This window comes from Pogona vitticeps, chromosome 2, assembly GCF_051106095.1.
Source record: "Pogona vitticeps strain Pit_001003342236 chromosome 2, PviZW2.1, whole genome shotgun sequence".
NCBI lineage: Eukaryota > Metazoa > Chordata > Lepidosauria > Squamata > Agamidae > Pogona > Pogona vitticeps.
In genome coordinates, this window is record NC_135784.1 from 146,511,158 (window position 1) to 146,655,336 (window position 144,179).

The 144,179-nt window shown below is 41.1% G+C and overlaps 1 long non-coding RNA gene and 1 pseudogene across 2 annotated transcripts; both read left to right on the forward strand.

Moving 5' to 3' along the window:
* Positions 1 to 18,116: 18,116 nt before the first annotated feature.
* LOC144586312 (uncharacterized) lies at positions 18,117 to 80,620 on the forward strand. The gene is made up of 2 exons (XR_013541078.1): positions 18,117 to 40,952; positions 78,182 to 80,620. It is a non-coding gene; the product is annotated as an uncharacterized LOC144586312 (long non-coding RNA).
* Positions 80,621 to 80,684: 64 nt separating this feature from the next.
* On the forward strand, positions 80,685 to 84,829 carry LOC140703706 (serine/threonine-protein kinase 36 pseudogene; annotated as a pseudogene). The gene is made up of 2 exons (XR_013540956.1): positions 80,685 to 80,691; positions 81,558 to 84,829. The product of XR_013540956.1 is annotated as a serine/threonine-protein kinase 36 pseudogene (transcript).
* The last annotated feature ends 59,350 nt before the right edge of the window (positions 84,830 to 144,179 follow it).

Genomic DNA, 144,179 nt, shown 5'->3' on the forward strand with positions numbered 1-144,179 from the left:
TTGGCTTAAGCAATTTCTTTACATATATTAAGAATAAAGCAGATGTCACTAAACAGCCCTCTGATCGGTTCTGGTTGACTAAATGTCTATAACCTATCCCTGAACCTGTATTTTTTTTTTTGTCCTCTCCCCCTTTCCCCCACGTTGTTCAGTTTGTGGGAATTATTACAGTGGAAGGCAGGAAAAAACATGTCCAATTTGACAGAGATAAAAGAGCTCACGGCAAAACGTACTTCAGGAAAACTTGCATGCTCGGTCAGGTTCCGTCTCAGAGTTGCTTAGACCCCAGTGCTACAAACGGTATGACTTGCCTTCTGTACAGAATGATTCCACTTAAAGGAAGCCACCGCCTTCAACATCCATAGCCTTCAGGAACACAGCATGTAGAAGTGTATGCTTTATAATAAATGTAGAAGGGAATAACACAAAACATAATGAGGAGCATAACTCATGGGAGAGTTCCTTCCATTTAGTTTATTCTTTCGCAGCTGAAATCTCAAAAGATTGCACGTTTTTCAAAAAGAGCCATCTGATTTCAAAACTCAAAAAAGGGACCCAAAGAGACCCCAATGGAGGATAAATAAAGTGCACACTAAACTATGTATACCTTTCAAAATGGAAATGGCTCCAATAGGTACAATTTTTAAAATGTGCTTTAGTTAATAGGGATGTAGGTAAATTGTATAAATAAAGTTATTCATGTGTAAATAAATGTCCACATAAAGAAAAATGAGGTGGGGGATTGTAGGAATTTCTGGAAATTTAAAACAACATATCGTAACCTAATACAAAATGATGACTAGAGGAATTCCAGACGAGAGCCAGTGAAATGCAATGAAATTGAGACTTTTTCTTTCCACATCCTTACTAGGAATGTGCAGCAACTACTCTATAAAATTAAGTTTGGATTGAATTCTAATTCCAGTCCACTTTGGAAAAAGATCCAGTGCGGCTTGGACCAGTTAAGAAGCCATCTGATCTGAGCTGGGTCATTGACCTCCTTTAAGTTTCAGAAGTGTGAAGGTTTATGTCCCCAACTAAAATCCCAAATCCAAAACATGTTATTACCACATTATTATCATCACGTACCACTCTTTTGCAAACATGAATCATTTATGTTTAAGGGGCTATGTCTGGCAACCACAATCAACAAAAGGACACAAATTACATAAAGGATAGCCTCTTTGTGTTTCGTGTCTTTTGTTTCAACACAAAACACATGAAGAGTCTCAATGGGTCAGACCAAAAACTTATCAAATCCAACAATGTGCTTACACATTGGCCTTGCAGATGCCTATAAGAGGTCAATAAGAGAAGATGGATAAAATAGCACTTCCCATTTCACAGTAATTAGCATTCAGAAGTATCTATGATACTGATAGTAAAGCCATCACAACAGCCCTCCACTGTGATTTTTTAAAATCTCCTTTGAAATAATTCAAGGACAGTGGCCATTACTACTTCTTATGGCAGCTAATTCCATAGCTGAAATATGAGTTTCCTTTTAACTCTCTTGGACTTCCATCGTTTGAGGCCAAACTATAGATCAGAGTAAGCATCTCATTAGAAACAGAACTTTATTAGTATTCTGCCCATGGCCCATTCCCGCAAGCTGGGTAATCAATTTACCAATCTCATAAAGATGGAAAGATGGAAAGAAGGCTGAGTCAACCTCAAGCTATCTAAGCCTCTCAAAATCAAACTCAAGTTGTGAGCAGAGTCTGCAATTCAATCCTGCAATTTAACTAATGCAATATGAGACTCCTTCAGTATGAAATGAATTCATCCCCCCATCACATTCTGTTAACTCAGCTTCGGTGGACAAGCACTAGTATCTGGTATTATGAGAACCTTAGAAACCTAGTCCAAAATGTTCCACTGGCTTGCCCCATTAGTCAGTATGTCCTTACCTGGAGAGTCCTCCCACCTGCCTTCCTTTTTGAGATTTCCTGGGATTTCAATTACTACAAAGCACCCCAGTCCACCACCTGTCTTTTCCTGGAAAGACAATGTAGAGACAAAGCAGCTTGGGAGCTACCTCCCTTCCTGAGCCTTCAAGATTTTTTCTCTTCCTCTTGTCCAGGTGGACCATTTGCCTTTGGGTTTATGTGGTAGTCTCAGATCCTTTCTTCCAATTTCTCTTTGGGGGGGGGATTTTTTTAAACTAGTAACAGTGGTTATGAACGTTAGACATCTATTTTTTGTTTACACTACTCTTGTTTCTTAGGCCTAAAAGCCATCAAACTATAATGTCACAATTGGATCACAGGCAATGGGAATAGTTCCATTTTTAAAGGAACAAATACAGAGTTGTGTTTGTTTGTTTTTCGATTATTTTCGAAGAGCTGGCAAGAGAGTATGTGCTTAATCATCATCATCATCATCATCATCATCATCATCATCATCATCATCATCATCATCATCATCATCATCATCATCATCATCATCATCATCATCTTTAGAACTGCAGACCCAAAAGGGACCCTATGGCTCATTGAGTCCAGCCACTGTCAAAGAGGCACAGTAGAGAATCAAACTCTCAGCCTCCGGCCCCAACCAGATACCTACACAAATGAGCTATCCAAAGGTCTGCTGGAGATCTAATTTCTGCACTTTATAAAGGGATTCACAGTTGAAGCCTTCTGGGCCTCCTTGCCTGCCTGCCTTCTTGCCGAGCAGACCACAGTTACCAGACCCTGTAGTACTATCAAAATGAGGCATGCAATCTTAATACGGACCTCCTTGGGATCACATAAAAGACTGTTCAGGCTTGCTGGCCTAGAGACTCAGGTTATATCATACTCTCTCTTTTTTTTCACTTCTAGGTTTTAGAAACGTTTCTGTATATTGAGATACAGCCTACTGTGTTTTTTTTTTTTTTAAGGAACTGTTTGAATAGTGAACAAAGATCTTGAACGAATAGGAACATCTGGAGAGAAAACATAGCCCCCTCCCTTTCAAAAGACAAACAACTCTGCCAAGGTCCTGTCAGATTTGGAAAGGGGAAATGGAAATCATACAGGTTTTTAGGAGAATAGAAGAGAAAATATGGCTGTGGGGGGGGTGGAGGTTGTCCTGCTTTGTCTGGGAGGGGGCAAGGTTTTAGTTCCACCAAATATCAAACACCAACTCACACATGTGTGAAATCTGACATGAATGCTGAGTCTTATTTGATAATTTACCGCCGCATTTGTCCATGCTTTCCAAAATGGCAGTTTTGCTAAATACTGAGAAATTATGCTTGAACAAGCTCAAGGATTTGGATGAAAAACAGCAGATCATTTTCATAGCCATACAGAACAACAGGAGAGGGGGGGGGGACAAAAAAGTCCTAAGCATGTTTTCTGCCGACCTTTTGTTCTTAACCACTTTCTTTCTCAAAAGCTATCACTAGTTACAAATAATTGCAGGTTTGCAATAAATTTATGTTCTCTTAATTTAATTTCCCCCAGGCTATTTAACATCTTTGTTATCCATATTAAGTATGGGTTGCTTTAAAAGCACAGCTAATGAAGACCCTAAATATGCCTTGAGAAAAGCATGACGGTTTTTGGAAAGCATCAGTGTTCCCTTTGAATGCAATGAAAGTCTACCGTTTCTTCCCGTAAATTACATTAGCATCCAATACAGAATAAATAACATAAGAATATGCAAGGATAGGTGGACCTAACCCAAGATTTGCCACAGCTAATAACAGCCTTTCTGCTACTTTTACTAATTTTTGGACTGCTAACTGTAAAAAGATTACTGGCCCCATTGTCTAGACAAGCTCAATTGGGGCTGATATATCTTTGGTGCTCCCCCAAATCTTCTTGCACTCACAGCCAGAATAAAGAAGAAGAAACTTGGGCCACAGCTTTACTAGTGTTGAGCCATTTTACCACTTGCTAGTCCAGCTGATCTAAGACAAGAAGCTTAGCTTCTTTTTGAGATTTACGAGGGGAGGCTGCCCCAAGGGACTGATCCCAAGGCTGGGTCTGGGACCCAGTTTCTTTTTCATGCCTGCAAACCCCACAGCCTGCACTGAATTTACTTGTTGCTTCTGGGTGTCTCTAGAGGCTGGCCAACGTCAATGTTTCTTGAAGCTTTTCTCCATAAATGTTCTATCATTACGACCAAGGGTCCTAGTATGTGTAGTGTCACGCTAGCCTAGCTCAGTGGTTCTTAACCTTTGTTACTCGGATGCTTTTGAACTGCAACTCCCAGAAACCCCAGCCAGCACAGTTGGTGGTGAAGGCTTCTGGGAGTTGCAGTCCAAAACTCCTGAGTAACCCAAGGTTAAGAACCAGTGACCTAGCTGATCATTTTCCCATTTTGAGTAGTACAAACCAGTGAGGAATGGATCAGTCAGTCAGTCAGTCAATCAGTCAATCAATCAGTCAGTCAGTCAGTCAGTCAGTCAATCAATCAATCAATCAATCAATCAATCAATCAATCAATCAATCAATCAATCAATCAATCAAAATAAAATTGCAATTAAAACATTTTTAAAAATCTGTCTCTTTACACCCATTTAGTCAGTGGAAAAGGATTTAGATTTGATCCTTACAGAATCAGCTCTTTGATAGTGTGGGCCCAGGACAGCCAGGTAGAAAACAAAAAATTCAAACATACTGACAAGAGATGGGCTTCAAATCCTGCTTCATCCCTGCCCTTTTTAGACTCTGGTGTGGCAGGCAACTGAAGGCTTGCAGTCTTGTGCCCTGCCTGTTCTTTAACACTCGGAGGCTTGTGTGGAAGAAGATACAGCTCATCTGCACATCCAGCAGAAGGCGGGGGTCTATTTTTCCATATTTGGGTGACATAATTTTGATAAGATGCCACTGATCGATCATGACATCAATCAAGGATATTCACTGATGCATTTTCTACCAGTGGTTTTGGGATGAACATGACCCACCTGTGAAGGGAAGGCTGCAGGACTCCACAAGCTGGCTGCCCCAGTGGCCATTATGGAAGCCATCCATCATCTTTGCATTTCTCCTGAGCTCTGACAAGCGAATGTAAGAAGTGGCCTTCCCACATGCCTATTTATGGGCATAGACTACCAGAGACTGAGAAACATCTGGGAGCTGCACAGAAATCAAAACTGTGGAAAAAAATGTAACTGGAAGTAGTTGCAGGTCACTTGAAGTATTGCAAATGAGGATGTCCAGTTTTTAAACTCCGTAGGGACTCCTCTGGCCTATTAAAAAGGGAGATTACTGCTTTAGGAGACTTCTCACAGCAGCAAGTTACCTTGTTTTTACTGAAAAATAAAACTTTTTCTCCTGGGTGAGGAGGAATCCGGTGGACCCAGGGCGGCAAAAACAGTCTTAGAGGCAATATATGTAGCCCAGAGGCACGATTTGCCCACTTCTGCTTGAAAACTTCCATGTTCGATGGAATACTTTCACAGCTTTCCCCATCCAAGATTCTTAAATTCCACAAAATCTATGGCAAAAAAAGTTCTACAACATTAAAATTCGAACTCACATTTAAATGGCTAAGAAAAAAATTTATTGAATTTTTGAATTGACAATTAAGAGCCATTAGCTTTACAAAACAGGTGCTACTCATTTTGAACTCACCTTAAGCACATGTATATATATCCTTCATGATAAGCATGTGTATTTCTATGCCACCTACACCTATGGGAAGTTGGTGTTTGATATTTGGTGGAATTACAGCGAACAATCATGCCTACTTTCCATGTTTTCAACTCTCCTTACAAATCCTCCACTTCCTCAGTTGCTTTTCTTTAAGAATTAATTAGATATGTTACATGTATATCTTTTCCAGAATGTCTTAAATCCCTAAATCACTTCATAGTGATTGTACTAAAGAAAAATATATCCATGCCCTGATTATCATAGACTGTGAAGGAAGTATAACTGAATTAGCACCAGTATTTCTTTGTATACTTCGTGTTCACTGTTTCTAACACACACGTGTGTGTGTCTGTGTGTGTCTGTATGTGAGAGAAAGAGCACACGAGCGACCAGCAGAATGCCCACAGCACCCATTTCTCCATTTTTCCCCTCGTTTTTGCCTAGATTCAGAAGCCATAAGTCACTCTCCTGCTTGCCAATCTGGAAACCTTTTCATTAGCAAGGATGGAGGTGGGGGCTGAAGTGTTGAGAAAATTTGTAACAGGTTTTTGCTAAGCATGGGTGGAGTGGAAAAAGTGACCCAGGCTTAATTACCCACACTTAGTCATAAGCAGCAGGAACGGAAGCACTCTAAAAAAAGTAATAAATTGGAACTGTTTTTCATGTGTATATATGCATTAAGATGTTAATTTCCATCACGTCATACTATGTAAGACATGCAATATCTATAACAGACTGTCTGATAGGTAAGATAAATATTTTACAGGAATGAATGCTTTTGAAAAGATCTCTTTCCACCTGGGATTATAACAGAAATGGGATCAAGGATTCCAATGTTTGATTTACAATAATTATGTTAGAATTGGAGACTGAGGACAGACTCTAGCTGACCATGGATAGAACATAATGCTTGGCTGGCATCCCTTTTCCCAAGCTCGATCATGCAGGCCTATGCAATATATTTTTTTTCATGATGTGCCTCCTGTTTTCTGGTGATGTATAAGTAGTCAACCTAGGCAGGGAGCTTGTTCACTCATGCAGGTTCAGTTCAAGTGATGCAATGATTGTGTGAATGAAGAAGTAACCATAAGGGTAAGGCCACTTCCCAACACATATAAGAGAATCTGTTTCAACAGCAAGTTTGACCATTCAGCTGTTCATATAGTTAAAGGTAAAGGTTCCCCTTGACATTTAGTCTAGTCATGTCCAACTCTAGGGCACGGTGCTCAACCCTGTCTCCAAGCAGCATTCGTTCATAGACAGTTTCTGTGGTCACGTGGCCAGTGCGACTAGACACGGAACACCGTTACTTTCCCACTGTGATGGTACCTATCTGTCTACTCACATTTACATCCTTTCAAACTGCTAGGTTGGCAGGAGTGGGTGTGCATATTCAGAAATGCTTCTAGATTTGAGCCCCCCACCCCATCCATCCAATTCCTCTCTACTGTCCTCTGTTGCCCCCTTTTCTCCATGCACAGCCGTATTCCTCTTTCTCCAAACTACGGCACTGTGGTCACTATCACTCCCATGCAATCTGAGAGACCAGAAATACGTAACCATGATCAGCCTTATTTTCAGGCAGACATTAATGGATCCTGACATGCCCACCAACCGTTCCCATTACCTCTGCCTTTGAACCCATTACACTCTCTACAAAACCACGTTCCATTTCTTTGTCTCACTTTGAGTTCACAGGAATGGCTCACAGAAATGCCTAAAGAATTAAGCTTTCCTGTAGAACACCAGCGCCATACTTTAATTCACCCATGAACAGTTCCATCTCATGAAAAATGCAGGGTAAATCAAGTGGAGATCTAAATCCACATCTCATCCTTATGCACAATGATGAAAAACAGTCAGGTTCTTCTCCTTGCCTGTGAAACAGCAAGGCATTTGCTGGTGCTCATGAGATGTTTCACACTGGCACCAATAATTTTGACCCAATCGTTTAAATGGTTCAGATAGTGCACAGTGGGGAATGGGTGCTACCTTGCAGCATGGACCTTTAAAAAATGGTAGCATTGAATTAGGTGTTCCTGGTGACTCTTTTTATTCAGCCCACATCTTGTGCTCACTGTTTGTGTTTGAGTGATTTTAGAAACAAGAAGGCAGCAGTTTTGCACAGATTGTTTCCACACAAATTATGGAAACCTTGATTTTAACCAAGGCTCCTTCTCTTGCTCTCATGCTGAAGGTGAGTATATTCTTATAGAGGCTGGCAACTTTTTGGCAGGCTGTATCAGCATATGTGAAACAATTCTTGGGGTTGCTATTATTACTGTTTATTACTGAAAGTTATTTTTATTTTTAATAATCCCCTTTTTCCTTCAAGGAATTCAGTATATGGTTGTTGTGGGTTTTTCAGGCTCTTTGGCCGTGTTCTGAAGGTTGTTCTTCCTAACATTTTGCCAGTCTCCGTGGCTGGCATCTTCAGAGGAGATTCAATATATATATATATATGATATGCCTTTATTTTTATCCTTACAGCTGTATAAATTATGCCAAAAGACAGGGACTGAACAGTGACCACTAAGGCCTGGGCTTTGAACCAGTCCTCTGCCCCAGTCCAGTCATCTATCCATGCAGCCTTATTCAACTTGGTATAGCCATATATGTGGCATGACTAAAGATCATGAATGATGGGAGTTGTAGCCAAAAGCAGCAAGAGAGTGCCAGGTTAAGGGTTTATTCACCATACCTTTGTGTCCTCTGGAACCCCGCGTGTAGATGGCAGTTTGATTCCTGACTGATTCTCATGGAAATGCAGCAACTGAGGTTGAAAGAGCTAATTAAAAGGGGAGTTTGTTTTTAGTTAGTGTAAATCCACAACTCCAATTATGCCATGACTGTTTATTTTTCTCCTTGACTGGCTCTGGACACGTTTAGCAAAGGCTGCCTTGCTCAGTTTGGGTGTTGGCTCAGATCTTTTCTATGCCCTTCCATGTCAAGCCTGAAAAAAATACACAAATTGAGGGATTTGTTGTTGTAAGGGGTGTGGGGACAAGTAATAGGTGTGGGCGTCATCGGAGGCAATTGCCTTTCAGGGTGGCATTGAGAGGCCAGGTAGGAATCTTGCTTCAAGTTAAGTAAAGAAGGGGAAGAAGCGAGAGGCAATCACAACCCAAACACAAAACAGAATGCCTGATGATTCTGGATTTTGGGGAGGAGGGAAATAAGACTTCCATCTTCCCACCTGAAGCACACTTTAACTGTATACTTGAAAGCTTTCATGGCTGGGATCCAATGACTGTTGTGGGTTTTCCGGTTTGTTTGGCCATGTTCTTAAGGTTTTTCTTCTTCCTAACGTTTCGCCAGTCTCTGTGGCCAGCATCTTCAGAGGACACTCTGAAGATGCTGGCCACAGAGACTGGCAAAAAATGTTAGGAAGAAGAAAAACCTTAAGAACATGGCTAAACAACCCGGAAAACCCACAACAACCACACTTTAACTCTTTGGCATCTAAATGCACTGCAAAAAGATGGAAAAATGCAAACTATCTATGGCTCTTTTATTTTTTTGTACATATAATTTGGTCTTCAAATGAACAACGTCATGTGGCAGGCTTCTGCATAAACCATTCCATGAGTTCATGTCTTGTTTCACTACTCCCCCCTCCTCCCCTCGCGACATTTAAAAGTAAGCCATTGACCTTCTTGGGTACACTGTTATTTTCAAACTAGATAGACTGCACCAGCCTTAAAAATATATCACTGATAGATGTTCAAAGATAAAAGTAGGTGGGTTGGACAGGAAGGTAAAAAAAGAGTTCCTTAAAAATATAGAATTGTTCTTCCCAGGATCACCTGCATTGTTATTTCCTTGCATTTCCGTACATCTTCTTCCATGTGGGCAGTGTTAATTCAAACAAAGCCCCTAAAAAAACTGGATGCCTTTCCCACCTGAAAACTTCACCAGACTGATGGTGAGACACTGACTTGTTCTAGTACATTTCATGGGCACCTGCACCCATTGCCAGTGGGCGATGGAGACGGCATATGCTAATAAGTGTACTTTTCCAATAAACATGTTTGTTTTGTGTAGGAGGAGGTAAACAATCCAATGGAACGATCAACTACCTTGTGAGCAGTCATGGGTTCGTTCCAAACAAACATTTGCTCAAGACTTTGGTACCTTGACTGCTGATACAGAGAACACAGCACAGGGATATTTTGTGTGTCTTTCATGCACATTACACAGAGAGCAAGAGTGAGGAAAATGTTTCCAGTGGCTTTCAGCCTAAATTATTGCCTTGATATTAGCATACAATAATAGGTGCAGAGTATTTAGCATACAATAATAATGGTGGTCCATCAAGTCAAGTGATGACCCTTTGCAAGGTGTTCTAGGTACAGAGTATTTAGAAGTGGTTTAACATTGCTTTCATTTTGGCTGCCTTTAGATCATGCAGCTTGCTTCAGGGCTCATGGGCTAACAGGAATGGGGAACTGACCTTCCAACCTCTGGCTGTAATCCACTGAGCCGTTTCAAGACAACAGAGTTCATGGTGGGAGAGAAGCCATATGATGTTTCTTAGGTCTGAATGAAAACTATGCATGCCTTAGGACTGTACCATCAATGAATGAGGTCATCTTTTTTTTTAACTTTCTACCAGGGATGTTGGCCAAGTTTTTGGGTCCAAGTTCTGAGCCCAGTACAAAGTCCCAAGTCCGAAGCCCCAAGTCTGAGTCACTACTAAAAACAAGCTTCCCCCCCCCCATGAAAAAAGGGAGGGATGGATGGGTTCTGAGTCACAGAAACTAAGTTGAGTCCAAGTCCAATTGCCAGTATGACTTAAGTCCAACTTGACAGCAAATCCTGCAACTCAAGTCTCCATCCCTGCTTTCTAACAACTCTTGTTCCCATCTCCATCTTTTCTCTGCTAGGAAAGGGATACTGTAGATTGTTTTTCCCAGGATCACCTGCATTGTTATTTCCTTCTTCCACCGCACTAAAGCTCTCCCCCCTCCGAACACTCTATTGCTGTGTAAAATTAGGTGGAGGGCCATCGACTGCCCACCCCTGTTCTATTGAAAAAGAGAAGAAGAAATGTTTGCCTACAAGTCTGGAGCAAGGAGCTGGGGAAGAAGTTGACCGGCTGCAGGGAACACCTAGTGAAGCATCTTCTTTCTAGGAGGCCTTTATCAAAAAATAAAAAGTCACAGATAAAGTGCAGACAAGGCTATTCCCCCTTGTCTCAAACATGCTCTTTCCAAGATAAACAAATAAATAAAAGCCTCTCCTTTTTAGGTGTCCTGTGTGGTCTAGAAGCATTTCCAAAGGTTTGAATCATCTCTGCCCACTCAGAGGAGATGCAGTTGGAATCACTTGGGCTTTTGGAAGCAAATAGATTATGTGGCAAATGACTCGGTTTGGGAAGTAGAGGAATTAATACTTAAAAAAAAAAAAAGCAACCAATGTCGGCTTAGTCATCTCCCTCCTGGCTGTGAGTACAAATCTTTTTCTACAGCTCATCAAGTTGTTCTTCCAGAAGAGGAGAATTGCTGGAAACTCATAGACTGCCTGAGAATGCCAGATGAGAAGTCTTCTCTACACCCATTCCTATTTCTCATCTGTTTGACAAGGAGCTTATCTCAACATCTCCTCCAAGAAAGTTCATGCAGAGACCTGCACTCCGTTTTCTTATCTAGACATGCTCAGAAACATACCGCTTTAAAAGTGATTTTATGACACGGCCCTGAGAGAATATTTCATTCTGAAAGCATACACATTTCTAAAATAAATAAATCTACCTGAAAGGGCTTTTGAAGACCTTGCCCCTAATCCTAGATACATGAGGGATTTTTGAAAATTTAATGCTGCACTTTATACATTCAGCAGTAGTAAGCTCCCTGTGCTGTCTGTCAGCCTGTCTAACTCAGCCCAGATAAAATAATTATCCCAGCTATTGCAGGCTTCCAGATAAATAAATAATTTAAGTAAGCCATTTAAGAAGGAAAGGAGCAGAAGTGGCAGGATGGTGCAACTAGTTATTGCAGCTCTGATGAATATGCCAAGTTGAATTTTTAAGTGTGTGTGTGTGTGTGGGGGGGAAGCAGTGTCCCTTCCTTCCCCAATGCTGACACAGTGAGAAGTAGACCGGCTTTCAGCCTTTTTTTTTTTTTTTTTTGCTCTCTAATCAGCTACGTTGGTTGAGGTTTGAGGTTTTTTCACTACCTAGTCACTAGATGGTTCTGGCTGTTAAGACATGGGCATTCAAAGCTCTTCACCTCAGAGGGTCAGTCTGTCAAACCTGCTAAGGTTGAGTCCAAATTCAGATAAATCTCTGGAGCAGTAGGCCATAGCACAGAGTGCTATCCTCTGAAGATGCCGGCCACAGAGACTGGCGAAATGTTAGGAAGAACAACCTTCAGAACGCGGCCAGAGAGCCCGAAAAACCCACAACAATCAGTAGGCCACAGTCTGAAAAGAAGGGAAACAAGCATAAAAAGACATTGCTTAGGACTCAAACTTACTTTGTTAATGCTGTTTTAGCCATTTGTTTACTATTTTGCTTCCTTGAATAATTTGTGCCTCAACAAAAGAGTTTGGTATGTTTTCAGGAAGGGAGGGAGGGAGGAAACATTGGTTGCCCCTTAAAAATGCCCAGATAATGCTTTCTTGTGGCACAACGGAGGTGCATATCATGGGAATATACAGGATCAGGATCCCTGTATCTTGGAGGATATGTCTTTTCAGGACTCAGACACATTACTAAGGATTAGCTGTGAGCAGGAGCAAACAGTCAAGCCAGAGGTCAGAGTCTGGAAGTCTGTACTGAGAAACATTGAGCCAGAGGATATAAAGAATCACAAGTAGACCAATTCTAGCTGAGGAGTCAATCTGAATGTGAAAACTGACACGGCATAGATGATCCCTTCAATTAATGCTGCCTCGTGTAGATGTGTGTATAAATATATATGGATCTCACAAAAAAAAAAAAGCCACGGCTCTGCTCACCTTCTGAAGTTTCATCTGACTCCACCACTCCTTGTTCATCTATCGCACAAGCGTGCTGGCTGGCTTTTCTGGCATGACACGTGGGCCAATGTTTTCTGTTGCCCAGATGAAGTCCAGGTGCTTGCTGCTTCCTCTCCCCACTCCATCTATCCCTCTCTGAGGACTTCAGACAATCTGTCTGGGGCTGAAGCCGGGCCAGCCCCAACTTTGTTTTCTACCATTCATCCTTCTTCCAGATCGACTGCGCCACTGTGGAATTTTTACTGGCTGTAAATACTTTATTGGATAGATTAATATGATTTAAAGCACTGCACAGCTAGTAAATATCATGTGCTATTTGCTTTAGCAATACCTGTGGAAAGGGCAACTAGGGGATCAGGCGCTGCTGGAGCCAATGGTCCTATGGACCAGAGGGGGGTCCCGATGAATAATGATCAGGAGTTGTTCTTGGAGGGAGGTCCATCCAGCAAGGTGACTCCACTGGAGCATGCTACTGCTTTGTGTAGTTATGTTCTACTTCACTGACTATCAAAGCTTTCGACAACCTTTCCTGCTGAGTTTTGACCAAAGGATCTTTTCAAAATTCACTCAGAGGAGGGGCGGGATGGTGAAGAGAAAGGGAGAGAAACGATTAAAGGCAGAAAGATGCAGTCATTTTTCTGGTGGTCTCAATTTTATTGCCAGTGAGTTTCCTTTCTTTCTTTCTTTCTTTCTTTCTTTCTTTCTTTCTTTCTTTCTTTCTTTCTTTCTTTCTTTCTTTCTTTCTTTCTTTCTTTCTTTCTTTCTTTCTTTCTTTCTTTCTTTCTTTCTTTCTTTCTTTTTTTCTTTCTTTCTTTCTTTCTTTCTTTCTTTCTTTCTTTCTTTCTTTCTTTCTTTCTTTCTTGTATCCCTTCTTCTTGATTAGCTCATCCCTTTATCTGACATGTATGTACTATTATTGCATACATAAGGCATTCATCAAACTGCCTTACATTATTACCAGCAATAGAAAAGGAAGTGGTTTCACCAATTTAAACATTAAAAAGTATTTTGCCTCAAGCAAAGATAGAGAGTGGGGAGAAGACACCTTTGGAGATGTAAAGACTTTTTGACTGCTGCTGGACTACTGCATAAATCTACCTGGGACTGAATTCAGTGATGTCTACTTCTGAGTGGATGTGTATAGGATAACACTGTCAAATATGGGGTGCTGGGAGCTAAACTTACAGAAAGTTTTGATTTCTCTCAAAAGGCAATCTTTTCCCCTCCCAATTTGCTTTGAATGTTGCTTTATATGAATTTCAGTTAATTGCAACTTTTTTTCAGCTGCACAACATACAAGTCACGAGGAGGGAAGGTATGGACATATGGTGATGTGGAGAACCAACTCTTCTGTAGCTGTTAGGAAGACGTTTCATCCGCAGTGACCGGAGACAGCTCAGTGTGCAAAATCACTCTGAGATTTTTAAGAGTCTGATAAAAACTGTGTGTGAGTAGGACATCACGTGTTAAACTCGGCATTTAGTCTTTGGAAAGTTCAGAGGCAACAAAATTGCATGCAAGTTCTAAAAAGAGACAAATGTTTTTACCTTGGTGTAAAAGCAGCCTGGCTGTTTTGCCATCATGTCCACCAAATAATAACCATGGAGGATCAAGAATTCTACAGTTGCATCAAAGTGCTTATGCCCAGGTCTTGTGATATCTGCTAGAGCCAATCGGGTGATGTGTTAGCAGAAGAAGCTGCAAAGGCATGCACCAGATTATACCAGTAAGACTTGCTTTCATGGGAATGATCTCCCTTAAAGTAAACTGTCCATCTGCTGGGGAAGGGTTCCAGCCTGATTCTCCAAAGTAGAAGCCTTATAGCTGGCCCAAAAAAGTCCAGCTTGGACAGGGACCTGGGTTGGTCTGGAGTGGTTTTCTCCATACATTCTGTAATCACTGGGGGGAAAAACTCACTGCACTGCTTGAAAAGCAGTCCAAATTGGGATCTATTTCCCCATGTGATTACATCCTAGATTTCACAGTCTGAAAGGTCTGGGTTTCTGTATGTGACGTGGCCTCTCAATTATACATCCCAAAAGTTTTCATACATAGGGAGAAACAGCAGGTAGGAGGGGCAACATTGCTGATTTGCAGACCATTCATTATTTACATATTACAATTTGTTCTTTCTTTAACTAGGACCAACCAAAACGTTGCATAATAGAAGGCTCAACACAATGACATATATAGCCTGCTTGTAGGCATAGAAAATATATGCACAAACAAATGGAATGAAAAAATGCATTGGGTACTTCTCATCTCAGTTTCCTCTTTGTAAGCCCAGTGCCAAATACATATCAATGGAAGGTTGTAAGCCTTCCCAACTTTCTTGCTGAGTTTTCAGCCACTTCCTTTTAAAACCAATCCCATACCAGATAATCAACTTTTGATATTTTGGAGCTCTGTCATCAAGTTGTCTTCTTGGGGTGTCAGAGGATTTAAGCTTCCCGAAAGGCTTATCCCTTGCTACCAAAGAGTTTTACAATATTTGCAACAGTGCAGAAAAATAAACAGTCAGAGATCAACAGGAACCATCTCCCTTTTCTTTCTGTATCAAGGACTGCTAATGACCTCTCTCAATAGGCCTGATTCCTCAGGAAATCTCATACCATTGCCTGACATTTATTTTTGGATCAGGTTCAAACTCTTCTTCAGAGTTTTTCCACTCTTTCTGTCACACCACATAAGAGAAGATGCCACTGTTTCCTTCAGCGACGCCTTCTGCATGAGATGTGCATCATCAGGTGTGTATCTTTCACCAATAAATTCAAGCTGGACAGCAATAAGAGAGTCAGGGAGCCCGTATCCATATGCTAGTATTTAAAGATTCAAACCTGCCAGTCATATATTATCTGCTCTTTCCTGTGTGAAGCAGCATTATATACTTCAGTAAATAAAATTATTACAAAGAATGTGTGATACCCAATGCAGAGTCTTGATCAACTGAGCATTTTGGAGCCTACCTTATCTCAAAGGGTTGCTCTGGGGATGCAATGACCTATTCCTTATCCACTGTCTGAGACATGTTGTGGACAGAGAAAATATTTGCAAGAGAATTCAGACAGAACTAGATGTGCAAGGTAGTCATTTTATGACAATGTTATTTCAAAAGTTCTAAACAATGTCCTCAGATTAAACCCAATTCTCATATATATGTAGGCTAGAGAGAGAGAACAGATGAAAAATGGTGGGATAAAAAACATATCTGAGGCAAATTTTAGGCATGAGAATAATAATTGTACATGATTGTACAAACTGGGCAGAAAGTATTGAAATTTTTAATCTAACACTATGAATAACAATGCTTTATCATCAGCAGCAAAAAATAGCTTTGGAAAGATTAAATGCAAACTTATTAGAGGCATCAAACTAAGATAGTATGTTGCCTTAAAACCTCACCCCATGAAATTTAGAGGGCTTTATAAAGAAAAAAAAAATTCTAGTGCTTATTTTTCCATGAGCGTAGCCTAACAGGGCTCATAATATTCAACATGCTGTTTCCCTAAGGGACTGTTAGAGCAGTCACCAGTGTGACATATGCTGCAATATATGGTCTGGCAAGCTTGAAGTGGGTTACATCAAAGAGCCACAAGAAAACGTTCTGTAATACCTCCATCACAATGAAGAGGTGCCACTTTCCCAATCAGCCATGGCAGAAAACTGTTCCATTTTGTGTAAGGACAATAAAATATTGCCATCTGTTGGCATCCTATGAGCATATACTGTAGTGTGTGTATTTACTTTGTGTCTGTGATGTGAAGGAGAAGAAGATGCAATTATTAGTGTTGCCAAAAGTTTTTATTTCAAAACATGAAAGGAAAGAAGGACGGCATGACTTAGTTTGTATCTCCACACTTGTCTGAAGACAACGCGCACGCCTATATAACACACAGAGAGAGGTCCTGGTACAAAATGATAACATGCATTTTATACTGCAAACACAGTAATGCAGCAGATCAATGAGAAGGGAGCAAATGCTATGTATTTTAACATCCACCTTGAAGAAAGTAATGTAAATGGTATATGGAAAAAGTTGATAACATCTTCAAGTTCAAGTTTATTCATTAACTCTATTCTATTCTGTCATTTTCAAACAATAAAATAAAACAACAACAACAACAACAGCAACAATAATAATAATAATAAATTTCAGAGCACATTACCATAGTCTATTGAGACTGAAGGATGCTTAATCTATTATTATTATTATTATTATTATTATTATTATTATTATTATTATTATTATTATTATTATTATTATTATTATTATTATTATTATTATTATTATTACTACTACTACTACTACTACTACTACTACTGCTACTGCTACTGCTATTGCTGCTGCTGCTGCTGCTACTACTACTAGTAGTAGTAGTAGTAGTTGTAGTTGTAGTTGTTGTTGTTGTTGTTGTTGTTGTTTGTGGAACTGAACCAAGGAATGTTTGACTGCAAGTTCTGTGGTCTACCAGTCAGCTGCTCCAACCTTTCCCATTGAACATCTAGCTGACTCATAGGAAGCTCCAGAAGCTCCATCTCCAGAAGCTCCATCTCCAGTTCCTGGTTGCTTGAAGCATAGATACATAATTGTCGTCAGTCACAAGAACCTCTAGTGGAAAAGTAGGCCATATTGCTATATTTGGGATCTGTTAATGGCCAAAAGGGCTGAGGGGGAAAAAAAAGAAAAGAACCCCCATCCTACCCTGATATGCTCAGACTGCTACTTACAGATTTTACTTTGGAATTTTTGGCTTCCAAAATAAGATATATAAATAGGTTCCAGGGGACAGCAAAAAAGATGAAATATCAACCAGGAATTCTGAGCTCACTATGCATATAAGGGGGGAGATGATCTGTCACTGTGATTGATGGGTGTTGTTATCACAACAATACACACATAAGAAAAAACAACAACACCCTGATCACCATAATCATCTAATCTCCTGAAAAGGACAAAAAGCTGACCACACACAGCTACAAATACTCAACTATCCCACACACTACACCAGAACACAGTTCTAACTCCTGTCCTCTGAAGATATGTTACAACAACCAAAAATAGGAATTGTTAAAGTCTTGAATATAGATTAGATTCTGGAGCTAGAACTCTGTGTCCTGGTGGGCAGGAGTTAGAACACAGAGAGAGTTCTAGCTCCTGTCCTCTGAAGGCCAAACAGCCTGGAAAACCTACAACAACCATCGGATCTTGGCTGTGAAAGCCTTCGAGAACACACTGCCCTGGGTTATTTTTAAAGAAAAAAGATGGTATAAAAACAAACAAACTGATTGTAATGGGTAATTGACTCTCCAAGTATTGACTCTTGATGCTACTTCACACCTTAAAGGAAGTGTGTGACTATCAACTGAAACCAACATCTTCCTATTAATCATTTGTGACAATACTGCAATTGTCAATTTGCCAATCCATCTGGTGCACCTACTCTGTTTGTAACCTGTGGTTTTGTTTCACTCTGATACTTTGAAAGCTCAGCTCATATATATGTACAACAATATGTTTGTCTTTAAGGTGCTACAACAGTTTGTTTGTTTGTTTGTTTGTTTTTTGGTTGGTTGGTTGGTTGGTTGGTTGGTTGGTTGGTTGGTTGGTTGGTTGGTTGGTTGGTTGGTTGGTTGGTTGGTTGGTTGGTTGGTTGGTTGGTTGGTTGGTTGGTTGGTTGGTTGGTTGGTTGGTTGGTTGGTTGGTTGGTTGGGTATGATTGCAGAGCCTAACATGGCTGCTTCTTTGCAAATGGTGACTTCCAAAGGACTCTCCGCACCATCATCCTAAACCCTTTGGAACTGAAAAGGACACAGGGGCCACATGTGGCCTGCAGGCCATACTTTGCCTACTACGGCTGTTTGGCAACATTATATTCTAAGTGTCAGCCGTTGTTTGTGGCCAATCAGGTCATGACTGGAAGGAAGATCCTGGACCGGATAGACTCATGAACTGATCTTCCAGAGCTTTTCTTCTTAAACAAGTCAGTAATAGGGCTATAAGGAAATTATTTTGATAACTTGATTTTATTTAGAATGTGTGCAAGAGGGAAAACCTCTTTGTCATACATTCCACATGACATCATTGCCTAGACTGCCAAGAAAATGAGTTTTGTGTGGGAATTTCCAGTGTTCTGCTGGGACTTCTCACACAACACCTTGTTGGAGCCTGCAGCAGGTATAGATAGCCAGACACCAAAAGAAAGAGAGAAGCACTCACACAATATCCTAAGGCTTTCCCACCCACATACAGCATTCCCAAAATGCCAACAGTAGCAGCTTGTTAAAACAGCGACACACCACAAACACTGGTTTCCGATACAAACCATTCCTTAATCCATTGATATACTCACTTGAGTCTTGACAGGATGAAACTCAGGGAGAAGGGAGTTTCAATGTGGAAAATTATCACAGTTACAAACATACTTCTCCCTCCTACACATCCCTTGGGAGAATGAAACCTGCTTTTTCTCTAGACTGTACATTCTCCAAATTTGACATTTAAACCATCAACCAACAGAAAAGCCTGTGTTGTGCTCATATCCTAGCAGATACACACACCTTTTGGCATGGATGCATCAACCATGGATGCATCACTAGAGGCGAGGAAAAGCTCCCTCACCTGAGGGTATCTATGAATAAATGAGGGACTTTGGGACAGCTGCAAAATGCCACAGGCAAGAAAGAAGCATGGAAAAGAACTGGAAATACACTAGTGCAGGGTGGGGGGAGCTGGTGGCCTTTCAGCTGTTGATGGACCAGAGTTTAGCTGGTGATGAAGGGCAACAGAAGTCCCAGTTTATTAACATCTGGAAGGCCACATATTCATCACCCATAGCTTAAATAATATGGTGTGATGCCTGGACAGGGATGGTCTGGAGGCTTGAAATACCATTAGCTGTAGGCATTCACTAACGCCTTCAGAGCTAGCTTTTCTTTCTTTTTTCACTCTGCCCAGATTTTGTTGTTGTTGTTTAGTTGTGAAGTCGTGTCCGACTCTTTGTGACCCCCAAGCTGTCTTCCAGATTTTTTTATGGCACCACAAAGGCTGCTAACAGCAAGTTGTTGTACAGTATTTTGTACATTCTGGGCACAGACTGAAAATGTAGCTTTGACTCTTTCTTTGTGCATCCAAAATCAGCATGGAGTGGCACAACTCTGATGCTTGCACACCAGTTTGGTTTAAAATATGAGTTGCCCAAGCTGTCGGAGACATTCATTTAAAAATGCACAGCTGCTAGCAGCCCTGTGCTGTCATTAAATCCTTCTGAAATAAAATAAAATATTTCAGAATATATCTTGTACATGGAATAGTGCACAGACTTTTAGAGCACTGCATTTCTTGTTAGTGTCTGTGCCTTCCAAGCAGTCTGTAGAGAGGCACCAGAAGTTTCAGGTACTTAGAGCAGCAGCTGTGGGTCCTTAGTTGGGGGAGAAGGGTGGGATAAAATTAATTAAATAACTAGTAAGCTATAGTGAAGCACATTCTTAAAATGTAGAAATCTGATTGCCCGTGTATAGATGAAGAACAAGACAATGTGATATATTTGGAAATACAGAAATGATCACTTTCTGTAGCTGAAAAAAAAATATAGGGAAGCTACAAAGATGCCTTTTCCAAAAGGGGTAGCCGTGTGATGTTAACTTGTTGCTGAGAAGCAACTTACTCAATTTATTATAGCACAACCTTATTATAGCATAGCCCACTTCATCAGCTGGTTGGAGTATTATCCAGAGATTCAGGTATGAATTCAGTACAGATAGTTGGGAGTGAGTGTGGGATTGTAACAGTGACGTCAGAGGGAAAATACATGCAGAAAGTATTGGCGGTGACAGTTACATCATGAACACCATCCTTACATAGAACTGTTGCTGCTAACACAATGATCACAGCCCTCAATTAACAAAGTATAAGAAATCACTATTCCACTAAAAGGGAAATATTTAAGTATTTGGATTCCACATACAGTATATAGAACTGTTGATTACTTTGCAAGATTCCCGTTGTTCACATCCATGAGCCCAGAACTTTGCTGTAAACAAAATGGTCAACCAGTTGGGCTGCAGAAACTGCTCTTTAGCCAGCTTCTGAGGATTACTTTCCTGGGGGACCTTCTTTGGGGGCTATAACTCAGATGTCCCAAATACATTCTTTACCAAATTTGGAGATAGTGTGGAAAAGAGTCAGCTGAGGAATCTCTGTGAGTTTGGCATCTCTAACTCATGTGGGGGCCATTCTGCTCCCAGAATTCCCAAATTGCTGAATGACCATCAGAAAATATGTTCTGTTTTCTCCACTTTTATACTTGTGAACAGTATTTGTTCGACAGTAGGCCCAACCAGGATGTCAGATTAACTGAACCACTAGTTTGAATAAAACTGCACTTTTCAGTTCTTATTTCCTGCAAATGGAGCACATGATATTCTGACCTGGCTCTGAACTCTGACCTTGCTTTTACAGCTGCCCCATGCCTCTGTTTCAGATTGTTTTCCTATTCTCAGACCATTCATCTCCTCCACCTTCAGTTTTTTCTGCTCTTAAGGACAGGTACTTGATAGTGAAGGAATGGAGTAGCCCTCACAGTCAATAATAGAGTGGGAAAAGCTGTAATGGGAAATAATCTCAAAAATGATAGAATGATTTCAATACGAATCCAAGGCAGACCTTTCAACATCACAATAATCCAAGTGCATGCACCAGCTACCAATGCTGAGGAGACTGAAATTGACCAATTTTATGAAGACTTACAACACCTTCTAGAAATGACATCAAAGAAAAATGTTCTTCTCATTATAGGGGACTGGAATGCTAAAGTAGGGAGTCAAGAGATAAAAGGAACAACAGGTAAGTTTGGCCTTGGAGTTCAAAACGAAGCAGGGCAAAGGCTAACAGAGTTTTGTCAAGAGAACAAGCTGGTCATCACAAACACTCTTTTCCAACAACACAAGAGGCGACTCTATACATGGAAATCACCAGATGGGCAATACAGAAATCAGATTGATTATATTCTCTTCAGCCAAAGATGGAAAAGCTCTATACAGTCAGCAAAAACAAGACCTGGAGCTGATTGTGGCTCTGATCATCAGCTTCTCATAGCAAAATTCAAGCTTAAACTGAAGAAAGTAGGAAAAAACTGGGCTAGTCAGGTACAATCTAAACCACATCCCTTATGAATACACAGTGGAAGTGAAGAACAGATTTAAGGAACTCGATTTGGTGAACAGAGTGCCTGAAGAACTTTGGATAGAGGCTCATAACATTGTACAGGAGGCAGCAACAAAAACCATCCCAAAGAAAAGGAAATGCAAGAAAGCAAAGTGGCTCTCCAAGGAGGCCTTACAAATAGGAGAGAAGAGAAGGGAAATAAAATGCAAGGGAGATAGGGAACGTTACAGAAAATTGAATGCAGACTTCCACAGAATAGCAAGGAGAAAGACGGCCTTTTTAAACAAACAATGCAAAGAAATAGAGAAAAATAATTAAAAAAGGAAAAACCAGAGATCTGTTTAGGAAAATCGGAGATATTAGAGGAACATTTTGTGCAAAGATGAACATGAAAAAGGACAAAAATAGGAAGAATCTAACAGAAGTAGAAGACATCAAGAAGAGGTGGCAAGAATGCACAGAGGAATTATACCAGAAAGATTTGGATATCCCGGACAACCCAGATAGTGTGGTTGCAGATCTTGAGTCAGACATCCCGGAGAGTGAAGTCAAGTGGGCCTTAGAAAGCTTGGCTAACAACAAGGCCAGTGGACATGATGGCTTTCCAGTGGAACTATTTAAAATCTTAAAAGGTGACACTGTTAACGTGCTACATTCAATATGCCAGCAAGTTTGGAAAACTCAACAGTGGCCAGAGGACTGGAAAAGATCAGTCTACATCCCAGTCCCAAAGAAGGGCAGTGCCAAAGAATGTTCCAACTATTGTACAATTGCACACATTTCACGCCCTAGCAAGGTTATGCTCAAAATCCTGCAAGGTAGACTTCAGCAGTATGTGGACCGAGAACTCCCAGAAGTACAAGCTGGATTCCGAAGGGGCAGAGGAACTAGAAACCAAATTGCTAACATGCACTGGATTATAGAGAAAGCCAGAGAGTTCCAGAAAAACATCTACTTCTGCTTCATTGACTACACAAAAGCCTTTGACTGTGTGGACCACAGCAAACTAGGGCAAGTCATCGAAGCTACCAGCATGAATTTGACCCAATTCCGGGAGGCAGTGGAAGACAGGAGGGCCTGGCGTGCTCAAGTCCATGGGGTCCCGAAGAGTTGGACATGACTAAATGACTAAACAACAACAAAACTTGATACTGACAGGGAGAACAAACTGGCTTAGCTACAAACTGCTAGCTGTTATCTCAAACTAATTTACAAATACTATCCATGCCCACAGAGAATTCCCAGTTAAGCTATTCTTAGTGCTGCCTTCTCTCCAATCTACCTAAAGACATCGGAAATCTTGGACTGCACTCAATTTACTTTGGGCACACAATTCTGTTCAGATCCCTCCATAGGCAAGTAGCTTTAACAGGATGGGAAACAGTGAATTCAGATTAGAGATGGGCATGAACCAGGAAAATGGTGGTTCGTGATGGTTCATGTTTTGTCACTAACTATGAACCACAAACTTTCCAATAAAATGAACTATTCCATGAATTGTGCAATTCAGGAATTCCAGGAACAGTAGAACAGCCCCCACATGAGTTAGAGATTCCAAACCCGCAGAGATTCTTCATCTGACTCTTTTCCACACCATGTCCAAATTTGGCAAAGATTGTATTTGGGAAATCTGAGTTATAGCCCCTCTTTGGCCGTGTTCTGAAGGTTGTTCTTCCTGACGTTTTGCCAGTCTCTGTGGCTGGCATCTTCAGAAGACTGGAGTAGGAGATTGCAGTATGTTCTATACTGAGAATTTACTTTTATTTTTCCACTCAAAAAGTCATCTGACAGATTCTGAAAAGGATCAATATGATGAATGTGAACACTGGTTACCATGACTGAAATGTTGTGAGAGTAGTATGTGACTGTCAGTTAACACATGACAGTTGAGTTAATATCAGGAAGATCCCAGAGAGAGATCAGAAAGTTAGAGCAGAGAGCTGAAGATAGTCAGAAGTCTGTTTTATGGTCTTTTAGGAAAAGTAGTCTGTGATAAAGTTTCCTAATAAAGGCTGTCTATAGAACTTAGAGTGTGTGTTTAAGAAAGATGGGCAGTCTATAAAGAAGTTGTTTTGGTCTTTAAATATGAAAGAATTGTATTTATGTTTAATGTTGTTTTCTCCTTTATCATTCATTTATCAGAATCCACTTCCCCATTTGTTCCTATTACCTCGGATCCCTCAATAAAAATCCTGTTTGTTTTGACAAAACTGCCAATGTAATTTATTTTATGTGTACTGAAGAGTCTACTAAGGACAGAAATACACTCATGTCATATGAAGCTACACTTTACTGATAGGAGTGCAGAATTAACCTGAAACTAAGGAACCCTTCAAATGAACACGTCAGTTATGCAAGACGTCAGCTTGGGGCAAAGGAGCTTCTGGCTGGGACAGTAAAGGAGGAACAACCACAAAGTACTTAGATATGGAATTCAACACCAAGTGGATTAATATAACAGGGATGAAAAATAAAAGGAACATAGTCATTGGGATCTACTACCAACCTAGAGGGAATTGCATATGAGACCTTTGAAAAACAAAATGCAAGAATTTCAAAGAAACACAGTGCAATTGTAATGAGAGATTTCAATTCAGAGTGCTGTCCTCTGAAGATGCTATCCTCGGAAGATGCCGGCCACAGAGACTGGCGAAACGTTAGGAAGAACAACCTTCAGAACACGGCCAAAGAGCCTGAAAAACCCACAACAACCATTAGATTTCAATTATCTTGATATCTGTTGGGAGACAAATTCTGCTAAATATGGACCTTCCAAGAAATTCCTGACTTGTGTGGCTGATAATTTTCTCCTACGAAAAAAAATGGAGGACGAACCTTGACTTGATTCTACCCAACAGAGATTACTTGGAAGAAGCATCAGTAAGGGGTACTCTGGAAGAAAGTGACTGTTTTATTTGAGTTCTTGATTTCAAAGGAAACAAAAGCAGAGTGTAGCCACATGTGTATGCTTTTAAGAAACTCGGGGCAATTATAAGTAAGATCCCAGGGCAGGAAATCCTAACAAGAAAAGAAGTCCAAGATGGGTGAGAGTTTCTTGAAAAGGAAATCTAAAGGCATAATTACAAACAATTCCAACAAGAAAAGCAAGTGGACGACAGCAAAAAGTAAAAATAAAAAAGGAGCAATGTGGCTTCACAAAAAGCTTTGAGAGGACCTGAAAAAAAAAAGGGGGGGCACATATAGGAAATTGAAGAATGGACAGATCACAAAAGAAGAGTACAGACAAGTAGCAGGGATGGGATTAGCAAGGCAAAATCTCAGAGTATGCTTAGGTTAGCAAGAGACACTAAAGGCAACAAAAAGTATTCTTCAGGGATGTGCACAGCAAAAGTTAGAAAAAAAGTGTGGTTCAGATACTCAGTAGCAATGGAAAAATTATAACAGATGACGAAGAAAAGACAGAAGTGCTCAGTTCCTATTTTAGCTCAGTTTTTTCCCCATAGGACCAACTATGAATCTCCAGATAAACGTGAAGTACAAAGGCAGGGTATAGGATTGTATCTTGGGATTGATTAACAAACTGTCATTTGTTACTCTGAACAAGTTGAGATTCCCAGGGCCCAATGAATTGCACTCAAGAGTATGGAAGGAACTGACAAACTGGAGCCAGTTCAGAGGAAGGTAACAAGGATGATCAGCGCGGTCTGGAAACCAAGTCCTATGGGGAAAGACTGAAAGAACTGGGCATGTTTAGCCTTGAGAAAAGAAGACGGAAGGGAGATAGAAGAGCATTTTTCAAATACTTGAAAGGAAACCATACTGAGGAGGGACAGGATCTGTTCTCCATCATCTCAGAATGCAGGATACGCAATAATGGGCTCAAGTTAAAGGAAGTCAGATTTTGGTTGAATATCACCAATATTTTTCTAAGTGTTACCTTGAGAGGTGGTGAGTGCTCCAACACTGGAGGCTTTCAAAAGAAAATTAGAGAAGCATCTGTCAGGTATGCTTTGATTTATATAGGCCTCTCCCAAATCCATCATTCTATGATCCTATAATTCTAAAAAGACTATTTAATTATTCTGGGCAATTTTCAGGGTAAGAGTCCAAACCACATTTCAAACTGCTATAATTTTCACCAGGATCACAGATTGCCTACCACCCTATGCCATCAATGCTACATCTTTAAAAGAATGGCAGGTGACATAATATAGCTATTTGTGAAACTGCAGTGCTTATTTGACACAGCACTATACTAGAAAAGCTTAATTTAAATATTTTTTTCAGACAAAAGACACATTTCTAGGTATATTGCAGCTATACTGGGTTAGCTTTTAGTGGGGTGCTGTACAGTATTTCCTTAATACGTGTACTCCCTCTTCAGTATTATGTATTGAAACTTACATAACTAAATATACTGTCTTCTGGGAGATTTGCCACTTTTTAATATGGGGTGAATTTGCTGGGTAATTTAACATAGTCATCTTCAGTCTAGCATTTCTTTCCATACACCACACCACAGGAAATCCAGTGGATTAGTTTAAGAAAGTCTCTATATCTTAACAACCTTGTTCAATAAAAGATTGTATCTTGAAAGTTAGGAGGATGCTACTGGTGCATAAATAATTTAATCAAATTAAAAGGAGTTCAGTGACAAAGAATCCAACAACCTTAATCTGAAGAATACAATGGCTTATTATGAAGCCACCAAACATTCCTGAGAAATTCCATGGCATGTGGCTCTGTTGATTATGTTTTTAAAAAGGATTAGAACCAACAACCTCAAACCACCTTTTACTGCCCTGTGATGAACATCACTAGAAGAGTGAACTACAATCCCAAAAATATGATTCTATGATTCTCTTGAAGAAGAAGAAAAGATCAGTTTGCATCAGACGAGGGATGATTGGCCACAAAAAGAGACAGGGGCCGTTAACACAGCAAGTTAAACTATGCTTATTTATATCTACCTTACCAACAAAACAAACATTTGAAAACCAGCTGTTTAAACAAGGCTTAGTCAAAGGAGGCTACAAGGCTGAGGTGGAGATGGGCTGGACTCCCAATTCTCCCCCAGAGGTGGTTCAGAGGAGATGTACTTTTTAAACACTCACCAAACCTCCTCTTTGTCCCACCCACCCCTGCCACCCATTGGGTTCTGAAGCTAAACATTTGCTGGGGAAGGTTCCAGAAGCTGATTCAATGTGCTTGGCTTCCCATGTACACCAAAGACTTCTTATGCCAGTGTCCTATGGTGACATCATTATGTCAGGTTAGCGTAGGAAGTCTGTGTGCATTCACAGTAAAACCTGGCTACCACATAGGGGAAAAGTCTTTGGTACTGGGACAGAATCATTCCAGACTTTAGTACGTCCTTGGTTCATTACACTGTGGTTCCCTCTGTACCGGAACCATGAATCCTTTGCCAAATATCATTTGCAACATGCAAGTAGACATCTCTCTAGTTGGGCAGGAGCACAAACAATCTGATCTCAACTACAAAGTGTACCCTTCTCGATACAGAATGCCATGGATAAAAGAATCCCGTTTTAGCACACAGTTCGTGATTGGTTTCAGGCTCAGAGCAAAAGAAGCTTAAAAAGAAAGTAAGAGACAGGTTTCAAAATAGTAACAATATTCCATATAAACGCAATATGGTAAAATTGTTCCTCCTCAGTCCTTACTATGCAGAAGGTAAGTAGGGAATTTCCAAGGCAATGTACAGTATGCTGGTTTCTTTTTTTGCTAAAAGGTTTTATAGCAGATGACCAAAAACGAATGGAGAAAAATGAAGCAACATCACCTGTAATTTCAGAAAGACTGAGTCTATAGATAGTTTCTCCTCCAAACATTCCAGTGATAAAGAGATGTCCCCGTTCAACAGGAGAAGATTGTTGTATTGGAATCTGGGCATCCAGTAGTGTTGTTATTTATATCTTCTGCTGAAAAAAAAAAAGTTCCCTGGGTGACTTATAAAAATTAGTAGTGAAACAGTTGCAGCTTACAGTCTGAAAGTCACAACATGAAAAAATAAGCGTTTGTAGGTTAAAAAGGAAGCCATGTTATAAGACGGCTAGAAAGACCAATTTGAGGAAGAGAAGCTTGAGAAGAGGAAGAACAAACAGCTAGTGTCCTTGTTGCTGAATTCCTTGTATGTTCTTGGTCCCCTTCTCTATCTCTGTTGCAAAGGTGTGCTGATTCCAGAAGTCTTAGGGCCATGCACAGACTCCCCTGGACTTGGAGAATTGACCAGCATCTCTTCCACTCAACAATTCTTTTCTTTAACAAAGCCTTTTTTTTTTTTGCTGGGAGCAGGGGAAGCACCTTCAGACTTCTCTAGTGGATAATTAAAATAACTAAATAGCTAAATTTTAAAAAAATCAAGGAAGAGATGCTGGGGGGAAAAACTGTGAAACATTGCCTCCCACAACCTCTAAGGCAGTGGTTCCCAACCCTTGGGTCCCCAAATATGCTCAGACTAAAACTCCCACAAACTTTCACTTCTACCTGTGCTGACCAGGATTTTTGGAACGTGTGGTCCAAGAACATCTGGGGAACCAAGGTTAGGAACCACTGCCCTAGAGGGTACAGTGGGCCAGGAGTGCTTGGGGCCAAATGTGCGAGGTCACTGGAACTCATAGGTTCCACCTGTACTTTACTGAGACTAGCTGCTGGTCAGTGGAGGAAGAAGCCTGATGGAGCTGATGTTTCAGGAAAAAATTATTGAATTAAAATGGAGGAACTGCTGCTAGGGATTCTCTGAGATAGCCAAGAGAGTGTCTCAGAACATTTTAGCCTATTTATTTATTTATTTACTTTATATGCCGCCCACGTCCCCTCCTATAGAAAGAAAGAAGAGGAAGGAAAGAGAAATTGCTGGACAGCTTGGAAATGTTGAAGGGTAAGATTTTAAACATGGTAGAGCTAAGGTGGCATCGCTGGAGAAAAGGTGTGTGTGTGGGGGGCAGCTTTGTAGTAATATTGTATCTGAGCTCCGGTTTCATATCACCTCCTTTCTTTAAAAGAAAGGGTATTTGGGAACTACAAGGAAAGCACTCACAAGCTAGAAACCCCTGTTTTGGCCAAACAAAAGAATTGATAGGTTTGCCTCAGAAACATTATTTTCTTTCTCTGCAAGGGAGATCAGCTCTAACCTTATGTGACTCTGAGATTATATCAATTTCTAGCTTAGTACTTCAATTTTCTCCTTCCAGTCAGATTTCATTAAGTCACTTGGAACAGTGTCATTTATGCCTTTGAGGATAAGAAAAATGTTGAGATAATTAGAGGTTTGACTCTACCTGGGTATCATTTATCTAGGGCAGCTATTTTACTTCAATATTAGGCTGTTTAGCGTGGAATGGACAGGGAGCAGCGTCACAACTGCAAATAACTACAGGTTTCTGATAAACATATAGACAATCATTTGATGAAAATGGAGGTGAGGTGACTGAGAGAGAAACTGGCCAATGACTGTATATACCCAAGATCCCATTACATCTGTGAATGTGAAGGAATTCTGTCTGAGACCGAAAAAATCCATTGCCAGTCAGAGTAAAAAAATTCTGTAGTTTGTTTGCTTAGTTAGATAGTCAGTCAGTCAGTCAGTCAGTTACCATCCATCTGGCCAAAGGCCACTCTGGATGTTTTACAACACAACAGAAAACAATAATCAAAGATCATAAAACATACTGTAACTTCAAAATAGACATAAAATAAAAAAGTTTATTTTTATTTTATTTTATTTAAATAGTTTTAAAATATATAATAAAATATATAGATAATACTGTATAAATAATACTGCAGAAAAAAACACAATCTGATTGGTAAAGAGCATAATAGACATTTGTTGTTCAATCCATCTTACCTTAAGGGTAGAAGAGGTCAGGAAAAATCACCCACTCTGCCTTGATTTACTGTATATTCTGCTGTGGGCAGGGACAGTGCAGGGCAAGAAAGCCCCAGAGAACTTGGTAAGCCTGCAGAATGAAGGGCTGGCAAAGTTCCTCAAATCAGTCTCTTAGATATAGGCCCAATAAAAGGAGGAAAGTGTGGAAATTCCCAACTCATCCCAAATAGAGTTGAGCATGATACAAGCACTGCGGTGAGGCAGGAGCAAGTGATTAATTGGAATAGGGCAGCAGGAAAAGAGGAAGACTAAATATGAGATGGATTGGCTCCCTAAAGGAAGCCACGGGTTTGAGTTTACAAGAACTGAGCAGTGCTGTTGGGAACAGGATGTTTTGCAGATCACTCATTCATAGGGTCTCCATAAATCGAAGGCGACTTATTGATTGATTGATTGATTGATTGATTGATTGATTGATTGATTGATTGATTTATGCCCCGCCCATCTGGTCTAAAAGACCACTCTAGGCAGCTTCCAATATAGTAAAAACAGTGAAATAATACAAAAAACACAAACAATTACATAAATCATATTGTAATAAACGGAATACAACAATAGAATAGAAAATACATAAGGAGAGAATAAACAGAAAAGTCAGATATTAACTGGAGGGAAAGCCTGAATGTATAGCCATGTTTTTAATTGACTTTTAAAAGTATCCAAAGTGGGCGCCGCGCGGATCTCAGGAGGGAGATTGTTCCAGAGGCGAGGAGCTACCGCTGAGAAGGCCCGGTTTCGTGTCCTTTCTTTCTGGGCCTCCCTTGTCATTAGGCTCCTCAGCCTCACTTCCTGGCTCATGCGGGTGATCCGAGTAGATCTAGGTGGAAGCAGGCGTTCTGTCAAGTATCGAGGTCCTAAACCGTTTAGGGCCTTATATGTAAGCATTAACACTTTGAAGTCAATGCGGAAACGGATGGGCAGCCAATGCAATGCGGCCAGAGTGGGTGAAATGTGTTGGTATTTTCTCACTCCAGTGAGGAGTCTGGCCACCACATTCTGCACCACCTGAAGTTTCCGCATCAGCTTCAAAGGGAGCTTGACATCACTAATAACAAGAAGGGCATATAATCAAGTATTTGTTTGCAGCAAATCCTTTTAGATAAAAACAAAGCTGTAGCCTTTGTCTCCACCAAAGCTTGTGTTTCAGTTCTTTGCTGGCTTTTGCGTTCATCATTCTGAAGCAACACTCATCTTAAGAGATGTTCTCCTGCATGCACGCTACCCTGAATTTCCCAACCTCACATTCACCAGGCTGACACACTATACTTTGGGAAGATGCCGGATTCAACTAATTAATATTTTTGTTTCTTTCTTTATTGGAGGTCTCTCTAACATCCACAGGAGTCCACTACATAGTCTAATTAACAGTGAGAATCTGCAGTGGAATAATTATTGCGTGATTTATTATTACAATGGTTGGCTCAAGTAGCGATACCAAATCTTTATATTTACATCTTCATGCAGGGAGTGCGGTTATCTGATCATTATAGCATTACTGAAAAGTATTCCCTTTCAATAGTTTTCCAGAAAAAATAAAATATTATCAGTGAAGACAACAGCAGAATTTACACTAATTGCTTTTGCTTATTTAACTACCGAGTAACCATATCATATCCAAAGATTCTTTCTGTTGTCACAGCATTGCATTGTGAAGCTTCTTCATACAGATGATTCTTCAGGTAACTACTGTGTTACCCCGGAAAATAAGACAGGGTCTTATATTAATTTTTGCTCCAAAAAATGCATTAGGGCTTATTTTCAGGGGGTGTTTTATTATTTTTTTCATGTACAACAATCTACATTTTTTTTTCCAATACAGTCATGTCACCTTCTTCTGGTTGCTGCACAAGGTTGGAGAGTGGGGCTTCAGTTAACTGGGGCTTATTTTTGGGGTAAGGCTTATATTATGAGCATCCTGAAAAATCCTATTAGGGCATATTTTCAGGTTAGGTCTTATTTTGGGGAAAACAGGGTACAAACAGGCTGAAATCAATGCAAGAGAAGGGAAGCAAATTTTCAGTGACTATAACCCAATCACCTTTAGAAGTGTAACTGAATTCCCCCCATTTTGGGCTTCGTGATATTGCAGCATTGCAGGTGACAGAAGGCCAAAGATTCAGCGAGGGAGGGCTATCCATCAGGTGAATGCCAAACCAAGAAGGATGAGACTTGCACATGGGGATGGAGGGACATGGGTATTGACACCATTACATTCCCAATGGTGTGTGGAATTCAAATTTGGAAATGGAGTTAGAAAAGAATAATCTATCATTTTTAGTTAGGGCAAGGTAAATATCTCCATTCTCAGAATCTAGTTCTGGACTGAACAACAAAGAAGTTTGCCTACCACTGCATTTTATGCGGGGAAATGTTTAAATCTATAACACAACAACTTCATTCTCAAGAGGTGCCAGCACAGGATATCTCTGTTAGCTGCTGTTCCCCTATTCCCCCCCCCCTCACATACATGGAAAGCTTTCTAGCTGGCACAAAGTGCAAAGTATTAGCTTCTTGACCATCTTAAGTTCCTACCACCTAAGGCAGTCTGAGGGGGGGGAAGTGTTTGCATCTCAAAGGGCCACAGAGGTATATTCCTATGCAAAGGCATTTTTTGTTTCTCTTTTAAGGATACATATATCAGGAAAGTCTCCTAAAAGATAGCTGGCGGATTGGTGAAGAAAGCCAATCTGCATGCAAGCAGGATTTTCTGCTATTTGTTGGGTTTTGGGGTCAGCAGAGTCTGAAAGAATAAATACCACCATGTCTTTCATCCGACCACTCACCTTAATGGGCATCTGATGATTATTTTCACAATATTTAGAGGGATTCTCCCAAAGTTTCGACTATTACTCATAATGGCCTGGTTGAGAAGTATCTACCTCAGTTTAAACCTAGCAAATTATGTGTGAGCCTAACTTCTTGGTGTGCTGACATTAACCCAGGAACTCTTGAATTAATCATAATTGCCTCATGTACATGAGTTGGTAAGCTATAGTTGGATCAGAATACATTATGTTCAAAGATCCTATTTTGTTCTGATTGTGGTACCCTGTGTGACTATAATAGGAGATAAAGCCATCAGTAAATCAAGACATCCTGAGTAGGGAGGGGTCCACTGAGAAGGGGCAAGGAAAGAGGCAATGCAAAGACAGTGTGTGTGTGCACAGACAGCTTACTTTCATTTCAACCAGAGCTTGGTAAAGTTAAAATTTTGGACCTACAAAACCCTGTTGGAGAGGGGATGCTGAGAGTTGTATTCCAGAAATGTAGCATTGCTAAGCTGTGATTTTTACTTATGATGCCAAGATGTGTGCTTCTGAAGTGGAGCAGTGCTTTAATGAATGGGACTCTAATTTCCCAGTGTTAGATTAAAAAACGAGTGCAGTTTCGGCAGAGTTACTGAATGCTGTAAACCATCATTGACACAGAAATGCAAGGGGATCAAGAATTGGCTAGGAAAAGCTGACCAGCCAGGAAACCTTGATTCAAAGTTTTTTTCCATTTCTGCCCTTGAACATGAACTGGATGAGTCAGTAATCCTCCATTAAAAAAAAAGACACCCAGTCTATATCCACAGCAAACAGTGAAACACAAACCTAGTCGCCATGTTGCTCTCAGCCGACATCTCCCTTCTCCTTTGTACCGTCCGGGAAACCATCGCTTCTCTCTGAAGTTCAGCAATAAATTTGTAGAACCATTTTAAGCATCCCCTCTGGGGCTATTGAACGACCAAAAATGATGATTTGCACATTAAGTGGCGAACATTTGGAACAGAAACAAGAGCTGTCCAGAGCCAATGGACTCAAAACTCTGCAAGCATAAAACAGAAAGGTTATGTTTGTTAAAAATCCTCTGACTGCAGATTAGCTTTTCTCCAGCTATTATTTGATACTTCTTTCCTCCTTCTGAAATAAGAAGCTCGCTACGTGAAACTGAAAGTGAGAAGGGAGGGCTTTGAGAAAGGCCTATTTTCAAAATCTGTTTATAATCTGTTTTTAAATGCCTTGTGTCACTTAAGTTCAGCTTTTAAAATAAATTTCTTTTTCAGGAGAGGGAGGGGGCAAGATTGTGTTATATCTTTTTCTCTCTCCCAAAATGGAGTTCGAAATGTGGATTGAGAATTTGAGCAATGAAAATGTTGATGCCTTCATTTTGAAAGGGAAAAAATAAAACTCTAATAGCATTTTTACCTTTAAGCTTTTAATTTGAAATTAGACATGCCAATAAGTATTATGATGCTGTTATCTTTTTTTTTTTTCATTTTTAAGTATTTATTTAAGAACAGGGATGGAGAATACAAAAAGTAAGGGGGAATAGGGAAAAGGGAAAAAGGGTTTGGAGGCTAGGAGAACATAAAATATACCATCATCCAATTAATTCATATTACAAATACAAATCAACTTTTTGCTTTTTCACTGTTTGATTACCCTCCTGCTTTTATCTTATCATTTAATTTTAGTTTTATTCTATGTTACTCCAACACTGTCTGGCAACTGCTGCCATTTATACCATACATCCCATCGTTCAGTTTCCTTTTGAATTAAACAGTCTTTCAGCCCATCTGACAGAAATTAGACATGCCAATAAGTATTATGATGCTGTTATCAAAGGCTTCATATATTAATCATTTGTTATATTTCAAAACATGCTACAATAAGCCATGTAGGTATTATAGCTGACTATTATACATTGTTTTCCATATGGACTGGATATGTGCTTTTGTGTTTCTGTGTTTTTTGGGCAACAGCTCCTGTAAATTCCCAGGCAGAATGACCACTGAGGATTCTTGGCCTATAAGGTTTGGGATACATACTGAACCTCCATGCCATCCCTGAAACTACAGTGGTATGAAAGCACCCTTTAGGTGTATCTGAAGACAGATTTTTTTTCAGTACCCAAACTACATTGACTTCCTGAAAAATATGCCAATGGCAATGAGACAGAATGGTCCGAGGCAGACGTCTCCAGGGTGATAATTTATGAAGAATCGCAGATGCAGAATATATTTTTTCCTCTTTCTCCTACTCCTCCTCTTCTTCTTTTTTTCAGATAGCTTGGCCACCACTTCAGATATTCCTCTGACATTTCTAAGGCTCATTTTTTTGCATTTACATTTTCAACAAGATAGCTGTACCACAGCTTCTTCACATAAATCCCATACATTTAGGACGTGAGATATGTGAAAGGATGGGTATAATCTGGAACTCTTCACACAAATATTGCTCCAGATAGTGAGGGCTACACTTTTGAGGCCTAGGCTTTCTCACACTGGAATTGTGGCATAAGAAAAGAAGATAAGATACAGAACAATATAATTATATATCTACCACACACACATACTCAAAAAACCTGTTCATGGACACCACTGAAAACCTACTATTCAGTTCCATGTCTTAGTGGTCATGTATTCAAGCTCTAGTCCTGGAGGTTCCATAGAACAGGAAGTCACTTCACTCCTTACATTAGCAAACTTCATGGATTTTTTCCAAGACTGGATGAGAGATGTAATGAATCAGAGCATTCAAATGATTGGTCACCGTACCATGCCATTCCCAACCCCCAGATCCCCAACAATCATCCTGAGAAGGTATATTGATCAAATACACACTATACAGGATTTTTTATACTGTATTTGGATTTTTGTTGTCTCTCTTCCAAATGTTTTGATATTTTTTAAAAAAATCATCTAAACAGATGCCTGCAGTCACCCATGGGTCCTCCAACAATGGGAACATGTTCAGCTCATCCTTGCTAGAGTATATTCTTTTAAAACAAAACAGACCATCACATCCATGACTTTTATCCTGGACAGGGACACGATGGGCAAAACGGTTTGCAAATATGCCTGCAATCATAACAGTAGTTATTCCTGTTTTCCTTGGATGTGAAAGAGATCCTTTATTTTCCTTCTCTGATGCAGGCAAACCTATGACATATGGTCCAGGTTTTCCCTTCAGAAAAAGCATAAAGCCATGGCTGAGCCTTGGATTGCACAGTTGTTAAACAGCGGGGATTATCGGGCAGGACAATATTAAGTGGTCTTTAACAGCAAGACCAAAGTTCCTTGTCAAATGCTTGAGTTAGTGCTCCTTGATTGTTAGCATCCCAACCACGAGACCTTTTGCACTGAACCATTTTTCATTTTGACAACAAACCACCGCAGCTATCCAGGTTTGCCTTGCTGGAACTGACAGCAAAGCGTTTTCAGTGGCAGAAATATTACTGTGTTACTTGGGGTTCAGGGCTAGAGAGTAGATATTTTTATCCCACTCCTTTCAGAATGCAATGGCATTCCAAACCGTAGGTGTCCAGAGTCATGGGCTGGCTAATGTATTCAGCCTGATCTTCTGTCTAGTCATAACAATAGTTGGGGGGGGGAGCTGCGGAGGGGGGAGGGACATTCGTCCCAGGAGGTGATTGTTTAAATTAAATATAACTTTCTACATAATACATCTTAATGGAAATGTGTAGTGGGAGGTGAGGGTAGTTGAATTACCCCGTAATTTCTGTAGTGGGCATAGCAGGAAGAAACAAAGCCTCTGAAGAGATCCTTTCCTCCTGCTGACACTTTCAGGCTGTTATTTAAAAAGAAAAGGGAGATAGTGTAATGATGGATGTTAAAAAAAAAACAGCTTTAATGATAGTTAGGTTGCCATTCTGTATCCTGTATGAATTTAGTGGGGTTTGCTACAGAATAGAAAAGAACAGGATAATCTTGTAAGTTTTCTTTTCTGTGAAATGGAATAACCTCTTCAGAAGTATAAACTATGCTGCCTCCCTAAATTCCACTGAGAGAAGTCAACAAAGAACAATATTTGCATATCATTTGAATGTGCTAATTTATACATACAAGTGATACAAATTTTGAAATGATCACTGTAATTAAACAAGAAATGCAGTACATCTCGTAGAGATTTAAATACTCATGTATTCTTGCATGTGAGAAAAAAAATGCCAACGTTTTCCTGCAATATGGTGAAATTTGTTAGGCTTCACACGAGTTTTCACTTTTCTGAAAATGATTTTTGAGCAAATTGTACAATTGCAGAAAACTTTGACAGCCGTTACCTTTTGCCATTGGCTTTTGAGAATTATACACTCTGGATGGGTTAGTCGTGTCTTTTTGATCAATCAGCCTGTTCTTCTGTGTTTAGTGTGCATGTGTGCTTAGCTTCACAAAGCGAAAAGATACCGGTTTTATGCAGTTTGCATAAAATTCAGAAAACTCAAAAGAAAAAAATGCTGCTCTTATTGCTTTCACATGGGAGGGGAGAGCTGCTAGGTGGATTTCTTGACTCGCTGAGTCAACGCAGTGACAGAGAAGGTACCACCTAGAATGAGAAGATCTTTATATATTTGTTTACCATTGCGAAGAAGACTGTGAAATGGTAAATGGTGTGTGCATCAGGGCTCAATCACACATGCCAAAAGTACCTCAGATTTATTTATTCTGCTGTTTTTAAAATCCTTTTATAAATTTCCGTTCACATGATGCGCAAGTAAAATTGATTCATTTGGCCAGTCAATCATTTCCCCCCCCCCCTCACCAGGAGGGTTGTTTTAAAATATACTAATCATGTATCACTTCATTTCTTATGTGAATGTTGCTGCTGATTTATTTACTTTGCAAAGGGGTCGGGTTTTTCGGTGCTCTGGCCTCTTCGTGGCCACTGTACTTGTACCTTTTTAAAAAGAAAAAAATTAAAAGGTATTAATAAAGCTTTTGTAGAAGCTACCACCACTGCCATAAAAACAACATGAATATATTGGTGAGAAGGAGACAGCCTTCTCCCCTCCTTGGAAGTGCAAGGAAGGAAATGGAAAAGAGGACTTGAGCAGAGAAAGGGACATTTCTTCATTAGAAAGGAGTGTTGCATTAACATCTCTCTCTCTTTCTTTTTAACACTGCTCTTCACTGTACTTTGCAAGTCTTTTAAAACCCACTTCCTCCTTCTGACGCTGTTCAAAAGGAAAAAGAAAAAATGAAAGCCAAGAGAGAGACATGCAGGGAAATAAGGAAAAGGGGACGAGTGAGCAATGTATCCTCTATTTTTCAGCCCCACTGGGCAGGTGTCAATATAAGGTCTTGTTTGTCACATGTGTTTGAGCTCTCAGTCTCCTTAGTCTTCTGTCCAAATGATGATGCTGCCTCTTTTGATGGTTCCTTATCTTAAAATGTGACTCATGAGTCTTACTCATAAATAGGTGTAGGGAACAATATGGACATTAGGTAGAGATGTGCAAACCCCATGGGGTTTAGAAGATTAAATTCAGATTTAAAGATGTATTCTAACAATGCAGAATAAATTTTGTGCAGGATGTGGTGAGAGCCAAGGGGATTAAGCAAATTTTAAGAGATGGCATTGGTCCATGGCTCCAAGTCTGTAAGATGAGAAACATCCATGCCTGTGAATTCCAATTCCTGGAGAAGAAACACAGAAGGAGACCTCTTGATCTCATATCCTTCTGTTTTGGGTCTCTCTGTAGGCATCTAGTTTGCCATGGTAAGAGGCAGAATGCTGCTGAAGATGAACCTTTGGACTGATCCATCAGGACATTTCTTATGTTGTTAAACAAAGTCATACTTGGTGGCCAGAAGATTTTTCTAATAAATGAAAAAATACCTTTCTCCCTCTGTATTTGTGCGAAGTTGTGCATTTGTGCTGCCATCCTTCAAGTGTCATGGGAGGAAGCCCTAACTACCTCAACTTTTAGATCATATACACTCCCTCTCCCCAGACATACCTCAGGTTTGGAGCTATAAGCTTGAGAGAATTCCAAAGCTGATTGTACCTGTGACAAACATCACCTAACACCCATACAAATAATTTATCTTGGGCTTTCAACCTTTTTACTTGATTTAGTAGAATAATAATAATAATTAAAAACAAACAGTTTCTGTAGGCAATGTTTCACTTGTCTTCTTATTTCAGTTCAGCAAACCAGAGGACATTCCGACTGAGAGACTCGCATTTGTCTGTTAGGCAGAAAATAAAGTCTCTCTCTCTCTCTCTCTCTCTCTCTCTCTCTCTCTCTCTCTCTCTCTCTCTCTCTCTGTGTGTGTGCGTGTGTGTGTGCGTGCGTGTGTGTGTGTGTGTGTGTGTGTGTGTGTGTGTGTGTGTGTGTGTAGCTCTGTCTGGGCACTGTCTTTGCATGTATACATGAGATGGGCAGTGTGGAAAAGGTACTCACAGATTTTTTACATGGTGAGTGAAGAGATCTGGAAGGGAAATGTTTTCTTTCTGGAGAGACTCTCCTTAGAATTTCAGCATCCCACTTTCACATGATGGGTCATCAGAGCTACTGCTTTTGCGACCATTCCTCTACTTGTGTGTAGGATTCATAGCATAAGGGTTCACATGTTTTCAAGATGTAGCAATGTGTAGTCTGCTTGTGTTTTCACAAACAGAGGAAGATTATTTTACCATGTGAACACTTCCCTAAGCTTACTTCACCTCATGAACACAGGGAAGGAAAGTACTTTATGGGAAACTTATATTTAATTTTTTTTAAAAAATCACACCGTTACTTTAACCAACTGTTGGTGAATGCTATCATCATCAAGGTCAGCCTGCCTGTCTCATTAGTTGTGAGCTGAAAGTGAAGTTATGTGAAGCTAGGTTGCTTGGGGGTAAATAAAAGAAACTAATTGGTTTTACATTTCCTTATGAAAACAATCGACAGTATTTCATAACTTCTGAGAGTGTCATTGAGATGAAGTACATTTTGCTTCATTTGTACAATTTCAAGTCCGGTAATGCATTTGAATGAAGAAAAAGTCTGCACAAAATCACAATAAATATATTTATTTTGGAATATATGCACAAATACACTTACACACAGATGTACAAAACATATACCAATATGATCTGTCTGCCCTACTCACATATCCCAGACTGTGCAAGTAAGGAATCTGACCCTGAAAGAGGCCTGGAAAGAGAAGACCAGAAATTGGGCCTTCTTGGCAATTGCTCCATACCTTTGGAATCAACTCCCACCTGACATTTGCCTGCCCCTTTCACTGGCTGCCTTTAAGAGACTGCTGAAAACCTGGTTGTTTAGACAGGACTTCCATAATATTACATCTACAGAATGCCAAGTACTTATCAACTCTTAGGTTAGTGGTTCTGCCACCTTGGCTGCTTTTATTAAATGTTTCCGTGTTGTCTTTTTTAAGTTATAAAGTTTAATATATGTCTATTCTTGATGTTTATTTTGTTATAATTCAATATTGTTGATTATTATTCTTATTTTGTTGTTAACCACTCAGAGTGGCCTTTGATTTCAGATGGGCAGTATATACATCAAATAAAGAAACCAACCAACCAAACAACCAAAATCTGCATAAAAGTGCAGCAAGAAAAAGATATCCAGCCCAGGATGGAACTGGGACAGAAAGTTGTTGTGATTCTGAGAAATACACTGGAAGATTTTCTCCCTGCCTGGGCATGATCAGAACTAAAGTCACCCTTCCTTCCTTCCTTCCTTCCTTCCTTCCTTCCTTCCTTCCTTCCTTCCTTCCTTCCTTCCTTCCTTGGAGTAATACTTTATTGAAATGTCTTTATTCCATGAGAAAGTAACTAGTGTGGTGAATGGCTGGCCCACTTGCATGTCCTCGGCTTTGTGCTTTGTCTCTCCCCAGATACTTGGTATTTCTCTGCTGCCATGGAAATATGCGATTTCCCTTTCAGAGTCCCAATCCTGTCAAGCCCATGGCATCCTTATCTTTCGTAGGGTTGTCGGCTTTGATCTCTAGGCTATTTTATCCTTCTTTCAGAGGGAGAGGGCCCTTCATTAACTTCACGAACCACAGCATTCCCCATCGAATCATCTCTCAACACCAGCCCCTGAGCCATCAAGGCAAAGGGCTCTAATTTAGCAGATCTGCTAACAGAACCTGTTAACAACCAAATGTAGGTGTGTGGGATGTTAAAGATGTTCAGCATTCTTGCCTTTGATACTCCATGGGGCCTTGGACCAAAAAAAAAATTACTCCTTCTTCCTTATTTAGGGGTTATATTTGAGTGGTTAAAAAAAAGGTTTGCTGAACAAAACTAGGATAAGAGGGCCTACAGTCAATTTAATTTCTATCTGCACTGAACTGAAAAGAATTGCCTAACCTTTTGTTTCTCCAAAGAAAGAAAGAAAGGAAGGAAGGAAGGAAGGAAGGAAGAAGAAGAAGAAGAAGAAGAAGAAGAAGAAGAAGAAGAAGAAGAAGAAGAAGAAGAAGAAGAAGAAGAAGAAGAAGAAGAAGAAGAAGAAGAAGAAGCCAAAACAAAAATAACATTTAGAGATTCATTCTTAATGAAAAGAAAAGAAGCAGTTTGGGAAACAGAAAGAGACCCTGGTAAGAGAAATTAAGACTGCAGCCTTGGAATTAAGCATTAATAAACATAATATAAATTTTCTCTCTCTCTCTCTCTCTCCCTCCCTCCCTCCCTCCCTCCCTCCTACCTCCCTCCCTCCCTCCTACCTCCCTCCCTCCCTCCCTACCTACCTACCTACCTACCTACCTACATAACTAACTACTTAAGATTGCTCTGTAAAAGACCATTATTTTTGGTTATACAACACAAAGTAATTAACCATGTTGTCCATTTTTGAGCATTACATGAAAGCAGTAGGCGTGCCAGTACTAGTAAATGGAGCATGGATTTTGCAGGCATATGGACTCAGGTGTTACGCCTGCATCTCAAGAAGGAAAATCAATGCAGGACACCTTAAGAAAACACCTATTCATCAGAGTAGAAAAGAATGGGGATGGGAAGCAGATGTTAGTTTGAGTGGTGCTCTCCTGGATTGCCGATTGGCAATAATTATAATTGGATAATATCTATGTAGCCAGTGGATAACAGTCAAAGGATTTGAAATGTAGATTCAGGGGAGCTGGGGACACATATTCCTATCATTGAGGTAGATGGCGTGACATTTGCATATGTTCATTTGATATATCCAAGAAAATAGAGCAGTCCTCCACTACCAGGAATCTTCCAGATGCATGCTAGTGGGGATGATGGGGTGTATAGCCCACACATTTGGAGGATGCCAAGTTGGGTAAAGCTGCTATAAACATAGTAGGCAAAATAAAATAAAATAAAAGCTTAAATGCTAAACAACTGCGTAAAAATCAATCACTCTCTATTCAGGTAAATGTCATAAGGCAAGCTTTTGTATTCAGACTATTAAGCCTCTCTTCAGCTTGTGCACATCTGGGGGCTAGAAGTGAATCTAAAACATGGAACCAAGCAGCCTAGCCCCGTCCCATATGCCTTCCCGGTCATTCCATTCCTGATCACCCAGCATTGAGCAGGGAAGTCCAAAGGAACAATCTACTGATGTTCACTTGAATTGCAAGTCAAACACTCAGTACAGATGGAGCTCCCAGTCACACACAGCATTCTGACTTTTAGCACTCAACAGGAGAAGACTCTGGGAAAGAAGACATAGGGAACAAGGACCCTCTCGCTCTATTATATACGTGAGGCCTCCCTTGAAAATTATGCAGAAACTTCAGGAGGTCCAGAATGCAGTGACCATACATACATACATACATAAACCTTTATTGGCATTTGATTACAGTAAGAAAAATAGACAATGTAACCAGGGAAGTAAAGAGGGGGAAGGTTAGAACTGAAGTTGGGAGGGATGGGGATTACGGTTTCTCATAAGAATAGTTGACAGAAATTCCGCCACGAGATGGGTAGTGGTTGGAAAGTAATCACTTAGGAGAATTGGGAGGGGGTCAGAGAGGGAGGGAGGGAGGGTTAGGAGAAAAGGGTGTAGCAAGGAAGATCTAAGGGCGGAGTGAGAGGGGCAACGAAGTAAAATATGGGCTACTGTATCTGATTCGCGGAAATAGAGTGGACAGAATCTGTTTGATCGGGGGGTATTGGAGTATCTGCCAAAGTGATAAGCAGATGGGAAGATGTTTAAACGAGCAAGAAGAAAGGCCCTCCTTTTCCTTGGGTCTGTCAGGTGAAAGAGATAACTGGCTGGGTGGCCCAGTAAGGGGGGGAGCCCAAAGTAAGATGGTGAGCAAGTGGGATTTAGATTAAGTAGGAGGGTCCGAGTTTCTTGTTCCAGTAGTTTAGACTTAATGATAAGGTGGGCTTTAGGAAGGTCAAGGTCGGCCAAGGTTTCAGGGGATAGGTCAAGGGTGGAAAGTTTAGCATCTACTAGTTTGAACCAGTTGGATATGTGAGAATCACGAATAAGATCATATAAGATGGAGGTTGGGTGGGAGTTGAGATGAAGTTTCAGCCAAAATTTGAAGGTAGAAATCCAAGCAGAGGTGGAGGGAAGGTGGATACCTAGTTCTAATGCAATCGTGGACAGTCTGATTGAGTTGGGGATCCCCAGGATCTTACGAAGAAATTTAGAGATTGAGCAATCCAGTTCGGAGTTGGCGACTTCAATCCAAACGGGTGCTCTGTACAGTAATTGAGGGACGGATTTGAGTTGGAATGCCTGAAGAGCAGCAGGAATGAATTGGTTGCCTTTGTTGAAAAAGAATCTGACTATGGCGTTCTGGGATAGAAGAGCTGAGGATATGGCAGATTTACGGTGGAGTAACCAAGAGTGGCGGTAGTGAAATGTAACTCCGAGATACTTGAAGGATGATACCTGCTGAAAGCTGAGGTTTTGTATTTTCCATTGGGATGGAGTCCATGATTTGGAGAAGACTAAAATTTTAGTCTCCGCGGAGTTAATGGATAGATGATTTGCAAGACAGTACTCCTGGAAGGTTAAAAGCAGCTTACGGAGGCCGCGCTTGGAGAGAGATAGAAGGACAGCGTCGTCGGCATATAGGAGTAGAGGAATAGGTGAGTTGTTCAGGGAGGGGATGGGAAGGTCAAGAGGGAGTAAGACAGGAGGAAGATCAGCTATATAGAGGTTAAATAAGAGGGGTGCCAGAATGCATCCCTGTCTGACGCCTTTGTGGATAGGAATATCTTCAGTCACGGCGCCAGTGCGGTCTAAACATACGCGACATGAGTTGGAAGAATGTAGTTGTTGGATGAGCGAGAGAAGACGGGGGTCAATATTCCAGTTCATTAGTTTCTTCCATAAGGTGTTCCTGTCTACGGAGTCAAAGGCTCCTTTGAGATCGATGAATGCGGAGTAAAGTTTTGCCTTGTGGGACTGGGAGTATTTATTAACTAGGAAAGAGAGGGTGAAAATATGGTCCAGGGTCGAAGCTCCTGGGCGGAAGGCAATTTGTTCCCTAGTTGGGAGACCAATGTCTTCCGCCCAGGCAGTGAGTTTCTTGAGTAGAGTTTCCCAATAAAGGATAGAAGGCTTATTGGTCTATAGTTGCTGGGGAGAGAGGGGTCGCCTTTTTTATATATTGGGACAATAATTGAATTAAGCCAAGATTCGGGAATGATACCTGATTTATTGACGATGGTGAATAGGTTAGCAAGAGGAATGGACCACCATGTGTGGTTGTTGGTGAGGAACTCTGAGGGAATTCCATCCGGACCGGGGGATTTCCGGGATTTGAGAGTGTGGATAAGCTCAATGATTTCATCGGGTGTAACGGGGGGCCAGTCTAGTAATTCAGGGGAAGGGTGAGGATATTTTATGGAAGGAGTCTGGGTGGAGAAGACGTGGGTGTAGTAGGTTGACCAAGAGGAGGAAGAGATCGGGGTGGGGAGAATTGGGTCTGAGTGGGATAGTGATCTAGAAACAAGGGACCAAAAAAGGCTATGGTTGTTGGAGAGAATTGAATGGTGGAGAAGGCTCCAGTTTTGTTGGGCATATAGATTTTTTTTTTTGCTCAAACAAAGTACGACAGAAATTTTTAAGATAGGAGTAAGTTAGGACAAGGTCGGAAGAGGGGTCTGCAAGGGCTGCGCGGAAAGTTTGCCTGGTCAGTTTCTTGGCTGTCAAACAGTCTGAGTCAAACCAGGATGGACAGTGGGGATGGGTAGGAGGGGGTCGGGAAGGGCTAAGGGATTGGGTGAGGGATTTAATTAGGGACTCATAAACGAGGACAGCCAGGTGAGGGGAGTTGGTCTTGGATAGGGTCTGCTTGAGATCGATCACATCGTTTTTGCGAGTCCAGGCTCTGAAGGACTCTTCAGAGTTATGGGTCCATCTTAGTCTAGGGGGGGTGGGAGGGAGGGGGGTAGGGAGGGAGTCTTCTGACTCAGCAGGAGGGGTAAGGGATAAAAGGGTGATTGTAGGTAAATGGTCACTTTCTGTCCGTATATTGACATGGAAGTCGAGGATTTGGGGGAGGGCTTCAGGGGAAGATAAGGTGTAATCGAGTAAACTGAGAATAGTGAGTGAATTTGCCGGGTAAGTCTTGGTCTAAAGAGCCGTTTAGAACTACTAGATTGAACTCTATAAGGAGATCTACCAGCTTGGAGGTATGTGGGTTAAAGGAACTGTCTTGGGATTGTCTTCGTCTTTGTAATATAGGGGGAATTGAGTCTTCAGGATCCCAGTTCATGTATTGGGCTAGGGCAGAATTGTCCGGGCCTAGTCTGGCGTTGAAATCACCAAGAAGGAGGAGAAAAACAGAAGGGTTGAGTTTGAGAAAGTCAGAGGTAAAATGTTGGATTCCATCCCAGAGCGGAAGGGCGGTAAAAGGGGGGGGGGGGGGAGGAATGTATATGTTAAGTATTAGGGTTTGAGAGGATGTGGTGGAGAGAAGAAAAGCCTGGAAGTAAGACGATTGGGTAGGTTGAAGAGTTAAGAGATGGCTGAGGGAGTGCCGTATTAAACAGCAGGGTCCTACACGGGGGCGACCTTTAGAATGAATTTTAAAGGCTGGAAGGGGGTAAGAGGTGAATCCAGGTATGTAGGGGGGGTTGGACAGCCAGGTTTCTTGAAGAAAAATCAGATCGAATGAAGAGAGGTAATTTAAAAAATCTGAGTCCATATTCTTGTTAGCCCAGCCAGCTATGTTCCATGATATTAGCTTAAGGTGTGTTCGTTGATGGACAGCTGGCAGGGTAGAAAGAATTAGTCAGTCTGGGTAGTCAAGATTTGGAGAATGGTTGGAGGGAGGGATAGAAGTCTGTAAACTATTTGTCCTGAAAGGAGTGTGGTTACTGGAGGGTTCAGGGGGGGTGGAGGGAACAGTTGAGGTAAAAAGGGGAGGATTAGGGAGGGAAGTTTGGGGGGGGGGGAATGGTTTAATTTGGGAGGGATTTGTAAAAGGAGGGGGGAAGGAGTTAGGGTTAGTAAGTTGGGAAGTGGTAGGAGGGGGAACGGGAGCTGTTGCATCCACAAGCAAGAAAGAGCCTGTGTTAGTTGGTTTAACAATATGGCAGATTGGGTAAAGTGAGGGAACAGTACTGGGGGCCTGAACGGGGGTTGGAATGAGATGGTCGTTATTGCCTGGAGGTATAGTAACCAAAGAGGAGGGGGAGTCAAGGAAGGTTGTATTGGGGTTTGATTGGGATATTGAGTGGATGTGGGAGGCAGGTGGGGGTGGGAAGGGGTTGGGATTCACAGAATTAGTCTCAGGAGAGTCAGCTGGAGTGGGGGTATCAATTTTTCCCTCAGGGTTTGAGGAACTCTTCAGAGGGCGGGGGGAGGGGTCGGGGGTGAACAGGGGTTCGGGGTCCTGGTTGGGAAGGTAGCTGATGGGCAGGTCGCTTCCCTTGACTCCTGGATTCGGGCTCTGGGTTTAAGAAGGTTCAAAATTTGAGCATTCTTAAAATGTCTTTGGGTGAGGATCCCGTCGCGACTCAGGATAGAAGAGCGCTGGAACAACATCCTTGGGATCCGACTGGAGTGAAAGGACAACAGAAATCTGTCCGTAGGGTAGGGCGAAGTCAGTCTCACGATCTTTTCAAGGTCAACTTGGAGCAGTTTTATTCTTAGTAGAGATGCCAGGTGGATCTTAGCTAGAGTCAGTCTGTTCCAGTCACGGCGGTGTTGGGCCCGGTTGGTTGCAGTAATAGCAATAGAGTTTGAATCATAAATCAAGGATACCGGTGTTACATAACAGCACTGATGTTACCTGTCTGTCATGGGTTTGGAGGGAAAGTTCCATCCTATGGGGAGTGGAAGGCGGGACATCAGGAGGAGGGGCTGTACTGTATAAATATGTGATGCCTGTGTGGTGAAGAGGAGATGCTGAGACAGACTGTGAGACACTGGGTTGGGACGAAGCAGCAGCTGGGGAAGAAGAAGCTGTTGTGGGAGTCTGGGTGTCTGACAGGGTACTACTGTGTGTCAGAGTACCAACCTGATAAGTTCAGGTGTCTGTGGGTTAGCCAGAACTGATGGGTTCAGGGTCTGTGCTTTAAGTTAAAGGTTCTAGGTGAACCAAACTGTATGCTTGTGTGTGTGAGAATAAGCCACGTTACTTTATTTTATTCACCTGATTGTTTTATTTACCCTGTTTGTATTTAAAATAAACCTTATTCTTTTACTGTTTAAAAATCCATCCCTGGTCTGTGTGACTTTTTATAGGGAATGGTTGGTGGCAGCTTAGTGTAACTGTGTGGTAGATCCCAGTAGGTCTGGGTTTGTCACATTGATTGGTGTCCAGCGTGTGGGATACGACTGGTCCAGTTGTCCAGTGGTCCAGCAAAGCCTTGGCAGGTGTGCCCAGAGCAAGGGGGGTCCAGTCAGGGACAGTCTGAGGCGCGTAGGTAATCTTCTAGGTGTACCTCACGGGGAGGTGCACTAGTAGAAGAACGTGCCAACTGGGGAGACTTAGATTAAGGTGCTCTGAGGCAGCCTGATTTTGGCGGGAAAACGCTGAGGCAAAACTGCGTAGCAACAGCGAGCTAGCTTGCCAGCTGAGAGGCCCAGCAGAGGGGGGTAGGCTCTGACTCGATACTGTTGCAAGTAGTGCTGAAGAACAGCAGCAATCTCTAGGGAGAGCTGGTTCTGAGGCAAGAAGGAAAAAAGTGGTCGTTTTATTTTGAGGCTTGACTTTTTAAAGCAGCCTGTTCTGAGGGGGGATTATGCCCTTGACTCGAAGCAAGATAGCAGACATGAGTGAAGTGAAAGACCCCCAGATTGACCAAGGTTCTGAGGATGAATTTGGCTCAGTGCAAGGTGACAGCACAGGAGAGCAAGACCCAGAACTCAGAAAAATACTCATAGCCCAACAGCATGAACTGAGGGTGAGGGAAATGGAGGAAAGGGAAAGAGAGAAACAGCGGCAATTTGAATTAGAGAGAGAGAGAATGGCGTTTGAATTAAAGAGATTGGAACTGATGAACCAGAACAATAATAATAATAGGGATTCTGAGGGGGGCCAACTGTCTAAGGCTGACCTGAAGAAATTCCCTGTGTACCACAAGGGAGATTGTCCCGAGGTGTTCTTTTCCTTAGTGGAAAGAGCGTTTGTGGACTTCTCAGTGAGGGAAACTGAGAAGATGACCATCATGCGGTCTTTAATCAGTGGTAGCCTGGCTGAGGTTTATGCCGAGATGCCTGAGGAACGGATGAAAGATTTCGCAGAGTTTAAAAAACTGGTGTTTGCAAGACATGGGATAAATGCAGAGCAGCTGAGACAAAGGTTCAGGTCCCTCACCAAGAAGCCAGAACAGACTTTTACCCAAGTGGGGGCCCAATTGGTGAGGCTGCTTGAGAAATGGCTGTCGCAGGAGGGAACAGAGACCTATGAACAGCTTAAAGACTTGATAGCCCTGGAACAGTTCTATTCAGTTCTGCATGGGGAATTGAAATTCCAGGTGAGGGAAAGGAAACCGAAATCTGTGGCAGCAGCCGCAGAAATCGCGGATTTTATCTCCCAAATAAGAAAGCCCTTGGGTGAGGGGAAATCTGTAGGTAAACCCAAAGAAACCTACAGCAAGTACTCTCAGGGACCAGGGAAAAGCCAGCAAGGGGGAGGGGCCCATGGTGAAGGGAAGCCCTCAGGCATGAAACCAAGCCCTCAGAATTTGGAGGGAAAACCCAAACAAGAGGAGAGAGAATCAAAATACACCAGAAAATGCTATTTCTGTCAGGGAAAGGGTCATCTGATCTCAGAGTGTGAGAAATTGAAGCAGCTAAAAGGAATGGTGCCTCAGAATTCTAGTGGGACCAAGCCAAAAGCTGTGTTCTGTGTCCAGAAAGAGCAAAGCTCAGTGTCACTGAGGGAGCCTGTTGCCATGACTACTCAGTCTGGAACAGCTACCTCTGCTGATCAGGCTGAGGAAAATGGTCCTCTTATAGAGGTGAAGCGCTGCTTGCTGGTAAAAACAGATTCTCAGTTGTTTGAGACAGCCGGGGTGGACGTAGGAATACTTGACCGTCAGTATAGGGGGCTGCGGGACACTTGTTCCCAGGTAACCCTGTGCCATCCAGATATCATCCCTAGGGAGTTTATAATCCCAAATGAGAGCATAAAGGTGGCAGGGATTGAGGGGCAGGTAATCTCTCTGCCAGTAGCAGAGGTACCTGTCAACTTTCAAGGCTGGAGGGGAGTTTGGCGGCTAGCGATTTCATCGACTCTGCCAGCAGCCGTGCTCGTGGGAAATGACCTGGCTGAACATGTGAAACGGGTGCTAGTGATTACACGCTCACAAGCCACCACAGGGACAGTTCAGGGGGGTAATGATGAGCCCGAGACGGAAGCAGAGGGGAGTTCAGAAGCTGTGGTGGAAACCTTAACCACAGACAGCAGATTTGGACAGGAGCAAAAGGCAGACGCCACTCTCCAAAAGTGTTTTGAACAGGTGACTGACGCCCAGCTAACACCTGAAACCCCAGTGAGATTTCTGGAGAAAAAGGGGATTTTATATAGAGAAACCCTGAGGAATATCTCAAAAGGGGGAGATGGGATCAGAAGTCAGCTGGTGGTACCTGAAAAGTATCGCCCCATGATCTTACAAAGGGGTCACTCTGACATGTTTGCTGCACACTTAGGGGTGAAAGGGCCCCTTGATTTGATCAAACAAATTTGGGAGCAGGTCACCCAGGATGACCCACAAGACGTTGTGACATACATAGACACCTTGATGAATGACCTAAGGAGAAATCTAGAGCTGGCAGCAGAAAACCTGCAAGCTCAGAAGGTCAGACAGAAAACATGGTATGACCACAAAGCTAGAGAGAGGCACTTTGACCCAGGGGAGGAAGTGCTTTGGCTTAGGCCCTGCAGAGAGAACAAACTGCAGCTCAAATGGGCAGGACCATATAGGGTCATGTCCAAGATGTCAGACCTGAACTACCTTATAGAGCAGGAGGAGAACCAAGCAAGGAGGGTGGTTCATGTGAATGCCCTAAAACCCTACTACAGAGGGGAACAGAGGGTTTTATTCGCGATAAAAGTAGCTGAGAGTGAGGAAGCTGAATTACCCTTCTGGGAGGGTAGAGGTTAAGTGCAGCAGGGCTAACAGTAAAGGCCAGCAAGTGTCAGCTGGGTAGCCCAGAAATAAAATACTTAGGTCACATGGTAGGGGGAGGAATGATAAAACCCCTGGAGGCCAAAATAGAAGCTGTTCGAGATTGGCCTAGACCCACCACCAAGAGAAAAGTCAAATCATTTCTTGGGTTGGTGGGCTACTACAGAAAGTTCATCCCGAGGTTTAGCGAGATTGCGGCTCCGCTGACCGATCTGACGAGGAAGAAGACTGATGACCGCATCCCGTGGACCAGCGACTGTGAGGCGGCGTTCCAGAGGTTGAAGGAGGCGTTAATCAACTATCCTGTGCTGCGCGCTCCAGACTTCGACCGGGAGTTCATCATCTACACAGATGCGTCTAACAGCGGGGTAGGAGCAGTTCTGTGCCAGGAGGATGAGAATGGTGACCAGCATCCAGTGTCCTACCTGAGTAGGAAACTTCAGAAAGGTGAGAGACATTTGGCAACCGTGGAGAAGGAGTGTTTGGCCATAGTCTACGCGATCCAGAAGGCCAAGCCTTACATCTGGGGAAGACATTTTATTCTGTGTACTGACCATTCACCATTGCAATGGTTAAAGACGATGAAAACCCACAATAGCAAACTTATGAGGTGGGCTTTAAACCTACAGGACTATGACTTTGAAGTGAAGGTGGTCAGAGGGTCAGTGAACTGTGTTGCTGACGCCTTATCAAGAAGACCTGAAGACTGAAGACGGCGAAAGAACATGGACTATATGTATATAATGAAGACAAAAAGTTAAAATGTACCTGGTTTTAAATTGGTTTGTATTAATAAAGGTAAAATTGATGTAATGCATATGGTAAATGTTTGAAATGCCTATTTGCTATGTTTAACTTGGAGTGTAAGTATATGTAAGTATTATAGGGTATGTATAACTGTTGTTGTATGTTTTATACAGGTTGTTTTTTTGGTGAAAAGCACCTTAGCTTTCCCCCTACAAAACAACTTATAAAGAGGGGAGGTGTTACATAACAGCACTGATGTTACCTGTCTGTCATGGGTTTGGAGGGAAAGTTCCATCCTATGGGGAGTGGAAGGCGGGACATCAGGAGGAGGGGCTGTACTGTATAAATATGTGATGCCTGTGTGGTGAAGAGGAGATGCTGAGACAGACTGTGAGACACTGGGTTGGGACGAAGCAGCAGCTGGGGAAGAAGAAGCTGTTGTGGGAGTCTGGGTGTCTGACAGGGTACTACTGTGTGTCAGAGTACCAACCTGATAAGTTCAGGTGTCTGTGGGTTAGCCAGAACTGATGGGTTCAGGGTCTGTGCTTTAAGTTAAAGGTTCTAGGTGAACCAAACTGTATGCTTGTGTGTGTGAGAATAAGCCACGTTACTTTATTTTATTCACCTGATTGTTTTATTTACCCTGTTTGTATTTAAAATAAACCTTATTCTTTTACTGTTTAAAAATCCATCCCTGGTCTGTGTGACTTTTTATAGGGAATGGTTGGTGGCAGCTTAGTGTAACTGTGTGGTAGATCCCAGTAGGTCTGGGTTTGTCACAACCGGGTTCTTGGGAAGCCTCGTAGAAGAAAGGGGGTTAAAATGGACAGGTAAGGGTGGTTTTGGTAGAGTCTTAGAGTCCCGGGAGTGGGGTGCACCCTTTGTGGAAAGTGAGGAGGAAGCAGTTCTCGTCTCCTTTAAAAGATCTTTTAAAAGGCTCACCACATCTTCCAAGTAGGAGAAGGCCGAGTTAATCGTGGAGGTGACCTTGAGGAAATGCTGGAACAGTAGGTTATCCAGATCTGGAGGCTGTTGAGAAGCAGGATTTATAGCAGGAAACTGCTGCTGGGAGGATCGAAGGTGACTGGTAAGAGAGATAGTAGTAGGCTGTGATGCAGCAGTCTGAAAGGAGGGAGGGGGAAGGGGAGCGTCCGTCGGAGCAGATTCATCAGTGGAGAGGTGGAGAGACGGGAAAAGAAAACTTTCCAGTCTTGTTTGTTTGAATCTCGGGATGAGGAAGTTTGGATGAGGAAGTTTGATCATATCACCTCAAGTCTGGTTTGCCTGCACTGGTTAGCAGTCACCTTCTGTACCAGGTTGAAGGTTCTGGTTTTAACATACAAAGCCCTCAGCAGTTTGCGACTTGACTACTTTTCTGAGGTTTTCTAACTAGATTGGCTACCTGTCTGACTTGGTCCTCACAGGCCTCATACCTGTGGGTATTGACACCTTGAGAAGCCCAGAAAATATCAACTAGGAACCGAGCTTTCTCAGAAGTGATGCCCTACTTATGGAATGCTCTCCGTGTCTTTAAAAAGCTCTTTAAAACAGAGTTGTCTAGGGAAGCTTTTGGAGAGTCTCTCTCCAATTATTTGGGAAAGTTGAGGAAAGAGAAGAGGAATTTTGCACTGTGCATTCTGAAATTTTTATTTGTCACAATCTTGGTTTGTGCGTTTATTTTTGGGATAGCTTAGTGTTTTAGTGCAATTTTATCATTTATGTTTCTCTTTTTTTTTTGGTTGTACACCACCCTGAGTAGCAGTTTGCTAGATGTGTGGTATACAAATTGAATAATAAATATGAATAATAATATATATTTTATGAATTCAGGCAAATACTTGAACAGGGCTTCTCTTCTTCTCTTGAAGCTTGGATTTTCCATACAGAGACGTTATCACTAGTCTTTTTCAAAATTTGCTTGCTCTGCTTGCCACATCACTGTGATAGTCGTCCAGGCCCAGGACATTGATTATTTAGCTCATAAAAGTAGAGATGAGATTTTTAGCATTCTAGGGCTTTCACTCCCAGAAGTTGCATACAGGCTCCCAGTTTGACTTCTGATTTTGGGAGAGGAGAAAGAAAAAAGGCACAAGAGATGTCTTTCTACCACCATTGCCCACTTCATTCCATGTGCATTAGCTGAGGGGAAGGGAATCCCCCCTTGGCTCCATTGCTTGCTAAGAATTGCCCTAGTGCACCATGGGAAGGTAGTTGTATCAGACCTCTAGATTTCCCTAGGAATTCTATAGGGATTTATAGACCTCCTAGGCAAAAAACAGAAGCCTATGTTTCATCATAGCTGACAATATCCTAGAATGAAAGCAGACAATCATTTGGCAAGCATTTTAAAACTCATCTGGGTATCTCAGTATAAGTATTTTCATTGATGCAATCATTCCAAGCAATTCCTATGTTTATTGATTCCACGTCTTTTATTTTTACATAGCTTTTATGCTCTATATTTCAAAATAATATAGTCCAAAATATATTGAAGACAGTCATACAATTGTGAGAAAACTGTAGTCCAAATGCTGCAAACACTTTCTTAAACACAGAAGAAATTTCAAAGTTCTCATAATAGGAAATTATAAAATAAAAAGCATTTCGGAGCCTCTAAGAGGTCTTTCCCTCACATTTTTATTTATTACATCTTGCTCCCTTTAATGTTTATAAGACAACCAGGCATATTTGACAGTCCAGTGAGAGGCTCCCCCTATTGAGTTTAATGGGTAGTGAGACTATCCTCCTGATGTTTCAGAGATCATTCATTCATATGGTCTCCATAGGTTGAAGGTGCCTTGATGGCACATTACTACTACTATCATAGGAAGTTGCACTATCACAGAATCATTGTAGGGTTGGAAGGGACCTTGGAGGTCTTTTAGGTCAACCCCCTGCCCAAGGCAGGAGATCTCATACCATCCCAGACATATGGCTGTCCAATCTTTTCTTGAAAACCTCCAGTGATGGGGCACCCACAACATCGGGAAGCAAGCTGTTCCACTGCTTAATGGTTCTCACCGTCAGGAAATTCCTCCTTATTTCCATGTTGGATCTCCCTCTGACAAGTTTCCACCCACTGGTTCTTGTCCTACCTTCAGGCCCAATGGAGAATAAATTAATGCCTTCTTCCCTGTTGCAACCCTTCAGATATTGGAAGACTGCAATTATGTCTCCCCTCAGTCTTCTCTTTGTTAAGCTAAACATACCTAGTTCTTTTAGTCGTTCTTCATAGGACTTAGCCTTCAGTCCCCTTATCATCTTTGTTGCTCTTCTCTGGACCCCTTCCAGGGCCTCGGCATCTTTTTTGTATTGTGGTGACCAGAACTGGACACAGCACTCTAAGTGCTGCCTCACCAGCATGGTATAGAGTGGTACTATCACTTCCTGTGAACTTGATGCTATCCCCCTGTTGATGCAGCCTAGGACTCTGTTGGCTTTCTTGGCAGCTGCAGCACAACGCTGACTTATCCTTAGGCGGTGGTCCACCAGGACACCTAAATGTCTCTCACAGGTACTACTATTGTACTGTTACTGCTACTGCTACAACGACGACGACGACGACGACGACGACGACGACGACGACGATGATGATAATAATAATAATAATAATAATAATAATAATAATAATAATAATAATAATAATAATAATAATAATAATAATAATAATAATAATAATAATAATAATAATAATACAGAATTTGATAATTGCAAATAGATGCACTGATTTCACTTTAGGTTGAATAAGATACCTGGAATTGACCAATTTCTTCATGTCTGGGATGGAAAGTCCTTGAGGTTAAAAAAAAAAATCCAATGTAAGGAAAAGTGAAACTGACACATCTCCCCGTTCCTGTTTCTATATGTTCTGTTAACACCGTGTGGAGTGATTTTATGGTTCTGGAGGGCAATATGAAGACCTGAAGTTTGCTATATTTTGTTTACATAAACTAGTGTGGTGGCATATCCAGTCTTGTTACTTTTCCCCACCATCCCCAGCATCCTTGGTTACATTTTTGATCCATTCTTTTCTCCTGAATTCAGGGCAAAGTGGATAGGATCAATCTTGCAGAGTAGAGTTTGGAGTGAGTACAGATGTTTTATCAAGCCCAGGAAATTCTGTTTGGCAAGCATGATAATTTCTCTCTGCTGCTAGACATATATGATATATGGCTCTATTTTGTTATGAAGTATTACTAGACTCGGAGAATAACAACTGGGACAACAACCCATGGACATTTCTATAACTTGTGTACATTTATTTTAGGGTGTCTTCTTAACTGCAGCAGAAGACGTATGTTCCTTGGCTGTATAATACATAATCAGTTTTTAAAACAAAAGAACAGATACAAGGGTTAATTAGTCTTATAATGGCTCCTTTTTGAAAACCTCCTTTCTACCTTAAAAAAAAAGCTGATGATGCAAAGTATACCTTGGCGTCTTACACTATAACCAACCAGCGCTCTGTGGAAAGGGCTTCTTTTTTTATGGCTACATATTAAAAGTAAACCAGCTTGTGCCAGGTTTGGATAAAAGGCTATTTATTTTGACCAATTTGATAGCTGCAGTTTTCGGTAATTGAATTTTCTGTGGTTAGAGAAGCAGTAATCTTAGAAACCAAATAAATATTTTTTAATAAAATGGAACACTGAGAAACCCTATAATAATGTAAAAAATGTAGCCACTTATGGATGGATAAATATTTTAAGAAATTTACATTTCACCCAATCCTTTTGGGCTATCACTTCCTTGGAAATTTAAAGCAGTGCAAATTTGGGGTGTACGCTGGGTGTGCAATGGAGAACTTCAAGCTAAAACAGTTGACAAATAGGGTACTGGCTTGCAGCTATCTCCATCAAAGGACAATAGTTCCCCTCTTACACTGTATTTACTTGTCATGATGCAAGAAGGATTATTTGTTGTTTTTGCCTTAGTTGGATTTACAAAAGGACTAATTCATTGATGATACAACACTTGTCATTTCCGTTCGTGCTGTTATATGACCTGGTGCAGCCAGAGGCATCCATGTGAAACAGAAAGTGTTTTTGCATTTATTTTTAGCTAGATGAGGAACCTAAAACATGTAAGATGAACATAAGGGCTCTGTGTGTTCACAATAAAGGTCTCTGTAGTGCATCGTCCCGCTTCCAACATTGGCCAGCCACAATTCCCTGCAGATCCCATACAGTGGGGGTTGGCACTTGTCTCCCCACCTTAGGTGGCAGGAGAGTTAGCTCTGTTCCTAGTGAAGACTGGAGGGATAAGGTTGGCTTGAAGTCTCCAAGCAATGTACTTGACTGTTGGAGAGGACTCCTCTGGATAAGTCCTCTGTCTACGCCACCAGTCATCTTTCTCCCTCTTTCTATCCCTCTGTTCTTATTTCCTACTTTTAGATGTCCTCTTTCTTTCCTTGCCATATTTCTCAAGAACCCCAGCTCTTACATGCCCTTTCCCCTGACCAGGTAGATTGTGAAGGAAAAGAGGATATGTAGAAGAATCTGATGAAATCTCAAAAACAAGAAGAACAGAAATGTGGTGCTGGATCATCAGACCAAGCCTTCTGGAACTAGGAACATTATTTTTCAGGTTGGAAAATTGAAAAGTAACTTTTTGCATCTCTCACTATGACAGAGCCCAGGAGCATTACTGATGCTTCCCCAGTCATGTAAGGGATCACGTGGGTTATTATCAAGCCATTATTGTTATGGTTATACACACATGCACGGTACAGAAAAATACTCTCTACTTCCTCTCAGTGGCCAATTGCAATATTTACCTTCAACACATAAAGGTGCAAAAGCAAATATCTGAAGCAAAAAATAAAAAATAAAAAAGCAGAGACAGGGTTCCCCTTCCTCTATGGATACGACTGCAACTTCACACACAGATATCCATTCTCTCTTTTCTAAAAGATTTCTGCATTCTGCCATATGCATTTCTCTCATTAGGTCCTAGGCAAAAGAACAACTACAACAAAACACCACAAGCAAACAAAGAAACAAACAAAAACAAAGTGAGCTTGGAATGCCTATTCTCTGGGCTGCTCGAGATGTTTGGTTGCCTGAGGTGACGTAGAAAGTGGCACCATCTCCACCCACCTACGGTAAGTTGGAGAGCACTGAAGCCAGCCAAGTTATTTTGGCATGGGGAGTTGAATCCTTGGAGTACCTCTCTCCAGCTCTAAAAGAAATTTATGATAACAGATAAAATAAGGAATAATTTGCTTGCCTTTTATGAAGATGGAACACCTTCCTTGCTAGCAACTACTCACAAGTGGATATAAAAATAAAATTCCATCCATGATTATAACTCACAGTTTTGTTTTGTTTTTTATGGGGTGGTGGCAGGGGCTATGTATGAAGGCAATTCATGGGAAAAAAAATCTCCCAATTATATATATTTAATTGAAAGAATTCTGTTTTATGCCCAGAGTAATCCTCCTAGACTAGCTGGAGTCAATTAGGTGAAATTGACTCAGTCGGACTATTGATGAAGAAGCAACAATATTATGATCAGTAACAGCTCAGCGGTTTAGGTATCTGGCGACAGAGTCACAAGTTGGGAGTTCAATTCCCCACTGTGCCTCCAGGGAATAGTGCCAGCCTGTGTGGCCTTGGGCAAGCTGCAGAGTTACAAATATCTCCAGTGAATGGAATAGTAAACTACTTCTGAGTACTCTCTACCTGGGAAACCCTGAAAAGGGTTATAAATTAGATTTGACTTGGCTGGTTCATTTAGTCGTTTAGTCGTGTCCAACTCTTCGTGACCCCATGGACCAGAGCATGCCAGGCCCTCCTATCTTCTACTGCCTCCCGGAGTTGTGTCAAATTCATGTTGGTTGCTTCAATGACACTGTCCAACTATCTCATCCTCTGCCATCCCCTTCTCCTCTTGCCTTCACACTTTCCCAACATCAAGGATCTGTCCTTCCAGTGAGCACTCAGGGTTGATTTCCTTTAGAATTTATAAGTTTGTTCTCCTTGCAGCCCAGTAAGCTTTCTTTATGGTCCACCTCTCACTTCCATACATCACTACAGGAATAACCATAGCTTTGAGTATTTGGACTTTTGTTGGCAAGGTGATGTCTCTGCTTTTTAAGATGCTGTCAAGGTTTGTCATCACTTTCCTCCCAAGAAGCAGGTGTCTTTTAATTTCATGGTTGCTGTCTCCATCTGCAGTGATCATGGAGCCCAAGAAAATAAAATCTGTCACTGCCTCCATATCTTCCCCTTCTATTTCCCAGGAGGTGATGAGACCAGTGGCCATGATCTTAGTTTTTTTGATGTTGAGTTTCAGGCCGTTTTTTGCACTCTCCTCTTTCACCCTCATTACAAGGTTCTTTAGTTCCTCCTCACTTTCTGCCATCAGAGTGGAATCATCTGCATATCGGAGGTTGTTGATATTTTTTCCGGCAATCTTAATTCCAGCTTGGGATTCCTCCACTCCAGCCTTCCGCATGTTGTATTCTCCTATAAGTTAAATAAGCCAGGGGGCAATATACTGCTTTGTTGTATTCCTTTCTCAAATTTGAACCAATCAGTTGTTCCATATCCAGTTCTAACTGTTGCTTCCTGTCCCACATATATGTTTCTCAGGAGATAGATACCTTATCTATCTCCTGAGAAACCTATATTGACTTGGCAGCACATGATTATTATTAATACTGTTTTCTTAAGGCCATTTTAGAATGGCTAACTGTAATAAGGATAGCCTCCAATAATTGCCTTGCTTACATGACACATGAATGCTTCAGTCACCAATTACACTGCAATTAAAAAGGAAATTCCATTGTCCCCCTCACTAATCACCAAAATAGCGAGCAACAAAAACAATAACTACATTTAATGTATCAACACGAAGCTCTGATTCACACAACAGTCACCTACTTGCCTGTATGAAACCTACAAGCAGGAAGGGATGTGCTCTCATATTCCACATCAACTAATGTACAAAGGCACATGGCTTCTGACTTGAATGGAACTTAAGGCCAGGGATATATGCCCATGGTTGCCATCTTTGAAAGCGTGTTCCCCTCTCCCTTCATATGGTATTGACAGAATATCCTCTCTGGGCCTCCATAGCCCTTCTGAGGATCTTAGAGCAGATGTTCCCTGTCTTGGGTAGCCCAGATGTTCTTGGACTATAAATCCCAGAAACCCTGGCCACCACAGCCAGTGGTGAAGGCTTCTGTGAACTGCAGTTCAAGAAAGCCAAGGTTACTTATGGTTGAGAACCACCATTGTACAAAATATTCTAGAAGAGTGGAATGTGATGAGCTGCCCTAGATTTTCCAATCATTGCCTCAGTGTTCCATTTACAGATGTTAGACTGCTGTCTTTCCCTTTACAAAAAGGGAGTTCACTGAGATGGCTTGTGGGTCTTTTTATTTTCACTTTCCATGTGCTCTCGTCTCAGCATGATTGATCCATTATTCAATTAAGGCAGTCCTGGCTCAATAGTAACCACCGTGCTTCAGTCTGTGCCTTTTTTACGTTGATGAAAACCAAAACCCAGGTGGTTTTCAGCATTATGCTTGGTGGAAATCAGGTATGAAATTACCTGTTTATTAATGATGTGTCAAGAAAATGGCATGCTAACAGCCAGCTCCTGCTCAAGCGGTGCTAATATAAAAATGGCAGGCATGCCTTATACATAATATGTATTCCACAGAACTATAACTCCTTGCCTCTGGGACACAATTGAGATCCAGATGTTTTGTCTCATGGTTTCTATTCCAGAGCAGAAATAATTTGAAATAAAATGAATTTAGGTTCAAGTCAATATTGTTGTACCTTTCTTTAATGTGGTATAAGAAAACAATTAGCAAGCATTGAGTAAAGCAGCAGTCCCCAACTTTTTTCAGTCCGCAGACCTGCTGGAGAAGGTGGGGCACCTCTCGAGCTCATGCACATGCGTGAACAAGCACGTGCACTCTCTTGCACAGGCAGGCGTGTGCCCATGTGAACATCACACCGCTGTTTGCACATGCACACAAGCGCAGGGGCATTCATGCACATGCACAAACAGTGGTGCGGCACTCGCAGGGGCATACAAGAGCATGCACGTAGCCACAAATGGGCTGTGTGGGGCTGAGTGCATGCAGGGGGGGGCGGGAAGTCTGTCTCGGCAGCCCAGTCCGGCTCAGGCCATGGACCGGTACCAGGCCACAGACCAGGGATTGGGGACCTCTGGTGTAAAGGATTCCTGCTACATAAGCTATTAATTTAAATTATATTTAGTAGTAGAAGATCTTCCTGTTATTCATAGCAGTAGATAAAACTTCTTCCTAAATCTTCTACTACTGCTCCTAGTTGTGGGGCCCACATTCCTCCAGAAGAGGAATGTGCTAGAGTTCCAAGAGCCAAGTTAGAGAAAAGGTCCAGTGTCCCATTCAGTCACCCTTCTGAGGTCTGTCTGCTCTATAGGTCAAGAAAGGAAGGCAAGGGCTTGAGTGAAGCTGAAGATTAGCTGCCGCTCTCTGAAGAGCCAAACCAGTTGAACCCTGCTCATGAGTTAGGACTCAGGCCTATGTCATTCTTTGGGACTCATGAAGAGTCAAGAGAAGCTAGACCAAAAGTTAGTTGGGTTCCCTCTTGCTCCCTCCCTCTCTGTCTCTCTCTGTCTTGTCTTACAAATTTATTTATTTATTTATTAGATTTCTACCACGTCCATTCTAGACCAAAGGTCTTTTTTAGATTAGGCATCCTTCAGTCTTGAGAGACTATGGTAAGTGTCCTCTCCAGAGCATGAAGCCTGGGTAAAATAATATGGAGGATAGGCTGTTATCCAAGCAGCAAATTCCCCCTCTCCATGTCGGCACCAATAGTCCAATGGAAAGGCAAGAGCCAATACAACTGGTTCCCACAATATCTCAGGAATTGCCAGAACAACACGAACTGCCTCCAGGACTCTGGCTCTGGATTTTGCCTCGAGGTTAACTCCTGAAGCCTTTTCCATCAGTGGATATAGCCACAAGGCAGTGGAGGTTTGATATCAGAGTTTTCCTTTTCCTAGATGGGCTGCCTTCCAAGGCTGACGAGTCCCACGTACCTGGCACCAATGGTCTACTACAAAGAATATTACTGTGAATATTCTGTACCCATGCACAAATATGTATCTTGCAAAATTCATTTCCATGATAAAATGGATGAATATAATCAACCCAGAACAATTTACTCGTCCTTCCTTTCCCCTCTCTCTCCCTGCCCACCCATACCTATATAGTACCTGTAAATATGCACATATACTGTGTGAATTTAAAAATAAGGGCAGAAATGATTTTTTTTTAATTGAAAAGCTAAAAGAAAGAAAAACATTACTTCTTTTCCAGTGCAAATCCTTACTTTTTAGTTCTGTTGATACTTAGAAATGTCCTTGATGGATGTGATGGAAAGAATAGTCCAGGGCTTTCACCTGTGCCATGTGGCAAGATAGCTGTCCCATTTCAGCTCCAACTGTACATAGCTGGTGGAGAATGTCTGAAGGGCTGCATAGATGGACCCTTGTATATGGATGACAAGGCAAAGGAATTCTCTAGTAAAAGTTCAAGGAACAGTAATTGAAGAGTTTTTGCTTTTGTCTTTTTAATTGAGTGATCCTTTCCCTCGCAACTGAGTTGTACTTTCTTACCCCAGTGATAAACAATCCATAAAAAGGAGGCTTTCTTCAAAGTCTATTTAAGTTCGCACCTCTGGACCAGTTCCAGAACTGGAAAAGATCAAATGATAAAATAACTTTTGGCTTGAAATTTGGCCTGTCACTTTAAAAGCATGCAAACATAAAAATGCTCATTTATGTCCTACTTTATAAGCACCGCTGGGGGTTAGATATGTAATTGTTGGACCCTTTCAGACACTACTATTTGTGATTTAAACCTGGTTTGAAAATAGAGACTATTGTACACACTACATTTAAATGCATTATATCTCTTTATTAAATAAAGATAGCCAACTCAACTTATTCAGTTGAGTTGGGCTGTTTTTATTTTTTGATGTGCACGTTATGTAAATTTATGTACCTGATTATGCAAATTGCTCCCTTCTGTTCAGGTTTTTGGCAAGCCAATCTGTCTCCTTCCCTCGGCATGGAACATTTTCCATGTGCGTGTGTCTTTGAATTCTGGTTTCAGTTGAAGAGACTCTCTCTAGGATGTGAAATAGGACCCATCACCCAAGGGCCAACATACAGGGCATACTTGCCATGTGGAATAATGTTCCTGAATGAAAAACCTGCTTTTTACATTTCCACTCTGTTTTTTTATTTACTTTTTCGTATGTTTTTCCTAAGATTGCTCAGTGTTTTCCACAAATCTCATTTAGTTATTATGAGGATTTTATATTTTGAGTCAAGTAAGCATTGTATATAGGTGCCCTATTGTTTACTTCTACCAACATCCAGGAATTGGGATGAGGTGGGGTTGAGGGGAAGCACATTGGCTCATATGAAGGCCGGCTACAATGGAATAACACTGAGAGCAAAGTGTGTATACCTCACAGCCACATCTTTAAGACACTATAAAAATATAGTAAGAATCCACTGATATGAGCCTTAGTGAGTTGAGCAATTGTCGGTCAAGCCAAAGGTCCTCCCAGTGCTCTGCTAGTCAACTGAGGATGCTATACCCCTGTTATCATATCAAACAGAGGAAGCTGATGGGGAGGGAAAGACTTGCAAGACATGCAGTCTGCATTCTGCTTTAATATTGTAAGCTGCCTTGTAGACTCTTGAATAAAAAGACTGAGTATAAATACTTTAAATGAATGAATGAATGAGTGAAGATAGCTACTGCAGTGTAGTGGATTGAGTGATCGACTAGAATTCTGAAATATATGGGGTGCCTCTGTGAGAAAATATCCAGGGAGTCTTCTCTTCCCATGAGATGGCCAAAGTATTGGAGCCTCAGCTTCAGGATCTGTCCTTCCAGTGAGCACTCAGGGTTGATTTCCTTTAGAATTGATAGGTTTGTTCTCCTTGCAGTCCAGGGGACTCTCAAGATCCTCCTCCAGCACCACAATTCAAAAGCATCAATTCTTCAGCATTTTGCCTTCTTTATGGTCCAGCTCTCACTTCCATACATCGCTACTGGAAAAACCATAGGTTTGACTATGTGGACCTTTGTTGGCAAGGTGATTGTCATGCACCCCCCCAGTGTCCCCTGTATGTTTTACCACTCACACAGGTTCACCTTTGGACACAACTTGTTCTTTTCACCCTTTTTTGCTGCCACCAGAAGGTATTACCCCCACTGTACCACTTATGAATCTCAGACTATTGCTGCCAAATATAACAAGGTTTATTTAAGGATTAGTAAGTAAATCACAGAAGGAAAATCATGGATGTCCTATTATTATGCATTCAATAAATGTGGATATAATTACATGTACGCTTGTTTGAAATTATTCACTTTAATGAAGGTCTCAATATATTCCAACAGTCTATTTCCTATTCCTTTTAAATCGTTTGTATTTTATAACACACCAACATTCCAATATCTTGTCCAAACACTTCTCTCTAACTGCCTCTCTGGCTCTCCCAGTTCTCTTGACTCTGCATCTCCTGTCCTGTTATAGGCTGCTGCATTAGAGCTCTACAATGACTGACAGGAGTGACGTGTGGGCTGTTCGCCGCAGTGATGTCTCTGCTTTTTAAGACGCTGTCTAGGCTTGGCATCGCTTTCCTCCCAAAAAGCAGGTGTCTTTTAATTTCGTGGCTGCTGTCACCAACTGCAGTGACCATGGAGCCCAGGAAGTTAAAATCTGTCACTGCTTCCATATCTTCCCTTTCTATTTGCCAGAAGGTGATGGGACCAGCGGCCATGATCTTAGTTTTTTGGATGTTGAGCTTCAGACCATTTTTGGCACTTTCCTCGTTCACCCGCATTAAGAGGTTCTTAAATTCCTCCTCCCTTACTGCCATCAGAGTGGTATCATCTGCATATCGGAAGTTGTTGATATTTCTTCCGGCAATCTTAATTCCGGATTGTGATTCCTCCAGTCCAGCCTTTCGCATGATGTATTCTGCATATAAGTTAAATATGCAGGGAGACAATATGCAGCCTTGTTGTATTCCTTTCCCAATTTTGAACCAATCAGTTGTTCCATATCCAGTTCTAACTGTTGTTTCCTGTCCCACATATAGATTTCTCAGGAGATAGATAAGGTGATCAGGCACTCCCATTTCTTCGTTTGCAGTGGTCCACACAGTCAAAGGCTTTTGCGTAGTTGATGAAACAGAAGTAAATGGTTTTCTGGAACTCTCTGGCTTTCTCTATAATCCAGCACATGTCAGCAATTTGGTCTCGAGTTCCTCTGCCCCTTCAAAATCCAGCTTGTACATCTGGGAGTTCTCAGTCCACATACTGCTGAAGCCTATCTTGGAGGATTTTGATCATAACCTTGCTAGCGTGTGAAATGAGTGCAATTGTACAGTAGTTGGAGCATTCTTTAGCACTGCCCTTCTTTGGGATTGGGATGTAGACTGATCTTTTCCAATCCTCTGGCCACTGTTGAGTTTTCCAAACTTGCTGGCATATTGAATGTAGCACCTTAACGTCATAATCTTTTAAGATTTTAAATAGTTTGACTGGAATGCCATCACCTCCACTGGCCTTGTTGTTAGCCATGCTTTCTAAGACTCACTTGACCAGGTCAGCATCCACACTATCTGGGTTGTCCGGAAGATCCAGATCGTCCTGGTATAATTCCTCTGTGCATTCTTGCCACCTCTTCTTGATGTCTTCTGCTTCTGTTAGGTGTCTACCATTTTTGTCCTTTGTCATGTCTATCTTGATTGATTCAGAGACATTATGGGAAATATCTATCCCAGCATGTGAAGACTGCCATCAATGACAACTGGAAGAGTTCATTACAGATCCAATGAAAAGTTATGCGTATATGTGTTAGAGTTTGTGTTAGACCACAGATGAGGCATTTAGGAACCCCTGATCAACCACTGTGCCCTGCCTCATCTTCAGTTGTGTTGGCCTAGACTTGCTACTGGATTATGGTGGGCACTGAGAAGAAACTTGCTGCACAAGTTTTCCTTACTTTAAGCAAACTCACAACACAAGTCATCTCCATCACCTCACCTCACCATCACCTACTACTACCCATTGTTTGAAAAGCCCTGGGTGAGTGGTGAAGTGGCAGGTGCAGATACACTGGAAGCCGTAGTTGTAGACCAGCACACAGGCAGCTCAGGGTCACTCTGCCAGCCCCCACAACTGGAATACACCAATGTCCTCCAAGACATTACAAGGAATAACAGAGTAGACACACCATGTCTGACCCATGATATGTGGCTTTCTAAGGCAGAGCACCAAACCATGCCCCCATGTCCCCCTTCACAGCACCACCAGTACCAGAACAGTCATTCTTACAGAAAACCCACACACATCCTTCTCCATGTGCCTGGAACAATTCAGGTAACTCATCATCTGTTATTCCTTTACACAATCCATAGCCCTGAACACACACTCCTGAATCAACAAATCAGTGATTTTTGATTAATTTCCTGGTTCATTTTTGTATACATGCCTATCTCTAGCGAATCAATTTTACAATGATCTTTGCCTCACACTTGATAGTGCCCCAAGATCAGACAGGCTGATCAGTCTTGCCTATTTTAACCACAGAATCATGGAATAATAGAGCGGGAAAGGGTCTATAGAGTTATCAAGTCCAACTCTCTGCTCAAAGCAGGAATCCAAATCAAAGCAGAGCTGACAAATGGTTGTCTAATTTTCTCTTGAATGCCTCCACATTGGAGCACTCACCCCCGTCTGAGGTAATTGGTTCCATTGCCATACTGCTCTAGCATTAGGAAGTTTTCCCTCATATTCAATTGAAATCTGACATTATGTAAATTGAGCCTGGGATGACTGAAAACAGATCTTGCCCCTTGTCTGTAGGACATGTTTTCATGTATTTGACAACTGCTATCATATCTCCTGTCAGTCTTCTATTTTCAAGGCTAAACATGCTCAGTTATTTTGGTCTTCCCTCATAAGGCTTGGCTTCAATTCCCCTTATCATCCTTGTTTCTCTACTCATTCCCTGCATCCTTCATGCAAATCATTAATAAAAATGTGGAAGAGTTCCAGGTCCAGGACTGAGATTTGTTGTATCCTGCTTGTTACCTCCTCCCGGTCTGAGCCACTGATATGTACTCTTTGAGTGCAGTCCTGCATAACCAACAGTGTATAAACCTGAAAGTTGTCCTATCCAGTTCACATCTACTTAGCTGCTAATCAGAATATCATGGGGCACTTTATCAACAGCTTTGGTGAATTCAAGATATACAGTATTATGCCTACAACATTCCCATCATCTAAGAGGGAAGTTACCCAATTTTAAAAAAGAATGGGATATGATCAGTCTGGCATGATTTGTTCTTGTCAAATCCATGTTTTCCAATTCCTGTTGAGTACCTAACTGAGCCATGATTTCTTTTCTCTGTCTTTTGCCATGCACATACCTGAAGATTTTTTTTTGTTACTCTTAGTTTCACTTAGTAACCTTGGCTTATTACCAGCTTTTATTTTTATGTCAGAGTTGGTTAAGACCATCAACTGTGGAATGGAGTCATTAGAAAGCATGCCATTGGAAACTGTGATAGTAATGGTCTGCTTCTCTTGAGGATTTGCAGCAAATGCAATTTGCCAATCACAAATATATTATTTTGACTTAGAAACCCAACACCCAAAAAAGAAGAAGCATCAAAGAAGCTAAACGTCTCTAGCTCAGTCACAAGGAATCCAGCAGAACTAAATTACAGCAGGAAACAAAACCACTGGTGATCAATGGAAAACTCTCTATGATACTACATCTGACCCAGTCATAAAAGTTCTTGGACTTAAGGCCTGACCCATTTAAAAGCCACAGAGGCAGACACAATTCCGGCAGAGATTTATTAAATGAAGAAGTGGCAATAATTTCCTCCAACAACTGACACACCGATTTCAAGTAATGCGGACACAAGGCAAAAACCTTCAGGACTTCAAAGATACAATAATTGTCCATCTTTATAAACAGAAAGACAACTGTCAACTCTGTGACAGACACAGAGAGATTTCTCTTCTAAATATGCTGGGATAATTCAGGCAAGAATCCTTCTGAATCCCACTCAATGAACATTTGGAAAAAGGCTTTGCACCAGAAATTCAGTGTCCTTTCCAGAAGGAACAAAGGACTGTTGACATGATCTTTGCCATGCAACAGCTACAAGAAAAGAATCAAGAGCAGCATGTCAATCTCTAAATGACATTCATAGATTTGGCTAAAGCTTTTGATACAGTATCCAGAGAAGGTCTATGGAAAGTCACAAAGAAATTTGTGTGTCCTGAGAAATTCACACATATCACTATATATATTCTATGGATCTCTCTAATCTCTGGAAGAAACAGAAGACACCATTAAGCCATTTATCTAGTGGGAAGCCCTGGGGGCAGATGCAATTCCAGAAGAGATATAGTGAAAAAGGTGTTTGTAAAACTCATTCAACAAATGACACACCTATTTAATGAAATGTGGACACTTGGCAAAATCTTTCATGACTTCAAAGATGCAGGAATTTCACATCTTTATAAAAGTAAAGGCAACCATCAACTCTGTGGCAGCCACTGAGACATCTCACATCTAAATGCTGCCGGGAAAATTCTGATAAGAAACCTTCTGAATTGCCTTGTAGGACAGTTGGAGAGAGGCTTGGCACCAGAAATTCAATGTGGCCTCCAGAAAGAACAAAGGATCGTTGACATGATCTTTGCTGTTCAACAGCTACAATCAAAATGTCAAGAGCAGCATGTCAACCTCCACATGACATTCATAGATTTGACTAATACTTTTGCTCCAGTATGCAGAGAAGGTCTATGGGAAATAATCAAGAAATTTGTATACCCCAAGAAAATTAACACATATCATTTGAGAAGTCCACGACAGTATGCAAGCTTCTGTCCTTAACAATGGCATCCTCTATGAATCCTTTCCCATTAAAATGGTGTAAAACAAGACTTTATTCTTACTCCAATTCTTTTCAGACATAAGACTGCAGTGCTTTTCAGTCATAAGACTCCAGTGCTTTGGAATGCTTGCAGGGAAGGGAACGCTGTTGCTGGCTTTCAATATTGCACTGATGGGAAACTGTTTAGTCTGCAGTGTCTGCAGGTTGTATTTAAAATCTCATTTTGCACAGTAAATGAACTTTTATTTACTGATGATTGCACTCTTACTGCAACCATGCTTATGGGTATGAAGAGATATTGATCTGTTCTCCTCCACTTGCCACAATTTGGGCCTGATAAGACAGTGGTGATGTACCACCTTATTAAGATGTACCTTATGAGTACCGTATAGCTCTGAAGCTATAATGTATGAACACCTTCTTACTGCCATCAATAGGTTTACATAGCATAGAATCATAGAAAAGGGAAGTTGGAAGGGGTCTACAAGGCCATCAAGTCCAACCCCCTGCTCAGTGCAGGAATGCAATCAAAGCATATCTGCCAGGTGAGTATCTAAGTTTTTCTTGAATGCCTGCAGTGTTGGAGCGCTCGCCAACTCCCAAGGTAACTGGTTCCACTGCTGTACTGCTCTATCTTGGCAGCACTGCCTCCTGCTGCATTCTCATTGACAATTAAGTGACCTCACAAATCTCTAAAGGCTTTGGAAGACTTGAATCATCTGTGCGGAATCAGTCTTTCTGCTAAGCTGAACATGTACCAGGCTCTTGTTCTGTCCTCCTTTATGGAGCAAAGACATGGACTATCTATCAACACTACGCAAGAAAACTCTATCATTTTAATCTTAACTATCTCCCGCCAACCTAGCGGTTCGAAAGCATGCAAATGCAAGTAGATAAATAGGGACCACTTCGGTGGGAAGGTAACAGCGTTCCGTGTCTAAGTCACACTGGCCATGTGACCACGGAAGATTGTCTTCGGACAAACGCTGGCTCTATGGCTTGGAAACGGGGATGAGCACCGCCCCTAGAGTCGAACACGACTGGACAAAAATTGTCAAGGGGAACCTTTACCTTTATCTTTGAAGAATTCTCAACATCAAATGGCAAAAGTTCCTGACCCTGAAGTCTTGGAGCAAAAACACAGATGGCAAACATTTTGATAATCTTCAGACAACAACAACTGCACTGGACTAGCTATGTTATCATGATGTTGGACAACCATCTCCCAAATTGGATCTTCTATAGGGAGCTTGTTGCAGCTGCTCAGTTGTGTCATGGACAAAATAAATGACTTAAAGATACTCTGAAAACAACACTGGAAAATTTAAGTATTGACAACGTCACTTGGGAAGTTCTCACTCAGAATTGAAGTACCTGAAAAACAACATCAAAAAGAGGGATAAAGAATTCAAAATCAAAAGAACCAAGGATAGCATAAAGGGAGAGGAAAGTGAGAAGGAAAGTTTGCAACTTCTCAACTGTCCAACAAGCCCAGGATCAGCTAACTTGTCCCACTGTTTCTGCATCTCCTAGCCTTGTATCGGGCTAGTTAGTTACCGTACCTGTGTGTCCATCAGTATGCTGATTCTCAATTTTAACCACTCAGTTATCTTTTTCCCTAAAGGTTGAATCTGATGGAGATGGTTCTTTGTATTTTCAAATGCGAAGGACAAACTACTGTATACACAAAACTCCTAGAGACCTGCATTTAAATCCCTGCTTAACTGTGAAAATTCACTGGGAGTAGGGTGGCATTGGTAAAATCACCCCCTAAATACTGCACTTTCCTTGAAAGCCCTGTTAGGGTCACTTTAAGTCAGTTCCAAGTTGATAGCACATTGTACACAGACACATTTAAAGGGAAGAAAACCCTGGGTACCAAGTAAATCCTTGCTTGTTCTATCTTTAGACTTGTGGACAAGTTACGGGAACATTTTGCTCCTCACTAGTAAGGAAGATGAGATATTCTCTAACTCTAGAGTTTTTGTGTTGGCAAGAATTCTGTTTGGTGCCAATTTGCCCGTTTTTGTGCAAAACTTTGCAATTTGTACAATTGCATGAATTGTCCCAAGCTAAGATGGCTGCTGTTTTGTTTAAGAATCTGAAGCACTGAATGTGTACTTCTTAATAATCAGCCCATCCTTTTGTGTTTACTACAAATGATCTCTAGGAAAAAGATTAAATAATGATGGAGAATGGTTGTTGTGGGTTTTTCAGGCTCTCTGGCCGTGTTCTGAAGGTTGTTCTTCCTAATGTTTCACCAGTCTCTGTGGGCGGCATCTTCAGAGGACAGGAGTAGCACCAGAGCACAGAGTGCTGTCCTCTGAAGATGCCGGCCACAGAGACTGGCAAAATGTTAGGAAGAACAACCTTCAGACACAGCCAAAGAGCGCAAAAAACCCACAACAGCCATTAGATCCCAGCCGTGAAAGCCTTCGCAAATACAATGATGGAGAAATTGCAGCAGAGGAGTTGCTTTGCCATATTTTTTAATAGATTAAAAATACTACCAAATGGATAATTAAACAATTACAGATACAATGCATACCATATTACAGGCCTTGTCACCATAGGAATTTAAGAGTTAGAAAAGGCAAGAAGGAACACATACAGTGACAAAAAAGAATTTCAGTGGGATTTTGCGATTTTTACCAAAATCCTCTATTAATTTCTGTGGCTCATTGTGAGGCGGCTATAGCGCTTTGCTATAGAAATGCCAACACCTTTGAGGCTTGTGGTATGTTTCAGAGAAATAAAACTTTAAAATGAATACAGGTAAAGTAAATAGTTTTAAACAACCAACTGAAGATTATGCACAAACATTCTATGGTGAATGGGAGCAGCATGTACTACATGTTTATTTTAGGCAAAATGCATATGGAAAATGCATATGGATTCTCAACTGTAAAAACCAAAAACAAGTACTGTATTGCAATGTGATATGAACAAAATTTTGAGAAAGGGAACAAGCCTCTAGATGCCAGCTGAGATTAGTGGAAACGGAATAGAAACAGAACCAGGTTTATCACATTGCTTTGCACAGGAGATGGAAGCTGTTTTAAGCGTCCCCAACCTAGCTCTCCGTTTGAGGTTCCTGGGATAATCATAGAGTCATGAAGTTGGAAGAGGCCTATAAGGTCAACAAGTCCACCCCCCCTGCAGGGATTTAAATCAAAGGATATCTGCCAGGTGGTGGTCTCAATTTCTCTTGAATGTCTCCAGTACTGGAGCACTGCCAGACTTGATCCAATTGATCAAGTTCCTCTCCAAGCCACTGAGCAGCTGGTTTCCTAGGCGCCAGACCATCAAATGTGTTTCTGAAGCATTATATCCTGTGAAATTCAGACAAGCCACTAGGTGTAGATCAAAAGATATCTCTGAAAACACAGAATTTTCAGCCATGCCAGAAAACATGATCCTGTGATGAGACACAGCAGGATGGCAATAGCACACACAAAAAAAGTTGAGCCAAGGCCTCCCTCAGCCCCAAGGCGGGTTTGTCTCTTTTCTTTCTGTTTTCTGATCCTAGATTTGGCTCAACCCGAACTTGGAATATTTTATTCCAATGCTAAGTTTGTTTTGTTCTGGGCTTTGATTTTCCTCCCTGAGGTTTGCCAGAAGTGCATTATGCTCATTTCTTTTCGTGTGAGCATTTCTCTATGCAACTTGGTCAAGCACAACTTTTAGCAGTAGGTTTCCCAGTACAAAGCATCAATAAACCTTTGTAAAAGCCTATATATATATTATGTGCCTTTTCTCAGAAATATACACATATGCACACGTTTTTAAAATGGAAAATGTAATTGCTGAGTTGTTGTGAATCTTACCCAATAGCTGAATGTTGGACAATAACAATACTTGTGTTTCAATTCCTGTATTGTTTTGAAAGTGTGAAGTTAGGTAAATATGAACTTCTCCCTCATAACCCACCCCCTATCAAGGGAGAATTTAAGATCTCCTCTGGGATTTTAAGAGGCATTCTATATAATGTCCTATATACCCAGAGGATTTGAAAGTTTCCAATTATGAAAATACAGGTCTGCTGACATGCCAGATCCATATTTTAACATCTCTTGTGGTATAATAAGCCTGTGGGATCAGGCTGCATGTGACAGCCACCAAGTGGAAATTTATCATTACATATTCCCATATGTTGTACATTTGTCTAAGGCTTAAGCTCCCTGATGAATCATCCTTGAATAAGCTTCACCATGGAGTTGTCATCCCGCCTCCACATGTCCTACAGCACACTCTACAGTCTTTTATGATATATTTCCTCCTTAAAGTATTAATTCCCTTGCAGTATATCTAGAGAGAAAAAGAATAGCCACAGATAGGACACCATTAAGACTAAAATGATGTGCTGATGGTAAGCTATCATCATAATCATCGTCATCATCATTTGGGCTTTGGGAACAGTACCACAGAATTTGGGAACAATACCCAATAAACACCATCAGAACTACAAAAACCAGCAGTATTAGGAACAATATATATACAGTACTACACTGATATTTGACAGATACTTAGGTTTTTGGTTAAAACTTGTATTTGTTACATAATACCAGTAAATGTTTTTATAATTTTGATTGACTGTGTGTGGTACATCATCATCATCATCATCATCATCATCATCATCATCATCATCATCATCAATATTATTATTATTATTATTATTATTATTATTATTATTATTATTATTATTATTATTATTATTATTATTATTATTATTAAACACCAGGTACATTGAGTGAGACATTGTTTTTCATATAAAATTGACAGGCAGTGGACCTTTTCTGCACCTCTCCAGAAGACTTTTTTCATTACTTCTTTGCCATCTCCTTAATATTATTTTCCAAAACAAAGTTGAAATCACATGAGATATTTTCACTTTGCCTACATGCATGAGCATGCACATGCACATGCACACACACTTTTTCTCTCATTCATTTTTTCATATCTAGATAGGGGATACTCATATTTGTTTCTTGGGCAAGACAAATACAAATAGTACCACCACAGGTGGCCTGGCTCTTCGGAGTCATCCCCCAGAATTGGCCAGTATACTTACCTGTCACAGCGCAGTACATGAGACTCTCATTGTTCATGGTACTTTCCTGCAGAGGGTCATCAAACTCTTAACCTCTGGGTCTCCAGCTAAGTATCCAACTCACTGAGCTACCCAGCAGCTTTATTAAAATTTACTGAAATATTATTACACCATTAGGGTGGAGTGGTATGTCATTGTGGAAGAATAATTGTCATATGGGCTTTGAGCAGATAGGCCACACAATTAAGGTGCTTTGTAGCCCTTTGGGGTTATATCCCTTCAAGTCATTATGAGTTTTTTTATATGAAGACCTATAAACAGATAAATAATGTGATAGACTTGAGACAGAGAGGGTTGGGAACACACAGTCCTAATCTGTATGCCCAACATTTAGGTACAGAGGAGAACTTAGGTACAGAGACCTTCCACACACGTTTGAAGTTTAATCCACCTTTTGAAACAAAAGAAAACTTGTTTGATTATGGACAATTGATCCTTGACAATTCAAGCTAACCATATTGCATTTTAAGCCTACTGCTGTTGTTGTTTAGAGTGACCTGTTAAACCGTGGATGCTTGGTTTTTGAATATTATACTCTTCTTGTTTCTTTTAAACTTATTTTTGTCCCCATCAAACCTAGCTAGGTGTTTGAAAGAAACCTAATGTTTTAATATTTATTCTATCTAGTTGCAACATACTTTTCGAGGTAAAGAACTGCCTTACCTCAAGGAACTGAGGTAAGGAATTGTCAGATGAAATAGGGACAGATAGGATGTGATCTGCCAACTGTGGCACATTAAAGAATTGAACTACATTTCCTCAGTTACAGCTTTGTGACCTATGCCACTTGTCTCATATAGTCTAATTGTTTCAATGAACACAAACACACATGTGTGCGCGCACAAACACATGCTATTTTTCTTTCATTGTTATCCTCCTCATCCAATTAATAGCCAGTATTTTACAAGAGTGTGTTTTGATTATGGCAGTTACGTTGCCAAATGTATAAAGGCAGACATCTAGAAACAAAAAATGTCAAATGCCTTTTTTCCCCCCATATCAGCATGAAGTTAGTTTTTCAGGAACAAAAATTCCTTGCATTGTAAAATGGGAGGGGAGGAAAATATGAGGAGGTGGAGTTGAAGAGAGAATGTGTTTGTGTCAGGCTGGCACCAGGAATATAATTTAGTGTGCAGGTATTTGATTTGATAGAAAACCTGCCTTGATTTTTTAGAAAAATCCTGGTTTCTGACAAGGTTGTAATTCATGGCGAGGGGCTGAGGCCACAGCTTGAATTTGACATGCCACTCCAACCTAAACCCTGGATGGTTTTAGGTGATCCCCTAAGAGGGTAGCATGTTGCAGCTGGCAAAAAAATAAACAAACCTAAGACCTATGCTAACAGAAATGTTTTAGATTTATGCCACGAGCCAAGGAAAAACACTGACATGTTTGTGAGCCCAGGTTTGATCTGGCCCTTTCCTCACACACAGCAACGGTTTCTCGCAGGCGAAAGACAGACAGCAGACAAGAGGGTAGTGAGAACAAATCGGACAAATAGGAGCCGATGGTTTAATTTTGCTTGCGCCTTTCTTCCCCCTGTCACACATATCCCTTACCCCTCCCTCCCTCTTTCTTTTACCATTTGAATTTACACCTTCTGACTTATTAATATCTGTGGATTCTGCTTCTCTTTTTTCTCTTAAGAATCCCACAATATGTATGTATGTATGTATGTATGTATGTATGTATGTATGTATGTATGTATGTATGTATGTATGTATGTATGTATGTATGTATGTTTGTTTGTTTGTTTGTTTGTTTGTTTGTTTGTTTGTTTGTTCATGGTTTTCCAAAACATCTTTTGATCAATTGCAGTAATAAGACATAGACATATGACAATTTAATTTTAAAAAAAAAAACAAAATAATTGTACATTTGGCTTCTTTTCCTTTTTTTTTTCAGCAGTCACTGGCAAATTTAATTTGACTGGATTGGAACTGGGTTCTAAAAACTGAGTTATTTAAAAACAAAATCAGAATCTACCTTATTCCTCTCCCCAGATGAATCCCAAATTAATGTTCCAAGATAATCTGGTTACTGCTGGTGTGAGGCTCTGGAGATCTCTACCCCACACCTACATGAGCCTATTAATTGCCCCACAGGCATCCCAGGTGTTGTTCTGGGGCTAGGAAATGGTGGACATTTCCCACCTACCCATCATAAGATGCCTCACTGTTGTTGGCGGGGCTCCATTGTTTTCCTTCTCTCAATTACTTTGACATGGGAGGGAGGGTGGGGAGAGAAGGAAGAAAATGTCACTGCTCTCTAAAACATACTGTTTTCTTCACATGGACAAGGAGAAGAGGGAGGGATTCATCACCATTCGCCACAGCACATCAGATCGCTCTAGAATTTATTCAATATAAAAGTGACTTTCCTCTCCAGTACAAAGTACTGTACCCTTTTGTATTTTTTTCCTGAGAATAGCAATGGAGAGCATATTATGAGTGGCCAGTTTTTAATATCGATTCCAGGCACTTATGAAATTATTCCCCGCACTTGGGATGCTATGAAGAAAGTCCTCACTTTTTCCCTCTGTTGACTTCGCGGAGAGGAAGAAGTTATTCTTCATTGCCCACTCAGTCCAGCATTATAGTTCATCAGTTGCCAAAGACAGTGGCACCTTTCATTATTTCACCTTAAATCAGCTCTAATTAGCATATGTATAGACATTATTGGTTGCAGCAGAATGTTAAGGATGCATGCCTGAATATGTGTCCTTCTGAACATGCATGCAGTATAATGCCACAAACAAGAACAATGTCCACACTCAAATTAGACATGCTAGTCTAAAGGGGGCTGTGGTCCCTTGGCACTGTTCCTTTTAATGAAAGACACATGCCAAACTTTCCATTCCATAGTTAAAATATGTGTGGCAGCAGAACTGATCTGCAGTACAATGGTTCTTTGACTGTGTATTTAGTATTGCTTTTGGATATCATTTCTTAGAGTGGTATTTGTTTGATCCCTTTCAGTATTTGCATACTTATTGTTTTTAGCTTTAAATATTACGTTTAGACCACGTAAGATGCCTTGAGTCCTTTCTAAAAAGTAAGGTGGAGTAAAAATATTTAAATAAATAAAGATATATAAACATCACACCGTTATCCATATTACATTTAACTGTGCTGATTACCATCCGCACATTCAGACCACCTCACATTTTCTAGCTGTGGGTCTGACTGAAAGGAGCTTGGCCCTAGAAAAACCAGGAACTTGATGAGACTAAGCCAGACACATTCACACATCTCTACTTTTCACAAGTGTTTGCTACTTTGAAAAACAATGGAAATAAATGGAATATTATACCTTTCAGTCACAATACAATAAGCTACCCCATTATTTAAAGCACATGACCTTCAGACCTCATTATTGGAGAGGGAATTCTGTACCACCGTAGCTTGTAGTTTTGTATTTTTGTGTTTTTTGTGTTTGTCTGTTTTTTACTTTGGGTAGGGATTGGGGCCAAATGTTGACATTCTGCAATTGCCTCTTTGAAAAGGGGAAAAGCCTAAAATATGTCATGACAATGTATTGAAATATTTTTTTTCTGTTGGTTTCCATGACAGCATATAAACAGTTGTGTCTGTTGCACAGTAGAGAGAAACTTTGTCAACATTACTGATTTTTTTTTGTGCTGAAAAAAAAGGAGAAATTAGTCAATATTCTTCCGAACTTTAAATAGATTGACTTTTAAAACGTTTTGTTACCATACCAACAAGATGCTGTTTTGCTTCCTCCTAAAATAGCACCTAAACAGGGAAACTCAAATTCTTTTTCCAGCCTTTGTCTTTCTGGAGTTATTCATCCATAGGAACAGCAATAGCAAACAGCTGGGTGTGATTTTGGATGTGCTCACTTACAGATCAGTTCCACTGGAACCACTGGCCTAAATCCAGCTGGTAGTCCCACCTGCGACACATCCATTGAATTAATTGCTGAAAGGAGAATCAATACTTGTGTAAGCCCCATTGATTCAATGAGTATCCTCTAGTGGGGGCCTACCAGTTGCATCAGGCCAGTGAATCATACTTACAAGTCAGTGTTTTAGATCACTGGTTCTTAACCTTGGGTTACTCAGGAGTTTTGGACTGCAACTCCCAGAAGCCTTCACCACCAACTGTGCTGGCTGGCGTTTCTGGGAGTTGCAGTTCAAAAGCATCCGAGTAACAAAGGTTAAGAACCACTGTTTTAGATTTAGCCTAAAATCCTAAGCACAATTAGAAAAGAATAATGAGATGAATGTGTGAGATAGAATTCTATTCCATGAGCACTTTCATATTTTAATAGGTTGTGCAAGGAGCGATTCCATTAGCTCTTTGTGAATGCAGAAGCCTTATTATTATTTGGGGCTTTGGGGAACCAATGTTTCCAACTGTCTTTTGATATAAATCTTTCGTGGATCAGGGTTGGAAATCCCATTCCAAGACATGCTGTTGGCTTTATCTGCCAGACAATTACAGATGGAGATTCAAACTTGGAAGATTATGTGCTTATATACCAGGAATAGTCCATTTCACTGGAAGTTGAGTCATGGCCACTGGACATCTTTCTTATTAGGTTGAAACATTTCACTACTAATCCAAATAGCTTCTTCAGTCTTAGTAGAGTTAGTAGGAGACCCCTGATATATCCTCCAGTTTGGATTCATTTTCCCCTGGTCTGGATAGTTTCATTAGATGGACAAAGGACAGGTTGTGAATGAAAATCTCACCTCTGCAGTCCTTCTCCACCTATTGTCATAGGTTGTTAATAGTCGTTAACAGTGGTCTTTCTGGGGTGTGTGGTCCTGATCTTCCTGGGAGTGGATGAAAGGGCATCAAGATAAACAGGAGACAGATTGCATCTAAAGCCTCAATGCTGTTGACACATTTCCTAACAATTCACATCTAAAAGTTGCACCATTTGTGTAACTGCAACAGAATTCCTGTCATTGCCTTAACACAAAAGAGATAGAGTATTCATTTCATGCAACAAATGGACTATTTATTTTACTCTTATCTTGGGACATAGTCCCTATGCTGTGGTGGGTAGCGTGGACAGAACAGGTTTGGGTGAGTCCCCTCGCAATTACAGGTAATGTATAGCTCATCTGACCTCCCAGCACTGTGGATCATGTGATTGCAGTACTTGGGGGGGGGAAGATGCGCTGGGGCCACACCCAGACCAACAGTCAACTAGGAGAAGGTGGCTCAAGGTCCGGAGATAGTCAAATTTAGGTTGGCTGGGTTCTTGCTGTCTTAATGACTGCGAGAATTTGGGGCTTGGGACTAGCCCTTTTGTTTGGTAAGGGGTCTGTTGAGACCTCTGTGCAAATCCTGATTCCACACGATGGCAGGACCTCCCCCCCTTTTTATGGTGGGCAATATTGATTATTCAATAAAGTGTGCCCCATGTTTATCCCATAATACTTGTCTCGTGTCATTATTTCAGGGTAAGGGAGCAATGTGAAAATTCTAATCAAGACCACAAGAAATATTATCATCTCACAGTTGAGGAAATTTTGCCATTTCTACCTTTTGCATATGAGAATGAAGCCAGCAAGGAATTGCACCTCTGAGAATGACATTAATCCATTGAGAAGAATTTGACTCCAGTCCTTTTGAGAGCAACAGAAGAGGAGGACCTGGCTTCACAGCTTGAATGATTTAGAAGTTGACTTCAGATTAGTCCATTCCACACTGACTGACTTCTGATCATATTCAAACTCCTCAGGTTGAATTGCTGAATTCCACTCACAGATGATGATTTGAGGACCTGGATGTCTAGGAGTGTAGGCAGTGATTCTAATCACATGGGCCATTGAATTGTGTCCCTACTGAGTTGAGAAAAAGAGATGCAACTCCATTTTCTGGTCATTGCACAGAGCCCACTTCATGGGATCAATGCATGAACAAGACTACAGTCTACATGTGATGGTGGAGAAAATTCAGAAAAATATTGTTCTGCAAAAGATATTACAAACTGGAATAAATATAAACGTACTTAGGTTTGCCTCTCCAAATACCCATTATTTAATACATGTGAACTGAAGAGGGGAAAATAACGAACAAATATTTTTACGTCCAGTAATATGCAGCACTTTAGATCCAAAAATATAAAGGTATTGTTTCTCTATATATTATTTTTAACTTGATGGTGCCCTTTTAAACTATGCATTTTTTAATCCCTTTGCATGTATTAAAGTGCAACTTTAAAGCTTTTTGGACTAAAAATAACCAGCCTGCAGGAACAAAGAGAATACTTCAAAGTGTCCCCATCAGTAGGAAGTGCTTTCAAGCACAAAAAGGAAAGGAGGAGGGGAAGAATCTATAGAGTTGTGAATGGCACTATTGTCATACCGTTCATTCTCTGCAGAGATTTTAAAAAAACAATTGCAGAAGAGAAAGGCTAGATTATTTGCAGGAAAAGGAAGATGCATATTCTTGCAAAACACTCACTGGGTCCTGGACCTTTATCTGACAAATTGACACTGAGCTTGCTTGTTCAGCATATCAGGAGTAATAACAGCTGTGAGACACATCTTTGCTTCAGTAAGGCTAGTTTCTAAATAGCATTTGGTGCATCAGTGTATCTTATTGACTTTATCAGGCAATAATTGCATAGTTGATTGGACATGTCTTCTACCAGAAGACTGAGGATCTCTTTAGAAAATCAGTTATTTTATTTACTCATTTATGCTTCAGAGCAAAGAAAAAGAATATCCTCCAATTAATATCATTTCCTCAGCAGCAGCAATCAACCAGTGTCCTATAAACCATCAAACTCGGGTCGTAATCACACAGGCCATAAGAACCGCAATTATATCGATTATGCCATTATTTAAATTATTTTATAAATTTCTGTTCACACAGCATACAGGTAAAATGAATTCATTTGGCCAACTGGTCACTTTTCCTCTCAACCTTGCCAGTATGGACTTTTTAAAATGATCCAATCCCTGAATCACTTCTATCTGTGAACATTGCTGTCAATTTACTTTACAACCACTTGTGTTTTCGGTGCCATGGACACTGCATGTTCCCTTTTATTATTATTATTTTCCAGTGCTAAGCAATGTATTGGTATTCTCTCCCCCAAGAGTTTACTGATGCATCACTTATACTAGCATTCATCCCCATTCATCTCTTCCCTTGTCAACACGGAGAAACACCCCACCTAGTGTCTGTTGAGAAACAAAGCACCCTAAAACTGAACAACTGCCAAGAAATTACAATATAAAATCACAAATAACCAAATCAACATAAATATCATTAATTTAACAGGCATGATATCAGAGCAAAAATAAACACTCAAACTCTCACTGTCACTATCATGATATAATCTCTGCAAACACTATCATGGATTTCAGACATCCAAGTTATACACCCACAAAGTGGGTTCCCCTCAGGAAAGTGCCCTTTAGCAGCTGGCTTGAGGAAACCCAATCTTCATCAAACGTGGAGGGATTGTAGAGCACAGTCATGGGAAGCTTTTCTGTGATTCTGGTTTCTCTAGGTGCCTGAGAAGAAATGTCCTAGTGGGGGATCTTTGTGGTTATATAACATGGACATCCTAAACCCAATCTTTACCAAACTTGGAGCAATGGTAGAGAAATATCAGAAGAAGCTTTCCTGTGATTTTGGTATATCTAGGTGCCTGGGGGCTGTTTTATAGCCAAATGAACTGATGAATCAAAAATCACAAAAAAAGACATTGATTCGTATTTATTGGGGGCATTGATTCGCACAAATACAAACTGATGAATTAGCAGTTTTTGAATGAATTTGGGGATTAATTTTTTAATTTGTGCCCATCTCTACATGTGACTATACATAAATATATATTGGTATAAATGAAGTAGGGAATTGAAACCATTCAAATGGCCCATGTGATTAGGTCCTAAGAATCCATTTCATTGCCATTTTGTGGCAGACCATAAACCTATTTCAGCCAAATGCTGGGTAAGGGCTGTGGGGCTACGCATTAAGTCCCAAGGCTCAGCTGTGCTGTACAGCAGGCCTCTGCCTCTTCCAGTTCAGCCTTCACACATTCAGTTTAGGGAGACTATAAAACCCAAAGCCAAAATCTTGGTAACAAAAATTGTGCATGCAAGTGCAAGGTTTTTTTCCCTCCTGTGGCAGGCTGTACCTTGCACAATCAGTCACATAGTTGGCCATGCACCCAGTTTTGCAATGAGTAAGCAATGGATCCCACCAAGATGGATGTGGGAGGGGAAACACTTTCCTTCCATGATCACACAACTTAAGAGGATTCTGGCCCAAGAGTTCAGTGCATTTAGAACTGCGGTGGACAGCATAGGGCTGATCTCTGCATGTATTTCTGCTGTCTTTTGTGAATCCCACTCATCCCTTCAGCCCCATCTGTGCCACCAAAAGTTCCTATTTTTTCAAGAAGGGAAATGGACTAACCATGCTGCAGTCTTGAGAGAGGGAGCACAGGGGAGTCAGTGTGCTATCATTTTCTGGCATACAGAGAGCCATCGTAGATGCCATTATTGTGTGTGTGTGTGTGAGTGTGTGTATGAGTGAGATAGATAGATAGACAGACAGATAGATAGATAGATAGATAGATAGATAGAGAGAGAGAGAGAGAGAGAGAGAGAGAGAGAGAGAGAGAGAGAGAGAGAGATCTTCTCAAATGTGAGGAGAATCAAGAGCAGCAGAAAATCTAGTCTCATCCCCACAGTTGAGGAAAGGAACAGTACACTTCCTCATCTTTGCCTGTGAGGATGAGACAACTGGGGATTCATATTCCTAAGTTGCTTTTTTGGTGACTTTTAAAATAACATTGAGGTTCTTCCTTTGAGGCTCCTCAAATCTTTTCACGGAGGGTGACTCCTTCCAGAACCCCTCTTCACCCCTCTTCCCACATTCCTATTATCATATGTTGGAGATAATTAGAGAAGGTCCTTTTGAAAGGGTGTACAAGGGACAGTATAAATATAGTGTGCAGGGTGTGGCCTTGAAATTTATCTCCAACATGGGTCATGAAAAGAACAGAAGAATTTGCAGCTAGAGATTGAGATCATGAGGGGGCTTCATCACCCTAATATTGTCCAGATGCTTGGCAGTTTTGATAATACGTAATAAAGAGGTGGTGGTAGTGAGAGACTGTGCTGAAGGGGAACTCTTTCAGATTCTTGAAGAAGATGGAAACTTGCCTCAGGAGCAGGTTCAAGTTATTGCCTCTCAGATGGTGTGAGTGCTTTATTACTTGCATTCACACCAGATCCTCCACAGTGACATGAAACCCCCAGAATATCTTGATGGGCAAAGCTCTGTGATGGTCAAAGCTCTATGGTCAAGCTCTGAGATGTTGGGTTTGCCTGTGCAATGAGCATTCACACTACGGTGCTGACATCCATCAAAGGAACTCCACTGTATATGTTCCCAGTGCTGGTAGAAGAGAAGCCCTGTGACCACACAGCTGACCGATGGTCAGTAGGATGTATTTTGTATGAGTTGTATGTGTGGATGCCACCTTTCATTACTAACAGCATCTTCCAGTTGGTGAGCCTGATCATAAAAGACCCAATCAAGTGGCCAAAAGACACGAGGCCTGACTTCAAGCTATCTCTTTGTGTCATCCTTCCCATTCCAGCTGAGGTATGCATATTGATGTACACATATCTCCAGGCAAGCTTTCCCTCAGTGACTGTCTGCCCAAATGAGGTTTTTAAGGGATTGTTGTGCTTTACTGCTTTGAATGTGTTTTGGTGTTGATTCTGTTTTTCAGTATGGTATTTGTTTGATCCTTTTTCTATTTGTGTACTCACCACTGTTAGCTTTAAATACTGTCTTTTAATGATGTAAGCTGACTTCGGTCCTTTCTAAGGAGATAATAAATAAATAAATAAATAAATAAATAAATAAATAAATAAATAAATAAATAAATAAATAAATAAATAAATAAATAAATAAATAAATAAATTCTTGTTTTATATTGGCCATGGTCTCCTACTGAGGTGCAGCAAATCACTTCCTCAAGACAGTCTGTTTTTAATTTCCTTTTCCCTTTTGATCTTCTGGCCTCTCTGTCCTTTCCCTGACCCCAACCAGCAGCCTTTGCATGGGTCTCCTTACCTTGTGTCATCTATCCCCACCTCCAGCTTTGTGGATTTGGACCTAATAGTTGCTGCTTTCACCTTATACAGTGGGCACGATGCCAGTAATTAGTGCGACAGTGCTCACACAACCTAAAAAGCCAGGTGCTTCAGCATGGACAGAGTGACTAACCTCTATTTAATTTGAATCCACGTAGCCATAGAGATGGGGGGAAAATGCATTTCATCTGCATATTCAGTAGCTTGCGTGCTAGGTCAAGAAGAGGGAAGGTCAGAGGTGTAACATTTTTCTCTCTAACCAAGTCACATTCTAACCCAGAATATCATGTTACTTGTAGCCCACCAGCTGGTATGGTGGTGCAACACTCCTCAGGTGAGAGACACAGGGCATTGCGGTACCAAAAAAGCAAATGGGATTTGGGATAGGGGCTGCAAATTCCTCACCCAGCCCAGGAAGTAAATGTACTGCTGAGGAGCTGTATCATAAAACTATAGCTAGCACAGTTATCTCACAGACAAAGGGGAGTAGATCTCCCATAGCCACCCCTTCTCTTTTAAATAAGAACTTGTTCTGTGACTGAAGAGTCTTGAACATAATAAAGGAACGAATTGTGATAACTGCAGAGTCACAAAAATTAATGGTTAATCTGCCTGTAATTCTTGAAGTCTTTGTGTAATATTTATTTGGTGGTGACCTTATACAATCTTCACTCGGGTTCCCTCTGACAGCTATTATCCCTGACAAGTTTCCCTCCAAAAACAAGTTTCTTTTGACCCCACCACACCTGGCAGGCTGGCCTACACATTCCATCTTTGACCCTTCCCCAACATGGCTGACACTTTAGCAATTACCAGCAATTTATGGGCTTTATTTTTGTTAGCATGGAATTATGCAAATAGCAGAGGCACCGTGTCACTGTCTTTCGCAGGCTTGTTGAGGTGATGGCATGGCGAACAGAACTGGGGTAGATCCCACACAGGCTGCTCCTGGCGGCCTTTGTGCATTCAAGAGTACGTTTTGTAAAGTGACCTCATTTGGAAATGTTTAGTGGAAACAGCAGTCACAGATTCATAGATTTCAATGGCTTAAAGAGGCAAATCTGTTTAATCTCCAGTAACCTCCTGTATATAATACGAACCATAAAGTTTTATCCAAACATTTGTGCATGCATTTAAAATATATGCTGGAGCTTGTACAATGTTTAGACAATAATCAGTAGCACAGGAATTAAGAACAGAATGGCAGTCATTGTGAGGTAAGAAACAGCTAAAATGGGGGGGGGATAAATAGTCTTTAGTGCTGTACCCACCTTAGTTGAACAGATAGTAAAGATAGGGAGCTACCTTATGCTTGCAGTATTGACTGTATTTGAAGTAGCTTTCTAGGATTCAAAACAAGAGTCTTTCACAGTCCTTCTTATAGAGAAGCTGGAGTCTGAACAAATTGCCCGCCCAAGCCCGGAATAAAGAGACAACAGTATTGGAATTAAAATATGGGCCACACTTTATTTCAAGATTTTCAAGTTAATCATCAATTGGCTCAATAAAAGGGGCCTGCAGTAGTGCGGAAATGGTAACAGGTAGGGGCAACCAATACCCCTTGCTTATCCATTGGGCGAGTCCCTGGCCCCGGATTCCCACTGTCTCACAGACAGCAGGAACCCGGCGTGCCGCTAATAAACACCTCCAGACCTCAAGCCATCTTTATTTGATGACTCTTGGTCCGGAAGTGGCCCAGCGCATCCTTCCCGAACCGGCCCTGTAATCGCACGATCCGCAGAGCCGGGAGGTCGGATGCGCTGTTGGCTTACCTGAATTACAAATGGGACACACCGAAACACCTGTTTTTCCGCACTACCCGCCAGTGTGACCGGAAGATACCCAAGTTGCCAACAACCCCTCTCTAGTGTGGGATAGGCGAAAAATCCCCCCATCCAACAGCCAATCAGGATGAAGGTCAAAAATTCCTATCCAGCCCCATAATGGCAACCAACGAATCACAATAGAAATAGGGCGGGCGGGCGGGGTGCCTGAAAAGGCAAGCAGGCAAAATGCGGGGGAGCTCGTTCTTAAATACCTGTGCTCCCCCGCCCACTCAACTGACGAGTTTGAAAGCTTGTCTCGCGCCCATCTGGTCTGGCGGGCAAAAGCCAGCGGCACCAAATCCAGGTCGTTGTTCAACGGCCGTCAGGCAGCTGGAACCGTGTGTGCAAAGCTCCACTGTATCTTTACTAGAGAAAAGGCAGCAAGGGATTATTTTGTTTTCTTTTGCTCTACTTTATTTTTACCCACCAGTCCATCCATGTACACTATCTACAAAAATCCCTGCCTCCAAAATTTGTGTGGGTTGCCTCTAACCCCCTGGTGGCTAGAGATGGGCAAATTTGTCTGTATCTCTCACTTCCACATTTTTATATTTTTTAAATTTCAGGTTCTTTACATCAAATATGAAGCAAGTGTAAATATGAGGGTTTAAAAACAAAGCAATACAAAACAGAACTGAGATTTTTTCCCCAGTTATCTTCACCAGCAACATTCAATAGGCACAACTATATTCAGTGAAGCTAGGAGTAGGACTGTGTTATAAATGGATGCTGTACAGTGTGTGTGGGGGGGGGGGGTTGAATACAGAAGGATTCACATGCAGACTGCAAAGAGCTGAGCTGTCTGGAGAAATCTATCATCTCCAGTTTCTTCTACATTCCATGGTTTGAAATCTGAAAATGTTTCCTCCCTGAATTTGTAGAACTTTGCAGATTTGTGTAATTTCTTCTGAAAGCAAACAAAAACAACATCCTCATCCAAAGCAAGTAGCTAGGAGTTCAAGTCACTGGGGCTTTGGAATACCCTCTACAAGGAATTCGCCTTGATTTAATCTATGGATAAAATCTAGTAGTAAGACCTAGTAGAGCAGGCCTCTTGAATCAGTTAAGTCAACTCGTCTATGTACATTCCACTGATTCAATGATTCTACTCTAGTTGTTACTTACTACTGGATTTCAGCTATTGCTATCATTCTAGACCATAGCCCAGCTCTTTCCCATCTATCAGAGCTTTTAAGAAATCTCCCTGATTTTTACTTCACCAATGAATTACCCAAGTTTTTTCCCCTCTGTTACTCTGTTAGGTTTTTGTTTTTATTATTTTACCTTTATCTGCATGTTTAACAAGCTATGTTAAAAATCTTTTTGCAGCCGGTAGAATTTTGTAATAAATAAAATCAAAGAATAAACACATTCCATACCTTCCTCAATGAGTCTTACTTGAAAATCGGTTTGATGGTGAGAGCTAAAAAGCCAGCCCCCAAAAGCTGCTCTGAGGTTCCCAGCTTTGCAAGATCAGCTGGTGGATTGTGACACTACAATTGTGTGTGTTGGGCTGGCGGTTGGATCAGGGCATGCACACTGACATGATTTTTTGTTCCATAACTGTCTATGATCCCAATGTCTAGAAATGCACTCTATTTTAATCACGGTGCATAAATCCAGATTAATCGAATGAGTTGAAAATAGCTCCGGCCAAAAATGAGTCATTCTGGCAAAGTGAGTTCACTTATCTCTGGTTTTTTTTTTTTCCCTTCTTCCAAGCATCATGCAAACAAAGTGGGGTGGGGGAATGGAAATGGGTAAGTTCGTACATTTATGTTGACTCTGCATATAAAATTATCTGTTGTTGAGACATTGGATTCTGAAGGTGGAATATCATTCCTTAAGGGCTCATATACAAATGTAAGCCAGCTGGCTTTTGGATATCACTGTGCCTTTGTGTCTCCCTGTAACATTTGATTCCTGTGTCTGAAGGATGTGATGGGAAAGCCTTCTGGCAAACCAGACTGGGCTTGTGACAGCCATTTTTGAGATCAGGGTAGATGCAAGATAAATACATAAATATTACAAGGAATGCCACTGCATTTGTGAGAATGGGTCCCCAAAACAACCAATAAAGGTGGCCATAGCAGTAGATATAGACATTCAGCAATCTTCTTTCAAAAATAAACTGAAAGTGAACCACTCAAAGAACTGTAACTTTGACTACGTTGGTTACATCCACGATTACCGACCACATGCAACTGAACAGTATTACAGTTGGCAAACTTTCAGTCATCATCAATGGAGAATATCCAGTCTTTTAGGACATGCAGGGTGTGTTATACTAGTGACATTTTGCGCATCATGTGTTTTCTCTGTTTAATTTACTCCGAGAGCAACTAGGTTTACAGAATGGGAGGAGCAATTTGTGGAACTCTGTGCTGAGTCTTGGGAATCTTATAAAAGCAGGGTGTGAATGATCCCACGAGCAATGATACAATTAACTGATGGCTTTGCCAAAACTAAAGAGTGGGTTGAAGATGGCCTTTCACTGGATTAAAAAAGAGACAAAATATCTCTTAAATTATTTGTTTATTTACAAGCAGGCTGGCTGTGGGAAGGCAAACCCCATCTCCATTACTGCAGCCAGCCTGCACAAAGGCATGAATAAAAATGGGTAAATATTTGTCCCTTCTTATTCGTTGGGATCACCAGACCTGACAAATGTGAACAGATAAATATCCCATTAATCATTGATATTTCATGAATATGACAATTCATTTTAAAATTCGTCCCCATGCCGAGTGGCAAAACAATTTCAGATACATACTACAGTACTACACTATTCCTCCTGTCCTTCCTCCAGTGTCCCAGTTACTTGGGGAAGGCCTCCCCAAAAGCTTCCATGAATAGTTCTGTTTTTATGAGTTTTCTGAATATATGACTTACAATGTCAATGATCCAGATATTTTTCATTCTAATACTATGTCTGGTGTGTTATGTTCAAGGTGTATCAGTTTGAATATGGAAATCCCATAAGATCTTGACTTCCTCATTTTCTGAAACCTTCTCTACCTGATGTTCCCATGGGTTTTTGGAGGTAGGCAAGTTATATATTTTTTCATAATGACTAGTGCACTAACTTTGCCACTCTATCATGTCTAACTTTGAAATATGTTTGTGCAATCTTTGGACATTCACAGATGAGGTGTGACATAGTTTCATCTTTTTCTTGGCAGAGTCGACATTTGCTATTAGCACTAATTCCTTGGATCCTAGCTTTCATCACATTGGTTTGGAGTGCTTCTCCTTGTGCAGCAAAAATCAAGCCTTCACTTTCTTTCTTAAGGGTCCCCAGTTTTAGCCATGACCATGTTGAATTATGATCTTGCTTTCCATCAATATTTCTCAGGTGTTGTCCATGTAGTGGTTTATTTTTCCAGCTGTTTTAATTTATTTTAAAATGTTTGTTTCTTCTATTGAGCCTTTGTTTCTGTTGTTTTCAAAATATTCTCCACTTTCACTGCTTTCAGTAATTTTTCTCTGCTTCTACTGATTTATTATTATTATTATTATTATTATTATTATTATTATTATTATTATTATTATTATTATTATTATTATTATTATTATTATTATTATTATTATTATTGCTTACAACTCTCACAACTCAAAATTACTAGGTATGTAGGGTAATGCCTCCCAGATTTCTGGACCAAAAACATCTTGAAGGAAACAGTTGCTGAACCCCTGCTATAAACCATGTTCTATTTTCCCAGATGCTTTGGTCAATAATGTTAGTTGAAGATATCTGCATAAGGATATATCAAATTGTTGCAATTTTTCAGGCCTTCAACACCAATGCATGCTGCTGCAAAATTGCAGCAAGATCATTCATTCTTATAAGGGCTTGTTTCTCCATCAGCAGGAGTATTGAAATATATGTATATTGCATAAGAGCCCTTGTAATTTGGGCAAAAAAGAAAACAAAACCCAACAACTTCATTTTGCATATTAAATCTTCCCTCCCACATAAGGTTCTGAAGGGGAAAAAACATTTTGGATCATCTCTCACAAAAAAAGTGCTAAAATGCTAAAAATAAATAAAAAATTGTCATCATTTCACCAAGACAAGAGAAAATCTTTCATTCCATTCATTCTCACCTATGGAAATGCAATAAGAGACGATTTACATCCCTATAGCAATGTAAGGAGAAATCCTCAGGCACAAGGACTTCAATGCTGATATGTAAATACCAATAAAGACTTATATTTCCTCCAATTCAATGTAGAGCTCCAGCTGGGATGCCAGATTAAAAAAGCAGATTGCCCTCCCTGCCCCATGTAGAAATAAATTCAATATAAACAAATGCTAAGAAAGGATAGCTCCTACTGAGATTTGCCTGGAGGTAGAAATGGCTGCCCTCCTTGCCAAATGTAAGGTTTGCTTTTTGCTAGGCTTGGCATTTCTCCACCCATGAATCCATAAATTTGAATGTGTAATGGTTATTGCATGACAAGCTCATGGGCATTTGGCTCACACAGCTCTGCCTTTCCCAATCTGTAGCTGTATGGAAATGCAAGACGTGAGATCTGAGACGCTCTGGAAAGTGGGAATGGCTTGAATGGCTTTGGAAGAGCTCGAGAGCCCCTCCCCAGCCAACACCATATTTTAAGGAAATCAACTACAAAATGTTTTCCTTGCTCTATTTCCATGTTTACTGGGATACACAACATTGTTACACTTGATTGCATCAGAAAACATGGAAACGGTCCTACAAATTGATCTGACCACACAATCTCACAGGAGTTTTGCTCTTTTGTCTCCAAGGAGTTTACCAACATAAACAATCTGAAGGAAATATAAGACTGCACTTAATACGCTTACACTTCCATGGACACATTTTCATTATAGCCTCCACCAGTTTTACTTTGAATCAGTTGGTGGTTCAGGGGTACAAAAAAAAAAGAGCTGTGTGATCCTTTCATAGAAACAGAATGATCCATCTATTTACAGAATGGATCATTCTGTAAATGATCCATTTACAGGAGTGAGGTCCAGATCTAGCTCCTGAACCTCACTTCTGTAAATGGATTATATTGACTATTTTTCTTTTTAATCTGCTGGTGGAAACTCCATATATGATGCCATCTTCTCTGGCCGTTAGGTATGACTACGAATTGGGCTGCTATTGACCTTTTAACTTAGTGCAATGTGTAAATTAATTTTCCTGTTTTGTTGATACGAGCTCCTCATATTTCTGTCCAAGCCACTTCAGGGGTCTGTGGAGTTACCTGAGGGAATTGTCAGCTCTGCGTGGGGAGTTAGCAGGAAGCCAGACCTTCAGCATCTTTAGTGAAGCAGAAAGAATGCTAATAGATAGTTTTGTCATCTCCATCTCATTGTAGAATCTATACCTTCATTTTGTTTCTTCGCTGTCTGACCACGTGAACCATGTCTGACCACATGAGCCATGGACATCACATCTAGCTGAAGATTTTGACCTCCTGTTTTAACCTCAAGGTATGCATCTCCATGACCTGATGAAAAGTCCCAGATAACTCAAAAGCTTCCCTTAACTGTATCCTTTTAATTATCCAATACAGGTACAAATTTAATTGGAGCACTAAAAACATAATGTTTTCATTTTATTGCTGTCCTGACAAATAATCTGTGTTCTTCAACCCGATAGTTTGATAATAGATACGACAGTCACACACACACACACACACACACACACACACACACACACACACACACACAAAGAGAGAGAGAGAGAGAGAGAGAGAGAGAGCTTTGCATTAATACAGCATTTGGGTTATTATCTTTTGCAAGCATAAATTCATGCTGTCATGGATCAGTTACCTGTTTCTGCTTTGCAACTTTTTAATGGAGATTGGTAACTATTCTGAATAGGTGATAGTCTAATGGTTCTCAGGATTGTGATGAAATCTCACTATTGGCAAGATTTTAATGATAATGATCATCTTGGCATGGTGAAGCAGCTATTTTGTGAATTCACTATCCCCTCTGAAGGCATGGCCTCTAACTCATGAATAAAGCCAGATGAGTTTTTCATTGTGCATTTTCTACAAAATATACTTTGCATAACTCGCCTGTTTCTGCACAAAGCTAGTGTCTCCCTCCCCCCTTGGGAAACAAAGCTTTCCCACAAAGCAAGACAGGCTGATGCTTCACAAAGATGCACACAACCCATTCAATGCTTCTAATTTAATTGCAAGGCAATAATTACCACATTTTCCAGCCACGCTGAACAACCATGGAGTAAAAGAAAAACAGAAGGGAATGGGAAGAGAGGAGAGGATAGCCTGCTGTCTCATGTCAGCTCTGTGATTTTTTTTTAAAAAAAAGATTGTCTCACTCACCATAAGAAGATGAATTAATGGAGCAGGATTTACATCTGTATTGTTTTTTTGGGGGGGGATAGAATTGACCTTGAGCAAGTTTAAATTTTTATAAAAGAACAAGGAGTATTGAGTAGGAGACCCTGGCAATGGAGTCAAAGTCTCTTATTCCTAGATCAGAGGTATTCAGCGTGATGTAGCAGAAGCTTTCAGGGTAGACATTCCTCCTCATGTGTACAGCCTACATGTAAGCTGAAGATCTCATTTTCATAATGAAGAAATGACAAGAGAAGAGAAGGGATAGCCAATCCCCACTAAATATGGTGAGCTTATCTAGGTAGAGAGCAACTTTACAGAGCTATAGAAATCTTCCCTTTTCCTAATGGCATGACATGCTTTGGAGAGTAGATACATATTTATTGGTTTATTTTCTCTGCCCCTCAGGTTTCCATGCCTAAAGCAAGTGCCTCACTTTGCCTCTCACCCTTCTTACGACTCTGGTAGATGACCTCAAAAGATACTTTACAACTCCATAACTCTATGATTATACAACCAGAGAATTTATTTTAGGTAGTAAATTGTCTAGTATAAAATCCATAGAGTCTGTAGCCGAAAGCATATTCAATGCTGTCTGTTGTTGCGTCTTTGCCACATACTGTGCAGGCACAATGGTTTCGATTTTCCTTATGACTTTATGGCTACTATTTTGAGCAATATACACAATGTTTGAGAGGCTCATGGCTTTTTTTTTAAAAAAAAACATGATCCTTAAAATAAAATAGTACTACTCCTTGAGTATAAAAGCCTGTTGGGAGAACCTACTAATTAAACTGAGTAGAGCAATTCAACTCTTGTTGTTGTTCTACCAAGTCAGAACTGGCTTATAGCAACCCTAATAGGGCAATAAAGGTATGCAAGATATTTAAGGAAGGATTTTACCAGTTCCACCCCAAATCAATGAGTTTCCATAGCTGAGTTGGGATTCAAACCCAGGGCTCCTGAAGCTCGTGTGTGTGTGTGTGTGTGTGTGTGTGTAAGGTAAGTGAGATATTCAAGGAGTGATTTTACCAGTTTCACTCTCCCAGTTAGTCTCCATGGCCAAGTGAGGATTCAAGATGTGTTCTCCCATAACTCTATCCACTACAGCACATTGGTATACAGCTCTTACCTTTCCACATATCAGAGATTTAACTTTAGCTAATTTGTGTGTGTGTGTTGTGTGTTTAGTCGTTTAGTCGTGTCCGACTCTTCGTGACCCCATGGACCAGAGCACGCCAGGCCCTCCTGTCTTCTACTGCCTCCCGGAGTTGTGTCAGGTTCATGTTGGTTGCTTGGCAGACACTGTCCAGCCATCTCATCCTCGGTCGTCCCCTTCTCCTCTTGCCATCACACTTTCCCAACATCAGGGTCTTTTCCAGGGAGTCTTTTCTTCTCATTAGATGGCCAAAGTACTGGAGCCTCAGCTTCAGGATCTGTCCTTCCAGTGAGCACTCAGGGTTGATTTCCTTTAGAACTGATAGGTTTGTTCTCCTTGCAGTCCAGGGGATTCTCAAGAGCCTCCTCCAGCACCACAATTCAAAGGCATCAATTCTTCGGCGGTCTGCTTTCTTTATGGTCCAGCTCTCACTTCCATACATCACGACAGGAAAAACCATAGCTTTGACTATTCGGACTTTTGTTGGCAAGGTGATGTCTCTGCTTTTCAAGATGCTGTCCAGATTTGTCATCGCTTTCCTCCCAAGAAGAAGGCGCCTTTTAATTTCAGGGCTGCTGTCTCCGTCTAATTTGTACTCTGACACAATTCTCACTGTTGCCTTCTGGGTGAGATGCCATTTTTGATGGTAGCCCTATGTAGAGCACATGACAGTAAGCCAATTCAGATATAACAAAGTCTTCTATCCATGGCCAAGTGTGACTTTGCTAAGAATGGATGCAGTAGTGCACCTGCCTATGCCAGGTGAAGAAATCTCAAATATAGCTCAAACCTAAGGACTTAGGTTTAAAAAAAAAAAGAGCCTAGAATTTCCCTGGAATGTGGATTTTTCCATTTTTTAAAAAAAAATCCTGAATCCATTCCTCTCCTGTGCAGCAGCAACTTTTTCTATGGATTAAAGTCTCAACTTATTACTGCTCACAGATACTGATTCAAATCCCCAAGAGCTTCCCTGGTAATAGATAAGAAGGAAAATTAGAGCTGTGTTTTGTTTAAATATTGGTGACAAGACTCCCCAGATTTCCACATGATGTCTCCCAGGTGTTTCATGTAGCAATATGATCACAGTTAAGTCCTATGACACACTATAAAGCAGAGATCATGTTCCTCAAAGCCTCCTTCTGAAACTAATTCTTCAGAACGGGCCAGGACTGTTGTGAGGTGCCACTTTTCAATCCATTTCAAACCTTTCTCCAGCAGGCAGTCCAGAAGGACATCATGGCTGAAAGACATCTAGTTTTGCTGAGAGGTCCAGTAGAACCAGCACATACTCTTCTTATCTGGTTCTTGAGATAGATTATATATGAGGATAATGAAAGACGTTGCTGGCTCAAATCCAGACATGAAGTCAGATTGAAATGGGTCTAGAAAATCAATTTCATCCAAGAATTCCTGGGTGACTGATATGCCACCATATATATAATCTCTATCATTTGATGGATCTTCCATGGATCCATGTTTAACATTGTTCAAAAGCCTTTCAAGCTATGCCCAAATTCTCTGCAAACTACTGCCCATGAAGTAACCGATTTTGTAATTTATTTATGAGTTGTAGCACTGCCTTTTGTTCTTACTTTTTGTACCACACGAGAGATGTTTGGTCAAGTACTCTGAGAGAAATGTTAAGCACCAGAGAAGATGAGATTAATGAACTCCTATATGCTTGCCAAAATCATATAGTCTGTGGAAGATTTCCTCCCCATCTCTTTCTCCCCACATTCTCCCTCTCTCCCTTTCTCCCTCTCTCACACACAGGCACACACACACACACACACAGAGAGAGAGAGAGAGAGAGGGCAAAAGTAGGTGGGAATGAGTGGACTCTGAATAGGTAGCTGTGTCAATGTAAAGAGACAGAACCTTGAAATCCTCCATGCTTTCTCAGTGAATTATAATGTTTTTTATTTCAGGCATGCAATTCCCTCAAATCTTTTTGCCTGAGCAATCAGACTTGTAACTGAAGTCTGCGTTTATCTTAAGATAGCCAGTCATAAAACAAAAGCACATTAATTTGCAATATGTGAGTGGAGGAAAATTCATTCTGTGACAATCAGACATCTTTTACTTCTTCAGTGAGCTGCACTTCTAGTGATTAATAACTGTAGCATCTAGTTTAGCTCTGAGCTCTAGGGCTAAAATCAGTTGTCAGTCCCAACTAGATTAAGCAGTTAATGAATCAATGGAATTTACAAAAGCATTTATTTATCAAAAGTCCCACTGAGTCAATGGTTTTACTCGAGTTGGGATTGACAACTAGAGCTAGCCTGTAATATCCTTTCACTTGGTTAGCTCAATGTGGCCTGCTGAGGTACAGATTGAATGGCACACCCATGACTAGAAAGGCATTCCTCCACCCACCCACCCACCCACTCCAATCTGGTTATCCAGTCAATCAGCTCTGAGTACTGGACATCCATCCATTGGTAGGAACAGCTGTTAATGAGGAGGCTATAGAATCTGGCATATTTTGTGATCATGACCAGTATTTATGAGGATGAAGTCTGAGCAGTCTTGGGGCTTGGCAGGGCCAAGTTCTGTGTCAGTTTCTAGTTGTTCCTAGAAATTGACACAGAGGGATAATTATTAAATGCAACATATATAAAATCATTCGCTTTTCTTCCACCTCTACACAAGCTGTCTGGACAATGATTTGGATTAACTTTTTCGCCTAGACTGGAAAACACTATTTTTCCCCTCTGTTTCTAACCCACTCACCCCCTGTCGCTTATAATCAACAAAACAGTATGGCTCTTGGAGCAGTTTTTCAGGTCACTTCTCATGTCTACTATGGCAAATGAAAGGCTCCACGCTTCAGTTCCATTTAAAAGAGAGCATGAGAGAGAGAGTGAGAGAGAGAGAGAGAGAGAGAGAGAGAGAGAGTAGAGGATGAAAAAAGCTAGGCAGCTTCAAAGCCAAAAACCCTCCCAGGCCCTGACTCCTTTCAGGAAGAACATTACAGTACCATTGATGGACTGAATTTGGTTTAAGAGGCGAAAATTAGATGTTTTGTAACGTTATGCTTTACTGGAGAAGGAAACCGCTTGGAGAAAGGAAGAATGCCTGCCAACTGTATTTTGTCCTGTGGTTGTGGCTGAGAGTGCTAAGTGAGAGCAGTCAGAAAAGGATGGCCAACAGTCAATCATCAAATCAATTAGCCCAACTAATGACCTATAATGTTAGGAATGTAATGGCAGACTGTAGTTAAGATTCCCAGATAGTTGTGGTCAAGGATTTTTCTAGCTGTCACACACTTACAATTGACAACTGGTTCCTCAGGTGCCCTGAGGACACAATTTCTATTCACATGTCTCTGTTGTTCTTTTAAAATAGATACTTGTGTTCTGGTTGAAGGAGTGTAGCCTCTGAAGAGCCAGTAATATAATCTTTATGTGAAGCATTCTTTACATCACCTCATCCTTTCTGTTTTAAATCATCATCATCATCATCATCTTAGAACTGCAGAGCTGGAAGGGACCCTCTAGAACACTGAGTCCAGTCGCTATCAGGGACACACGGTGGGGAAGCTAAACACGTAACAGCCAAAAGAGAACTATAGTCATTGTGATTGAGAAACTCAGTAGTCAGTAATAAAGATATCACGTTTGCCTATTGTAGGACACAGTAAAAATAAAAAATAAAATGCAAACGAGATGTAGGTAGTAAATGTCACAGCAGTTTATAAATGTTCCAATGCTATGTCCTTAGCTGTTGCTCCCCCATGCCCCGAAATGAAGACGCAAGACAACAAATTCTTTGGTTTTAAATATGGGCCCAAAGCGACAGAGGGCAAACCACGGGCAGGCGCCTCCTTATATTGACGCCGGCCCGAGCCCCAAGTCACGTGGCCCGGTTGCTTGCTTCTTCCGGGGCCAAAGAAGCAAAAAATGGCACAGAGATCGAGGGCACAAGCCGTGCCCCTCCTGCGTGCGTGAACTTGCTGAATTAGGAACAACTGCTGCTGAATTACACAATGACCCATGCTATAAAAGATTATTTCTGGGCTCACTAGCAACTTCAGGTGGTCCATGGGGCAAATTTCTCACAAAGCATACCCCCTGCAGCCATCAAGACAATGGTAGCAAGATGCTAAAATGTAACTTTACTGGCTTTTCGTTCATTAAAGAGTTACTAGAAAAAGAGCGTCGTCTCTATGGCTGAATGAATTTCAGTTTCTGTTTCCTCCTGCATTTGTCTTGCTCTTTCCCTATCCAATTTGGTAACTGTTAAGAAAGAAAGAAAGAAAGAAAGAAAGAAAGAAAGAAAGAAAGAAAGAAAGAAAGAAAGAAAGAAAGAAAGAAAGAAAGAAAGAAAGAAAGAAAGAAAGAAAGAACACAGAACTAAATCTCCGCTGACAAAATTCAGTCAGTTTTTCCAGCAAGCTAAAGATTAGGGCTGTGCATAGGTCTCCCAATCTGATCTGGCAGCCAAATCAGGGCTTCTAAGTAAATCCTGATTTTAACTTAGTTTAACTTGAAATAGGGTCATTATGTGCATTTTGGTATGTATTAGTCAAGGAACAGTGGAGTTGAGTCATTTCTTTTAAAAATAAAAGCTTTTTTTTTAAACAAAATCTTCCAGAGGTTTCTTGCATATACTTTTACATAACTTCACATTCCAAACAAGGAAAAAACACAGAAAAGATTTGTGAACTTTTTAAAAATCAGTTTGTGTGAGACAAGATGGAGAAGCAAGAAATACTAAGGCAAAACTCCTGGTCCATCAATAATAGATTCATTGGAATACAGAATTCATGTAGGACTTTAACTGAGAGAAGATTTCATGGAAAGACTTCACCATTCATATTAGAGTTGTTGGGTTCAACCATAGGTGCCACTTCATTCATAGAATCTCTTAATATTCTAAAAGTCAACAGATTACATAGCAAAGTTCGTCGTCGTTTGTTCGTTTAGTCGTGTCCGACTCTTCGTGACCCCATGGACCAGAGCACGCCAGGCCCTCCTATCTTCCACTGCCTCCCAGAGTTGGGTCAGATTCATGTTGGTTGCTTCGGTGACACTGTCCAGCCATCTCATCCTTGGTCGTCCCCTTCTCCTCCTGCCTTCACATTTTCCCAACATTAAGGTCTTTTCCAGGGAGTCCTCTCTTCTCATGAGATGGCCAAAGTACTGGAGCCTCAGCCTCAGGATCTGTCCTTCCAGTGAGCACTCAGGGTTGATTTCCTTTAGAATTGATTGGTTTGTTCTCCTTGCAGTCCAGGGGACTCTCAAGAGCCTCCTCCAGCACCACAATTCAAACGCATCAATTCTTCGGCGGTCTGCTTTCTTTATGGTCCAGCTCTCACTTCCATACATCACTACAGGGAAAACCATAGCTTTGACTATTCGGACTTTTGTTGGCAAGGTAATGTCTCTGCTTTTTAAGATGCTGTCGAGGTTTGTCATCGCTTTTCTCCCAAGAAGCAGGCGTCTTTTAATTTCGTGGCTGCTGTCTCCATCTGCAGTGATCATGGAGCCCAAGAAAGTAAAATCTGTCACTGCCTCCATATCTTCCCCTTCAATTTCCTAGGAGGTGATGGGACCAGTGGCCATGATCTTAGTTTTTTGGATGTTGAGTTTCAGGCCGTTTTTTGCACTCTCCTCTTTCACCCTCATTACAAGGTTCTTTAATTCCTCCTCACAGGGACTACAAAAACCTGCTCAGAAGGAAGAAAGACGAACACACTAAAAAGTCATGGCAGGCCTTATCCTCGGCCGCCTTACACAAGGAACCTGCCAAATTCTGGGCCCTGGTCAACAGAGGTATGAAGTCTTCATTTGAGCCCTTGGACCATCAGATTTCTTCTTCCCAATGGCACCAGCACTTTTCCGCCATCTATCGGGAAAAGGATTATACCAATTCGCTCACTCACTTACTCGAGCTGAATGTTCCCTCACTTCACTTGCTACCTGAATGGGACCCAGTTTCTAAGGAAGAATTAAACAAACTTATTACCGCCATTGCTAACAACAAAGCCCCTGGACCTGACATGCTGCCAGGTGAACTTTTCAAATGTAACCCAGACTGGTGGTCTGATGTTTTATCCAAAGTGTTCTCCTTTATTAACCACTCAGGTGAATTTCCCCCGGTGTGGTTAGACAGTATCGTCTCCCCCATTCACAAAAAAGGATCCAAATTGGACCCAAAAAACTACCGTCCCATAAGTCTTCTTTGTGTGGTCTCCAAACTATACACGAAGTTCCTGCTCCTTAAGCTGGAGAAATGGGCATCAGAGAACTCTATTATCGCTAAAGAACAGGCTGGCTTTCAAAAAGGGAAATCAACGCTGGATCATTCCTTTGTTATCCACCATTTGGTCCGTAAATACACCCAGGTGGGGAGGAAAAAATTGTACGCTGCCTTTGTCGACCTATCCTCGGCCTTTGATACAATAAATAGATCCCGTCTATGGCGGAAACTTGCAGAAACCAACATTGACAAAAGACTCCACCTTCTTCTTATAAAGCTCCACACAAACACCAATCTCAGAGTCAGACTCGGCCCACATGGTATGCTTTCAGAGGAAATTACTACCGAAAAGGGGGTCCGCCAAGGTTGCTTGCTGGCTCCGTTTCTTTTCAACTTTTACATAAACAACATTGTATCTGAGCTCCAAGGCCTTGATTTCTTTCCGCCGACAATTGGGGACATAAAACTTCCAATATTATTATATGCCGATGACATTGCCCTTTTTTCACTCACCCCGGTTGGGCTACGTAGACTACTGGCCAAATTAAGTACTTACTGCAGCCATGAAAAACTAACAATAAATCACGCAAAAACCAAAGTGATGACCTTTGGGAACCACCGCAGAAAAAATACCTGGAGGCTTGGGGACTTCCCAATCGAGCAAGTGTCAGCCTTTCGTTACTTGGGTATTATTTTTGGCCCTCATCTTTCCTGGTCAAAACACCTGGACTCAGCAAGGCTTAAAGCCGCCCATGCCATCCAAGCCCTCCTACACTTTACAAGGTCTAAAGGAGGCAACTTGGTTCCCCCTGCTACTGAAATTTTTGCCAAGAAACTGATTCCCCAAATGACCTTTGGGGCCGAAATCTGGGGATACACAAACATTTCGACCCGAGACGCCACACAGAAACCTTCATTCGCTCCATCTTGTGTGTCCCGCGGAGTACTCCAGCCTCCTTACTTAGGGCAGAAGTAGGCCTTATCTCTGTAGCTGCCACCTGCCATTCAGCACTAGTCCGGTACTGGCATAAACTGTCCCAAATGAATGATACCAGTTTACCTAAGATCTGCCTTAGAGAACAACTGGCCAACCCCTCTCTTAAATCCTGGGTGAGTGCTGTGAAACAAATAACTGACTCCTATGGCATCGACTTAGATTCTTTAACCGCTCTTCCGCCCAAATGTGTGAAAGCTAGTCTCAAGGATACAATTCGCCTTTTTCATATCAGAAGTGACCTTTGCATCATCTCTAGCTCGCCCTATTCCTCTTCACTCCCACTCTATAAGTCAACTTTTGTCATGGAAAACTATTTGACCTGGATAACTACATTTGCCCTTCGCAAGGCCTTTACCGCTCTACGTTTTCAATGTATGCCTTCAAGAGTGTTAGAGGGCAGACACGAGAATCTGCCCTATCACCTAAGAATCTGTCCTTGCCACCTTGGAGAAGTCGAAGACATCACTCACTACCTTTTGAGATGTCCATATTACCACTCCCCTAGATCAAGGTTTTTGGCAAGTTCTCTGACTTCTATCCAAGACAGACCTAAGCTCACCCAGGTCTGTTGGCTCCTGGCTGACATTAACGCCAATACCACCTTAAACATGGCAAACTTTGCCTTGGCTGCAATTAACATTCGAGCTCGCTTGTTCCCTGTACATTTGTCTCTTTGATTCCTGCTTACGCCTTATTGTATTTTCTTTTTTAATTAACTATCTCACCTGCTGCTTATTATTTTATTTTAACGTATTTTAATGACTTATAGTTGATAAATAAACACTTCCTATTATTATTATTATTATTATTATTATTATTATTATTATTATTATTATTATTATTATTATTATTATTATTATTATTATTATTATTATTATTATTATTATTATTATTATTATTATTATTATTCCTCCTCACTTTCAGCCATCAGAGTGGAATCATCTGCATATTGGAGGTTGTTGATATTTCTTCCGGCAAACTTAATTCCGGCTTGGGATTCCTCCAGTCCAGCCTTCCGCATGATGTATTCTGCATAGCAAAGTTAAGTAGGTCCAATGGCAGGAGCAGCATGGGATGTGAAGAATTGTATCTGAACAATGAAAGCACCTCATTTAGCTTATTGTAATTTAGAACATGTTACTAAAAGGCAATGATTGCTTCTGATTAAGTACTACACAGGATTGGGCTTCCGAATTTTGAACATTTTTTGACAATGGATTGGACTACATTGGAAGTTGGTGGGCCCTCCTTTCTCAGGAGGTTTTGAAACAGAGACTAGATGGCCATCTGCCAAAGATACTTTAGCTGTGAATGTCCTGGTTTCACAGAGGGTTAAACTTGATGAGTCTCTTCCAGCTCTACATTTTTCTGAGACACAGGGGTCCAGAAAAGCAAATGAAAATTCTGAAGACTGGACAGTGATCTACCCCTTGTTCTAAAAGATACAAGTATGAACGCACAGACCTCCCTCATATATAGTAATACCTTTTATCCATTGAAGGTCAGTGTTGTCTAAGGAGACCAGAATGTAAATTCTGACATGTAAATCTTCAAAGAGGCTGGGGCAATCCACAGTTTTGACCCTGTCAGCCAGGACCCATTTAGCTGATTTTCAGAATGAGAACTTTTAAACTCCTTCTTGACCAAAATGTCATTCATGCTGGGAAAGGAATTCTGTACCTGGTTGTAAAAAACATTAAAAGCTATTTTTAGAAGAATAAAGATCAAATGTTCACAAGTCCACTTGTTAAATCTGTGAAATTACTGGGTTTCGCTTTGTGGCTGGAGATGGTCTTATTCAGTATTAGCAGAGATTTGATGCTTGTATCTTCTCATAGTACGAACTGTTTCAGCCCTCTTCTTACTATACAACTATCTTGTAACTTTTTTTAAAAAAAAAAAACACTCCAAAGCTGTTATGCGCCATCAAATTACTTCTGATGTATGGTGACTATATGAATTAATGACTTCCCAAATGTACTATCATTAACAGCTCTGCTCCCAGATCTTGCAAACCAACATTATCTCATGTTAGGTTCTTCTGTCTTGCTTGTGCCCTGGTTCATAGCAATATGCTCACGCTGGGGGTGCGGGCGAAGGGAATCCCCCGGGGAGGCGTGTCTTTGCCAACCTCCCGGATGCCCACACAATGCTACAAGGCTGGCCCGAGAGCAGCCAAGGGGCGTGGGTTGAGCGGGGTGTATTTAAGGGGATGCATCTGCGTTGTCGTCCTCCTTTTGTTGGTAGATCAACAGCCCACCTGCCTGCCCTATATTCTAGTGTGAGATTAGCTGGTCACCCTTTGGGGGGGGGATAGGAATTTTTGACCCGTCTCCCGATTAGCCGGGGAGATGGGGATTTTTTGCCTATCCCACACTGGATTAGGAGCGTTGGCTTTAGTATGGGTGGTAGTAGAATTCGGTCACACTGGGGTGGGTAGTGCGGATTCAAAAGGCATTGGAACTTGGAATATATGGCAATGGCAGGAAATTGCAGCGTATCTGAACTTGCAGCACTGCTGATCAGGCGATCTCAGTGCTGGGCTGGAAAGATGCACTGGCGATGCACCCGGACCCACGGTCAGCACAGAGAGAGGGAGAAAGAGGATCCAGGAAAATGGGAGGCCGATAGTTATCCCATGGTAATAAAGAAGGGGATGACCGAGGCCGGAGCACAGCCCATTGGCTGTTCAATGATCACGTGATAACTTGTATCCGTACTACAGTGGGATCCCCCTTTTTGGCCAAAGGATGGGCAGTGGTCAGGAGAATAGAATGGACTTTAATAAAGCGTGGCCCATGTTTAACCCATACACTTGGTCTCGCGTGGTTATTCTGGGGTAGGAGGGCAATTCTCTTTTCCAGTAAGTTCTGCTCAGATATTGCAAACTAACAGCTGTGGATTCCTTTTTGAGAAAATCTGCTTCATATTAGGTCTTCCTCTCTTCCTACTCCTATAACCCCCACACTTTCCCCATCAATATTCTATTTGCTGCTCAGTTCTGTTTTGTCATTATATGTGCCTGGTAGTATAGCCTGGGTTTACTCATTCTTGCTCTGGAGAGAGTTCAGACTTGACTTTATTGAGCACTTTCCCCCCTCCCCTTTCTGGCTGTCTGTGGTGTCTGTAAGGCTCTCCTCCACATTTCAAAGCAGCTGATTTTTGTCTCTGTTTTTCTACACTGTCTTTCTTTCACATACTACAGATGGTTTTGACTTTGGTTTCTGGTGACAATCTTTCTAACTCCCAGTTTTCCCTTTTATATTGTTTCAAAGAGCAAGGGGACATGTTTTGGAAACATGCACACAACATGGGACAGTTTTGCTTTCAGTCCCATATAGCATTTATTCTCAGCTTTATTACCCCAAGGAAAGTGTCTGGAAATTGGACCATAGCTTTCTACTCTGCATTCTGTGCAATGGGCATGGTAACATTATCTGTGAGTTTTAAGAGTGTGTGTTTCTATGGACAGAGTGTGTGTTTCTATGGACAGAGTGTGTGTTTCTATGACAAATTTGAACAAGTTCAGAGGAGAGTAATAAGGATGATCAAGGGGATGGAAACCAAGCCTTATATGGAACAAGGAAAGAACTGGGCATGTTTAGCCTTGGGAAAAGAAGACTGAGGGGATATATGATATATGATATATGATATATAGAGGAGGGACAAGATCTGTTCTCGATCATCCCAGTGTGCAGGACATGCAACAATGGGTTGAAGTTACAGGAAGCTAGATTTCAATTGAATATCAGGAAAAACCTCCTAACTGTTAGACCAGTAAGACAACGGAACCAATTACCTCGAAAGGTGGTGAGCGCTCCAACACTGGAGGCATTCAACAGAAACGTAGACAACCACCTGGAAGATACCCTTTGATTTGTATTCCTGCATGATGGCCTTATAAGCCCTTTCCAACTTCACTATTCTATGAATCCTTGATTCTCCATTATTGGTGCACTTACACCTTTGTTTCACCTTTTCATTAAGGCCATAAATAACCCTTCAAAATATTTTGGCACAGAGGAACTACAGCCACACTCCAAATGTTGTTGCTGCTGTCCTCAGTACTGTACAGATTAGAGATAGGCATGAATAAAAAAAAAATGAACCAGGAAATTCATCAAAAATTACTGCTTCATTGGTTAAGGTCATTCCAAACTGAAGGACCTGTAATTTCCTGAACCAATGAATTTTTTTTTTTGGATTAAACAAACTTTCTGGTTCATTTTTCCCCCAGCCTGCCCCCCTTCCCACTGCCTCCATTACTTACCTGCCATTGCCACTAACATCTAGAGAGACAGTGGCCAGGCTTCCCTTCTAGGAGCTAGGCCTGTTATCTCTGCAGCTGCACATGTGAGCTGAGAGGTGAGTGCATGCACGCAGGGAGCTGGCCAGGAACCAGTTGGCTGCTAAAAAAAAAAAAAAAAAAAGATAACTTTTTTCTTTTTTTTCCCACAGCCCACCTGTCCGTCAGCCCTGAGACGTCTGCACATGTTCTTGCCTCTCAGCTGAGAGGTGAGGACATGCACAGTGGGCCCCTATGGGCTGATTTTTTAATTTACACCCACCCACCATATATTTCCATGTATAAGACACCCCTGTGTATAAGATGCCCTCCCAATTTTCTAACCGAAAATTAAGAAATCAATATTCTAAACATATAACAGAATACATTAAACATAAAACAGAATACATCAGACTTCCATGAACCAAAATAAACCTCCATTTTGGTGTTTTGTGTCCATCTCTAGTACAGATAATGCAATAATCTTCTGGGCTTTACTAGCACTGGACAATTCTAAATGAGGGAACTTTCTGTTGGAACTTGCATGTAGCATATGCATATTTAAACTTCCATTTTAAAAAGACAGGAAATTCAATTTTCAAAAACCTCCAGTTTATGAATGTGGATCTTGGGCTTCTGTATCCATGATTCAAAAAGCCAGGAAATGCCCCAGTATTGCTGCACATTCTCATTGTCACTACAATTCCTACATGTCAAAAAACACCTTTGACAATTGCTTTATGTTTGGGTAAGAAGTCATTCACTGGTAGAAAAAGGAGCCTGGTTCTAGGTTTTTCATTTGCTTGGTGTCACTTTGTGAATGGTAGTGAGTACAAGAGGGTACCCTGTAGATGAGAGGTTCCCAACTTTAGGCCCCCAGATGTTCTTGGACTAAAATTCCCAGTAGCCTTCACCATGAGCTGTGCTGGCCAGGATTTCTGGGCGTTGTAGTCCAAGTTGGGAACCCCTGCTGTAGACCATCTTGATTGCTGACATGGGTGTCATCAACATTCAAGCTGCCTTTAGCTATGTAAATTCTGACATCTTTTTTCCTCTCGGTGACAGGGGCACAATGTTGTGGAGCAATATTGTGCTATTTCCTGGCATTTTGAATCATCAGTGCAGAAGCACAGCATCTCACATGCATAAACTGGAGGGTTTTTTTAAAATAATAATTTAATATTTATTTTGTCTAGTTCCAAAGCCTGATATAGCTTTGCTTAAATCCACTCCTGGTTCACTTGGTCTTACATTCTGAAAATATTGGTTTGGACCCACGAAAGTTTCTCCAGATGACTTACGTGACTCTGGCACACTTAGTCTCCTGAACTTGTTGCATTATTTCTTTACTAGCTGTTTTAAGGGAACATAGAAAAGCTCCTTCAGATCAGGAGTATTGGTGCCTACCAATGTGCCCCAAGAAGCATGAAAAGGATATTAGTTTTAATTAGGTTTCCGAGCTGCCAGACACTCAGGTTTTGCATTATTTTTAGCCTTGTGAAGCACAGCACGCTTGGTTACCTGCCATTGTGTTCCATGCCAGCATCCAATCTGAATTTTTCAATGGTCCAACTTGATACTTCATCATAGGGATTTCCAAAGGCAGGAAAATAATATATATATATTTTTCAGAAACAATAAATAGACAAAACATTGTTAGAAAGGAAAGCTATCCAAATATCCAAAGGCTGTAGTCCAATACAGTCTAGCTAACTTGCTTTCAGACATTGTATAAATCCTCTCTGATCTGGGAAAGCGATACAAGGAGAAGGGCTCACTAGCCAAAGTTAATATTTGCACAAAAAACGTTGAGTCATATAAACTGGGATTTCCTCTCCTAGTCACTTATTATTGGCATATCATGCAGCTCTTGATCAAACTTGATAGTTCAGGTAAAGCACTTTTTCTCCGTGTTGGAAATTACCTTTCCTGAAAAATGGCTGACTGAACCTTTATAGTGTAAATTATAGAGAATTGCTGTATGTATGTATGTATGTATGTATGTATGTATGTATGTATGTATGTATGTATGTATGTATGTATGTATGTATGTATGTATGTATGTATGTATGCATTTGATATTAAATACCACCCCATTAGTGCAAGCACTACTCTGGGTGGTCTATAGGTTAAAACTTAAAAACCCACATGATCTACATAACAACATACATTTAAACAACATGATAATGCACAACCATAAAGTCTAAAATTCATACCAAAAGAAAAATAAATTACACCATTGTGGAGATTCAGTTGTTGAAGACAATTTTGAATAATTCTGTTTCTATTAATTTCATGAACATAAGGAGGGAAGGTGCCTGGTGTGTCTCAGTTGGTAACTTGTCCCAGAGAATGGGGGCCATCAACAAAAAGGTCTGCCATTGTCTTTTTGGCCTTCCTTGGCTCTCAGTACAATACAAATGCAAAGACACATTGGCTGTAGAGGGTAGGCATGGAACTTTTATATTTCTTGGACTTCAGCCCCCAGAATTCAAGAGGAATTCTTTCAGCCAGAATTCTGGGGGCTTTAGCCAAGAAGTTAAAGTCCTCACAAGAGTTTTCAGTTAAACACAGATGGAGAATGATGGCTTTGGTAGTCCGTTCCACCTTTTTCCATCTTTGGTGGAAAGCCCAGCTGCGACCCTATCTCGATAAAGGGGCACTCACTACCTTGGTCCATGCGCTTGTAATCTCCAGATTAGACCACTGCAATGCGCTCTATGTGGGGCTACCTTTGAGGTTGACGCGGAAACTCCAAGTGGTGCAGAATGCGGCGGCCAGACTCCTTAATGGAGCGGGAAAATTCCATCATATTTCTCCTATTCTGGCCGCGCTGCACTGGCTGCCCATTCGTTTCTGCGCTGACTTCAAAGTTTTGATGCTTACGTACAAAGCCCTAAATGGTTTAGGATCTCAATACTTGGCGGAATGCCTACTACCACCAAGTTCTACTCGTGTCACTGGCGTGAGTCAGGAGGTGAGGCTGAGGAGCTTGATGCCGAGGGAGGCCCGGAAGGAAAAGACAAGAAATCGGCCCTTCTCGGCGGTGGCTCTTCGCCTCTGAAACAACCTACCTCCGGAGATTTGCGTGGCCCCCTCGCTGGGTATCTTTAAAAATCAACTAAAAACGTGGATGTTTCGGCAGGCTTTCCCTCCAGTTAATCCCTGATGTTTTCCTTTCCTCTCTTCTCTTATAGTCTGCCTTCCATCTTGTTGAATTTATTTATTTATTTATTTATTTATTTATTTATTTATTGGACTTCTATACCGCCCCATAGCGCTACAAGCACTCTCCGGGCAGTTTACAATTTTTAATTATACAGGCTACACATTGCCCCCCCCCCAGCAAGCTGGGTACTCATTTTACCGACCTCGGAAGGATGGAAGGCTGAGTCAACCTTGAGCCGGCTACCTGGGATTTGAGCACAGTTTTAGCTGCAGTACAGCGTTTTAACCACTGCGCCACGAGGCTCATTATTATATAATAATCCTTTTGTATTTATCTGACTTTTTATGTTGTAAGCCACCTAGAGTGGTCGTAACTGACCAGATAGGTGGGATATAAATAAATAAATAAATCATTCGTTCGTTCGTTCGTTTAGTCGTTTAGTCGTGTCCGACTCTTCGTGACCCCATGGACCAGAGCACGCCAGGCCCTCCTATCTTCCACTGCCTCCCAGAGTTGGGTCAGATTCATGTTGGTTGCTTTGGTGACACTGTCCAGCCATCTCATCCTCGGTCGTCCCCTTCTCCTCCTGCCTTCACATTTTCCCAACATTAAGGTCTTTTCCAGGGAGTCCTCTCTTCTCATGAGATGGCCAAAGTATTGGAGCCTCAGCTTCAGGATCTGTCCTTCCAGTGAGCACTCAGGGTTGATTTCCTTTAGAATTGGTTGGTTTGTTCTCCTTGCAGTCCAGGGGACTCTCAAGAGCCTCCTCCAGCACCACAATTCAAAGGCATCAATTCTTCGGTGGTCAGCTTTCTTTATGGTCAAGCTCTCACTTCCATACATCACGACGGGAAAAACCATAGCTTTGACTATTCGGACTTTTGTTGGCAAGGTGATATCTCTGCTTTTTAAGATGCTGTCAAGGTTTGTCATCACTTTCCTCCGAAGAAGCAGGCACCTTTTAATTTCATGGGTGCTGTCTTCATCTGCAGTGATTAAGGAGTCCAAGAAGGTAAAATCTGTCACTGCCTCCATATCTTCCCCTTCTATTTGCCAGTGGCCATGATCTTAGTTTTTTTGATGTTGAGTTTCAGACCGTTTTTTGCACTCTCCTCTTTCACCCTCATTACAAGGTTCTTTAGTTCCTCCTCACTTTCTGCCAACAGAGTGGTATCATCTGCATATCGGAGGTTGTTGATATTTCTTCTGGCAGTCTTAATTCCGGCTTGGGATTCCTCCAGTCCAGCCTTCCGCATGATGTATTCTGCATATAAGTTAAATAAGCCGGGGGACAATATACAGCCTTGTCGTACTCCTTTCCCAATTTTGAACCAATCCATTGTTCCATATCCAGTTCTAACTGTTGCTTCCTGTCCCACATATAGGTTTCTCAGTAGATACATAGATAAGGTGGTCAGGCACACCCATTTCTTTAAGGACTTGCCATAGTTTGCTGTGGTCCACACAGTCAATGGCTTTTGCATAATCAATGAAGCAGAAGTAGATGTTTTTCTGGAACTCTCTGGCTTTCTCCATAATCCAGCGCATGTTAACAATTTGGTCTCGAGTTCCTCTGCCCCTTCGGAATCCCGCTTGTACTTCTGGGAGTTATCGGTCCACATACTGTTCAAGCCTACCTTGGAGGATTTTGAGCATAACCTTGCTGGCGTGGGAAATGAGTGCAATTGTATGGTAGTTGGAACATTCTTTGGCACTGCCTTTCTTTGGGATTGGTATGTAGACTGATCTTTTCCAATCCTCTGGCCACTGTTGAGTTTTCCAAACTTGCTGGCATATTGAATGTAGCACCTTAATAGCATCATCTTTTAAGATTTTAATAAATAAATAAATAAATAAATAAATAAATAAATAAATAAATAAATAAATAAATAAATAAATAAATAAATTTGGGAGCCATTACTTGTGTGCGAGGTAGAAGTTGGGAAGGGCTAAGCTCTGTAGAAGCTGGTAGTTTTTTGAGAGACATCCTGTACAGAGGATAATGGGTAAAATGACTGGTGTGGGCTACCACAGGGTTCCATTTTATTGCCCATGTTGTTTAATTTCTATATGAAGCCACTGTGAGAGGTCATTAGGAATGTTGGAGCCGGGTGTCATCAATTTGCTGGTGACACTCAGCAATACTTCTCCTTATCATCAGGGTCAGCTGAGTTGCACCAGTATCTGAAGAATGTAATGGGCTGGATGAGAACCAATAAATTGAAGCTGAATCCTAAGAAAACATATAGGTCTTGGGGTCTGGTGGTTCTCAAATCTGGGAACTGATTAGGAGGCCTGTTCTCATTGGAGCTGCACTCCCCCTGAGGAAACATGTGCATAGTTTGAGGGTACTCCTAGATTCATCTTTGTCACTGGAGGCTCATGTGGGCTCAGTGGCATAGAGTGCCTGGGATCAACTTCAACTGGACCTGCAGCTACAAAGAAAGAAAACAGGCCACAATAGTCCATGCCCTGGTAACCTTCCGGTTAAACTACTGCAATGCACCCTACGTGAGGCTACCCTTGAAGATGATACAGATGCTGCAGCAGGTGTGGTTTGCATGCGTCTTTTGTGTCCCACCACGGAGAACAATTCATTATGTGGAAACACAGGGGAGGGTGCATTTCCCAACTGTGGAATGCTCTACCTTTGGAGGCTCCTTTGGCACTGACTTTGACATCATTTTAGTACCAAATAAAGACATACTTGTTTATTAAAGCCTTTGGGATTTGAAAGTTATGATCTGTATAGGGGTTAGCACAATGATCCTAATGTTTTCATTATTTTGTGCTGCTTAATTTTAATTTTAAAAAAACATTATATGTTTTAAATTTATTTTATATTGCTTTTTATTCTGCCCTGAGATCTTGTGATAGAACGGGCTATGTATGTTTAAATAAATAAAAAAATAAAACAGGTTTTTAAAGACAAAACATTTGGAATCAACACAATAAAATCATATAACCACTATTAATTTTTTAAAATTAACTTTCTTTAAAAATTACTTCTTTGCTTGACTCCAGTTACTATTAGGTAATCATTAACAATCTCAGTTTCTTTGGAAGAATTTGGATTTAGATGTTATATGTGATCTGACTTTTGGGAGAAGTAATGCCTTGAAGCGTACAGAGAAGGCAATATTAAAAGCAATATTTTTCAGAGTATCCCAGAGTATGCCACTAAAGCTTATGATCTCTGGTTCACCATGTTATTTTTGCATGTTTGCATCTAGCTAATCTCTCAAAGAATCTGGAACAGTAGGATGCATCTTCTGAAAAGTTAATAGAAAATGAATAGTTCCTATGTTTACATGTAACTACTGTGGTTGGTGATTAGTTGAAATTCAGTTGCAGGGAGTACATGTGAAGACCCTATCAGAATTTTGTGGACAGACTGAACAGTTGAAAACTGCAAAGAAAAGGACTATGAATTCATGAAATATGAACCAAGCCAACAAGTTAAAAGCCACATTACCTAATTGTGTACCATAATCGAACCTAGAGGAAAATGAGGGTGAGGTATTCATTTAACTAAGTAAATAAATTAACAGTCAGCTTATTAACATATTGGACAGGACAACACACAGTTTTAATAGTCACATTTACTTCATGGCAAAGCTGTGGTAAATCACACAGCACTGTTCCAGTGATGTCACATGTTTAGAGCATGGACGTTGTCCAGATGTCCTTCTAACCTGGTATTGTGGTCATTTGTCTGCAGTGATTTTTTTTCTTTATAAGATCAGAAATGATCTTGCACAAGGAGAACACACTTCTGTTCATGAGTTTGCAAAGGAAGGAAATGGGGGGGAACGATGCCATAGCTATTTTAATCAGACAATAAAGTAAAATAGGGTTGTTGGCCAACATTTGGACTGAAATGTTTGAAAGTATCCCAATTCATCAAAAGATGGCAAATGTGGTTGTAACTCACATTTGTGAACTGGTGGATTTGGAATTCTCCTTCATATATTCTCTTTGATTCTGCTGTATGTATTATTTTCCAAAATTCACCCAACTGAATGACTTTGCTCATTTCCTTCTCAACCTCTAAGTAACATGACATGCAAAATAAAAGGAAGCCTATGATCTCTAATTCCATTCAAATGTTTGAATGGCTTCAGTGAAATAGGGACAGTGATCTCATGTCTCTAATAGTACTAGAACCAGTCTAGGATATTTCCTTGGATGTCTTTCTCAGAATTTCCCACTTCGATTCCAAAATAGTCAATATTTCTTCCTCAACTAAAGTTATTCTCTTGAGGTTACTTAGAAGAAGCTTTGTTGGTTGTAAATGACTGGTGTCTGGGTTCATCTATGCCTCACCAAGACACAAAGTGAAAAGACATAAAGTGAGAAGAAAGTTAAGAGATGTGCTCATGCATTGCTTTTAACCCGGGCAATTCTGCCATTAGACAGAGTGAGCTAGTTGCCCTGCGGTGCCATCCAAACTCAAAAGATTAACTAGTTGCAGTGGACTGGTTGCAGAACTCTTGAGAAGCAGCAGCACTAGAGGTGGAAGAACAGGAAGACAAAGAGAGGAAGAGAATGCTGAGGAGAGAAGAAGCACCTGGAAAAGGGTCATATTTAGGAGCAAAAGAAGACTACTGCAACTGTAAAACCACTTTCAGATTTTTGAAAAAGAGTCTGGTAGAAAGCATACAAAGCAGGATATACAGGAGAACCCAAAGGAAGACATGAGGGAGGCTGAAGTTAATCTAAGCAGATTTACTGAACCCACACCCTACAAAAAACAATAAGAATAGAGTATTTGTAGCAGGAGACTCCCTACTGCATGTGACTGAAACTGAAATATATTAAGACGATCAATGGGCTCACCAGGTATGCTGTCTCTCTGGACACTGGAAGGATTGCCATCACTCATAAAATCCACAGATGCATATCCTTTTCTTCTCACCCATGTGGGAACAAATGACACAGCCACGAGGATCTATGAAGAAATCACATCAGGCTTTGAAGCTCTGGGAAAGAAACTCAAGGATTTTGGGGGTGGTACAGTTTTCTTGTCTATCCTACCAGTACCCAGTAGGGGTACAGAAAGGGAAAGGGAAATATTCCAGGTGAACAACTGGCTACAAAGCTGGTGCTAATGTGAGGGATATGGATTTTTGGACCACAGGCTTCACCTTCTGGAAGATGAACCGCTGGCACACGATCAGTTCTAACTCACAAGGACCGAGAAGAACATGGTGTTTCACCACTGCATTGAAGAATTTCACCAGGAGGGCTTTAAACTGAATTGGAACTGAGAGATTGAAATGCAAATTCAGAGGTAAAGGCAGATGAAGGCTTATGCACAACAAGTGAAACAGAGCAAGAAATTCTAATGTGGCCCAATAATTGTAGTCAAAAAAGGAAAGCAGGCTACAAATCACATAATCTCCAGTGCATTTATATGAATGCCAGGAATATGGGGAATAAACAAGAAGAACTGGAAATCTTAGTTCAGGAGGGTAAATATGATTTCATAAAGGTAACTAAAACTTGGTGAGATGGCTCCCATGACTGGAATGCAGCAACTGAATGATATAAATTGTCACAAAAGGAACAGAAAGAAGAGAAAGGGAGATGGAGTTGAATATATAAAAATACATATGCCTGCACAGGAGGATGAGCTTGGTTGTCAGAGTAGGCATCCTTCAGTCTCAAGAAACTATGGTAACATGCTCTGAATAAAGGTCTTAGAACAACATCTAGTGTGGCTGAGAAGGCCAATTCGAGAGTGACCATCCCTTCCACAATGAAGACAGATACAATCTGTCCCCTGTCCAGTTCCCTGATTTTGATGGTTTCAGGACTGCCTCTTTGCCTTGGCCTGCTGAACAAGTTCCTCTTCAAATTGGGAGAGGCCATGCTGCACCACCTGCCTCCAGGCTGAACACACAGATGTTGAGGTTTCCCATCTGTTGAGGTCCATTCCTAAGGCCTATCAGAAACACCTGGATTAATATAATGGTAGCAAAACACAAAAGGAACATGGTAGTTGGGGTCTACTACTGACCGTCCAAGGGATGTGGTGGCGCTGTGGGCTAAACCGCAGAAGCCTGTGCTGCAGGGTCAGAAGACCAAGCAGTTGTAAGATCGAATCCACGTGACGGAGTGAGCACCTGTCACTTGTTCCAGCTCCCGCCAACCTAGCGGTTCGAAAGCATGCAAATGCAAGTAGATAAATAGGGACCATCTCGGTGGGAAGGTAACAGTGTTCCGTGTCTAAGTCGCACTGGCCATGTGACCACGGAAGATTGTCTTCGGATAAAACACTGGCTCTATGGCTTGGAAACGGGGATGAGCACTGCCCCCTAGAGTCGAACACGACTGGACAAAAATTGTCAAGGGGAACCTTTACCTTTACCTTTTACTGACTGTCCAAGAAGATGCAGACAAAATCTGAAAAACAAATTGCAAGAATTTCTAAAAGACACGATGTAGTAGTAATGGAACATTTCAGTTATCCTGATGTGTGTTGGGAGGCAAATTCTGCCAAATATAGATATTCTAAGAAATTTATGGTTTGTGTGGCTTATAATTTTCTCTTTTAAAAAGTGGAGGAACAAATCAGAGGAGTACCTATCTTAGCCTTGATTCTACCCAGAAGAGATGACTTGGTAGAAGAAGTTGCAATAAGGGGTACTCTGGGACAAAAGAGACAATGTTTTACTGGAGTTCTTGATTTCATAGGAAACAACACTAGAGTGCAGCCACACATGTATGCTGGATTTTAGGGAAACCAACTTTAATAAACTCAGGAAAATGATAAGGCCTCATGGCAAAAGATTCAGGAAAAGGAGTCCAAGATGGGTGGGAGTATCTTAAAAAGGAATTTCTAAAGGCACAACTGTATATTGTCCCCCTGCTTATTTAACTTATATGCAGAATACATCATGCAAAAGGCCAGACTGGAGAAATCCCAAAATGGAATTAAGATTGCTGGAAGAAATATCAAGAACCTCAGATATGCAGATGATACAACTCTGATGGCAGAAAGTGAGGAGGAATTGAGGAACCTCTTAATGAGGGTGAAAGAGGAGAGTGCAAAAAAATGGTCTGAAGCTCAACATAAAAAAAAACCCCTAAGACCATGGACACTGGTCCCATCACCTCCTGGCAAATAAAAAGGAAAGACATGGAGGTAGTGACAGATTTTACTTTCTTGGGCTCCATGATCACTGCAGATGGTGACAACAACCACGAAATTAAAATACACCTGCTTCTTGGGAGGAAAGCGATGACAAACCTAGACAGCATCTTAAAAAGCAGAGACATCACCTTGCCAACAAAAGTCCGAATAGTCAAAGCTATGGTTTTTCCTGTCGTGATGTACGGAAGTGAGAGCTGGACTATAAAGAAAGCTGACCGCCGAAGAATTGATGCCTTTGAATTGTGGTGCTGGAGGAGACTCTTGAGAGTCCCTTGGACTGCAAGGAGAACAAACCTATCCAGTTTGAAGGAAATCAACCCTGAGTGCTCACTGGAAGGACAGATCCTGAAGCTGAGGCTCCAATACTTTGGTCATCTCATGAGAAGAGAAGACTCCCTGGAAAAGACTCTGATGTTAGGAAAGTGTGAAGGCAGGAGGACAAGGGAATGACAGAGGATGAGATGGTTGGACAGTGTCAACGAAGCTACCAACATGAATTTGACCCAACTCCAGGAGGCAGTGCAAGACAGGAGGGCCTGGCGTGCTCTGGTCCATGAGGTCAGGAAAAGTCTGACATGACTAAATGACTAAACAACAACAAAGGCACAACTATAGACAATTCTAATAAGAAAAAAATGGTGGAAGACAGCAAGAGAGAGAGAGAGAAAGGGGAGAGAGAGAGAGAGACACCAAGGAGATTTCACAAAAAGCTCAGAAAGAACTTGAAAACAAACAAAACAACAACAACAAAGATACATATAGGAAGGAAGGCCAGTTAACAAAAGAAGAGAATAGACAGGTAGCAATGGATTGCAGGTATGGTGTTAGGAAAGCAAAAACTCAGAATAAGCAGCTCAGAATAAGCAAGAGATGCTAAAAGCAACAGAAAAGTATTCTTTGTATACATTGATGAAGTGCTGGATGATTGGAGGATGGCTAATGTTTTCTTCAAAAAGGGCAAAAAGGAGGAACCTGGGAAATACAACCAGTCATCCCGACATCAATTTCAGGGAATATACTAGAGCAGATTATAAAGTGGTCACTCTGCTAGCACCTTGGAAACAATGTAGTAAGAACTAGAAGCCAACACAGATTTGTCAAGAACAAATCAGGCAACCTCCATTGTAGATGGTGAGAATAGTGTAGACATAATATATCTTGCCTGTAGCAAGATTAGGCATCCTTCACTCTCAAGAGACTATGGTAACGTGCTCTGTATGGAGGACTTGGAACAGTGTCTAGTGTGGCTGAGAAGGCCAATTCGAGAGTGAAATCATTAAATGCATTCCCTGGGAAATCATTATAATTGTCTTTCTGACTTGTCCACCCACAATCTACAAATATCACAAGAAAGGTTGTGAAGACCAAAATATGACAGTTGTCACAACTGCAGGTATTCTGGCCTCTATATTCCTTTAACATAAGTGGGACTTGAGAGCTTTGATTTTTACCTATTTCATTCCTTTAGAATTCAAACATGTTTAATCCTTATTGGGATTGATCTTAGAATCATTCGAAGCAGCCATGATGTGTTATTAAGATTTTAAGAATGCATAAGGGTTGCTTTTATATCCCAGATCATGATCTTCAGCAACTGCTACCCATAGTCACACTGCTTCTGGCACTCAAGATAAGAAATAATTATCAATCATTTGATAGCCTTACCCTCAAGTAAGTTGTGCAATGAGAGTTCAAAGTGATCCAAGTTGGCAGCCATCACTACATCTTGTGGTACTGAGTTTCACAGTTTAACGATCCTATATGTGAAGAAGTAGTTCCTTCATCTTTCAGGGTCTCCCACCGTTCAGCTTCAGTAGGTCACTTTGGTTTCTGGAGTTATGCAGGACAGAACAAAACATCTCTTCTGTTCCCTTTATTCACTTCTTGCGCAATAATATCATGTGCAGTCAAATCAATTCTGACTTATAGAGACCCATTCTAGAGAATACACAGAAGTGGTTCACCATTTCCTTCTTCTGGGATGCCCTGAGGCTGTGCAGTTTGCCCAAGGCCACACAGGTTGGCTCTATAAACAGGAGGCATGGTGGGGAATTGAACTCTTAACCCCTGGTTTGTCCCCAACCCTACTCCCGCTGCCTGTTCCTGGCCCCTTCCCGCTGCCCCTGTCACCTCTCTACCTGGTCCTGTTGACTCCTCCTCCTCCCCCCCTTCATCCTCCACCTCTGCCATCACCTAGAGACAGCAGGCCTGGCTTCCCTTCTGAGAGATGAGCCTGTTGCTTCTGTGCATACGGAGAGGTGGGTGCATGTGCAGAGGCAGCCTGGCTCCTGGAAGGGAAGCTCAGCCGTTGTCTCTCAAGATGGCTGTGGTGGCAGTGGAGGAGGAGGAAGACGAGGAGGCAGTAGGACCAGTTAGGGAGGCAATGCAGGTAGTGGGCAAGTTGCGGGGGTGCAAATGGGCAATCCAGCCCCATACAATGCTGGATCATCCATTTGCAGTTGAAATGACACTAAAGGAGGAGGCAGTAGGGAAGAGGCAGTGGGAAGGGGTGGGGGCAGGCTGTGGAGCTTCGAATGGACGATCCAGTACTGTGCGATGCTGGATCACCCATTTGCAGACTGAATGACAATGGAGTAAGAGGAGGAGGCAACAGGGCCAGGTAGGGAGGCAATGGGGGCAGTGAGAAGGGGTGGGGGCAGGCTGTGGAGCTCCAAATGGGTGATCCAGTGCCATGCAGCGCCATATCAGGCCATGCCATGTTGAATCACTCATTTGCAGCCAGAATAACAATGGAAGAGGAGGAGGAAGTGACAGGATCAGGCAGGGACATGATGGGGACAGTGGAAAGGCGCCAGGCTGAGGGGCAGTTTCCCCTTCACCCAGGCAAAAGCTTTTTTTAACAAATGAACCAGTTCTAGCAGTTTCAGTTTTCATCCCTTTCCTTACTGTAAACAATATGGATTTTTTTTTTGCTTTGCTTTTGTTTTTGTTTTTGTTTTGTACACCAGCTGCATACTGCATTTAAATCTTCATTAAGCTCTTAAATCACAATCATGTCATCCCTTCCACAGCCACTCGGTTCCAGATCAGCTTCTATCAATATATATGTATAGGGTTTTGCTCCAGTTTTTAATCACTTTCTTCTTGCTTACATTGAGCTGCTGCAACTTTGATGCCCGTTCCAACATTTTCGAGACAACCATTTATTACTATCTGAAATGTCTGCATGAGGTGCTCACACTGGGCAGTTCCCGGCTTCTCACAAAATAAAAAAAAAATCCAAATAATAAGTGATTGAAGAAGAGGCCAGGCAAGAAGGATGCTGCCTCTTAAAGGCTCTGTCCCCCCCCCCCCCCGAGAGTGGTGTCATCAGTCAGTGATGCCGACCTCCGTGTGGGCAGGCAAAGCGTCCCTGCCATGGTAGCTCTGCACCTGGCGGAGCAGACAAAGTGGTAAGATTAATCCACTCCCACTTTCTCCTTATAAGGAATAAATTGGTCTGTTCTCAGCTGGTATTTCTAGGATTCAGCTGAATCTCAAACTGGGACTCAGTGGACACGTGGAAGCCCTTGCTAACAGTGGGTCTAGAGGCCCCTGCTGTCTCTTGTCAGAAATGAGAATCAGGTGTCATTCCCTTGCTTTTCGTGAAAGAGAATACCCACATATATCTCCAGTCCTTGACAGGCGATAACAGGGACACCTTATCCTTGATGAGGCAATGGAGACTTGGGAAGCTGTCATGACATTGGGGAGGGGTTGGGTTAAAATGACCTTCTGTAAATGAAACATTGAACAGGCAAGCATTCCAGAGTAAGCCACTTGTCAAAATTTACCTTCCTATACTTGAGACGTCAGGCCACAGGATATTCTCTAGACCAGTAGTTCCCAAATTTGGGTAGCCCAGGCGTTCTTGGCCTGCAACACCCAGTAACCCCAGCCAGCACAGCTGGTGGTGAAGGATTCTGGGTGTTGAAGTCCAAGAACACCTGGGTTACCCAAGGTTGGGAGCCACTGTTCTAGACATTCAGCTCAGTCTTGTTCTTATGGGCCCTTCTTCCAAGCAAGGTAGTGTGGTCAAGGTAGCCAATGAGACATTAAATGGCTTACTCTGAAGGAGTTCCTGCCAGTCCAATATTTCATTTATGGAGTCCCCAGAAAGGCACAATGGTGGTTGCTCTGGGTTGGAAGTGCAGATGAACATTCTATCACTATCCTATGTAGTACAGCCGGACACGAAGGCAGAGAGTGTGTGTGTGTGTGTGTGTGTGTGTGTGTGTGTGTGTGTGTGTGTGTGTGTGTGTGCGTGTGTGTGTGTGTGTGTGTGTGTGTGTGTGTGTGTGTGTGTGAGAGAGAGAGAGAGAGAGAGAGAGAGAGAGAGAGAGAGAGAGAGATGGGGTATTTACTGTCTCATGGGAGAGCCAGCCCTGGTTTGGTGAGTTCTTCCTACTCTCTGTTTGAAAAATCGCTGTGTGTCTTGTTTACAAGTATTTCTGCCAACCAGTCATACAAGCCAAAGAATACCTTTACAAATTTGTGAGGCTCCTTGATGTCTATAATCAAATGCAATGAAGGAAGGCCATTAACACAATCATTTTCTATATCAAAGGTTTAGAAATTAGTTATTAAATTCAAATGAATGCATACCTTATCCCAGCAATGATTTTTTTTAAAAAAAAGAACTGCAATGATCTGTTTTTGAAAGGAATAATAATTCAAAAAAAAAAAAAAAGACGTGCAGGGGAACTAATTAAAAGGTAGCCCAGGACGGAGTCTTTTAGGAGATGTATGTAAGAATTAACTTTTCTGACTGAAATTCATTACTTTTTAAGGCTGAAGCAGGCCGGTGACTCGTGAAGGAAGAACCATGGTGAGATCTGCTCTGCCTGATACCCCTCAGTGGCGCCCAGCGGCTGTCGCTCCAGCCAGAATCAACACCTAGCAGTCAGTCATTTAGGGCCACATAGCACCACACAACATAGGGTAGGAAAATGTGATGGGTGACATATTGACTGATGAGGAACACTGTAGAATGAGCCACAAGGGGAATCAAATAGCAGCCATTTAGTATATTTACGTCTATAAACCTCATAAATGGTAGAGAGGTGGGTTTGGGCAAGACCAGAAAATCCCACCTACCAGGTGATTTCCAAATCCTGCTTCTTTTCTGCTCTGCTGAGAAAAATGTAATGTATAGCTGCATGGGGCAAATAGGACTTTTTTACACTCAGCTTTGTAATTTTTTTAAATCTTTTGAAAGTGAGGACTAGTTAAGTAGAAGAATAAGGGAAAGGGTAATTAGAAAGCTATGAGAGATCTTTAATGAAGGGTTTTTCAGGTAGAGAATGGTTCAATATGATTTGCCATTCCCTTCTTCTGGGAGCATCCTAGGACTGTGCAGCTGGCCCAAGGCCACACAGGCTGGCTCTTCTCTCAGGAGGCACAGTGGGGAATGAAACTTATACAATGTTGTTTCCACTTCACTTTTAAGCTAAAAGATACCTTTCTTTTATCATGAAATCGCGCACCTATTTTGCCACCTTTCTTTCCTCCCGAAGTCCAATTTGGATTTGTGTTATCTCTGCCCTGTAGCATCCACGTGGCTGTTGTCCTCACGTTGTTTAACCCAAGCATGGATTAGCTGCCTCAGCAGACCTTGCACACACCCTGAATGGCTTCTGATTTTGTTGGGAACAAGAAAGGCTGTAAAGGGAAATAAATGTTCAGTCTCTATTTTGTAAATACAATCACTCTGTAATCCTGTTCTGGACTGGTTCACTCTATGTCTCTTGCTGCTAGAGATGGGCACAAACCTGAACAACGGTTGTCCATGATGGTTCGTGGTTGACCACACCCCCACCAGAAAACTGAACCGGTTCGTGGTTTGGTTTTCAGTTTGTGCCCGGTGGCAGGGGCTACCTGCTCCTTTCACGCTCACGCTGACACCATGCCACAGAGGGAGAAACAGAAAAAGAGAGGGATCAGGCTCCATTTTGACGTAACATTCAATGGAAATGTATCTTCTTTTTCCTTGCTGCCCTCTTCCCTCACTGATTTTCCTCAGTGTGCCAAGAAAGGAATAGGCTTTGAATGAAAAGGATGTCACTGTTGTGTTTACTGTCATGCTATGATGTATGAGGAAAACGGAATGCTGCTGCCGCCTGTTTCTGCCCATCATTCCTATGACTGCAGTGAGGCGTCTGCTTGGTTCACCAATTCAATTCTTAGAAAAAACAGTATTGTGCCCATGTTGCCATCAGGAAAGGGGGAGCCAAAGGGCAGGCTGAATATTGACAACACTCATGGCAGCAATCAAGATACCCTCTTCTGCTAACTGCCACTCCCAAAGTGATACCATGCAATGGAAAATCCTAGAAACTGACTCCTTTTTTCATCGGTTAATTACATTTCACTCAAACACAAATCAACTGTCAGGACGGTTTATCAACATGTGTGAATGGTACCCACTCTTAGCAAGGATATACATTTGGACTTTTGTTTTAATTAGAGTAAAGAGGAAAACAAAGTAAATAAATACTAAATCCTCTTGTGCATTTGTTCTGTTATTTAAAGGAGCATATTTTTTTTATTCCCACAGGTAGGAATGAGTTGTTTTTAATGAGCAGTTCAAGGTGAAGCTATAAAAATAACTCCATATAAACTACAACTATGTTAGACAGTTCACAGCTAAAAATGGTTCAGGAGGTAAATCTTATATATAAGCCAAGCCATAGAGCTTTTCACCCGGAGAAAGTTTTATTAGTCAGGACATGCAATGTGCGCACACCCCTAGTCTGGCACCACAATTTTCTTCCATTTTTACCTGTCTCAAAATTGTTATGTTCTCAAAAACACAGTGTAAATCATGTGATTGTGATGAAAAGGGGTTGCCCTTTTTAAAAAATATACCCGATGGTACAAATTATTTGTTGTTAAAATTTACAGCACAACTCTACATATGTCTGCCAAGAAGTTAATCTTATTAATATCAGTGGGTTAACTCTCAGGTAGGTGAGTGCGGGACTGTGGCCTGAGCTGTTTGCTCATGTGTTCTAGATCAGCCATTTTCAACCATTTTTTCCCACCATGGCTGTAAATATAACATGAAAGAAATATCAGCCAAATCAGGATTGTATAAGTTGCATAATGAACCTTATTAGGTGGTGTGTGAAGAACAGTTTCTAGTCTGTGGGCCCCTTCAAATGGACCAGGGCCCCCATGGGCCTCTGTTGAGAATGGCTGTTCTGGACTATACTGTTTCCTGATATGTTCTGGATCTGGCAGAGCAAGGCCATCTCTCTCCTTCATCTAGAACTGAGGGCAAAGAGACACTCTTCAGAGAGAAGTAACTCTTCACAATTAACAACTAATCTGTAATTGATTCATTTAGTTTTGTTTCATTCAACTATTTTTTAGTTTGCGACTACTAATTACAACTATTTTCACAGTAAATTACCAGTAAGAAATAAAAAAGATCTATGGGTTAAATATATGATCCAGAATCCAGTACAGATTTAAATCTATGGGTTTAGGTGTGTCTTTGTTGAGCATTAGTTTTTGTCTGAAGTCATGTCCATGGTAAACCTTTTTGTGAACTTTCCAAGTTCACAAAAAGGGTAGAATCCCGTCCAGCTGTTTGGCATCAGCATCTGGCATTCAGAGGTATACTGTCTGTCAATATAAAGCATTCATGTTTAGCTGTTTCAGCTATTGGTCATAAAAGAGGTGCAATTCAAATTTTGAAAATCCTTGAGTTGGCATGCATCACCACATCTTGTAGCCATGAATTCCACATGCTAATTAGGACAGGACTGTGTGAGGGCTCTTCATTAAGCAGGAAATGAGAGTTGCAAGAAAGGTCTGTTCTTTCGTGGGCATCCTATTTAGTATTCCTGTCTCAACAGGTTCTCCAATTTAGTGGCAGATCCCATTTGTTCAAATCAGATTTTTTAAAAAGTTTAAATGGCTTCCAGAGTGGCAATCTAACCAGCTACATGCCAATCCCTCTGCAAAGGAAAGCCTCATGTTACTCTTTCACCCTTTTTAGAAAACCATTTTCTCTCCTCTGAGTATAAGTATTTGTGTCACTTTGCTCCTCAGCTTCCCCCCCCCCAAAAAAAGGCAAGGGGGAGGAAGAGGGAAAGAAAGAAAGAAAAAATTACCTTTAAAGTTACAGCAGGATTTCTTGGATGGATAAAAATGCAGGCTCTGAGCCTAAAATATACTGTCTCATTAACAAGTGCTGTTGATTTTAATGGTGCTTACTCACGAGTAGGTCCATTTAAAAGCTTGGGTGTTTGGCTGATGCATGAGTTTGGTTCCAAATGGACAACCGTAACTTTAATAAATAAGATGTTATGTAGGGAGGGTGGTCAGGCCTGTTTGGAAGAAAAACATTGGACAGGCGCGACTCAGCGTTCCCTGGCTTTTTAACAGCTATGAACGGCTTGATATTCTTGGCTCGGTTCAGTTACTATTATTATTTTTTCCCTTTTAAAAAATACGAGGCCATGGGCTTCCTCCCAAGACACACTCAGGTGGGGCTGCTTTGCGCTCCCGTCTTTCCCCCTGGGGCTGCTCATTTCATTTCGAGACGCCTCCCCTGTGACACACTCCATAAAACTCGGAGAGCTCCTCTGTCTGTCCCACCTGAGCAGCTGCAGACAGCACAGCCTTCCTTCTTGACACATATTTTGTTTCTGGAAATGTTGGGCTCCGACAACGTGTGGGGAAAAAAAAGGCCTTGGGGAAACAAAAGCAGAGAAAGAGCTCCATCGACAGGGGTTAGTAGCTGCTGAACATTTTATAGCACAGCGACAGCTAAGACATACGACACCACACACACACAAACACACAAAATGGACAACAAAATTAAGTGAAAAACATTGGCTCATGCAATACTCTGTGGCTGTTTACTGTGGTTCTGAGCAGTACTTGGAAGTTACATGTTCAAAGGAACTTGCCATATCATTGATTAGCTCTCCAGAGCCATGTTGTGCGTTATCATTATTGCTGTGGGTAATTTGATAGACCAAAGAAATACAGGGGACCAATTATGATACTGATCCTTGGAAATATTTTTAAAGATATGTCAAAAATTTCAGAATGTCAATGCTTACAATCAAATTATGAAAGGCTATCACTTAGTGCTGCTGAAGGCTGATTCCTCCAATGATGATGGGGGTAGAGCTATCACAGATGGGCAGTTACTGTGTGACTCAGTAGTGGAAGGTGACACTGGTGGAGAATCTTTCATAGACATCTACAATTGCATTCAGGGTAGCTCTGTGCAGATGGAGGTATTGATAAACAAATATTGATTACTTCAGTCGTGAAAGAAGAGACACCCAGGTTAGAAGGCAGTCGCTCAGCTACTGGTGGAGAGCAAAGGATGAGCATGAATTGTGCTGTCAGTAGAGGAGCACCTGGATTAAACTTGAAAGGACACCTAGTTGCTGATGTACACAGAAGAAAAGGAAGGTCTGGTGCTGCATGATGCGAATAATTAGAACATGGAATGTGAAAAGTATGAATGAAGGCAAACATGAAACTGGAATGGAAAGTTGACAAATGGACTTAATTTAAATTGTGGAAAGACTGTGATATACATCAATTAAGAGATTTGTACAATAGTTATGTGTTAAATCAATGAAGTATTATCTCATTCTCCTGGTTTCAAATATTTCAGGTTGTTCATTTTTCTTACCTTCCAGTTGTAAAAGTTCAGGCCACTAGACAATTAACTGCATTTGAAACATTGCTGCTAGAAAATATCTAATGGGGCCGGCTTCAAAATTATATGGAATACTAGTTGAATCCATATAATTTACAGTTGGGCTGTAAATGAGGTCCCAAAATAGTCTGAGAAAATGAGATTGGGATGGCCATATCTGATGTAAAATGGCAGGCTCTATGAAACAAGGCTCCTCTCAGCTCAATCTTTTCCAAATTTAAGGAGTACTGTATTCTATTAAGCTTCTGCACAGGTGGCATTTTACACCCCTCTGTTTAAATTATAGCAATGAAGAAGACAGTTCATTCTGTTGGAGGAAATGTGGGAATATTGGTACATCCTTTCATATGTGGCAAAAATGCCCTTTGATCCAGTTGTTCTGGTTCCTTGTTTTTACAGAAATAGACTGAATCATAGGGCAAAAAATTATAAGGTTATCAGATCTAGTTATTCTACTCTTATTTTCTGGCAATAAACAACTACTCCATAAACAGCTGATAATCTTTTTCTGTATGACAGGACATTTGGAAATTGCCTCAAACTGGAAGGGAATTTATAATTTATCTTTACCTGGATAGAGAAACAGAATATGGCATATTGCCCTAATTAACACACTGATTCAAAATTAACACACCGATTCAAATTATTGAAATAACCTGACTCCAAATATGACTTTTTCAACACATGGTCTCCTTTTTAAAAATGTTTTAAATAAGAATAACAAGTCTTATTTTCCAGCAGCTTCCCTTGTTGATCTTTGGTGCAATATTTTAATTTGATACAGATTACAAAGGTGTGAAGGAATTGTATCAAATTATGCATTTCTAGTGAAATACGAGTAGTAGTATTTTGCTATTGTTGTTATTGTTATTGTTTCCATATTCATTCTATTATTCTTTAAAAAGAAAAAAGAAAATGTGATGATAGTTCTAAATCATAGAATAATATAATACACCTTTATTGGCATATAAAATAAACAAAGTCAAGCTAATTCATTAGATTTCTGGATTCACAGGTAACGTGAAACAAATACATTTGTTTGAGGTCAGGACTTTGCCACCTCACAATTGACCCAAGGAAAACAGCTATTTGTTCCATAATGTCAACAACCTCCACTGATAACATAAAATGGACCTTGTCCAGATCAGATTTCCCCTCCAGCTTTAATAATATTGAGGTGACATACAGTCCTGATTTAGCGGACAGTGCAAGAGCATGTGAGTGAGGGTTTCCAATGCACCCTGCTCGCATTCTAAATCACAGAATGTTCTATGCACTAGTACAGTAGAATAGGCAGTAGAGTTACTGAGTCAATAGCTTCTGATTCCATGGGATTTCATTCCAGGCCAAAACCTGAGACTGGAAGGAGGCCCTTCTAAAACAGTTGCAAAATAATACATGTGCACACAGATTTGCATGAGAGATGCAGATTTCCTGCACTACCTCCTAAAAATTGTGCTCAGGACACATGCAGACCTTTTCTGCTGAGCCAATAAGACCTGGCACCAGATGTGGATGGATAAAGTTGAATTAAAAGCCCCTCCCAAACCAAAGCCAGTTTTTCACCTCTCTGTCAGGACCACTTGCTCTAGAGATGGGAGGAAATAAGAGCAGTGCCCCAAGAATTCACCCAATGGACAGAAGTGGCAGAACAGATTCCCTTCCTCCTGCAGCTGCTCACAGGCCAGATGTGTTCAGGAGGAATTACATGAATGGGGATCTGCTCAAGAAGTATTGGATGAAGCCCATAATCATATATGTACACTTGTCAGGGAGGCAGCCTTTGATAGAGCATATTGGCAAGAGAAGTAGTGCATGAAAAGACCCTGAGACTGGTTGACTGCTATTAAACAGGAAGCACTAAGATATGCTATTTGCTGCCCTCAGGCTTTTCTTTCATTGATTTTTTATCTTGATACACTGGTATGGTTGATTGGTGCTTCTTAGAAACAGGTCTTTGTTTTTCCAGATTTTGGGGTGATTTGGGGCCAGTGAATTTCTCACAAAGAAATTCAGAAGTCTGTTTCTTTATATTTGTTGGTTGGAAGTTCTGTTACTATTCAGGTCAACACCAGACTTTTGATACTGATTTGCTTGAATCCAAGGCTTGGTCCAAGTCTCTGTTTCTATTTTGTTTTCATTTGGGACCCCTGGTCAGGGAACATAACCTTTGACCTGCATCTTACAAGTACTGTATGTTATCTTCTCTTGTCAAGAGAAATGGCTGAGTTTCCCATAGGTTCAATTATATGTCTTTTCTCTACTGTGATGAACTAACGTTCAGGAAACATAATGCTAATAATAGCAGGTTCCCTTTTAGAATGAATGAATGAATGAATGAATGAATGAATGAATGAATGATTTACCACCCAACTTAGTGAGAACACTATACAGGATGATTTACATAAGTAGGTAAAGATGCAGCAACTAAAATAATAGAAATCGAAATGCATGCCACCACAAACTAAGACAGAAAAGGTGACCTCAGTTATCCGAGGGTTCATCCTTCTGAATTAATTGTGAAGTCCACCCTTTGAAGTGTCTTCTTCAGGAACTCTTTCCCCATAGAATCCTTCATCTGTGATTACCACAGAGTCTCCAAATCTTTTTGAAAAAAAATATACTCTTTTAGGCTATGAGACCTCAGGAGTTCTAGGATGGTAGTCCAGAAAAAACACACGCTCTTACATTTCCAAGCTCTGGGATAATATTCTTTTACCATCCACATGCACTTCATTGTATGCACCCAGGGAGATACTCTAGCCCCTTAAAGGAAAATGAGTACGGGTTGCTGTCTGGCCTGGACAAAACATGATATGTCTTTCAGGTATGCCTGCCAACCTCGTGCTGCAATTTTCTTTTCAAAACTGGTACTTTTGTGGGAAATAAGTGTAATGTGAGCTTTATGTCTGTATTTATAATGTTTAGATACATTTATAATGTATTAGCCAGGCCCCCAAGCTGTTTAAAACTTTCAGAGGTTAAAAGAAACATCTTGAATTGGACCCAAAAAGTAATTGGCAAACACTGCATGTCTCTCAGTACTGGGGTAACACAATCCCAGTACTATGCACCAGTTAACAGCTTTGCTGCCACTTTTTCTTGTTAAAGCTTTATGCCACAACAAGACATGGTTGGGCCAATTCCAGGACACATATCTCTGCATGTTCCTGTAGGGGCCACCACTATCAGAGCCCCCTGCTTTCGTCCCTTAGTGGATGCAGTTCCATCATACCATAATTAGTTCTTGAAACACTGTATATCAGAAGTTCTTCTTCTGGCTTTTTGCCATACATTTATAGTCGTTTCCAATATTAGCATATACCACCAGAATATTGCTAAAAATTTAAAATACAGTTCATTAAATATTTGCAGCTTGATTAAATTTAACAAAGTTAATATAAGGAAAGACCAAGAAATAATAAACTAAAACACAAAGTGACTTAGCCTAACTTAGTTTCTAACTTATAAATCTAATAAAATTAAATAAGTAAATAAATAATAGTCTTTGAGATCTTATTCTCATCATTCCTGTGAATAAACTCATCATTTCAGTAATTGTATCATTAGCTTCTGTCACTAGTGTAGCAAAAGTTATCAGCATTTCCTAGATGCCATCAAAACACAGGAGAAATGAAATGAGCTGCTATATTGCTCAGCAACATAAAATACATGGGTGAGTATCCTTTGTAAATAGCTTTCTGGGATTTGCTGAAGGTGTTGGTTTTAAACTTTAAAATGTTATATGGCTTAGGGCCGGTTATCTCAAGTAGTGGTTCCCAACCATAGATCTCCATATATTCTTGGACTACATCTCCCAGAAATCCTAGCCAGCACAGCTTAATCCAAGACCATCTGGGGACACAAGGATGGGAACCACTGATTTAAGGGATGGCTTGCCTCATTATGAATCTGCCTGGACATGAAAATTGTCAACACAGACTCTCTTGAGAAGGGAAAAAATCCCTTTCTAAATTTATGGTATTTGACAGTTTGGGCTGTCTCAATACAATCCTTCAATTTGTGCTTACCACAGACCCTCCAGAGCTTAGAAACATTCCTGGGAAATACTGTGAGGCATTTTAAAGCCTCTCAAGATGCCAGCTGTAAGCAAGACAAAGAATTTTTATTTTTTCCTTTCAATAATTCTTGCAAAATGCCTCCAGAGTTTTTTCCTCTCAAGATTGTTAGGAAGGACACAGGCAACACATCCAATGCTTCAACCTCTCAAACAAAATACAGCCATGCTAGTTTGAAGCAATCTGTGCAATTTAGGCATAAAAACATGTTTATACTTCATCACCCGTGCAAGCATAAGGAAAGATGTACATCTCCAGATGAGAACATCAACATCTGTAGAGGTCAGTTTGGTGGGAACACAAGTAAGGGCTTTTTCCTGTATGGCTTTCAGAGTATAGAGTGTCTGCCACCTAAAATTGTGGACAGTTTCCATTTCCACTGGATTTAGGAAGGGTGTGAAAATTTTAATTTGGTTTTTCAAACCATTTTTATAATTGTTGAATATTATATTTGAATTGTGGTGCTGGAGGAGACTCTTGAGAGTCCCCTGGACTGCAAGGAGAACAAACCTATCAATTTAGAAGGAAATCAACCCTGAGTGCTCACTGGAAGGACAGATTCTGAAGCAGAGGCTTCAATACCTTGGCTATCTCATGAGAACAGGAGACTCCCTGGAAAAGACCCTGATGTTGGGAAAGTGTGAAGGCAAGAGGAGAAGGGGATGACAGAGGACGAGATGGTTGGACAGTGTCATCGAAGCTACCAGCATGAATTTGACCTGACTCCGGGAGGCAGTGGAAGATAGGGGGCGTGGTGTGCTCTGGTCCGTGGGGTCACAAAGGATCAGACATGACTTAACGACTAAACAATAACAAGAACAAATAAATAATTGGATGAAATGTTGCACCACTTCCACCTATGCTGCTTCACCAACGCTAGGGTCAAATTTCAATCGGAATTCTCTGCAAAGAGGAAAGCGGAAACTTCTGCAAATAAAAGGGGAATTGAAATGTTATATATAAAGCAGACAGATTGGTGTCTTGTTTTTCTTATTTTTCTTCTACCAGAGCTGAGACATCATCATGACTATTTTGACTTTGGAGGCAGCAACTGCAAACAGTTGTACTGTGTTGTATCTTCAACCATGTCAAGAGACATGGAAAATGGAGGGATCATGGACTCTGGTCCTCTTCTGGAAAATTTAGACTTTGTAGCCAGTGCCTGGCTGGACTCTATTAATGCCCACTAGTAATTGGAAGTTGGAAACACCTGCAGTTTATAAATGTGAGAACCAAGCTGACTCATTATCTTGTAGTGAGCTAATTAGGAAGATGGTTTCAGCTATGTGGGAGAGGAGGCAGAAACTACTCTTGCCTTCATAAAGCTTCAAAGAAACTTAGTGCCTGATTGGAGGATTGTCTGGAAGCTGAAGTTATAAACATAGGTCAGAACGTAACTTTAGTTAGATTAGGTTTCTTTCAGGAGATGCTATACTTGTTTGCTGTTCTGTTAAGAATATGCTTTGTGTATTTTCTGAAAGTATGCTGAAGTGTAAATAGTTTAGTTAGCATTCTTATTTTCTTGTGTTGCTCCTGACTCAAGCTTTTAATTGATATTTGCTTCAAACTCTTTTTGACTTTTTTTTCCAGTTTAAATCATTTTCAAAATCTTTTTGATTTTTCCACCATCTTTAATGAAATGTAATATTTATTCACGCAGTTTTTTGCCTTTTTGAGTTGAGGCATTTGTGGTACTTAAAACCAGACCTTGCATTGTCCATCTACCAGGAAGCCTGCACATTTTGTGGGTGTGGTGACACTTCTAGTTTGCAGGGTTGGCACTAGAGTCAAAGTGCTTGACTTTGTGTATTTTTGGGAACTCCCTGGAATCACTGCTTAGTCAGGCTGGACTAAGGTGTTGGGAGCTTGCTGGACAGTAAAAGTCTACAGTCATTGCTTGGCCCTCCTGATCTCACCTACTCCAGAGTAAGGTGCTTAATTGGTTAGTGTAGACCTCTCTGACCTGGGGATCCTTGACAAACCAATAGGTTACCTGGATAATCTACTTCAACAATCTGTACTTTTCAATTGTCGTTACTTGGTTCATGTTTTCTAGTTTTCTGCTTTTAATGTGCTCAGTTATTTTGTGGTATTGAGTTATTCATCTCAGTACATCTTTATTTGTCACCTATATGATCCAAGAAATTCTCAGCATCCTTCAAAAATACATAATTCAAATGCTTCAATCTTTTCTTATACTGTATTTGCCCATGTTAAAGTACATGGTTCCATTGTTGTTGTTTAGTCATTTAGCCGTGTCCGACTCTTCGTGACCCCATGGACCAGAGCACGCCAGGCCCTCCTGTCTTCCGCTGCCTCCCGGAGCTGGGCCAAATTCATGTTGGTCGCTTCAATGACACTGTCCAACCATCTCATCCTCGGTCGTCCCCTTCTCCTCTTGCCCTCACACTTTCCTAACATCAGGGTCTTTTCCAGGGTCTTCTCTTCTCATGAGCTGGCCAAAGTATTGGAGCCTCAGCTTCAGGATCTGTCCTTCCAGTGAGCACTCAGAGTTGATTTCCTTTAGAATGGATAGGTTTGTTCTCCTTGCAGTCCAGGGGACTCTCAAGAGTCTCCTCCAGCACCACAATTCAAAGGCATCAGTTCTTCAGCGGTCAGCCTTCTTTATGGTCCAGCTCTCACTTCCGTACATCACTACAGGAAAAACCATAGCTTTGACTATTTGGACTTTTTGTTGGCAAGGTGATGTCTCTGCTTTTTAAGATGCTGTCGAGGTTTGTCATCGCTTTCCTCCCAATCATCGCTTTTCTCCCAATTCCATACCATACTGTAAAACTGAGAATACATAGCAATTGACGAGCAAAAACATTTTGTAAATTTTAATTTTGATTGTTGTAGGTTTTTCAGGCTATTTGGCCATATTCTGGAGGTTTCTCTTCCTAATATTTTGCCATTCTCTGTGGCCAGCATCTTCAGAGGACAGGAGCTAAGACTCTATGTTCTGGTATAGTGTGTGGGATAGTTGAGTAGCTCGGTACCTCGAGGTGGTACCTCGGACAGTGATACCTCGGTTTACAAATGCCTCAGTTAATGTAATTTTTGGTTTACCAACGAAAATCCATTGAAAATAATATCTTGGTTTACGATTTTTTTCTGCAATACAAAGCAAGTTTGCATTGCACCTGGGAGGTTTATAGTGCCGCCCCCATGCATGCATTCCTATGGAAAACTGTGATTCAGTTTGCAATTTTTTCACATTATGAAACATCCCTGAGAAAGCATTAAATTCGTAAACCGAGGTACCACAGTATTTGTAGCTGTGGGATCAGCTTTTTGTCCTTTTCAGGAAACTGGGTGATTATGGTGATAAGGGTGTTTTTTGTTATGGGTGTATTGTTGTGATAAGGGGGAGATGATCTGTCACTGTGATTGATGGATATCATTAGCTAGTCTATTGTGTGCTGTGATCCTTGTGGCTCAGTAGAATTCATTGATCATTTTTCAGGCTGTATTTTTCAGTGCTGGGAGCCAGGCTTTGCTGAGTTTTAGACTTTCTTCCTTTTTGTTGAAGCTTTGCTGATGTTTGTGGATTTCAATGGCTTTCCTGTGTAGTCTAACATAATGATCGCTGGTGTTATCCAGTACATCTGTATTTTGAAATAGGATTTCATGTCCAGCTTGTTTCAGGACATGTTCAGCTACTGCTGATTTTTTCTGGTTGTTTTATTTATTTATTTTATTTATTTAATTTATACCCCGCCTATCTGGCCCACCGGACCACTCTAGGCGGCTTCCAAATATAAAATCAAATAATAAAACATAGACAAATACATAATAATCAAACAAGAACAGCAGTAAAGATAAAAAGGAAAAGTAAGAAAAAAATCAAGAGTTAGCTGGAGGGAAGGCCTGAATAAACAGCCATGTTTTTAATTGGGTTTTAAAGGTGCCCAGCGTGGGGGCCGCGCGAATCGCCGGAGGGAGATTGTTCCAGAGGCGAGGAGCCACCGCCGAGAAGGCCTGGTTTCGTGTCTTCTCCTTCCGGGCCTTTCTCAGTGTCAGGCTCCTCAGCCTCACCTCCTGACTCGCGCGGGTGATCTGGGTAGACCTTGGTGGGAGGAGGCGTTCCGCCAAATATCGAGGTCCTAAACCGTTTAGGGCCTTATAAGTAAGCATTAAAACTTTGAAGTTGACACGGAAACAGATGGGCAGCCAATGCAATGCGGCCAGCGTTGGAGAGATGTGTTGATATTTTCTCACTCCTGTAAGGAGCCTGGCCGCCGCATTCTGCACCACCTGAAGTTTCCGTGTCAGCCTCAAAGGCAGCCCCACGTAGAGCGCGTTACAGTGATCTAATCTTGAGATTACGAGCGCATGCACCAAGGTAGTGAGCGCACCCATGTCAAGATAGGGTCGCAGCCGGGCAATCCGCCAAAGATGGAAAAATGCGGTGCGGACTACCGATGCCACCTGAGTTTCCATGGTGAGCGTCGGGTCCAAATATATGCCGAGGCTGCGGACCCCACTCTTCGCGGCCAAGGTGGTCCCCCCAAATGTGAGAGAGCCACCCAAGCCACCTACCACGGGGGCACCCACCCTCAGAACTTCCGTCTTATCTGGATTCAGCCTCAGTCTGTTCTCCTGCATCCATTGCAGTACGGCCCCCAGGCAACGCTGAAGGGAAAGGACAGCATCACCTTTTAGTCTGCAGTGTCTTTCATGTTCTTTGATTCTGGTGTGGATGCAGTGTTTTGTGGTTCCAATATATACCTGGCCACAACTGCAAGGTATCCAGTATATACCTGCAGTGGTGAGGGAGTCCCTTTTTGTCCTTTGCTAATGATAACATTTGTCGTATTTTTTGTGGTGGGCTTGAATGCTGTTTGTAGGTTTTTGTTTTATCAAAAGTTTCCCCATGTGGTCCATGACCTCTTTGATGTATGGCAGAAATACTTGATTTGTGGGTGGCTGCTTTTCTTCTTCAGTTCAGTGTTGTTTTCTTGGTTTGATGGCTCTTGTGATTTCCTTTTTGGAATAGCCATTTGCCTGTAGGGCCCATTTCAGATGATTGAGTTCGGTGCTGAGAAATTGAGCTTCACAGTTCCAATTTTGAGAATACAAATCTATTTTATCATGCATCCAATCTAACATTGACAGAATTCCTTTCCCCCCCATTTCCTTTATTTTTATTTTATTCCCATTACATACAAAACAAAACTTTTAAAAAATACATTACTGCACACTGGGACCAATTTTCTTTCCTTTTAGAGGTCCCCTTCCAAAAATGCATTGACTCTTGAGAAGGTACACAGCCCTTCTCCTTTGTTAATGGAAAATCAATAAATTCTCCCCATATATTTCTAAATATACTTTTGTTTGACAGTTCTTTTCTTACTTAGGTATTACAGTATATGCCAATTTATCATTAATACTATATGCTGCACTTCTTTGCTTGAATCCCAGAAGAGGAAAGGATGCAGGCAAAGAAGGATGCAGCCGCCTAGAGTGGTCAACCGACTAGATAGGCGGGATATAAATAAATAAATAAATAAATAAATAAATAAATAAATAAATAAACAAACAAACAAACAAACAAACAAACAAACAAACAAACAAACAAACAAACAAACAAACAAACAAACAAACAAACAAACAAACAAACAAACAAACAAACAAACAAACAAACAAACAAACAAACAAACAAACAAACAAACAAACAAACAAACAACTGACCGGTCTGTGGGAGGGGAAGCCCATTAGTAAAGGGAGAAACCACCTTTTTTTTTTACTTGCCACCACGTTATTTTCTGTCACTTGAGTTAAGAGACAACAATTTGTGTGCAAATTGCATTAGCTGTGTAAACTGGATAGCTAAACCATGATAGCTGCTGCCTTGTTGCATGGACTTTTAAAAGCTGGAAATGGCAGGTGGATTATTTGTCTCTCCACACCAGAAATAAAGAGGCAAGATGAGAGATGGGGAACTAAGATTGTGACTACATTGGTCAATAGTATGAATTTGCTGTGGGTGTCAAATGAATGCATTCACATTTCAAAGGTTCTTTGCTGCCTCAGAACCAAGATTATGCCTACTGATCAAACATGAAGCCTATCTATTTTTGTTATGTCTATATACTTTGCTTCACATCAGGAAAGATGTCTGGAAGTTGAGTCTTGGTAGCTGGACTTATTTCTTACTAAACTGAATTCAGTTGCCTTGACTTAGCTTCCAGATAACCTCACCTGGATGACTGAGAATCTTCACAGATAAGGAAAAATACTTCCATTTTGTGCATATTGTGGAAATTTCAGTTTGAAACCATCCGTTCCTTTCATTCTCCTGTTCAGGGCAAGAAATCTCAGAGAGATTAGACTCTTCTCAAGAATATGTTAATTTAACATTTTAATATGCCTAATAAAGAGCCATTTTGACACAAATCTTTAGTGTACATGGGTTACATGTCTACATCACTCAAATTTGGAGTCTCCACTTTTGCATAAGGAAAGAAAATGGTTGCTCAGGTGAGGAGTTTAGCCCATTCCATGGTCTCCAACTGACTTCACATTTTATAAATGGCTCCCTGAAAACAATGTTAAATCTGAAAAAAAATGAAATGAATCATTTCCCCAATGCACATTCCTACATGCCACAGTCCATCGCTTATTGCTTATCTGGGCCCACTTTTAATTCTCTTCTGCTGAGGCAAAAGGATACCTCCAACCTCTAGGGTTTGGAGAGGGAAAGAAAGAAAAGGAGGAAGATTTTGCCAAGAACTGTTGCGAAAATTCTTCCTCTCCATAGATATTAAACTCTCTTCTTGGCAAATGCTACTAACATAATATTTTCACTTTACTTCTTTTCTCATCACACTGGCTGGATAATAATTCTGGGAAATAAAGAAAGACCTAAATGTTATCTCCACTTCAGCTGCAGCTTTTCTATAAGAGCAGCAACTTTGGCCACTGTGTAGTTTGGGTAATACAAACCTTAGCAACATCTATCAAATAACTAATCTTCAGGGAGAAAACTCCTGAAGTGTAGCATACAGATCCATTTCACCTTGGATGTTATGTGGGATTGTTTTTTTTTGGGGGGGGGGCTGTTTTTTGTTTGTTTGTTTGTTTGTTTGTTTGTTTAGCTTATCCAGGTTTGGGGATTTTTGCTCCCCACAAAATTCTTTCAATGTTTCTCCTGAACAAGAACCACAAAATTCATTTTCAGTTTCATATTTTATAAAAGCAAGAAGAGGATAGGAAATCCCAAGAGATACAGCCTTATCTATATTTTTCTCTATATGTAAACATTGGGCTACCTTAGAAGTTCTTCCTGAATGAGGTGTGCAAATATATTGTACAGTGGTGCCTCGCTTAACAATGATAATCCATTCCAGGAAAATCGCCATTAAGTGAAAGCATCGTAAAACGAAATTAAAAACCCCATTGAAACACATTGAAACCTGTTCAATGCGTTCCAATGGGGTAAAAACTCACCGTCCAGCGAAGATCCTCCATATGGCGGCCATTTTTGCTGTCTGTATAGTGAGGAATCCATCCCTAAACACAGCGGGGAGCCATTTTAAGCACCCAGCGACCATTTTGAAAACCCAACGATAAGCTGTTTTTGATCGCCGTAAAGTGAAAATCGGTTCCCGAAGCAGGGAATCGATCATCGCTAAGCGAAACTCCCCCATTTAGACCATCATTTTGCAATTGCAATTGCAATCACAAAAAGATCATTGTAAAGCAGATTCGTCGTAATGCAGGGCAATCATTAAGCGAGGCACCACTGTATTGTGTTATATTGTATTATATTTTATGGTATGGTATTGTAAATCTCAAAAGCATATCTTTACACAAAAGAGGAGCAGCTAATAGCTATAAATGATCTATACCAGTATTCACCAACCTTTTTCAGGTTGTGATCCCCTTTAATAAGAGCCAAGTGACATGTACTCCCTATGTTTCATTAAAAGGCATTTTACTGGGGTTAAGTCATCCCTTCTCAGAAAGCAGAGGCTACTTTCTTCCCCAAAGGGCCTATTTCATATACATACACATATACACTATCTTTAATATCACTCTCGTCTAAAAGGTCAAGAAAGAAATTAATTAACAAAGGCTGCAACACATATAAGATGAACCATGACCCCCAAGAAAATACTTTGTGACCCCCTTGGGGGTAACAACCCCAGGTTGGGAAACACTAGTACATTCATAGTTTTAACTATCACATATAGTTAAAATCTAAACAGGCAATCCTAACTGAAATATGTACTAGTTGTAGGGGGCTTTGGATGAGGCAGTCCCAATCCCAATGCACAGTCATCCTTGTTCTGTACCTCTAAACTGGGGAGGGCAAGGAATTCTTACTTTCTTATCTGTGTGCCTCTAAGATCAAGAGACTGTCTCTATTTCTTCCACTTCTCTCCTCATACTCAGTCTCTTCATTGCGCTGATCTGTCCTTGGGGCCTCCTTTAGCCTTCTATGGAATAGACTTGGAAAGAATAGTGAAGTAAAACCTTAGTGTAGTAAGTCACACTAGAGTTGATCCATTGAATCAGCGGAGATTTGGTGGATCAACTCTTTTATGAGTTCCATTGATTCAAATGATCCTACTTTAACTGCAACTTATTTAAGCATAATAAATAGCAATTAGAGTAGGCCCATTTGAATCAATGAAACTTAAATCACCAAATCCCCATAAATTCAGAGGGCATAGTGTAATTTACTACACTAAGCAACAATATTTAGGCCATTGTGTAGCTTTGACTTTTGGAGTCTACTGCTATCTTTTACATAGGTGTTCTGGATATTGCACTTTAAGAAGGATGGCAATAAACTGGAGCAAGTTCAGAGGAGGGCAACAAGGATGATCAAGGGACTGAAAACCAAGCCCTGTGTGGAAAGACTGAAAGAACTGGGCATGTTTAGCTTTGAGAAAAGAAGATTGAAGGGATATAAGGCAGCACTTGTCAAATACTTGAAAGGAAGTCATAAAGGGGAGGGACAGAATTTGTTCTTGATCATCCCAGAGCATAGTACACATAATAATTGGCCTAAGCTACAAGGAGGTTGAATATGGGAGAAACATCTTAACTGTTAGAGGAGTTCGACAATGGAACAAATTATCTCAGGAAGTGTGAGTGCTCCAACGCTGAGGCATTCAAGAAAAAATTGGACAACCATCTATTAAATCTCCTTTGATTTGAATTCCTGAATTGAGCAGGGGGTTGGATTTGATGGCCTTATAAGCCTCTTCCAACTCAAATATTCTTATGATTCTATTTTCAGAAATAATCAAATCCTATAAGGTGGCTCTGGTCACACACACACACACTCCGTACGTGCCATATTTCTCCTGCCATGCCTATCAGTACTATCCTTATTTATAATAGGGCTTGCTTTTCACAAATTGTTGCAGAACAACACAACAAAAGCAGAATATTATCAAGGATGGGTAAAAGCCAAAGCGAATGTCAAAATGACCTGGATGGCAAATATATATATGATTTTGCCAAATGAAACATGGGCCAAACAAGGCTTCTAGCCATTATAGCAAACAACATTCCAATGTTTGTATTTTATCCTCATGTATCCAGAGTACACAATTCAAGTTGAGTGCCTGTGTGTGCATATATATAACTATGGAGGGGGAGAAATTTCTTTCTACAAAGCCCTGATTGTGTGTACATGGCGAAAAAGGAGCACATGCAGTTGTATAACTTGGAAGGGCTGATTTGCTCTTTTTGTTTGTTTTGAGAAATGCTACGATGGAAGCACTAAATTTTGTGTGTGTACATAGGGGTCTCCTTGTACCATTGAAAGCAGTTGTGGAAGAAGAGAGCTATAATTAGCAATTTTGGCAGCTGGGGCAAAAGCAGAAGTGCCTCCACCTCCTCCTCTTTCTAGGCTGTGCTGTGGTCATAATCATAATCCTTTACTTCTTTCTGAACATAGGATGCAGGGCATGTATTCCAGTGCTGTGCGGGTCTGGTGGAGTAGAGGAAGAACATAGTTCCACAGCCTCCTCTTTGGTTTCCCTGAAAGCCTAAGCTTCCTCTTTATTTTGAGGGGAGGGGGATAGGCATGGTGAACATAATATTGGAAGAGGGGCATTTTGTTTCCTAGTTCCAGAGCTGGGGAATCTCAGGCCTGTGGAGAGTTCCCTGAAAATGAATTGCTGTGGGAAACACTTCCTGACACACTTCAGTCAACTCAACTTTAAAATTGTACCCTCAAGATTCTGGCATTCTGGGGTTGTCCTGCTCTGCCTTACTTATTTATTTATTTATTTATTTATTTATTTATTCATTCATTCATTCATTCATTCATTCATTCATTCATTCATTCATTCATTCATTCATTCATTCGTATCCTTTATAGTCACCTCTCTCCCAATGAGAGGACTCCGGCACACAGTGCTAAATGAAAAACACAATATATGAAAAACACAATAAATTACTTATTATAAACCAATTAAACTATACTAATTATTGTGGCATACAGCTCTGCTCTCACCTGTCTGTCACAGCTGGGCAGGGGAACCTCAGCCAATGAGAGGACGGAGGGTGATGCAGAAGGGGGAGGAGCTGGATTATATAAGGTATGTGTGATGTGTGAAAGGGGGAGTTTTGGAGAGTTGGAAAAGAGGAGAGAAGTTGATTGAGAGAGTGAGATAGATTTGAGAGAGATAGTCAGTGAGGGAAAAAGTCTGTGTGATCTAGTAATTGAGAAACGTGATTAACAACTTGATTTATTACCTGTGATTCACCCTTTTTATTTTGTACAAATCAATAAACACTTTATTTGTTTGAAAGAAAAACTTGTCCTTTGAGTACTAAGGATAGGTTGGTGGCAGCAAGTGAAGAATAGTAGTGAGCACTCTTGGAGGCCTGTATTGGTAGAGGCTTGAGAGTGGCCCGCTACAATAATTAAAATAAATTGAAAGATTAAGACATTTAAAACATTAAAAGCAAATTTACTCAGCTAAAAACCAGCGTTCCAGGACTCAGTTACAATTAGAGTAGACTTTTGGTATAGATAGCCGGGGTAGAAATCTAATAAAATAAAATAAATAGATAAAATAAATGATTAAAAACCTGCCTGAACAGGTGGGTCTAACTGTCAGCAGAAGGATAAATGGGAGGGATCCAACCTAACCCCTCAAGGGACAGCATTCCACAACCTGGGAACAGCCACAAAGAAGACATTCTCTCATGTCCCAATTAAAAGTGCCCGCAATGACAATGGAAATGAGAAGAGGGCTTCCTCTGATGATCTTAAGGGCGAGGAAGGCTTGTATGGGAGATAGGATCCTTCAGCTAGCCTGAACCCAAACCATATAGAGTTGAACTGGGCCAAGAAAAAGACTTGTGGCAGTGCAGGTGTTGTAGCAAGGGCATTGCATGCTCCTTATAACTGGTCCCAGTAAGCACTTGGGCAGCTGCATTTTAAACCAGCTGAAGTTTCTGAACCATCTTGAAAGATAGCCCCATATAGAACACATTACAGTAAATCATGGATATAACTAAGGCATGTGTCACTGTAGCCAAATCAGAAATCTCAAGGAATGGGCACAGCTGGTGCACAAATTTAAACTGTGCAAATGCACTACTGGACCCTATGAAACCTGGGCATCCAGGCTCAGGGATGAACCCAGGAATGCAGTTACGCTGTGTACCTGGGTTTTCAGAGGATGTATTATCTGGTCCAGCACAGGTTGCATCCCTATTCCCCCATCTGCCTTCCAATTGATGAAGAGCTCCTCTATCTTGTCTGGATTAAGGTTACATTTATCTGTCCTCATCTAGCCCATTAATGGCACCATAGTTTAGAACCAAGATAGCTTCCTTGAAATTCAGTGGAAAGGAGAGACAGAGTTTGGTGTCATCCTCAGTTGGGTGTGAAATGCAACCAAACACCACTGTCTCTTAGAGCCTTACATGAATGTTTTACCATGTAGTAGACAATGTTCCACAACAGCCTATATTAAAACATAGCAGTTAGTCTTTTTAAAGTGTCACAATATCCTTTTGCTTTTGCTTTGTTTTTCTTGTTGAAATCAGCTTTCCGGTGACACCAAACCACAAAACTCTCCCAGCAGTTTCAAGTATATATTAAATAACCTGGAGGCTAAAATAGAACCTTGAGGGCATCACAGGCCAATGGCCAGGGTGTAGAACAGGATTTCCCCAGTACTATGTTGAGATTTCTCCCCTCCAGAAAGAATCAGAAGCAAAGCAAAATAGTATTTCCAAGAGAGATGGGCCAGAGGGATACCATGGCTGACGGTACCAAAGCTGTTAAGGGGGAGAGACTACAGCAATTACAACTCCATGCCCCTGCAATGGGGACATAATAAATACTGACAGGGGACAGAGTAGGACCATAGGATATTCTTTCACTTCACAGAAAAAAATGGTAAAAGAAGTTATCAGCCTAACCAAATAAAGGCAAAACAAAGAAGCTATGCACACACCAATATACCTACCTGCACAAATGCACAGGGGTGTGGTGGCGCTTTGGGTTAAACCGCAGAAGCCTCTGCGCTGCAAGGTCAGAAGACCAGCAGTTGCAAGATCGAATCCATGTGACGGAGTGAGCGCCCGTCGCTTGTCCCAGCTCCTGCCAACCTAGCAGCTCGAAAGCATGTAAATGTGAGTAGATCAATTGGTACCACCACAGTGGGAAGGTAACAGCGTTCTGTGTCTAGTCACGCTGGCCACGTGACCCTGGAAAATGTCTATGGACATGACTGGACAATTTGTCAAGGGGAACCTTAACCTTTACCTTTTTACAAATGCACAATGACATAAAGCCATGTGGAACAATAATCATGAGAATAATAGGAATATGGAAACCTTGACAGTTTTGCATTCTCCTGTATATACATTTTTATAGTCCTTTTTTTCTGTTCCAAATCTGTGATGTGAATTTTTTCATAAACCTGTCAAAATTTTGCTTCCCTCCACTCCTCACATCCTTCACTCAAAGCCCTAAATCTGTGCTGATTGGATGGACCAATGGGTTCACTTGGGTTTTGCACATTGCCGTTGTCGTCATTGTCATCATCGTGCTCAAGTTGTTTCAATTGCAAGTATGAAAAATTCTGCAAATGTTTGATTTGTTCAAAAATAAAAAAAACTAAATTGAAATGAATTATCTTTCCATTCGTAGTCCCCAGAAGGACATTTATAACTTTTATGTGCCTCTCGTACAAATCTTCATTTATAACTTTTATAGTTACTATTATTATTAGTTATTTTATTTTTAGACATTATGTTTTCTGTTTGTTGCTCATGTGAATTTTTCATTGGGTCTGTTGTGTACTTTGTGTTATTGTTTGCCAGCTAGAGTAATGTCTCTGCCGCTAGTTGGATGAGACAGATGGACGGACAGATGAATTCCCATTGGATATAGATCACGTGCAGGATATACTTAAACTATGGAATTTTTCCCCCTCTCAACTGATACAGTAGCTTCATTCCTTTGACTTATGTGTAGGTTCAAGAAAATATAATTTTGCTTACTGTAACCATAGAGCTTTGCAGGTAATGACATCGGGTCTGATGTATATGCACTGCAAAGGAAATGAACCAGGTCTATTGGTAGAGGACTCATCACAGATCAAACAGCAACAGTTACAGATAAACAGAACTAGGCAATTGAATCTGCATCAGTTTCTAATGTTAAAGTTTAAAAATGAGATTATAAGAGAAGGCCAAAGGGAACGCCAGAAAAGGGTTTTGGTGGGGTGGATTGGACCGGCAAATGAGTTTTTAAAAAACCAATGTAGCTGCTACTTTCTTTCTGAAGCTCAAAACAAGGATGATGGGCAAAAGGAGTAAACAATGGATAGGATCCCCACACACACACACTATTTTTTGTGGTAAGGCTTTATAGTGGAGAAAGAAGTAAAATAATGGATGGGATTTTTCTATTTTTTTTTTCTGGTAAGGCTTTATTGCATTCACTTAACTCAAACTTCAGTGACCACTTAATGTCAACCTAACTGTTAAACATTTGCCCTCTACATCTACAACTTATACATAACTGAATTAAATTTTTGGGTTCATTATAAGAATCAACTAAACTTTTCCTAGCAACTTTCATATCCCTGGTATTTTTTCATGCATACCTGATACACCATTTCGACAGTTTGTAAAATACAAAGGTCTAGGTCAGCCAAATTATTCAAGATCATACTCAAGCATCTGAGCATTCTCTGAGATCCATTGTAGAGTGGTCAGATCCAGTTTCCATAGCAAAGGCTAGACATTAAAAGAATCACAGACTGTTGGATCAAAGTCGCAAAGTTTGAAAGTTTCATGACATAACTGTGCTATCAGTAGTTTAAGTCTCTGGCTGTGGAGCCAGAGGTTGGGAGCTCAGTTCTCCACTGTGCCTCCTTGACAGGAGCTGGACTCAGTGATCCATTGGGTCCCTTCCAGTTCTGTGTAGACAAGGGAATTTGGGACTTGTGTTTGCCGAGCCTTCTGTGTGCCATCTTGAAGCCTAGGTCAGCTTCAGCTGTCGTTCATGACATGTAGATCTGCCATTCAAAGGTGGTGGTGAAGGAAATGCAGAAACCCACTGGAGAGGCATCAACACATCAGGACAGCTCTGTGAAACCCAGTCATAGAATCCCAAATGTGGGAAGCAGCAAAGAGTCATTGAATCCAAATACATAAGAAAATAAATATGTGCCATGAAGTGAATTCTGACATTTAGCGACCCCCTTCAGGGCTTACTAAGTAAAGCATACTCAGAGATGGCTTACCATTCCCTTCTTCTGGAGCCATCCTGGGACTGTGCAAGGAAACCTATGCCAAAAAGGTAGGAACTCAACAGCTTCACAAGCTGAACCATCGTGTGCTAAAAACAGATAGCAGGTACACCACGGAAAGCTGCCTGGAGAACATACAGTTCTGGACCGTTCCTGAGCCAAGCCACATTGTGCAAGGTGAGACAAAAACCGAATAAAAGGATTCCTCGCCTGGGAGAAAACCATCTCCTGACTCCAGATATGGAAATGAGATGAGGGCATTCGAGTTGAAGTTTTCACACAAGAAATGATGTTGGGAAATGAGGGCAAGTTCATTCCTTGCTAATTGCAGCCCTCCATGGTGACCAAAGGAAAGGGTTGCCACGTGCTTGGTTTTGGACCTGACCAGTCAGATTTTTCCCTCCTTAAGGCTCAAACCCTGTTTACTCTAAGTGACCATTTTTTTTCCAACAGTATTGGTAGGTTATAATCTTAGCCATGTAGATTATTAAAGAGATTGCAGAGAAAATGTTTTACCTGGAACAAACTGTTATGTACCTTCCGGCAGATTTGTGTGTGTGTGTGTGTGTGTGTATTTTTATATATATAAAAGGTACATAACAGTTTGTTCCAGGTAAAATATTTTCACTGCACTCTCTTTAATATATAGATATTAATATTAATATTTTATATTTATTATATTAATATATATCAGGACACTAGTCAACATTTGCTGCTTTTAAATCAAAACTTTTGGCCCACTTTTCCCTTTCTCTAGGATTTTATGGAAAGTAAAGATGACAGCTCCAGGTGCCACTTGGCTCTTTTGGAAAATGTCAAGACCCATCCCGCTTAAAAGGATTTTAAAAATTTAAACAGAGGCAAGGAGTGTAATATACGTTTAGAGTAGGAAGGCCATTCACTGTGGTTGTTCACAACCACTGTAACTCGGGCAATACGAAGGGATGAAAATCAAAACCAGAGAAATAAAATAAAGTAAATAAATAAATAAATAGGAGTTGTTATGTTTTTTTAGAACGCCAAGATAAAATTCAGATTTCTAAGAGATCGTTTAATGGCACATGAACCCTACAAGAACATGGAACCAAACACCTTAACATATTGAAAGTAAAAATGCACTTGCTAGCTTCACCTTCTGGAGCTTACTAAAATATTAAGGGGGCCAGTGGGTTTAACTTACTTGAAATTAATGGGAGGCCTTTGGGGGATAATATTTACTCAGTCAGCCATCTTTTAAAGGGAGTTAGAGGAGTTAAAACCATGAATATGTAAATTGGAAATGATTAAGAGATTAGATTTCACTCTTTACATAGACACGCACATACACACAACCACAGAGGAATAAAAACAGCCTGCAAATCTCACTTAGCCAGGCCGTGCCTGTGAGTTATAACACCCACCACTGCCTGTCGGGCTGTGATAATTTCACTTCATTAAGTTCTAGATATATAAATAGAAGAGTATTTTCTCTGTGCACCACCTTTGCTGCGTCTGGTCTGAAAACACAGGGGTTATTGATTCCCTCGCATGCCTTTTATGGGGAATACAAGAGGCTTAAGAGCAAAGCAAGCCCCACACTTTGTACCTATTTGCTCAGGCAGCAGCCAAAGACAAGTTGTTTCTGTCAGGACCTTGCCAATTTGAGGTGGGGGGGATAGGGTGGGG